Source organism: Arvicanthis niloticus, chromosome 24 (assembly GCF_011762505.2).
Source record: "Arvicanthis niloticus isolate mArvNil1 chromosome 24, mArvNil1.pat.X, whole genome shotgun sequence".
NCBI classification, from domain to species: domain Eukaryota; kingdom Metazoa; phylum Chordata; class Mammalia; order Rodentia; family Muridae; genus Arvicanthis; species Arvicanthis niloticus.
The window spans coordinates 27198620-27334417 of record NC_133432.1 but is presented as its reverse complement, the minus strand read 5'-3'; the positions used below and the strand labels follow the sequence as shown (position 1 = coordinate 27334417).

Here is a 135798-nt window from a genome sequence, read left to right as displayed (position 1 = left end):
GCTGGCCAACCTAACCTACTCAGTGAGGCCCAGGTCTCTCGTGAGAGACCTGCCTCAAAAAATAAGGCTGGGGGGTGGGGGGAGGAAGGGGTTTGAAGAGATGGCTCAGGGGTTAAGAGCACTGGCTACTCTTCCAGCATGGTTTAATTCCCAGCATCCACATGGTGGCTCACAATTGTCTACAACTGCAATCTCTCTCAGGCCCCTTCTGGCCCCCTGCAAGCACCAGGTGTGTGTGTGTGTGTGTGTGTGTGTGTGTGTGTGTGTGTGTGTGTGTTACACAGACATACATGCAGGCTGAACACTCATACATATGAAAATTAAATTAATTAATTAAAATAAGGTGGGGCCAGGGAGACGGCTCAATAGGAAAAGTCTCTTGCTTCCAAGCCAATGAACCAAGTTCAATCCCAAGATGCCACATAAAGAATTGACTCTCCTAAGTTGCCCTCTGACCTCCACACATGTGCTGTGCACATGCACCCCACATGGATCATGTATAACCATACATTTTAAAAATAATTCTCAAATATTTTTTAAAAAGAAAAGGGAAAATACTGACCAGACTAAATTATTTGGGGGGGGTGACTTTATGGACACTTTAATCCTTACCAGAACATAGGGGGAAATTTGATCCAATCTGGCTATGATAGACATTAGCCCCTGCCCAGATACTTGTTCCTATGTGATCCTTATGAAGAGGATGGGAGATGCCATGTGTGTTGGTTCTTGTCTTTAATCCCAGCACTTGTGAGGCAGAGCAGGTGGATCTCTGAGTCTAATGCTAGCCTGGTCTACAGAGTGAGTTCCAGGCAAGCCATCGCTATATAGTAAGGATTCTGTCTAAAACTAGACAGATGAGAGTGAGGTGAGAGTTTGAAGGTGCGCAACTCAGGGAGACAAGGAACTGCGACACTTCATCCAGGAGAATCTGTGTCCATGTTAGACGTAGTACTATGGACTCTGCATATCACCAAGAGTGGTCGTCCTCATCCATGGCTACACGGGAGAAGAGATGCGATGGTTCGTTTGTCACTTTGACACAACCTGGACACACTTGGGATGAGATTGTCCATGTGGGATTATCTAGATCAGGTTGGCCTGTAGGCATTGTCTGTGGGGGATTTTCCTAATTATGTTAATTAAGGTGGGAAGACATAGCCCACCACGGGCAGCACCATTCCCTAGGCAGGAGATCCTGAGCTGTAAGCATACATGCGTTCATTTCTCTGCTCTTGGCTATGGATGTGATGTAGAGAGAATATCTTATGTATTATATGGATGCACCACCTGCCAATTAAAAAGCCTGTGACCTATAGCTTAAGCAGGAAATAGAAGGTGGGACATCCAGGAGGAGAAAGAACTCTGGGATGAAAGCCAGGTGGAAGATGTCCCCTGGGAAGATGTGACCAGATGGATGCCAGGTACCTGAGTAACCAGCCATGTGGCAGAATGTAGGTTAAAATAACTGGGTTATCGGATTTTGATCTAGTCAGAGTAGAGCCTAGCTATACGGCCAAGGTAAAGATTTTTTAAAGATATTTTGTAAAGATTGTAAAGATATTTTGAGCCTGAATCTTATTTCTGAGAGCATGAGTCTTGGAGGAAGATCCAGTCCTGCTACAACAGTATGATTGAATCACCAGCTTTTTAAAGTTCTCTGTCCTTAGCTTGTCTTCTTTCTGTATATTTTATCACAGCAACAGAAATGAAACTTGGACTGAAAGGGTGCTCCCAGGCGCCATGCCAGATCTTGCCTCTTTAAATAATCAAGACTGGAATTTCCTCCTCTAAAGTTCATTTCCGACCATTTCATCCTTAGCTGAGGACCACAGCTGCCAAGTCTATTAAGGCTGAATGCTGGGCATGGACAAGGAGACGGGCCCCTCCACAAGTGTCTTTCCTGTCTTGTCTACTTGTAGGAGTTAGTTACCCTGTTGCCACAACAAAATACCTGACCCAGGGCCAGCAAGAGGGCTGAACAGGCAAAGGTGCTTGCCACCAAACCTGATGACCTGAGTTCGATCCCTGGAACCCACAGGGTAGAAAGCGGTCCTCTGACCTCCATATATGCATCAGGGCACAAATGTACACACATATGCAAGTATACACACACACACACACACACACACACACACACACTCTTCAGGTATACACACTCACACAAAAAAAATAAATAAAATGTAGTACAAAAAATACAATAACTATCTGGTTAAGAGGAAGGAATTATTTTTGGCTCATATTTCTAAGGTCTAGTCCGTTGAGTCAGGGAAGCGAGATATGGTGGGAGAAGCTCCAGGTAGCTGGTCACATTGTATCCTCAGTCAGGAAGCTTGCCCCCTACCCTATGGAATGGTGCCACACACACACAGTTAGGGTGTGTCTTCCCACCTCAGTCTCACCCAGATCATCCCTCATAGGCATGTTCAGAGGATTGCCTTCTAGGACATTCTAGATCCTGTGAACTTGATGATCGTAACTACCACGCCATCCCTCTATCTACAGGTGTCCCTCTGTCACAATATAGAAAGGATGTCTTTGTGGTGTTTTGAGTGAGAAAACATCCCCCCATGGGATGTTTAAACACTAAGTCCCCAGGTGTTGGTATTGTTTGGGAAGGTTATGGAACCTTTAGGAGGTAGAGCCTAGCTGGGGGAAGTAAGTCACTCAGAGTGGGGTTTGTGCTTTATAAACCAGCCCCACTTCCTGTCCCTTTGCTTTGTGTATTCAGATGAAATGTGACTGACTGGCCTCGGGCTCCTGCTGCCCAGCCTTCCCCACCAAGATGGACTGAGATCTCTCTGCCGCTGTGGGTCTAAGGAACTTTCTCTTCCATAAGTCGCTCTTGTCTGGTGTTTTGTCAGTGATGTGATATGTTAATTAATACTGCCCTCTTCTCCTTGGAGGGAGGCATGAAGAGTGGAACTGGACTGAATTCCAAGTCACTACTCACCTCAGTATTCGTGGCGGTGTGACCTCTGCATGGTGCTGGTGCTCCTTCTTCTTCTTCTTCCTCTCCTTCTTCTCCTCCTTCTCATTCTCCTCCTCCTCCTTCTCCTTCTCCTTCTACTTCTCCTTCTCCTTCCTCTCCTTCTTCTCCTCCTTCTCATTCTCCTCCTCCTCCTTCTCCTTCTCCTTCTCCTTCTACTTCTCCTTCTTCTCCTCCTTCTCCTTCTCCTCCTCCTCCTCCTCCTCCTCCTCCTCCTCCTCCTCCTCCTCCTCCTCCTCCTCCTTCTCTTCCTTCTCCTCCTCCTTCTCCTTCTTCTCCTTCTTCTCTTCTCCATCTTCTTTTGTCTTTTTCTTTTTTTGAGACAGTGTTTCTCTGTGTAGTCCTGGCTGTCCTGAACTGTAGACCAGGCTGACCTCAAAACTCAAAGATCCAGCTGCCTCTGCCTCCTGAATGCTGGGATTAAAGGTGTGCACCGCCATCTCTGAAAATCTGTGCTACATTTGGAAAAGGAACACCGTTAGACATCTCATGAGACTTCAGAGACATGTAAATGATAAGAATGTCACCCAGGAGCTGGCGAGAGCTCAGTAGATTTTAAAGGACTTGCCCTGCAAACCTGATGACCTGAGTTCCATCCCTGGGATGCAGAGTGGAAGGAGAGAACTGACTCCCTGAAGTTGCTTCTGATCTCCGCATGCATGCAAGGCACATGCATGTCCACGCTCATACATACAATGATGAATACTTTTGTAGCATGCGGGAGGCCTTAAGTTTAATCGCCAGTACTGCACCACCACCACCACCACCACCACCACCATCACCATCACCACCACCACCACCACCACCACCACCACCACCACCACCACCATCACCATCACCACCATCACTATCACCACCACCACCACAATAATATTTATTTTAAAGAAAACTCATCATATTCAAGGGATGTCCTATCATTAACACAGCACGCACCTACAATTGTAATTCCAGCACTCAGGAGACTGAGGCAGGAGATGAGTTAGAGGCTCAGCCTGGGGTATAGAGTCAGATCCTGTCTCATGAAAACAAAAACAAAAATATTTTGCCCCAGCAATTGCTCATCACACACACACACACACACACACACACACACACACACACACACACACACATGCTCCTGTCTACACAGATACTGGACCTGTCTGTCCAGGACAGGAAAGCTCTGTCCAGCCAAACCCTTACAGTTTTCCACCTGCTGGGAGGCCAGCCCTGAATCAGCCGGGAAAAGCAGTCAGGCGTTCCAGACACAACATGACCTCTCACCTGCGAGGCCCCCTGGGAGTCTCAGGAAGAGTAACGGGGAGTTTCCAGAACCTTCCATCCCATCCACGCGCTCAAGCCCTGCCGCCCCTCTCCACACTCATTTCCCTGGGCCCATGAGCCACTTCTAACACCAGACAAGGGCAAAACAAACGTTGGCTCACCGTTTCCGGAAGAAATAACAGCTGGGAACTAAAGTCCTTTGAGATTAGCTCCAGAAATTCAAGTTTGGAGATAAGAGAAGCACTTCAAAGCAGAGTGGTGTCTGCCTGTGCTAGTCTACAGTGGGACTCCCTACCTCTACACAGTGGGGTCTTATAAAAACATAAAGAGGGGGAGTGAAACGGTCCAGTGAGTAAAGGGGGCTTGAGGTCAAGCCTTATGACCCAGTTCCATCCCTGGGATGAATACGGTGAAAGGAAAGAACCAATTCCCAAAAGTTGTCCTCTGACCTCCACAAGCATGCTCCCCCACAATTCATAAAATAATGTTATAAATTAATAAATTATTTAAGAAAAAATAGATAACAGTTTTGTAATCCCAGCTTTTGGGAGACTAGACAGGAGGATCATGAGTTCAAGGCCAGACTGTGCTATATAACAAGACCATGTCTTAAAAAGACAAACACTAGGGGCTGGAGAGATGGCTCAGTGGTTAAGAGCACTGGCTGCTCTTCTCGAGGACCTGAGTTCAATTCCCAGTACCTGCGTGGCAGCTCACAACTGTCTGTAACTCCAGTTCCAAGGGATCTGACACCCTCACCCTCACACAGACATGCATGCAGGCAAAAGAGCAATGCACATAAAATACAAATAAATAAATTATAAAAAAGACAAACAGTACAGCCAAATTACATCATTTTCAGGAATATGGGTGGGACTGAGGTCATGAAGTCAAATAAGCCAGACACTGGAAGACGGAAGTTCTGTGATTTTTTTCACAGACGTGGAATCCAGATGCCTTTTAAATCAGACAATAGAAGTGGAGTTGTTTGAGAAAGAAGAGGGTTCAGTGGGGGGGGGGTGGGAGACAAGAGAGTAATAGAGTGTGACTGACCAAAGCACATGATACACATATGTGAAAAAGTCACACATATACACGCACTCACACACACACACACACATACAGGCATGCACACACTTACCACACAAGCATGCACACTCACTCACATGCACACATGCATGTGTCCCCAGAAGTCAGGGATGTAGCTGGGAATGTGCTCAGTTGGGGGAGTGTTTGCCTACCATGCATGGACCCCTGGACTCCATCCCCCATACTGCAGAAACTGAATGTGTTGGTGTAGGCCTGAAACCTCAGTGCTGGGAGGGATGAGGTCATTAGTTCAAGGTCATCCTCTGCTACTTAAAGAGTGAAAGGCCATTCTGAAGTCTATAAGACTCTGTCTCAAAAACAAAAACAGCAACCGGGACTGGAGGGTGTCTCAGAGGTTAAGAGCACTGGCTGCTCTTGAGGAAGACCTGTGTTTGAGTCCCAAAAGCCACAAGGCAGCTTACAACCGACTGTAACTTCAGTTCCAGGGATCCGGTGCCCTCGTCTGTAGGCATGGCGCATACGTAACATGGAGGTGTGCACACAAGCAAAACAATCCACACACGTAAAAAATTAAATTAAAATTAAAAAATAACTTAAAACTTAAAACAATAGCAATAAACAAATACATGTGGTGTTGGCGCTTGGGAAGCTGAGGCAGGAGGATTGTGAGTTCAAGGGCATTCTTCAATACAAGGGAGACACTGCCTTGAAATTTATCATTTTGTACAAGGCAATGCACTAAATAAAGAATACCAGCACTTGGGAGGCAGAGGCAGGCGAATTTCTGAGTTCAAGGCCAGTCTGGTCTACAGAGTGAGTTCCAGGACAGCCAGGACTACACAGAGAAACCCTGTCCCAAAAAACAAAACAAACAAACAACAACAACAACAAAAAAAAAAACTAAATAAGAATAAATCGTATATGTCTTTTTAAAGCAGGATTTGGGATGAGAAGGAAAAGCCAATGTTTCCTGAACCCCAAAGCCTGCTTTGCTCAGTTTCTCCAGTCCACCTGGAATCCCTCAGAAGGAGCTAGGCCTCGAGCTTCCTGAGACAGCCAGTTCCTTTCAGGACATCTGCTGTTGCAGGCTGAGGACTCTGCCTGCAGGGACTGAGCTGCAGCTGATCTGGGCACACCCGGGGCTGTCTGGATCTGAGGCCAGATACAAGGGAATAGTGAGCTGGCAGGCCAGGCTGCACCCTGGGAGTCGAGGCTTAAGCTGTGAATAACGGGGGCCTCATCGACTGGCCTGGAATAGCAAGAAAGGAAGCACCTGGTGCTGGCGCTGACTCATATAGCAGGTTAGGGCAGGTGAGTGACAGGCAGGGAACAGAGAGGCTCTGCCAGGCTTCCCCTGTGTGCCAGCCTCCAGCAGGGCTCCCTCAGTTCCAAACCTCCCTGTTCCATCTCTACCCTCCCCCTCCACGTCCTTACTACACACAGGTCAAGTCTGTGGACTTTTTCTTGCTTCTTCCAATCTCATATCCCCCTTGCTGAATTCCCCTTTTGAAGACGTAACTGTCATAGACTTCTCTAGAGGCTTCTGGTTTTTAAATGCCTGTTTGAGAGCTAGCAGGTGTAAGGAGTGGGGCAAACAGGGATGACTGACAATAAAACCCATGAGGGCCTGAGTTCAGTTCCCAGCACCAACATAAAAGCCACGCACAGTACTATATACAAGCCCACCACCCCAGCTCTGAGACAAGAGGATTCTGGGACTTCCTAGCAGGCATGCTGAAGTCAGTGATCGCCGGGTTCAGAGATGGTGTGAAAAACTAAGGTAGATGATTATGGAGAGGCATCGGCCAGTGAAATGTTTTCTACACAAACCTGGGGGCTAGAGTCTGGCTCCCAGCACATCCTCAAGTGTTGAGTGGTTGTAGGGGTTTGGCTGTAATCCCAGAGTTCTGTAGACAAGGACATATAATCTCTGTAGTAAACCGGCTAGCTAGATTAGTGACATCCGCAAGCTTGGGGTTCAAGTGAGAGACCCTGCCTCAAAATATAACCTGAAGAATGCAAAATGAAGACACCTGGTATCAGCCTCCAGCCTTAACACATACACATGGATGTACATGTGCTCTCTCTCTCTCTCTCTCTCTCTCTCTCTCTCTCACACACACACACACACACACACACTGAATAAAATGTAAATTTATTTTTTTCTTCTTTCTAGACAGAGTTTCACTGTATAGTCTTGCCTGTCCTAGAACTTACTCTTTAGACCAGGCTAGCCTTGAATTCCCAGAGGTCTGCCTGCCTCTGTCTCCCCAGTGCTGGGATTAAAGGTATGGGCCACCACTGCCCAGATCATAAAATGTGATTTTTAAAACCATTTAAATATACCAAGTAAGGTGTTGAATGATAAAGGAAACACCCAGTATCAACCTCTGGACTTACACTTTTGCACACATGTGTGCCAAATACACACCAACATAACCAACATAAGTAAATATTAAAATGAAAAAGGCTAAGTTTTTTTTTAATAGAAGCAAAACATCTAAATGCCTATTCTTTCCCTCCATAGACTCAAAGTCTCTCTGGGCCACAGGACAAAGAAACATTTTTCAGATGAAATCATTCTAATGACCCATTTCAGTCCAGCCTTACCTCCCAGCATGTCTCCAGTTATGACCTTCCTGGGAAATTGACTGAATTCTTTCCAGTCCCTTGAGGTTTATACTGAACTTAGCCCTGGGGCTACCAGTGTGATAGAAGACTCTGACTTCACCACCTGCCTCAGGGCAGCAAGGACTTGAAATACCGCTTGCTGTCACCTCCATCCTAGATGCTCCTAGACAGCTAAAAAACAAAATCAAACCCCAAACACTCATGTCTTAGAATTCTGATGAGAATCACCAGATTTTTCTCCAGATATTTCTAAAACTCCTGGAAAAGGCCCTAGGGAGATGGCCCAGTCGGTCGTAAAGTGCTCACTTGCTATGCAAACCTGAGGACCCAGATTTGACCCTCTGCAGCCACCTGAAAACCAAGCATGGTAGCACATACCCAGAATCCCACCCCTTTGCAGACAGACAGGTAGGTCCCCAGAAGCATACTGGGCAGTCGACCTGGCAGAATAAGTGAACTCCAGGTTCAGTGGTTTAGTGAGAGACCCTATCTCAAGCAGGAGGAGGAGAAGGAGGAAGAGGAGGAGGTGGAGGAGGCTGGAGAGCTGGCACAGTGGGCAAGAACACTTCCTGTACAAGCATGAAGAGCTAAGTTTGAATTTCAGTACTCCAGTACAGAGACAGGCGTGGCTATGAATATCTGTCGAGCCCCAGCATCTGGGGACAAAGAAAGGTGGATTCTGGGAGCTTAAACTTTTTACTAGTCACAGAGATGTTAAGTCAGAAGAAGTCGAGAAATGGCTATCAAGCCAGGTAGTAGTGGTGCACGCCTTTGATCCCAGCATTCGGAAGGCAGAGGCAGGTACATCTCTGAGTTCGAGGCCAGCCAGGAACTACACAGAACTACAGAGTGAGTTCAAGGATAGCCAGGGCTACACAGAGAAACCCTGTCTCAAAAAACAAAAAAAACCAAACAAACAGAAAGAAGGAAAAAAGGAAGGAAGGAAGAACTACAAATGCCCCCCAAATAACCTGGATCTTTGACATCACCTCTTCCCAATCCCCAACTTTCAGTAATTCTTGGGAACCTTCAAGATCCTGGCTTCTTCAAAGAGTTTTGGTCACAGCAAGATACCAACCCCTCTGTGTATCCATTTCTTTATGCACAGGATGGGCAGCGAGCCACGCCCACTCTGAGCATTGTGATGAAGAAATGATGGGTAAGACGCAGGGTTTGGTCAAAGCATTGGCCCACATGCTTTAGCCATGACCATTATCAAAATTTGGGGACGGGGACCCCCAAATCTTAAAAATTAGTGAGCTTTGCAGAGAAGAAAATGGCCACACTGACAAAAAGACAAAACACCATTGCAGACTTTTGGACAGAAGTTTATTCACTCTGGGTATCAGTCCTTACTTCAGCCTGTGTTTGTAAACTGGGCCTCATTCATGTTAGTCAGCGGCTCTACCACTGAGCCACGCCCCCAGCCCCTCACTGGGGGATTCTAGGCAGGGGCTCTACCACTGAGCCACGCCCCCAGCCCCTCACTGGGGGATTCTAGGCAGGGGCTCTACCACTGAGCCACGCCCCCAGCCCCTCACTGGGGGATTCTAGGCAGGTGCTCTACCACTGAGCCACACCCACAGCCCCTCACTGGGGGGTTTTAGGTAGACCTCTTGTATTCCTTCTTCAGTTTTGAGGCTTTCCTCCGTTCCGATCTGCTGCATCCTTCCTGAAAGCAAGCTGTGTCTGAGCCCTGAAGGACGAAAGAGCTGGCATGGTGGCCTACCTGTAACCCTGTAACGATGTGACTGGGGAGGCTGATTGGGACTGAACTCAGGTTGTGGGGGCTTGGCAGCAAGCTCCTTTACTAGCTGAGCCATCTCACACACCCTGCTGGTTTTAACTCTCCTACTACCTTACCTCTTCATCTACCTTACGGCCAGAACAAGATATTACAGAGAACTCTGTGTGTGTCAGAACAGAGGGCCCCTCCCAACAACTCCTCCCCCACAGCTCAGACTCCCATATGCATACCAGGAGGGTGGCATGTAGCCGGGGCTGCCCCAGTGGGCTTGTTTATCCGGCTGAGGCAGGAAGGTCCTGTCTGTCTCGTGGATCTCTGCTCCCTGGAGACTGGCTTTCCTCAGCTTATTGTTTCCTTTCCGGTGGAATGTCTGCTCTTGAGGACCTCGTGTACTGCTCCTCAGGTCTCCATTTCCTCCTGTCCAGACGTGGGCTGGCCACCAGCCAGAGGCTTGACCGTTGGCGGAGTAGCCTGGTGCTGCAGACATCGAAGGATGGAAGCAGGAAGTGGGACTCTTCCATCACCCGCTCTTCCTTGGCGTCCACCATGGATGCCGTGTTTCTGTGGACAGAAAGCCATCCCATACGCAGTGGGCAAGTGTGACGTCCGGGTGCAAGCCTGGAGTGGGCAGGTGAGGAAGCGCACACAGACAGAGGGACAGGCCCTTCCACTGTAGACTTTGTTCTCCCCCTGGTAGTTAATCTGGTGAAGATCCCACTAGTTGAAGTGGATGACACTGTGCAGACAGAGGTTGCAACCAGCAACCAAGGGCACCATTTGGCAGAAGTGAGTCTACCCAACACCTGGACCAAATCTCCTTATGTGGTACTTGCTGTTCCTGCGTGCTCTCTCTCTCCCCCCTCTTCCCTCTCCCTCTCCACTTCTCTCCCTCTCTCTCTTTCTCTCAGTTGTTCTCACTCTTTCTTGCTCTCTCTCACTCTTGCTTTCTTTCCCTCTCTCTTTCCCTCCCTCCATCTCTCCATCTCCCCCTCTTTATTTATTTAACACAGAGTCTCCTGTAGCCCAGGCTGGACTCTAACTTCCTCTGTATCCTTTGCTGGTGTGATGGTTTGAATATGCTTGGACCAGGGAGTGACACTATTAGGACGTGTGGCCTTGTTGGAGGAAGTGGGTCATTGTGGGGATGGGCTTTGAGACCCTCCTCCCAGCTTCCTGGAAGACAGTCTTCTCCTGGCTGCCTTCCTATCAAGATGCAGAACTGTTAGCTCCTTCTCCAGCACCATGTCTGCCTGGACATGCCTGCACGCTGCCGTGCTTCCCGCCATAATGATAACAGACTAAACCTCTGAACCTGTAAGCCAGCCCCAATTAAATATTGCCCCTTATAAGAGTTGTCTTGGTCATGGTGTCTTCGCAGCAATGGAAACCCTAACTAAGACAGCTGGCCCCTAGCTCCCAACATCACTGAGAATGACCTTGAATTTTTGATCCTCCTGCCTCTACATTCCAAGTACAAGGGTTACAACGTGCATCACCACGCCCAGTTTTTGCAGTGCTGAAGATTCAGCCCAAGGTTTCATCCATTTTGTCTGTATCTCCGGCCTCCTAGTTTGTTGAGACAGGGTCTTGCGTTTTAGCCTAGACTGGCCTTGAACGTGAAACCTTCCTGCTTCAGCCTCGGGTGTGTTGGGAGGATTATGGTTGTAGGCTACCATGCTGGAGCCAATAACATGTGAAAAGGTGAGGGAGAGGGACTAGGTGCGGCTCAAGCCTTGCTATCACTTACACGCTAATACTTGTTGGTTTCAAAAGAGTCCCAATCTGATTCCTGGCATACAAAACGCACCTCAGGTTAACCCACACTTCCAGCCACTGAGCAGAAGCTGCCTCATATCTGCCACCTCAGCTCCCCTTGCCCCCTGCAGCCCCAGTCCCTCCCCCGGGGCCCCCAGGAAGGCCAGGCTTCAAAGTGAATTGATATGAATAACGGTTACTCGCCCTGCCTGCATCAGACCTTACTCATCCTGTCTGGTAGTTCCTGACCCAGATTGGGGAGCACAGCAGGGGTGCAGCAGAGTCACCCCCAGGAAGGGAGGATAGTGAGTCTCTAGACTGAGAAGAGGGGGTTCTGGGAGTGGGTGGGGCCACAGCAAGTACCAGCCTGGAGGTTCTGCTTCGGGTCCAAGTTCCCTCGGTCGTAATGATCCTTGCACCTGAGGCCTTCATTTAATTAGTTAGTTAGCTAATTAATTAAATATATACATATATATACATGTTTGTTTGTTTGTTTGTTTGTTTGTTTTGGAGACACAGCCTCACTGTGTAGCCTTGGCTGGCCTGGGACTCTATTTAGATCAAGTTGACATCAATGTCTCCCAAGTACTGGGATTAAAGGCGTGATCTGCCACTCCTAGCAAGCACACGGGTGGGGCCTTCCCTGCTATGTTGAATGCCGGTGAAGCCAGAGCTCTTGGTGGCTCTCAGCACTGGCCCCCTCCCCTCCCTTTGCTTCAGGGGTCTCCTAACTGAAGGACTTAATTCATGTACCACACCCCTTTAATGCAGGAGTCCAGGCCTCTAGCACCAAGTGCCCAAGGGGCAGAACTGGGGAGAAAATTCAGTGGGTAAGGCACCTACTGTGCAAGCATGGAGACCTGAGCTGGATCCTATGTGTCCGTGTAATAGGTGCAGGCTATATGGGCAATGTCAAAGCTGGGGCAGCAGAGACAGGAGGATCCTCAGACTTGCTAGACAGGCAGTCTAGCTGAATTGGTGGGTTCCAGGGTAACAAGAGACAATATCAAAAAAAAAAAAAAAAAAAAAAAAAAAAAAAAGAGGGCTGACAAAATGGATCAGTGGGCAAGAGTCTTTGCCTCCTAGTCTGACAACATGAGTTCAATCCCTGGGACTCACATGGCGGAGGAAGAAAAGCGACTCTTACAAGTTGTCTTCTGACTCCATACACCATGCTGTGAATGTGCATGGGCGTACAAACACACACACACACACACACACACACGAACTGCCTGGTGGAGCTCCCAGGATGACCTTAAACTTCTCAATCCTGTATCCACTCCCCAAGTGTTGGGATGACTGGTGTGCACCATCATGCCCAGTTTAGTGATGCTGGGGATGGCTTCGTGCGTGGTAGGCAAACACTTCCAACATAATCCCATCCCCACCTCTTCTGGGAGTGAGGTGAGACCAGAAGGCTAACTGGGACATTCAAACAATGGCAGGACTCTGGTAGGGATGGACATGGGACTGGGAGGAGACATAAGCAATAGAGACAGCAGGAAGCGTGGGGCAGGGAGGACTGGGACAGCCCTTCCTCATGGCCTCCATCCTAGCAGGAACTGGAGAGATGGCTCAATGGTTAAGAGAATGTTCTCCTCTTACAGAGGACCCATACATATCTGGAAAGTTTGTGTAAACCCATCCCAGAAAAGACCATAAGCAGGGGCTGGAGAGATGGCTCAGCTAATAAAGTGCTTGCAGCCCACACTTAAGGGCCTGAGTTCAAGTTCCGGGCCTCACATAAAAAGCCAGGCATGGTGAGGCATGTTGGGATTGGCACAATCCCAATGGCAGGGGCAGGAGGGAGGTGGAAACAGGAGGATTACTGCAATTTGTCCAACAATCAGAACACTCAAGCAAAGAGCCCCAGGTCACAGTGAGAGACCCTGTCTCCAAAAACAAAGTGGATATAGTTCTTGAGAAATGACACCCGAGATTGACCTCTGACCTTCACATGTAGAAACACACATGTGGACACAACTATACATAACATGCATAGAACTAGTTCATGTTTTCTACAGTTGAACATTCTGTGTGTGTGTGTGTGTGTGTGTGTGTGTGTGTGTGTGTGTGTGTGTGTGTGAACATGTGTATCCTGTGACCTATGTGTGGGGCTCAGAAGACAACTTACAGGAGTTGGTTCTCTCCTTCCACCATGTGGGTTCTGGGGATTGACCTCGGATCATCAGACTTGGCAGCAAGCACCGTTAACCTACTGAGCCACCCTTTGCTATGATTATCGGTCTTGGAGGAAGAAGGAAGACACAAATCCTGGGGCTCCCTGTCTGGTCTAGTGTACCCCGTTCTCACCCTCTCAACATCAGGCACCTACTATTGTACCCTGTACACAGGCTTTGGGAAGGGCTTGGGGTACAGGGCAAAGCAAGCAAGGTTGTAGGTTGTAGCCTGGCTCCATTATGGTGGGAACATCAGAGTGAGCCAGGGGTGACTCAGATGAGGACACATTCGAGAGTCTTGATCACACGTGACAAAGCTAGGGAGAAAGGAATGGTGACTCGGGGCACCCCGGAGTCCCTGTGGTAAATTCCATTAGAGCTACAACATCTCATCTGCTCAGGCTCTGGGACCTCAGCTCCCCCACACAACCCCTACCGGCCCTAGTCACCATGTCTCTGGGTCACTCCCTGGCTCAGTGGACACTCAACAGGAAAGGCATGTCCAGGGCCTGAGTGTGTAGCTTGTCCCTAGGGCTCTTGCCTAGCATGCATGAGACCCTGGGTCCATCCCCAGCACCACATAAACCAGACAGGGCCGGTACATGCCTGTGATCCCAGGACTTGACAGGTAGATGCAAGAGGGCCTGTTAGCTTTGGCTATGCAGAAAGTTTGAAGCCAGCCTGGGATATAAGAGATACTGTCTAAAAAACCAACCAAACAAACAAAAGAAAAAACAAAAACGAACACTAATGAGGATGGCAGCTGGAGAGATGTCTCAGTCATGAAGAGAACCTGAGATTAATTCCCATCACCCATGTCAGGTGAGTCACAGTTGCCTGTAACTCCAGCTCCAAGGGGTCCCACACCTTCTTCAGGCCTTTACTAGCACTTTCCATTATGTGTGTGCACAGGCAGGCACACACACACACACACACACACACACACACACACACACACATGGAGGGGGAGAGACATAGTTACACATAAGTAAATAATAAAAAACAAACTTTTCTTTTTTTTTTCTTTATTTTTCTTTTCTTTCCTTTTAAGGCTAAGTCTTGCTGTGTGGCTATGGCTAGCATTGGAACTCATGATATAGATCAGGCTAGCCTTGAACTCACAGAAATTCATTTGTTTCTGCCTCTGGGTCCTTGGGTTAAAGGCATGTACCACTATACCCAGCCAAAAATAAATCTTTTTTTTTTTTTAAGAGATATGTCCGTGCCAGCCAGAATAGACCAAGAACATCTATTTCAATGAGATGGGTGGAAGGTTCCAGAAAAAGCAGAAACCTACAGCATGAAAGCTCCTAGAGAATAAGACAGGAACTAGGATGATACTCAGTAGCAGAACACCTATCTAACTATCTAGCAAATCTGTACCCTTTGATCCATTCCCAGAGAAAGAGAGAGGATGGTTGTTCTTTCCAAACTAAAACATGCTGTTCTATTGCTGAGAAGGGACACCACCTCCAAGACAAATCTCATTTATATTATAAAAAAAAGCACTTAATTGGGCCTTGTTTACAATCCGAGAGGCTTGGTCTGTAATCTTTATGGCAGGGAGCATGATCCTGGAGCAACAGCTGAGAACTCCATCCTGATCCATGGGTAGAGGAGAGAGACTGGGCTTGCCATGAGCTTTTGACACCCCAAAGCCCACCTGCAGTGGACACCTCCTCCAAGAAGGCCACGCCTCCTCCAACAAGGCCACTCCTCCTAATCCTTCTAATCTTTTCAAACAGTTCCACTCCCTGGTGACTAAGCATTCAAGTATATGAACCTATGGGGGCCATTCTTATTCAAACCAACTCACACAACACACACACATACACACACACACCACACCACAGGACTTCTCTTGGAGTGTTTAGTGTCTCCCTGACCTACCCCACCCACAATTTTCTTCCCTGTTTTTCTCCCAAGCCACCCTTACAACCAGGTACCTCCATAAAGCCTCACCTCCTCCATGAAGTCTTCCCTCCTTACATACCTTCAGCATATTTTTATCCCCTACACCCCCAAGACTTACAGTGTAGCTTGTAGAGGTCTAGGGAGATGGCTCAGTCAGTAACATACCTCCACACAAACATGAGGACCTGAGTTTGGCTCCCCATCACCCATGTAAAAAGCTGGTTCCCAGTACTGAGTGGTAGCTCACTGCTCAGACAACTTAGCTGAATTGGTGAGTTCCAGGTTGTGATACACTCTCTCCTCCAAAATAAGGTAGAAAATACAGCCTTACATTTGTGTGTTTGTTTTCTTTTTCTTGGAGGTGTGTGTGTGTGTGGTCTCTCTCTCTCTCTCTCTCTCTCTCTCTCTCTCTCTCTCTCTCTCTCTCCCTCTCTCCGTCTTTCTCTCCCCCTCTCCTCCCCCAGCTCTGGCTGTCCTGGAACTCACTATATAGACCAGGCTGATGCAGTCTGCAAGTCTACAATTGATACAGTCTAGGGGTCTTAGTTAGGTTTGTTTTCTCTACCACTTAAAGACTTAACAGGCAGGAAAAACTGAAGTGCAACAGGTAGTAGCTGAGAATTCTCAAGTTCCGCAGACAGAATCAACAGTTAAAGGCAGGTGTTTCTTTGGGGGAGAAAAAACATACACGGCAGACGCACAGAGAGAAGACCCTCTGCCCAGCAGAGTCGGGACTTGGGGAGCAGAAAGTCCAGCCTCTTCTTGAGGTCCAGGGGTTTACAGCTTCTGAAGGGCCCTTGCCTACTTTGGGGTTGGTCAGTTTGAAGGCTGGTCTGGTGGTTGATTGGTCTGCAACTGTGGTTAACAAGTCCTGACCGAGGCCTTGAACTTGCTGAGCCAGGCCATCAGCGGGAAGCCTGCTGCTGAGAGACAAAAGCTGATAGACTGTTGTCTCAAGTCAGGAGGTTGAGGAAGAAGACGACCATCTTGGAAATTTGCCACCTTTGTGACTAGCCACCACCTCTCTCCCTGTCTGCCAACCAGGGAGTCTGTCAAACTCTGCTCTCTTAAGACTGCCCTTGAATTCACAGATACTCACCTGCCTCCACCTCCCTAGTGCTGGGAGTAAAGGTATGTGGCATTAAGCTGGGCCATACTTGTTTCTTTTCTTTCTTCCTTCTTTCCTTTTCTTTCTTTTTCTTTTCTTTTTTTTTCCTGATTATTTTAGTAGGATCTCACCTAGCTTAGGTTGACCTTGAACTCACTGCATAGCCAAGAATGATCTGTAACTCATGCTTCTGTTTCTACCTCTCGAGAGCTAGGATTCCAGACGTGTATGACTGTACTACCATGCCCGGTTTGTGTGCAGTGTGGGAATTGAACCGAGTACTTGCTGCATGAGGCAAACATGCTGCCCGCCTAGCCACACACACACACACACACGCACACGCACACGCACACGCACACGCACACGCACACGCACACGCACACGCACACACAGCATCTTTATGCTGTCTTCTAGTCACCTGTGCCAGTCACTCTTTGGTCCCCCCGCATGTGTGTGACATTTCTTCAGGGAAAGGAACTGTTTCTCTTTTCTTGATGTTATGCCACTGAGCGTGAGTGGCAATTGATGTTTGGTCATGCCTGGGGAAACCAGGATTCCTCCTTCAGCCAGGGCAGAATTCAAGAAGCCCAGTGTCCAGAGAAATAGCCAAAGGGAAACTTGGGAATGTAGAGAATGCGGAACAGGGGCTAGCCAGGAAGAATGAATGTGAGTCAGAGGCAGGCTATCCAGACTCTTGGGAAAGCAGAACTAGATGAAGGGACCGGGTGCCGACGTCAGGGCCCTTCAGGTCCTAAGTCTCCTTATTGGCTGACAGAGTCAGCCTCTGTGAGCACATCTCCAGACACCTTGCCTGTCGTCAGACTTCCTCTAGGCGGCTCAATCTGGCCTCAGATGCTCGAGGGTCATTCCTGCTTGTTGAACACAGCTCTTAAACGGCCCAGCAGTAAACACCCTCTGGAAATAGTAGAACCCAGACAGGGCAATTTATATCTGGCATTCCAGTTTTCCAGGAGTGGAGGCAGGGGGATTATAAAATCAACGCCATCTTGGGATACACAGCAAGACCATATTTCTTAAAGGGATGAAGGAAGGAAAGAAAGAGAGAGAGAGAGAGAGAGAGAGAGAGAGAGAGAGAGAGAGAGAGAGAGAAGGAAGAAGAAGAAGAAGAAGAGGAGGAGGAGGAGGAGGAGGAGGAGGAGGAGGAGGAGGAGGAGGAGGAGGAAGGATAAAACAGCCTGGGAATCTAGCTCTACTGGCAGACTGCTCACCTGTACAAAGGTCCTGAGTTTGATTCCCAGCACCTCATAAAGCAGGGAGCACTCCTGTGTAGAACTCTAGAGGTGGAGGCAGGAGGATCAGAAAAGTACCAAGGTCAGCCTCATAGGGAGGTGCGGGGGAGGTGGGGACCTTTAATCTAGGACCTAGGGGACAGAGGCTGGCCGCCCCTGTGAGTTTGAGGCCAGTCTGTGAGACCATGAGGGCAGGAGTTGTGAATAATAAAAATTATGTCCTGTATGTCCTCTCTGGAAAGGTAGGTCAAGCTCTCTCTTCCTTGTATGCTTAAGGGAGGAAGATGCATCTGGAAGCCAGTGATTCCTGCACTAAGGAGACTGAAATTGGAGGCTTTTGAGTTCAAGGCCAGCCTGGACTCCAGTGAGAACAAAGCTACTTAACAGGGACCTGTAACAAAACACAAGAGAGACACATGGATTGTCACAAGGGTCGACATAGGATCCCATATTCCCAAGCCACAGCAGCAGCCGTCAGGATGGGCACGAAGACAGGAAGACCTGACTTGGAACAAACTAAAGAGTGGCTGGCAGTTGTGCCCTTGAGAAGCAGCCAATACACCGTCATGATATCTGAGGCTAACGCCACTAAACACAGGAAGTCCAAAAGACGGCCTCCAGCATTCCCCCTTAAGGGAGCTTGCATTCTTTGAGAATTAGTATGTCGGCTGTCTGCCACTCAAAAATAACTACTATTTACTGACTGTCCAGAAGGCGCCCGACACTGGCTAAATGCTAGCTCAGATGTTCGTAACACTTCCAGATCTGGAATCCCTAACTGTCTCAGATAAGAAGCTGGGTCTGTGAGGTGGCTCCGGGCGGGGGTGGAGGATAAATAAAGGCACTTACAGCCAAACCTGATGACCTACCTGAGTTTGGTCCCCGGAACCCACATGGTCATAGGAGAGAACTGGCTCTAACCGCCACACTCATGCAATGCCCATACCCATACGCACACTGACACCCACATGCTTAGTAAATAAATGTAATTTTAACTTTAGAAAGAGAGAGAAAGCTGGAGAGATGGCTCAACAGGTAACGAACGTGTTTGGCACAAAAAACACGAGGTCCTGAGTTTGAACCCGCACCCTGAACACATATTTTGAAACACTTGGCCATAGTACGACAAGCCTACTACTAACGAGGCCGAGTCAGAGGATCCTTGAGTGTGGATGGCCAACTAGTCTCTCGGAATTGGCGAGGGCCCGGCTCATTGACAAACTCTGACTCTAAAATAAGCAAAAGAATGAATGGACAAATAAACACGGTGAAGAACAGCTCTTGAGGGCACACAGACAAGAAGCCGCTCACAGGCACGCACACAGGGTTAATAGTTAGCCGGCAAGAGAGATGAGGTCTGGCAGAGGGTGTGGCCTTGCCAGGGATAGCCCTAGAGAGTGTGACCTTGCCAGGGATAGCCCTAGGTTCAATTCCCAAATCAACAATCAACAATTAAAACAAACAAACAAACAAACCAAGCTGTAGCTCCACAAACCGACAGAGTTGAAAAGAAAATTAACTCCCACGGGAATCCTCTGACCTCCCCTCCCTAACACTACGGTGTGCACAAACCCTGCCCCCTTCACCAATCAATTAATCAGTCAGTCATCAACCGATGTTTATTTATTTATTTTAGTGTTTCAAGACAGGGTTTCTTTACGTAGCCTTGGCTGTCCCATAACTTTCTCTACAGACCAGGCTGACTTCGAACTCCGTCTGCCTTTATTGAAAGTAATTTAAAGCTAAGGCTCAAAAGGATTAAGTTATGCTGGACATGGGACCACACAGCTGCAATCCCAACATCTGGAAGGCTGAGGCAGATAGACGGAGAGTTCAAGGCCAGCCTGAGCTAACCTAGGTCAGCTAACCACGTCAGCCAGAAGTCCACAGAAAGACCTGTCCTTAGAACAAACAGAAGGACAACTCCCCCCGACACACACACACACAAAAGGTTAACTTTTGTGTCACCCACAACCTCATCAAGCCCAGGTCCCTGCCTGGAGGCACTGACGTCATTGCCAGCATCCCCCCATTTATGGGACAGTTGCTGTGTGATCATAGCTCATCTCTTGGCCTCTCTGAATTAAGCAATCCTTACAGCCTTCAGTCAAGCAGCGTCAGGTACCTGCCTGGAGACAGGCTCTATTTGATCACGACTACCATTCTTCCATTTATAGAGCAGGTGCTGTGTGGTCATAATTCATACCTTGGCCTCTCTGAATCAAATAACTTTTATGGTTCTCAATTTTGAAACTATGGTGCACACATGTGTGTGCGTGGGTGTGGGTGTGTGTTGATCCCCAAGTTGAATGAAAGAATTAACTCTCGATTGTCCTCTGATCTCTACACCTATGCCATGACACACATGCACACACACACACAAACACACACACACACACACATAATTTTTTAAGTCAGTCCCAGCAATCAAGGGCTACATTATAGGTACCAGGGGCAAGTTGAATTTAACCTAAAAGCTTAGGGAAGGGCAGGGGGGACTGGAGGGTGGGGGTGGGCTGGGTCTATGAAGGTTGAGAAGGAGAAAGTCAAGTATGGAAGCTCCAAACAGGCTGAGACCAGACAAGCTGAATCGGGCTGTCCCAGAGCCACGATTGCGAATGAACAGAAACCAAGGCCCTGACCACTCCGCCCAGCTCACTCCTAGAAAGGGCAGAGCCAGCCCAGCCCAAACATGAGCTATTTTCAGAATTGTGTTGTTTGGAGAGCCACCAGGCCAGAAATAGTGTTAGAGTTAGCGGAGGATCTTGTCTTCTCCCACCCCCAGCTCTCCCAGTGAAATCACCAAGCACGGGGGCGCCAGACCCAGCATTCCAAGGAGCCTGTGTAACTGGAGGGAGGCTGACAGTCCTTCCCAGAGGAAGAGCCCAGGAGCCTGAGATTGACTGTAAAAGGGATTCTAGGAGGCAAGAGAGAAGGAAAGAGGGATTGAGTCAGACGACGAGAGGGAGTGGGGGCGCATAAGCTCCTTTGAGGGAGACAGGACGAAAAATGCAAGAGAGCAACCAGAAGAGGAAGTGAGGGACCACATTATCTTGAGAGACAGGAGGAGTGAGCAAGACATCTCAGGGGAGAACCAGAGACGCGCAAAGAGGAAGGGCAAGATGAGAGACCAAGAGGGCAAGAGGTCAAGCAGAAGCCGAGACAGCTCAGCGGGTAAAGGCGGGTAAAGGCGGGTAAAGGCGCTTGCCACCAAGGCTGACACAATGGGTTCAGTTCCTGGCCCCACACTGTGGAAGGCGAGAGCTGACTACTATACTAAACATTGGGTGCGTTCACGCGCGCGCGCGCGCACACACACACACACACATACACACACACGCACACGCACACGCACACGCACACGCACACGCACACGTACACACGCACTAATGGGGGAGGGGCACGGGTAGAAGACCAACCAGGACTTCCTAGGCCCCAGTGGAGCCAGTGCTCTATGGGAGAGGGCAAGGGCAAGGGTGGGAGTTGGGGGTAGGGGACAGTCATGGAAAATCTGAGCCTGCTCCAATTACAAACCACCTGCAGAGGGACCAGATGGAGCCATCTTCCTGGAACTTTCCCAGAAATCCACAGCTCACGTAACTCACGCTCTTATCTCTGATCCTGGGGAAATCAAGGGTTGAGTTATTTCAACAGCAAGGACTTTTCTCATTCTGACTATTTGATTCCCCGCCCCTCCCCCTACTTACCAAAGGGTCAGAAGGAAGAGGGTGAGGTCCAAGTGGTTGGGGGTTCTACAGGGGAAGAAAAAGAGAAAGTGACACAAGCCTGTGACTCAGGTTAGATTCTGAGAAGGATGTCCCAAAGAAGGCTTGGGCGGGGGGCAGTAAGACACTCTCCGCCTCCTCCAGGAAGCCCTCAGGAAGCTACATCCTATGTGTGCAAGACTAGTTGTCCCCCATGTCCAATGATAGACAAGGTCATGGTGGCGAAGAAGAGATGCAGGGGCCAAGTCAAGTCTGGGTTTTGGATCATCCAGGCAGCCCTAATTCATAAAGAAACAGAGGCCTCGTTCTGCTAGGCTGTGCCTCATCTTATACATACTTTATTTACTTGTTTGTATATATGTGTGTCCGTGTATACATGTGTGATACAGAGTATGTGTAGAGGCTGGAAGACAACATGTGGGAGCCAGTTTGACCCTTCCATCATGTGCGTCCCCAGGATTGAACTCATGTCGTCAGACTTGGCGGCAAACACTTTTATCCAGTGAGCCATCGTATAGGCCCATTGCCTGGTTTCCAAAGCCCACCTGCTAGATACTCATATGTCCCTCTAGCGTGGAGGTTCCTTTAGGACTCTGGCCATAGTGGCACACCTGTCATTCCCAGCACTTGGGACACTAAGGCAGAGAGATTGTGATTTCCCTGGGCTACACAGTGAGATCCTTCTCAGAGCAAAACTGGACATGGCTATTATTCCAGAGGCAGGAGGACTGCTGTGAGTTTGAGGCCGGCATGGTACATAGAGTGAGTTCCAGAGTAGTGAGATTTACGGAGTGTGACTCTGTTTGTAGTGTCTTCCTCATCAAAGAAAAAGAGAGGAGAGAGAGAGAGAGAGAGAGAGAGAGAGCAAGTTCTCCATTTCCAAAGAAAAGCACTTCCCCCACCCCACAGAGAGTTGCCACTATCCAACTCTCCTGAGGCCCAGAACAGAACGTCCAACCCAGGTCAGGATGAAGCTGCTTGCACCCTGGCGAAGCCCAGCCCAGCCCCAGAAAACAGTGGCCTTGCTGGAGAAGATCTAGAAACTGTGGGAATGACAGTCTGAGGAAGAGAAAGCAACTCAGTTCCCCTGTTAGAAAACCCAAGGAGTCCCACATCCAGCTAATCTCCACCCACCCCTCTTCTGAATGCTTGGGGACACGAGGTCCTAGGTCCCTCTGATGGCTAAGGCGGGGGTGGGGGGGCACGAGGCATCTTGGAGACTTGTCTGGCGGTTTAAGAGCTGAGCTGAGTCTCCTTCCTCAGAGATAACCAAGAACATCTGCCTCTCCCTCCCAGCCCCGCAGCCTCCCCCAGGGCTTCCAAGCCACAGATGAGACCAGGGGACAACACAAACAAGCAGCAGCTGGGCCTACAGGCCTAAGCTGGGCCTATGAGCCTAAGTTTCCAATGAGGTTTCCCTCTTTCCTTTTCCCTCAACCTTCCCACCCCCACCTGATGCAGGGTCGCCACGTGAAAACTCCGCAGGGCTGGTTGCCCTGGTATCTGTTTACTGGAAATAGAAAACAAACACTGTTGCACCGCCCACCTAAACTTCCCATGACTCTCCAGGCAGCTGTCTCCATGGATACTGCCAAGTGAATCCCCATCACCTATACAAAAGATAACATTCAAACCTCAAGGTTAAGAGCACCCTCTCCTCAGCCCCCACCACAGGACCACCTTGGCCTTTTCCAGCGGGTCCTCTCTAGTCACAAAGTCTAGGGTTACAAAGGGCTTTTGAGTCTGTCCAAGCTTCAAAGGCACCAGCCTGGCCCTCTTAAATGCCGTACAAATGTCTATTCTCCAAGGAAGTCATCCAGCAGGGGATGTGGTTCAGTGGGTAGTTTGCCTAGCATGTTGGAAATCCTGGTTCGAGCCCCTGTGCTCACATAAACCCGGCATGGTGCTGCTTACCTGAAGTCTCAATAACTGGGAGGTGGATCAGAATCTCCAGGCTATCCTCAGCTATATAATGAGTTTGAGGCTAACCTGAGCTGTATACCCAAACACAAGAGACCCTTCCATCATTCTTCCTCCACAGATCTAAGAACAGAACCCCACCATGATATATACGTACATACATTCGTGTGTGTGTGTGTGTGTGTGTGTGTGTGTGTGTGTGTTTTCTGTTTCATTCTATCCCTGGCCCTGCGGCTCCAGCCTGCCAGTGTCTATACTCAGAGGGAAAGAAAGCTTTAAAACGTCCTCTGGGGTCTAGAAAGATGGCTCAGCCCATAAAAGCACATACTGTTCTAGTAGGACCTAAATTCCATTCCCAACACCCACAATGAATGACATACAACTGCCTGTAACTCCAGCTCCAGGGAATCTGACATTTCCCAGAGTTCACATGCACATACCCACAAATGGACACACACACACACACACACACACACACACACACACACACACACGTTACATATAATTAAAACCTAAGAAGAAAGCTGGTTATGGCAGCACACACCCCTAATCCCAGCACGCAGGAGGCAGAAGCAGGCAGATCTCTGTGAGCTGGAAGCCAGCCAGAGTTCCAGACTGAGTCCCAGGCTAGCCAGGACTAAATAATGTTACTCTGTCTAAAATAGACAAACAAATGAATGAATAATAAAAATAAAATCTTAAGAAAACACCTCTTTCTCTCTCTCTCAGTCATCTCAGGCTGCTGTACTGGTCCTTGCTCCTTAACAAAGCTTTCTGTGGTAAACCCTGTTCTCATTTGTGGAAAAGGCTGGTCCAATCCAGCCACCAGCGCCCCACCCAGTACACCTCAAAACCCAGCAGCACAAGGCTATTGACACAAAGAGGGAGCCCGCAGGGCACCAGGAGAGTCTGGCCCCACGCAGGGAGTCAGAGGTGCTTCACAGCAGGCCTGGCGGGCACACGAGGGAGGAGGAAAGGACTCGAAGTTCTCTATTGGGCTTAAGTCCAAGAGGAACCAGAACCCAGACAATCACAGGGCACATTTCATGCCCTCTGGGCACTGGGCAGAAACCCAAGAGAAAGCCAGGCCAACTTTTCCTGGATGCAGGCCTAGGGTGCACAAGGGGCAGACAGCACTGGCAGGGTCCATAGCTTCTCTGTGATGGCTGTCTCAAAGGAAAGGGGGTCGTGTTGCAGCAGGCCGAGGCTCAAGAAAGGGAGTCCCAAACACCAATCATTGTAAGCTCTGTGGTACCACCAAAAGTCTAGACCAGCCAAGGCCCAGGGATGTTCCAATCAAGGCAACAGGGTTTGCTCAATTATCCCCCATGCCCTTTCACACACGTACACACACGTGTCCCAGCAAGTCACTGGGAGGGAGGGAGAGAGGGGGCAGGGCGGGCGGGAAGCCCAGACATTTCCAGAGTTAGAAAGTGGGTGGGGCTGGAACATGAGTTCATCTATTTCCGGCCCACATCTGGTATAAAGGGAGACTGCAGCCAGGGGACAGAGCACAGCTGGATCAGGCTGCTGCAGAGCCCCGAGAGCTTTGTGAAGGAGGACCGCCACACACCCGCCTCCGGCAGCACACAGCCAACCACAGCTGAGCGACAGCCAACAAGAGCCAATCACAAGGCACCTTTGAAAGTTCCAGGTAGGAGAAAGGCGAGCTTACTCTCTCACCTTAGCTTTAAATGAAGAGAGAAAACGTCCCATCCCAGAAGTCTCCGTCTGTCACCCTCGTTTTTCCTCTTTTCCCTTCCCCTCTTTTCCGGAACTCTGCAGCCTTTAGTCCATCCTAGTCCAACCAGGACCACAGGTGGTCAAGAAAGATGGTCAAACCTCACTTCTAACCCAGTATTCCAGAAGCGAGCACGTTGTCTTTCAGTCCCTCTCCAGCAAACTTCCCCTTCCTCAGTTTAGCAGAAGGACTTTACTTTTAAAAAGAAAGTTGCATTTATGTGCGTATGTGTGTGTGTGTGCGCGCATATTCGTGTGTCACACAAATATTCGTGTTCAAGTGTGGAAATCGGGGAGCAGCTTTCAGGAGTCGGGTCTCACTTTAAGCCCAAAGTTGTCATTGTCCAAAGGACTGTCACAGAAGGGATGAGAGATGCACAGGGGGTGTTTTTCTAAGATTCACCCAGGTTAAAAAAAAAAAAATTGGGTCAGCCTAGGTTAAAAATCAAGCAGCATCTATGGGCATCAATTTGTGCCTGTAATCACAGAACGTGGGCAAGGGAAGCAGGGGTGTCCTGAGTTCTAGAGCAGCCTGGATTACATAGCAAGAGAGATTCTGGGAAAAAAAAATGAAAAGAACTGGTCGGAGGCAGAAGGGATGAGCTCATCATCCAATTGCATTATGGGGTCTTAATGAACGTGAACGTACCAGACTGATCTCTTTTAGGCTAGAGACAAGCACAGAGAGCCTAGTCCATGACTGAAGAGGCAACATAACCCCCTCCAGGCATTCTTCCAGAAGCATCTCCTTATCAGATTCTCTTCTCTTTATCCTAGGATGCAGATGTCTTCAGCCCTCACTTGTCTCACCCTGGGCCTGCTTCTGGTCTTTGGGAAAGGGTTTACTTTACCCCTTCAAGAGTCCCACACAACCCATCAGGCCACCGACTTCGGAGTAAAAGTGTTTCAGCATGTGGTCCAGGCCTCCAAAGACCGGAATGTGGTCTTCTCTCCCTATGGCGTGTCCTCGGTGCTGGCTATGCTGCAGCTGACCACAGCAGGGAAAACCCGGCAGCAGATCCAAGATGCTATGGGATTCAAAATCAATGGTGAGAGTGGGGGCAGAGTGGGAGATGGAGGAGAAGGGTCAGGAGGTACTCACGGACCAGGGTCCAGAACAAACAGAGAAGGCAGGGAAGGCTGGCCGCAGCATCACCAAGTCTAGTCATGTCTAGCCGCAACCCAGAGACCACCTGTTTTCTCTCCCACTATTGGGTCAGTTGATCTTGACTTGTACCAGCCGGTGGATTCTGCACACAGGAACTGTGTGACCCCGGTACTGGGATGTAGCTTGCCTAGTATGCACAAAGCCCTGGGCTCCATCCCCAAACCAAATGAAACTGGAGATGCTGGTGCAGAACTGTGACCACGTTGCTTGGGAAGTGGAGGCAGAAGGATCAGGAGTTGAAGCCCACGCTGGCTAAGTTCAGCGAGAGCCGGGATTACATAAGACCTTTAAAAGCAAAAGCAAAACAAACCATGTGACCTTAACTCTTGTAAACCTTGATTGTTTTATTATCTATGAAATAGGGAACAACTAAAGAATGTCTCCCACACATATGAAATAGGATTACGAACATGAATTACTCGATAATGCCATTAATATAAGAGCAGCCTAGCTAGGCACGGTGGTACATGCCTGTAATTATAGCACCTGGGAGGCAGAAGGAGGAGACGATTGTGAAGTCGAGGCCAGCCTAGGCTACACAGCAAGCTCCAGTCCAGGCTGGGATATAAAGCAGGACCCTGTCACAAAACCAAATAGAAGAGGAAGCCAGGCAGGGTGGCTCATGCCGGGATCCCCAGCATCTGCGAGGCTGTCAGAGGGGTTGTGGCGGTGGTGGGGCGAGGGTTTGCAGGGCAGATGCATACTAAGGTTTATAATTTAAGAACGCAAAGAAAAGATTGGGAGCTGAGACTTTGGGGAAAGGAAGCACAAAAACGTTTTGATTTGAGGACTGACTATAGTAGTACATGCCCCTAATCCCAGCATTGGAGGGGCTAAGACAGGAGAATTCCTGTTAGCTTCCAAGACATCTAGGATTATATGTAGTGACTGGTGAAGCAGTCTGGGTTATACTGTGAGACCCTCAGGGAGAGGTGGGGAGAAGAGAAGAAGGAAGGGAAGAGGAGAGGAAAGAATGGAAGAGGGAGACAGTTGGGCATGGTGGTGCACACCTTTAGTCCCAGCACTCAGGAGGCTGAGGCAAGCAGCTTTCTGTGAGTTCAAGGCCAGCCTGGACTACATAGTGTCAGGCCACTCAGAGGTACATGATGAGACCCAGTCTCAAAAAATGAGGGGGGGGGGCTTAAGGGAAGAGGGAGAGATGGAGAGAGAGGAAGAAATGGAGGGAGGGAGGAAAAGGGGGAGAGAGAAAGACACAGAGAGAGAGAGAGAGAGAGAGAGAGAGAGAGAGAGAGAGAGAGAGAAGTTAGTTTGGAAGAGATCTCCCTCCACTGACTCCTGGAAGACTGGAAGGGCCTCATCTGCCTGGACAGGGGTAGGGCCCTCCTTGGGAAACCTAGCCCAGCTGAAAGCCCTTGGCTCAACACGACCTAATGGATCCTGTCCTGATCTCTGCAGAAAAGGGCACGGCTCGGGCCCTCCGCCAGCTCTCCAAGGAGCTCATGGGGCCATGGAACAAGAATGAGATCAGTACTGCAGACGCCATCTTTGTCCAGCGGGACCTGGAGCTGGTCCAGGGCTTCATGCCCCACTTCTTCAAGCTCTTCCAGACCACGGTGAAGCAGGTGAACTTCTCAGATGTGGAGAGAGCCAGGTTCATCATCAATGACTGGGTGGAGAGGCACACCAAAGGTAAGCCTCCCAAGGGAATGAGCAGAGAAAGGGAAATCGGTGTCAAATTCACACGTCCCCAGCCCTCCCTTTCAGCTTTGTCTTTGGGGATAAAAGGCAAATGTTTCAAGAAGCAAAGCAAAATAGCTAATGTTTGTGCTTTTCCTTTCCTGCTGTGGTGCTGAGGATGGGAGCCAGGGCCTCATGCATGCTGGGTAATCCACTCTACCAGTGAGCCACGCCCCCAGCCCCTCACTGGGGGGACTCTAGGCACATGCTCTGCCACTGAGCTGTAACCCAAAACTGTGTTTGTCTTAGTGAGATTTTTTTTTATAAAGCCACATAGAGCTGGGTATAATGGCTTATATCTGTAGGAAGATCATGAGTTTGGGGTTAGCCTGAGCTACATAGCAAGATCCTGCCCCCCGCACCCCAGCAAAAGGAAAAAAAAAAAAAGACTACAGAGACAAAAAACTAACCAATTCAAGCCAATTGCAGTACAATAGCTACCCCACAAACCCACCAACCAAACAAGCAAACCAAAACCTAGCCCAAACCCACCAGGACCAGCAAGGTGGCTCCATGGGTATTGGCGCTTACTGTGGAGCCTGTTGACATGAATTTGATTCCTGGAAGCCACAAACATGTGGAAGGAGAGAATCCATTCCACACAAGTTGCCCTCTGACCTCCACTTGACATGCATACCTCCCGCCCCCCACAATAGTAATGACTTTTAAAACAATCAAACCAAAATCACCATGAAAGTCATCACTGTCAATAAGAACAGCAGTACCTGTAACACGGATGTGTATGGGCCTCCAAGATTACAGCTTAGGGGGCAAACGGAGAGGTGAAATGAGGAAAGATGGAGCTTTCCAATTCTGATACTCAGATGGATCCCAGAGCCAAGAAAAACATGGTGAAGGCTGTGGCTTGTGCCTGTCATTCCAGCTCTTGGGAAGCTGAGGCAGGAGGATTACCTGAATTAAAGGCCAGCCTAGGCTATAGAGTGAACTTTAGACTAGGCTGGACTATAAAGAGGGAGGGAGGGATGGAGGGAGGGAGAAGAGTGAGCTGGAAGACATCTCTAGAGTCTTAGACCTGATTGTTTCACTTACCTGCCATAGCTCTCTGTGTCCCTTCAGCATCTGTCCATGTGAGAGCTGGGGACGGGAGGGAAACTTCTAAGATGCTTAAAACCCATTGCCCTTCTTTTCTGCCTCGCTTCCCCTTAGGTATGATCAGTGACTTACTGGCCCAGGGGGCTGTAGACGAGCTGACACGCCTGGTGCTGGTGAATGCCCTCTACTTCAATGGCCAATGGAAGACCCCCTTCTTAGAGGCCAGCACCCACCAGCGCCTCTTCCACAAGTCTGACGGCAGCACCGTCTCTGTGCCTATGATGGCTCAGAACAACAAGTTCAACTACAGTGAGTCCAAAATCCCCCAGGCCCCATCTCACAACCGCAGACCCTGGGCAGCATCCACGGTGTCCCTCTTAGAGGGAGGACGGTGGCAGAGGAAGTGGACACACCCAAGTTATTACAAAGACTTACCAAGCAGTATCAGGAGATACTGCGATAATTCAAGTTGGGGTGGCAGAGGAATCAGTTTCTTTCATGCTAGTTTAAGATGGAATTTAGATAATCTCCCAGACACACATCTGCCTGACAGACCCCTGAGCCCATCTCTTCTCTTAAGATCTCTACTGTGGTTATCTGCAGCCAGGGTGGGATGTAGCTTAGGGAGAATGCTCACCCAGCATCAGGAAAGCCCTGGGGTGCACGTTCAGCTCATAAACCAAGTGTGGTGGGGGATCCCCGGCCACATAGCTAGTTCAAAAAAAGGGAAGGAGATGAAAACATGTGAATGGGATGTGGAACAGGTGAAGGACCTCCAAAACTTGAATGGAGAGCTTGGCCTTCTAGAAGGAGAGAAAGGGAGAGAAGCAGGGGGAAGCTAGGAAGGAACCCGAGTGAGTTGGAGCCTTTTCCAAGGCGCCATCTTGGTATCTTCCCAGCTGAGTTCACCACCCCGGATGGGCACGAGTACGACATCCTGGAACTGCCCTACCACGGCGAAACTCTCAGCATGTTCATCGCTGCACCCTTTAAGAAGGATGTGCCCCTCTCTGCCCTCACCAACATCTTGGATGCTGAGCTCATCAGACAATGGAAGGGCAACATGACCAGAGTGCCCCGACTCCTCATCCTGCCTAAGTAAGCCATCCCATTCGCCAACGCCCTAATCCTGACATCCACTGCCCCTCCTAAAGCCGCTGTCCCTGTTCAGAGTTTCCCAGAAGGGTAATGTTCACAGGGAAGGGACATGTGTGGGTGTTTTGATGGGAAACCTCCTAGCCTGGGTTTGATTATGGTTTCTGATTTCATCATCTTTCTGCTTGTTTCTACTGTTGAAGAGGAGAGAGATTTTTTTTTTTATAAAACATGTCCCCACATAGACCATGTGCAGAATGCTCAGTGAGAGTCGACTGAAATGAAGCACAGTGGCACAAGCCTCTAACCCCAGTGTGAGGCTGAGACAGGATAGTGAGTTCAAGACCAGCCCTGGCTACGGGGACAAGATTGCTGGAGATGTAGCTTAGGTTGTAGAGTGCTCAGCTAGTATGCACGAAGCCCCAGGTTCAAACCCAACACTACACAGACCAGCCGTGGTGGTATAAACTTGTAATGCTAACACTTGAAAGGCCAGCACAAGAGGGTAATGTGTTTGAGACCAGCCTGGGCTATACACAGTAAGGTCTTATATCATAAGGGGAGGGGGGCTGTCAGGGAAAGAGATGGAGATAGATATAGCTCAGTCGTCAGGGTTCTTACCTCACGTGCACAGAGCCCTAAATCCCATGAGCACAGAGGAAAGAGGTCTGGCTTTTTCTTTTGTCTTGACACTGGATCTCATGTAGCCCAGGCTGGCCCCAAACTCATAATGTATCCGAAGATGATCTTGAACGCCTGTTCCTCCTGCCTCTACCTCTTGAGTGCTAGAATTTACAGGTGTGCACCAACTCATTGAATCCCCAGCACCATGTAAACCAGTCATGATGGTACACAGCAACAATCCCCAATCCCGTCACTAGGGGGCGGATTAGGCGTTCAAGGTCATCCTGGTTCTGGATCACGAAAGATCCCATCTTTAAAACAAAAACAAAAAGTTCAGCCCAAAGAGGAACTAGAGAAAAAGTGGGGGGGGGGGGGTCTGCTCCCATCTCAACCCACCCCCTCCTTCCCTCACCCACCACCGATTCCCAGAGGCAGAGGAGACTTCCAAACACAGATTTCATTTTCTGTTTCTTTTCCCCTAATCCTTCTGCGGAATCAAAAGGGGTGGAGAGGGCTGTGTCTCGGTAATTGCAGAATTATAGGGAAGCTCCCAGCCCAGGCTTCCCCCTAAACTCCCAGATGCTAAAATGCCAGCCTTGGAGACAGAGGAGAATCGGGTTGTTTTACATGCTGACCTCCTGCTACTGTCTTTCCCCCTCATCAGGATGGAGATAATGAGTCAGCCCGGGTGGGAAGCACCCCCAAAGTCTCATTCTGCGTGTGCTCAAAAGCAGCCTGCAGACCACAGTTAGCTCCAGCACCCTCGCGAGGGAGAATATGAACCTGTCCCCCTCCTGCAGTCAAATGGAATACAATTATGTTAAAACTACTGTCTTATTTGAGGAAAGCCATTAGTCATGAATTCGAGGGGGTGGAAAGATTGAACAATGTTCATTAATATTAGAAGTTTCTAGCAAGGGGGAAAATAGGCCAGACCTCCTAGCCAAATGAAGTTTCAAAGACTTCTAATGCCATACTAGGGGGTGGAGGCAGGAGGATCAAAAGTTCAAGGTCAGGGCTGGGGATATATATATATATATATATATATATATATATATATATATATATATATATATGCTGGTTGAATGCTTGCCTGACTTGTTCCAAGCCCAGGGTTCTAACCCCAATGCTACATAAACCACGCATGGTGGTGCACACCTGTAAATTCTAGCACTCAAGAGGTAGAGGCAGGAGGAACAGGCGTTCAAGATCATCTTCGGATACATTATGAGTTTGGGGCCAGCCTGGGCTACATGAGATCCAGTGTCAAGACAAAAGAAAAAGCCAGACCTCTTTCCTCTGTGCTCATGTCAGTTTCTACCCTGTCCCACTGTCCTAGATGATGTCTGAAAGGTCCTGGGAGAAGCAGCATTTGAGAGCCAAACTAACACTGTCCCCTGTTCCTGCCCACAGGTTCTCGCTGGAGACTGAAGTGGACCTCAGAGGACCCCTGGAGAAGCTGGGCATGACTGACATGTTCAGCGCAACCCAGGCTGACTTCACAAGTCTTTCCGGTGAGAGACGATCCCGATCCCCCTCGTTGTCTTGCTTCCGTGGGTCGGGGTTTCCCACAGAGGGTTAAGTGGAGGCTAATCTGTCCTCTGGGTCCCGCTCCGTTTCAGACCAAGAGCAGCTCTCTGTGGCTCAAGCGCTACAAAAGGTCAGGATCGAGGTGAACGAGAGCGGCACAGTGGCGTCTTCCTCCACAGGTGAGTGTGGTTCTGCCCGTGTCCGCCCATGGCAATTGCCCCGCAGGAACGCTAGTGCAAGCCCAGGCATCATCCTTTCCCAAACCCGTTCCTCAGTGTAGAAAATGGATCCGCTTCCCCTGGGAACCTGAACTTAAAGGATGTGCTTAGCAGTGGGCCCTAAATATGTGTGTGACTGATAGGGAACAAACTTGAGGGCCAATGCCCAGGGAACAAAGAAAGCACCTGAAGCCAAGCATAGTGGCGCATGCCTCAGGAGGCTGAGGCAGAAGGATGCAGGTTCAAAAAAGCAAGGCTCTGTTCTGAAAAAAACAAAGACTGGGAAATGTAGTTTGATGGTAGAGCCTCAATCTAAAATCCCCCAGTAAGATGATGAGAGTGTGGCTCAGTGGTAGAGCCCTGCCTAGAGTCCCCCAGTGAGGGGCTGGGGCATGGCTCAGTGGTAGAATCCCTGCCTAGAATCCCCCAGTGAGGGGCTGGAGGCGTGGCTCAGTGGTAGAGCCCCTGCCTAGAATCCCCCAGTGAGGGGCTGGGGGCGTGGCTCAGTGGTAGAGCCCCTGCCTAGAATCCCCCAGGGAGGGGCTGGGGGCGTGGCTCAGCCGTAGCACTCTTGCTCTAGCATGCAGAAGGCTCAGGGTTCTATTCCCCACTACTAGTTTCTTTTAGGCCATCTGAAAATCATCCTTCAGTGCTTCTATCAGATAGATTGGTGACATTAGATCTCCTGGGATCACTCCAGGAATAACATCCCCCAACCCTAACATATTGTCCCTTTTCTTTCAGCTATTCTAGTCTCAGCCCGCATGGCCCCTATGGAGATGGTTATAGACCGATCCTTTCTCTTTGTGGTTCGGCACAATCCGACAGGTGAGCAGAACGAACCCTATAACATTCTCCTGTCCTCACGCTGTTTCTAAAAAAAAATCATTATATACCTGCCTACCATGTAGCTGTCCCTCGAACCCCTAGGGACTCTGCAAAGATTCTGGAACTCAGGTCTGTTCCTTCCCCAGTACTCTGTCACAGCCCACGCAGTGCCAGGACCCCCGTCCTAACTTAGTGATGAGTGGTGAGTGGCATCTCACTCGCCTCCTTAGATCTCGATTCTCAACTGGTGTGATTCTTCTACCCCCAGAGACAATCCTTTTCCTGGGCCAGTTGATGGAGCCTTGACAGTGGGAAGAGAAACCTTCGTTTGGGAAGAAACTGGAAATGTTAGAAGCAGACGCTCAGAAGAAAAGAATTGTTTTAAGAACTCTATGGGGACAAAGAGAAGGCATGTCTTTCTTACCCCCACACTGGTAAATCTTTCCAACCAGCCTCCCAGACCTCGGACTCTCGAAGGGGGAAGAATCTAACTCCTTCACTAGGGATTCCTACCCCACAAAGGCCTCATCTGACCATAGAACTCACAAACCCTGGATCTGCCCAGAATTCAGCCTTTGGACCCGGTTTCCACCAAGGCCCCAGCAGGGCGGGGCCACAGCGCTTTCACTCGGCAAAATCTTTTGTGTTCCAGTCATACTGTGGGCACCTCTTGCATCGCCTGCCATTGTGTCGCCCAGGCCAAAGGAAGAAGCACTGTCCTATCTCAAGGTCCACTCTGGATATGACCACCTTGCCCCTCCCCGAGGGGCAGCAGATAGACAGAGCAAATGGTTACCCAGTATTGAGCCTTCTCCCGGCTCCCTTTATGCCCTCCCTCCCCTGACACAGCTTGCTTATGTTATTTCAGAGTGTAGGTGACTTGTTTACAAAGCTTTTTTCGACCCACAAACTTTTTTTCATTTGGGAAGAGTGAAAAGAAAGGTCAGACGTGTGTGTGCCTGGCTCTTCATCCCCAGTCTCCCAGTGGCGGGTGGGGGAGGTCCTGGGGAGACTCCAGGGGTGTGCTTGAATATTTATCTCGTTCTTACTCTTGTATGTTTGTTGGAGAGAAGAAGCACTATTAAGGGAAAAAAGTATTTTATTTAAACCATGGCATATGGCGTCCCATTTGGGGTCTGTATTCCTGTCAGGGGTGCATCACTCCACAAACCTGCCCCTCCGGGCGGCCTCGTGATGTGGCTCACACTGCCGCCTAGCGGCAGCCGAACACACCCTTACCCCATCCCTCCCCCGCATCCTCCCCCCCCCCCCCCCCCGTGGCTCTTTTCCTTAGGGACCTTGCCAAGGTGACGCTTGGCAGACCACGTTAAAGGAAGAGGGAGGGAAGATTAGGTGGAAGGGAGAGAGATTTGAGAGAGGGCAAAGTGGTTTCAAATTTTTCCAATACATTCAGAAGCAGAATGGGGAAAGGGGCTGTGTGACCTAACAGGACAGAACTTTCTCCAATTACTGGGTGACTCAGAGCTGCACTGGTGACTCACTTCAATGTGTCATTTCCGGCTGCTGTATGTGAGCAGTGGACACGTGGGGGGGTGGGGGGGATGAGGGAGACAGCCAGCTCCTGGTCAACCACCTTAGTTAGATAATCTTTTTTGAAAGCTTCCTGGCTGGGGGTATGATCAGAAAACCAATTTACTGAAAAACTGCACAAGAAGATAGCGTGAATGCAATTTCATAGCAGGCCACTCTGCTTCCGTTATGTCTCCACCGGAAAAAAATAATTTGGGTGTTTTTGCTTTTCCCTCTCTCCTCTCTCTCTCTCTCTCTTTTTCTCTTTTCATTATGCACTGGACAGCCACACACCGTGTACCCATAGAGACCCCAAATGTGGGGTCACATGGTCTTGAATCTTGTTGGTTACATATGCCTTTTTTGTTGTTGTTTGTTTTCACTTTTGATATATAAACCGATAAATATGTTTTTTTTTAAATAATAAAAATAGAGACTATGCAAACCAAATTGCATGCTTCCTGTGCCTTCTATGTCTTACCCAACGCAAGGAATGAAAACAGTGTTGTGGGCTGGTAAACTGGCTCAGTGGGTAGAACACACGCCACCCAAGACCAAGGACCTGAGTTCAAACACCCTGCATCCTACATGATGGGAGGAGAGAACTGGCTCCTGAAAGCTGTCCTCTGACCGCCACACACAAAACACAGCACATGCTCACTCACTCACTCACACACATACAGAGAGAGAGAGAGAGAGAGAGAGAGAGAGAGAGAGAGACAGAGACAGAGACAGAGAGACAGAGAGACAGAGAGACAGAGAATAATAATAAAATAAAGGTAAGGGGCCAGCAAGATGTTTCCAGTGGTAAAAGCACCTGCTGAGAAGTCTAAGAATGACCTCAGTCTGATTCCCAGGACCCATACCATGGTGGAAGGGAAGAACTGACAGAGCTGTCTTCTGACTTGCACATATATGTGATGGACACATGTATGTGCTCACACGCACATACACACACGATATAAAATAAGCTGGGAGGTGGTAGCCATGCTTTTAATCCTAGCACTTGGGAAGCAGAGGCAGGCAAGGATCTCTGAGTCTAAGGCCAGCCTGGTCTACAGAATGTATTCCAGGATAGCCAGGGCTACACAGAGAAACCCTGTCTCAGAAGAATAAACAAACAAAAATAAATGTAAACTTAAAAAAAAAAATTACTGGGCAATGGGTGTGGGGTGGGGGGACACACCTGTGTGCTAGCGCTTGGGAGGCAGAGGCAGGAGGATCACCAGTTCTAGGTCAGTTTTACCTCAGGTATAGACTGGTCTCCATAACAAACAAAAGCAATGACAGCAGACCTTTGGTGGTATAGGGCTTTGGTGAACCACACCCACAGGTCCAAGCCTGCAGGGAAATCCGTGACACAGTCACCATGGCAACTGGGACCTGTCTCCAGGACATGTTGTGCAGGGCTTGATTCTCTCCCAGAACACAATCACCACAGCAACTGGAACCTGTCTTTAGGACACGTTGTTCGGGGCCTGATTCCCTCTCAGAAACCATCCTAAAATGGGGGAAAGAATGGCTTAAGGACATGGCTCAGCTGGAGGAAGTTGCCCAGCATGCAAGAAGCTTATGTAGAGACCAGCGATCCTTGACACTTCATCAAACCAGGCATGGTGACACACCCCTGTCATTCTAGCACTTGGGAGATAGAGGCAAAAGAGTCAGAAATTCAAGACCATCTTGGGCCAACCTGGGCTACACATAGCCTTGTCTCCAGAAAAAAACAGAAGGAGAAAAAAGAAGAAAGGGATTGGGGCAGGAGGTATGCTGGGATTGTGGGTACTCAACTTTAATCCCAGCACTTGAGAAACAGAGACAGCCGGATATCTGTGAGTTCAAAGCCAGCCTGTTTTGTGCAATGTGTTTCAGGCCAGCTAGAGAGACAGACCCTGGCAAGAAAAAAAGAGACAGTGAGGGGGTGGGGGGTGGGTAGGGAGGGAGAAAGGGAAAGAAGAGAGAATGTGGACTATGCCCGTAACCCAGCAGTTGTTGAAGGCTGAGAGTTTGATACCAGAATGACCTTCACAGTGAGATTGTGTCTCAAAAGCAGGAAAGCCAGGCCTAGTGGTACACACCCATAAGCCCAGTACTTGAGCAATACAGACAGGAAGATCCAGAATTCAAACTAGCTCTCTGCTGCATAGTAAGCCTGGGATTTGTAAAACAAGGCGAAAGAGGAGGAGGAAGAGGAGGAGGAAGAGGAAAGGGATGGAGGGGACGCTGAGACAGATCCAGATCCAGCAAACTCCTCTCACCCACACCCAAGGGCCTAATTAATCGATGTCTGCCTCTGGATTCTCGAATCTATTCTATATCATTTCCTTCCTTGCATCAGGTACCCTCACCCACTCATTTCTCCGTTTTTCCAGCCCAGGTCAGGTTGCACTTCCTTCTCCTGGGATGGCCCAGTGAAGCCAGCTAATGGAATCAATTGCAATAGACTTCAATTAGGCTGTCCTTGCCGGGGCCGTAACAATGCTCGCTTTCATGAGCCCAGCTCCATCTAGACATGGATGTTTCCCAGGAAATGAGGCTCTTTTGTTACATATACACTTTCTGTAGCTACCTTTAAAGGCTTTTCTAGATGGTGGTGGTTTTTTTTTTTTTTTTTTTTTTTTTTCCCTCTAGTTTGGGACTTGGGAGTTGATTTATTGCTGTTGTGTGTGTGCAGGACTGGGTATCCAACTTAAGAGCATCAAACACTCTAAGCAGGAGTTCTGTAGGCTGAATGGAATCAGCCAGTAAGGGGCTATGGGCGTGGCTTGGTGGTAGACTGTGGCCAGTGAAGGGCTGGGGGCGTGGCTGGGTAATAGAATATTTGCATAGCATGTGTGAGGCCCCGGGCTCGGTCCCCGGCACATGATAGAAAAGCAAAACCAAAAATAATAAAATAAAAAGACCACAGGGTAAAAGCATAGACACCACTGGGTTAGCCTAGCCTAGAGGTTAAAACAAGAGAGGTCTATACTGAGGTTGCAGCCAAACGTTAGCCGAGGGTAGGCAAGAGGGCTCCGCGGGTAAAGGCATTTGCTGTCAAGCAAAGAGCTCCATTTCCATGACTGACATGGGTGGAGAGAACACTAATTCCTGTAATTCATCTTCTGACTTCCGCGTGTGAACCACGGTACATTCGTATCTGCATTCCTGAACACACACATACACACGCACGCACACGCACACGCACGCACATGCACACACGCGCTTGCTTCCGGGCAAAGTGAATACATGGAAAAGAGGAAGAAAACAACTGTCATTTGGCACTGGTTTCCATCCTGCCTCACTGTCTTGTACAAATTCCCTTTGGGCTCAATGGTGGGTAGCTGGGGTGGTGAAGACAACCAACTAAGAATTCAAGGACACTCGGACCCAGATACAATCTTCTTCGACCCTGAAAATGTGAGCACTTCTAGGCCTCCGGCTGAAGGCTGAATAGTGACCCATTTATAATAAGAGATTTTTCTTTTAAAAACTTACAGGGAACTCTATACCAAAAAAAAAAAAAAAAAAAAAAAAAAAAAGAAGAAGAAGAAGAAGCTCAAAAAAGCAGGACTCGTGAGCCCTAATTCTCTCTCCAATGTGCAGTTCAAAAATGGCCTTACATGCTGAGAAGGCTCAAGAAAAAAGGATTCTTCAAAAGGTCCCCTCACCGCAGAGCAGAGTCAAGCAAGGCGCTGCCCCACTTAATGGATTCTTGGTTATTCTCAGATACAGTTAAGATAAAGACAGTGAGCGACCTCAGCGACCCCGCAGCGACCTCCCAGCGGGCAAGCTGCCTGCCTTGTTTGACTTCTGCATGGCCTCCTTTCCTTGGCTTTTCAAACTTTTCCCTCTTTTCTCTATTTCTTTAGAGATGAAAAACTAACGAGATCTGTCCCCGCCGTCACTCCCATCGTTTTTTATTATTATTATTTTTTTTATGAATCTCACACAGTGAGATTGTTTATCTGCCCATGGACAGGCAATGAACATGAATGTGGGAAAGCCCTCCGCGATAAAAATATTCTATAAAGACCACATCCATCAAGGAGAGACCTGTTTCCAAACTTTTCTTTTTAACAGGATACCATTAAATACCCCAGGCTATCCTTGGACTCATCCTCCTGCCTCAACCTCCTGAGTGCTGGGATTGTGTGCCACATGCCTAACTTAATGATGGTGGGGTTTTGGTTGGGTTCGTTTGTTTCTTTGGGTTTTTTTTTTTGTTGTTGTTGTTGTTGTTGTTTTGTTTTGTTTTGTTTTGTTTTTCGAGATAGGGTTTCTCTGTGTAGCCCTGGCTGTCCTGTTTCTTTGTTTTGAGACAGGGGCTTAATATGTAAATCAAGCTGGCTTCAAACTCATAGGCAAATGCATCTGCCTCTCGAGTGCTAGAATTAAAAGACCCGTTAATCTTAGGGAAGTTTTGTTTGTTTTATTTTAAGGCAGGGTCTTCATATATAGCCCAGGCTAGCCTTGAACTTTGTCCTGATACAGCATCCTGAGTGCTGGGGTGACAAGTATGTAATTCTCATCTGGCTCAGTTAAGCCTATTTTTTTTAATCATTATTTTTAGGTTTATTTATTTTTATCTTATTAGTATGGGTGTTTCGTCTGCACGTATGTCTGTGTGCTGCATCCATCATCCATGCAGTGCCTGAGGAGCCTGAAGAGGTCGTTGGGTTTCCTGGAAGGGGAGTTACTAGTTAGAGATGCTTATTAGCTGTCATAGAGGTGCTGGGAATTGAACTCAGGACTTCTGGAAGAGCAGTCAGTGCTCTAACCACTGAGCCACCTCTCCAGTCTCTAAACCATTTTTTAAAATAAAAGGTCCGTCAAGGAGGTTTATTGTAATAGCAGTGGTGAACATTTATGGGGAGAAGAGGAAACCTGAAACAGGGTCCTGGAGATGGCTCAGCGGAGAAAGGCACTTGGTTCCAAGACGACCTGAGTGTAAAGCCCAGAGGAAAGAGGAAGGAGAGAGCCTGCTCCTACAAGTTGTCCTCTGTCATCTGTCTTCCACACAGGTGGCACATGCACACCCACACAACAAACAAACAAACAAACAAACAAATAAATGTTTTTAAAACGCATTTGCATTAACTTTTTTTTAAAGAAAATTAAAAACAGAGAGATTGAGAAATTGGATGGTTCTATCAATGATAGAGATATCATTTTTGAGACCATGTCTGGTTACATTGCCCAGAATAGCCTCAAGCTCCTGGACTTAAGCAACCCTCTTGCCTCAGTTTGCTAAGTAGCTGGGACAATAGACAGTAACCACGGCACCCTAAGTCCTACTAATATTGTCATAATTACCCAACAGCACCACAGAGTACAACAGCTGCCCTTCTGTCAGTAAGTGTATCGACTCTTTGTGGCATTTATGAGTGAGAATAAGTCTCTCCAGACACCAAAAGTGCTTAGAAAAGCCTATGAGGCGGCTCGGTGGGTAAAAGCGCTTGCCGCCAAGCCTGAGGAACTGAGTTCAATCCCTGGGTCCTACATAATAGGAGGGAACTGATTTCTGAAAATTGTCCTCTGATTTCCATATACGTGCCCTGGCATGTGCATCTCCCCATGACCCCCCCCCCCAGTCAATCACTCTGTTGTTGCTGTCTGCGTATGTGTTTTAAGAGTTTATATACATCTAGGCAAACTGGGTTGGCCTCATGTTCCAGTGTCTAGCACTTGGATTTACTTATACCAGTCTTTAGCCTGGCTAGAAGCTTCCTGGGTAACGTGTGTGTGTGTGTGTGTGTGTGTGTGTGTGTGTGTGTGTTCCCCCCAACCCCAGTCCCCCAGTCCCCACTCCCCATCCCCCCATCCCAGTCACCAGATATCACATTTACCCTGACAGAATGCTCTTCTCTAGATGGAAACAGCTGTCTTCCAACAAAATCTTGCCAAGTTTGAATTCTATTGTTTTGCTCAGAGTCATTTAAAAGACAAACATGGGGCTGGGAATGTGGCTCGGTTGGTAGAGTGTTTGCCTAGTGTGCATAAAACCCTGAGTTCCATCCCCAGGACATAAACCTGACATAAATCTGACACAGGCCTGCAATCTCAGCACTCCTGTAGAGGATCGGAAGTTGTAGGCCATCCACCCTTGGCTGTGTGGCAATTTTGAGACCAGTCAAAATTGATTCAAAATTGATTCAGGAGCGGGGCATGGGGTGGGGGTCGGGGGGAGGTTGGAATACCAAACTTTATCTTTGGTATTTTGAAGCCTAAAAGTGGTTCATTGAGACAGCTCAGTCAGTAAAGGCACCTGCCACCAAGCCTGACAACCTGAGTTCAATCCCCAGGTCCCATATGGAATGAAAGAACCAACTTGGGCAAGTGTTCTCTGACCTCTACATGTGCACCATTGGCATGTACACACACACACACACACACACACACACACACACACACACACACCTTGTTTTACTGTTCTTTTTCTTTCAGGGTTGCTTTGTTTTCTCTTAGGAGACTAGGTCTCAACTACACAGCTCAGAAAGAACCTGAACTTGTCATTCATCTGCCTCAGCCTGTCAAACAGGGAAGGCAGGTGTGTGCCAGTCCTCCCAGCTGAGACTGGGTAATTTATAAAGAGGACCGTGATGGCCCTGGTTCCGGAGGCTGGAAAGGCCAGGAGCATGGGATGGGGCTGGCCTCTATTCAACCTCCACCAAGGGCCTAGTGCTGCTCCCAGTTGGGGTGGGGTCAGGGGAGAAGAGCAAATGGATGTGTGCAGGGGAGAGAAAACGGGGAGGGTGGATTCCATTTATAACATCGATTGTTCAGTGACTAATGCAGCCGAAAGGAAAGAGCCGTCATGATTGTTCTCTGATGGCTCTGTCAGGTACTTCTGTGTTGTGGTGATAAAGTACCTGAGGAAAGCAGTCCCCAGGAGGCTGACTGTGGCTCACAGTCTGAGAGTGTACAGTGGGGCAAGGATGACGGCAGAAGGGCGGTGCTGGCATCTGGAGTCAGGAAGCAGAGAGCGGGTGCTGATGCTCAGCTCACTGTCTCCTTTTCTTTGAGTCTGGAGTCCCAGGCGATGGGAAGATGCCACTCACATTCAGGGTGGAGCTTCCCATGTAGGTTAAACTCTCTGGAAAGTCTTGACGTTAACAGGCAGAGGTGTGTCTCCTAGGTGATTCCAAATCCAGTCATGTTGACAATGAAGACTAAGTATCGTGGGATTTGGCTCATGATTTTGGAAGGGGGTGTGCAGTCCATCGCCTTGGGGAGACACGATGGAATGACCCCATACAATGTGCTGGGAACATGATGTAGGGCTTTTCACATGGCAAGAGACCAGGCAACAGGAAGCTATGGGAACGAGGGGTGGGTATCGCCTTCAAAACCTAGTGATGTACCTGTCAATCATGTCCCATATATTAGTCAATTTTTTCACTGCTGTGATAAAACACTCTGACAAAAGCGACTTAATGAAGAAAGAGTTTATTGTAGCTTATAGTTCAAGGGTATACAGTCCATCATGAGGAAGAACTCAAGGCAGCAGGAGCAGGAAGCAGCTGGTCACATAACATGCACAACCAGGAACAGAGAATGATGAACATTGGTGCTAGGCTCCCTTTCTCCACTCAAATGGTCCAGGATCCCAGCCAGGGAATGGCGCCACCCACAGTGGAAGGATCTTCCCACTTCATTTTATGAGATGACTCTTCAGGGATTCCAGGGATTCCAGGCTGTGTCAGGTTGTTAATTGACACTAACCTATCACACCCCACTGTCTCACTGGTTCTACAGCTTGGGGAGAAAGTACTTAAAACACAACCCTATAGGAAGCATTTCAGCTTCAGACTATAACTATCCCCTCATAAATTGCTTTTCCCTCATAAATGTCTATGAGGTTTTTTGTCTGTCTGACTGTCTATGTACCGTGTGTGTTTGATTTCTGTTGAGTTCAAAAGAGAACATCAAATCCCCTGGAACTGGAGTTACAGATGGCTCTGAGGCACCATGTGGTATTGGGAACCAATCCCGTATCCTCTGCAGGAGCAGTAGGTTCTTAACCACTGAGCCATCTCTCCAGCCCCAACCCTAATCTCATCTCTTAAAGGCCCTGTTTCCTGATATTGTCACATTGAGAAATCAAGGCAGGAATTTTAGGGGACTCACACTTAACCTGTATCAAAGCTCATCTGAGTGGGTCGCCATTGGAGGTAGTTAATAGACGGTATTGGGGGGCTGCAGACGGGGCTCAATAGTTAAGTACTTGCTGGGCAAACGTGAGGACTTGGTTCAGATCCCCACAAACTATGTATAAAGCTGGGTGTAGCAGTATTTATCTGGAATCCCAGGGCTGAGGAGACAGAGACAGGATGTGCTCCAAGTTCATTGAGACCCTGTCTCAAAAGTTAAGCTAGAAACTCAGCAAAATGGAGGCGTCAGCAGATCAAGACACTTGGCAACGAGCCTGGTGACCTGAGTTTAGTCCCTGAGACCCACACAATGGAAGGAGAGAAGAGATTTCTGAGTCATCCTCTAATCTTCACCTGGCATGTGTGTACTGGCATGTACACACACACACACATGCTCGTGCACAAATGTAATAAAGATGAACAAACAAGGTGGAGACCAACTGAAGACACCAGATCCAGATACCCATCTTTGGCCTTCACACTCATGTGTGCATGTGCACGTGCACACAACTCACATGGACACACCCATATAGACACATACACACATGTCTATGCAAATACATGTACATGTACATAGATGTATACACACACACACACACACACACACACACACACACACACACACCTATCGAGGGTGATGGGGAGAAAGGAAAATGCACGTGACAGCCTCCCACAGGAGCCTGAAACCCAGCTGAAGCAATGGGCTGACTCATGCAGGCGTTGGAGAGCGCAGGGTGAGGAAATTTACCAGGCAGCTCTCTGTGACATGAACAGAAACCAGCGCTGACTAACTAAGGCACAGCAGGAAAGCAGGGTGCTCAGAGAACTTCCAGGACAGCAGAGAAACAAAATTACAGATGAATAACGATCCCCTCCAACACACCTGTGCCTGCCCACTCAACCCATCTCCTCACTGAACACAGGGTACCATCATCAGCACCCCTGCACTGTCCCCTGAGTGATTTTACCCTCTGACTAACCTACCCCCCATCATGCCCTTCACTCCTAGACCAAAGTCCAGGCCGGCAAGTGAGCACGTGAATACAAACAGCTGGACAGAAAGGATCATGTTGAGGGTTGTGTGGGGGGAGGGGGGTGTGGGGGGGGAGTCTGCAATCCCAGTACTGAAGTGATTAAGATCCTAAGATCCAGACCAGCTTGGGCTATGTAGCCACTTGGAAGGCAGCCTTGGGCTGGCTTTACGAGACCTGGTCTCAAAAAATCAAACATGGGCTGGGCGTGGTAGTATACACCTTTAATCCCACCATGTGAAGAGGCAGAGGCAGGGGGGATCTCCATGAATTTGAGGCCAACCTGGTCTATAGGACAGCCAGGGCAGGGAAACCTTGTCTCAAAAACAAAACAAAAGAAAACAAAAACATTGCAAATGATGTCGTTAGAGGGCTGGGATTTGCCCCATTTGGTAGAGTGCCTGTTTAATACCCATGAAGACCTGGGTTCCATCCCTAGCACTGCATAAGCCAGTTGTGGTGGCTCACGCACGTAATCCCAGCCCTGGGGAGGTAGAGGCAGGAGGATCAGAAGTTCAAGGTCATTCTCACCTACATAACAAGTTTGAGATCAGCCGGGCGGGCGGTGGTGGCGCACGCCTTTAAACCCAACACTTGGGAGGCAGAGGCAGGCGGATTTCTGAGTTCGAGGCCAGCCTGGTCTACAGAGTGAGTTCCAGGACAGCCAGGACTACACAGAGAAACCCTGTCTCGGAAAAAAAAAAAAAAAAAAAAAAAAAAACAAGTTTGAGATCAGCCAGGGCTATATGAGACCCCATTTCAAAAAAAAATAATAAAAATAAAGAAATAAAAGTAGAATTACATCATCAGAGAGAACTCTGACCACTGCTCTGCCTGGGAAAGTGGTATCTCCCAGTGCCCGTCTTCCATTGTCTTCACCTATACAAAAGGAGTCATGCATGCTCTGTCTCAACTTTGACCCTTCTCCCTTCTTTGCCTGTAGATAATTTACCAGCTTAGGCTGACTAGCTCCTCCTAGTCAACTCTGCTGGCCTCTCTTCATTTCAGCCTTGAGCCTGGATACACTGCACCTGTCTCCTTCACGATCGTCTGGCCCCCATCTATGCTTTCCAATTACCCCCGCATACCACTAGATGACTAACACTTTAACCACTGAGCCGACTCCCCAGCTTCTTACCAGTACTTTCATTACGTGGTTCACCGGCCTAAATAGCCATAATTACTCCCAACTGCCCACTGGATCAAACCCTAACACATCCCCAGGCACCGGCAGTAAAGGACCCTCTTGGGTAGTCTCTGCCTTCATTATTCACAGGCAGTTTAGAAATCCAGCCTATATCTGTCATTCTGCATGAACAAAAGCCTTGTTTATTTGTCTTCTTGTTTGTTTTTTAAGATTTATTATATGCTCCCATGTCTGTGTGAGGGTGCGTGCAGGTATCTGCAGGTCTCCAAGGATGGAAGAAGTGAGCATCAGAAATCCCAGGAGCTGTGATTGCGAGCCACCTTACACTGGGAAACAAACTCGGGTCCTCTGTCAATGCTCGTGACCACTGAGCCATCATCTCTCTAGCCCTGGCGACTTAGGTTGTTTGTTTTGGATATAAGATCTCATGCAGTCCAAACTCGCCTTGAGCTCACTATGTAGCAGCTAGATACCCACTGAGCCTCCTGCCTCTGCTCCCAAGGGCTAGGATTATAGGTGTGTGCCATCACAGTTGTTTATGTAAGGCACTGGGGATCAAACCCAGAGTTCCCTTCCTATTAGCCAAGCGCTCTACCAAGCTGCATGCTGGCTAGGGAGAGGAACAGTTAACAGGGCTGTCAGCCTCACCGCCCATTACCCACTCTTGCTGCTCCTCTCTCTGTCAGCCAGCAACGTGGAAAGGCAGGACAGGCAACCACCCAGGGACAATGCCCAGCCCCCACACTTAGTAAGCTTTGCCTGCAAACCCCATCTTCACAAAAGTTCTCTTGTGAATCGCCTCTTTTAGGCAAACTGGGGTGAGGAATTATAGAAATTCTCAGCTTTCCAGGGTGTGTGGGGGCTTATATCTCTGGAGCCTCCAAACGTAGCAGGCTGATGGCTAGCTCTCTGCAGCCTCCCCCATGTTTATTTGTGTGTGCAAGAGACTGTGCGTATGCACTCACCATAATATGAATGGAGGGCCGAGAAGTCATGGGAACTGTATGTGGGGATCGTGTGTGTCCATACCTCTTTAATGCAGAGAGGAGAAGAAAGGGAGAAGAAAGAAGACGTGATAAAGTATATTAATATTTATTCTTCCACTATGTGAGTGCAGATCAAACTCAGATTATCAGGCTTGGCTGGCAGCAAGTAATTTTACTCACCAAACAACCTTGACAATCCATTTAGTGTGTGTGTGTGTGTGTGTGTGTGTGTGTGTGTGTGTGTGTGTGTGAGTTTATGTGTACTATGTGCATACATGGTGCCTGAAGAGGCCAGAGCGTGTTGGATCCTGTAAAATTGAAGTTACAAGTGGTTGTGAGTTGCCCAACGTGGTTACTGGGACCCAATTGTGGATCCTCTGAAACAGCAGTAAGCACTCTCAACCACTGAACCATTCTTCAGCCCCCCTTCCTCCTTCCCCCTCCTCCCCCTCTTCCTCCTTTCCCCTCTTCCTTCTCCCCTCCTTCTCCTCCTCCCCCTCTTCTTCCTCCTACCCCTCCTCCTCCTACCCTCCTCCTCTTCTTCCTCCTCCTCCTCTTCCTCCTCCTCCATAAAGAGATGGAGAGTTGAATGGATCACTTATGACTGAGCATCTTCAGATACCATGCCAGGGGAACTGGGTTCCCTTGTGACCAATCCAGGACATTATATCCACACCAAAGAACAAGAAATAGTGACAACACTGAATACTTTACTAGCCATTGCCTGAGGAACAAACCAAAATAATTATGGCATTTGTTGTAGCTGGTGATCAGAAAGCAAAGCTATTACTGGGCCTGGAGTTAGGCTGGCATGCAGGATGGCACACTTTTAATTCCAGCACTTGTGAAGCAGAGGAAGGTGAATCTGTGAGTGCAAGGCCAACCTGGTCTGCATAGCAAGTTCCAGCCAGGGATACATGAGATCTATATAATAAGATAAATGATAATAAGATTACAGGGTTAGAGAGATGGCGCTGCCATCAAGAGCACTGTGGAGGACCCAAGCTTCCTCCCCAGCTCCCACATTGGGAAGCTCACAGCTGAGGAGGCCAACTCCAGCTCCAGGGGATCCTACACTCCTTTCTTGCCTTCAGTGTGCCCACACTCACACTCACGTGAGCATACCTACATAGCCAGACAGACAGACAATTTAAAAATAAAAACAAATGTTTAAAAACAACACAGTTGTTTCTTGTCCCCAACCTTATTTAGTTACAGTCTCTGTAGCTTCAGTTCCCTAGAGTCGACTTTAAGTCGAAAACAAAGTAGAAAATATCCAGAAGTTAACAGTTTACAAGTTTCCTGATTTTTTTGTTTGTTTTATTTTTATTTTCTCAAGACAGGGTTTCTCTGTATAGTCCTGGCTGTCCTGGAACTCACTCTGTAGACCAGGCTGGCCTCGAACTCAGAAATCCGCCTGCCTCTGCCTCCCAAGTGCTGGGATTAAAGGCGTGCGCCACCACGAGGCTTCCTGATTATTTTTATTATTCATTTATTCGCGTGTTTGTTTTGTTGTGCACTTGCCGGGATATGGCTGGTCAGTGGACAAGTCGTGGGCACGAGTTTTCTCCTTCTACTTCCTGGGTCCCAGGAGTTAAACTCAGGTCAGGCGTGGTGGCCAGTGCCTTTACCTGCTGAGCCCTCCTATTGGTCTTTGATTTTTGTGTGACAGGGTCACATGCACGCTGTTAGCATTTCCTCTAGGCTCCGCCCAACAGTTACCTAGCAACAGCGAGGTAGGTCGATATAACGCTCCCATATAAGAACTTATATATGCAAATATACGGTTCTCTACCTACTCCCTCCTTCCCTCCCTCCCAGCTGGCCTCTTCCTCCCTCTTTCTGCCTCTACCCCCTCCTCCAGGTCCCAAATAAACTCCCTTTCATATTATACCTGCCTGTATGGCTTGGTTGTTCACGGGACACCTTGGCAGGGTCTGCTGAGGTACTGCCTCATGCCTCTGTTTCATAAACTACAAGACCCTAGGCTGACTTCGACCTAGCTATATAGAGGGGAATGATTTTCAACTCTTGCCTTTGTCTCCTGCCTTTGTCTAACACTCACACATTAATAACTTAGGAGCCATCTTGTTTGCCGGGTTGAGCAGTCTCGCTTTCAAACGCCCCATAATCTGCCGAATGACTCTAACATGCAAAAATAATGACAGCGGCAGCTCCATTACCATACATTGTTAAAAATCGCTCTGTTTTTAAATCATTTGGGTTTTTAAATTTTTTATAATTTTTATTTATGTGTATATGCATGGGCACATGCATGCCGATGTACAGGTGCCCCTGAAGGCCAGAAGAGGGTGTTGGATTCATGAAGCTGGAATTACAGGCACTTGTGAGCCACCCAAGACGGCTGCTGGGAGCTGACCCAGGGTCATCTCCAAGGGCAGTACCTGCTCTTAATCACTAAGCCATCTCTCAGCTCCTGGTCTAGATTTTGCTCCTTAGGTTCATTCCGTGCATAATTTCTAAAGTAAACGTTATTATAGGTATAGGAAAACCTGAGCTTCACACAGTATGAGGTGTCAAGAGTCCAAGGGGAGTCTTGGGATGCACTCTCCACAGGATAAAAAGAGGACTGCGGTATAATCCTTCAGCCTAACAATCTCGAGTTCCTTAAATCCAAACCTCTACACTACAAAAAGACTACAATTATTATTAATTTTTGTATTAATTGTATTAATAAATTACTACAATTTATATTCTTTTTTTTTCTTTTAAGGATTTGTTTTATTTATTTCATGTATGTAGGTGAGTTCACTGTAACTGTCTTCAGACACACCAGAAGAGGGCATCAGATCCTGTTACAGATGGTTGTGAGGCACCATGTGGTTGCTGGGAATTAAACTCAGGTCCTCTGAAAGAGCAGTCAGTGCTCTTAACCACTGAGCCTTCTCTCCAGCCCCTACAACTTATATTCTTTTCACAGTCACATTTAGGTATGTATACTTTTCATCTGTTGCGTTTCAATTTTGACCCATGTTGTTTTGCTTTAGGGGTTTGTTGTTGCCGTTTGCATTTATTTATTTATTTATTTATTTATTTATTTATTTATTTATTTATTGGTTTGTTGAGACAGGGTTTCTCCGTGTAGCCCTGGCTGTCCTGGCACTCACTCTGTAGATCAGGCTGGCCTCGAACTCAGAAATCCACCTGCCTCTGCCTCCCAAGTGCTGGGATTAAAGGCATGCACCACCACCACCCGGCTTTATTTATTTATTTATTTATTTATTTATTTATTTATTGAGTCTGTTTCTCTCTTTGCATAGCCTAGCCTGGCCTTGAACTCTTGACCTCCACCTCCCCAGGAATCAGATTACAGGCATGTGCAAGATAATGCCTGGCTAACCGGGTTTGTTTGTTTGTTCCAGTGTTGTTTTGTTGCTCAGTGTTTTGTTTTGTTTTTTTGTTTGTTTGTTTTTTTGTTTTTTTGTTTTTTTGTTTTTGACTTAGTGCTAGTCCAGACTGTGAACTGGCTATGTAGTCAAGAGTAATTTTGAACTCTTAATCCTAATATGTCTGCCTCTACCTTCCAAATTCCCACATTATAGGCGTATACCAGCACATCCAGTTTGATATACATACTACATGCACACACACACACACACACACACACATTCCTGCTCCGTAGCCCCAAGTCTCTTGCTCCTCCTGCCTCAGCCTCCAGCAGGGCTGGGATCACAGGCCTGCCTCATCACACCCGCTTCTGGAACCCCACCCCCATTTTGGTTTTGGCTTCTGGTTTGCTTGACGGAGCTGCACTGTGTAGTCTAGGCTGGCTGTAGCCTTCTGGCTATGGGGATTACACCGCCACCCTTTTAATTCTTTAAGATTCTCTTCATTTTTTCCCCTTTCTCCTTAATTTACAATTTCCTCCCATTTCTTTACATTTCTGTTATAGTGCCTACCTTTTCAGCAATTTTTTTTAATCCCTGGTATCTACATATTTTGCTTGCTTTAAGACAGTGTACCATCTACCAAGTTCTCAATAAATACTTAGGCGTTGTACTGTTTTAGTTTTTTTAAGGTTACATTTCATAAGTGTCTTTTGTGTTGCCTGCGACCGTGTGGGGGCGTATGCAAGCCAGGGTGCTTGCTTGTGCAGAGGTCAGAGGACAATTTGCAGGAGTCAGTTCTTTCTTTCTACCTTGTGGGTTTGGGGGGAACATTTTTACAATCCGCGCTATTGTACCTGCACTGTTTTGTGTGACATTTTTTTTTTTTTGTGGAGTCAGGTTCTCTTGTGGCCTTGTGTGGTCTCGACCATGCCACGTAGCTGAGGCTGAACTTGAACTGCTGTTGCGCCTGTCTCTGCCTTCCAAGTGTAGATATTACAAGTATGCACAGGTATACCTGCCTTGTTTGTTTTGGAGACAGGATCTTGCTCTGGAACCCTGAGCTGTCCTTGAACTCTATTCGCCTAGCCTCCCGCTCTGTATTTCTCTCATCTTGCCCATCACCACCCTTTGACTGATGTTTTCCACATCATTCTTCCCAACTTCTTCATAAATTCTAAAGGTCGTGCATCCACCTCTCACCCTTTTCCCGCCTTCCCGCCCCCCACAACAAATGCTCCAAAACTCGAGGTCCTCATTGTCCTCTACCCCCTCCCTTCCCATCTTCCCATCCTCCAATCAACCCACCAAGACAGCCTTGTTACCATGACGACCGAGCTTTTGCAAAGCTGAAGTCAAGGACCTGGTTGCCATGGTTTCCGCTTCTCCGCCTCCAGCCCCGCCCGCGCGCCAGATGAGATGGGGGGGGGGCGCTGCAGCGTTGGCGCCTGCGCAATGCGACCGCGCATGGAACCGGCGCGGCCTTGGGGCGGAGCTTCAAGCGGAGAGGGAGGGAAAAGAAAAGAATCCGACTGGGAGTGGAGCTGGCTTCTACGGTGGCCGGAGAGGGACGCACCGGGCCGGAGGCTGCAGGATGGTAGGCTGTGAGGAGAGGGAGGGGGACGGGGACCCGAGGGGCGTGGGCTGTACCTGCGGGGGTCCGGAGGGGGGCTGCCCTTTGTGGGAGTCGCCCTGTCTTCCTTGTGGTCCGCTGAGGATTCACTTCCCGGAGCTGCTAGAGAGAGCTGTCCTCGGAAGCTGGAAATGGCACTAGGGACAGGGGTGGGGAGGAGTCTTGTTGGGAGAGAGGGGACTAGGGCTGAATGGTGGCGGGACTGTCCCGAGCCTGGAGAAGCGCTCAGGATTCTGGGTTCGGTCCTAGAGACCCTCCCAGTCACTGCCGCAGGGAAGACACGAGGTTGGGGCGCTGGGGTCACTCGGGATGGGTGCAGGTCGCCGAATCCCCTTCCCATGAGGCCCACACTGGAGCAGGGCCCGTGGAGAGCTCGGTGTGGGAGGGGACAGTTTCCGGGTCTCTGGAGTGAACCTCCTGTCTCGGTTCCTTGACAGAACTCGCTCGGAGTTCTAGCTCAGGTGGGCTCCAGGGTTTGCAGTCGGGGGACCTAGGCTCTGAAAGACTCCCTGACTTTGGCAGTTCCAGTTCTCCACCCTCTCCAGTGCATTTTCTTTTCCGGAACCCAGGCCTTCCGTCTTCCTGCTGTAGCTGTCACCTCCCTTTTCTTAGCTGCACACGGCTCCCTCAGTTCTTCACCTTCCCTGTCCCCCCACCAACAATACTTCCTAGTTTCTGGGGTGTTTGTTTCTTTTAACTTATCTTGCTAAACTGGATATGTGGCACACACACAGAGATATCCCAACCCTGGCCATGTTCTCAGAGCTGTTTGCTGGGAATTGAGTTCAGGATATGGACTGGGGCGGGGGGGGGGGGGGGGGGGTGGATACAAGGGGGGCAACTAGGTCCATGCGGGAAGCAATGAGGACTCTGCTTGCTATTTATTCCACAGACATTCTCTAGGCGAGCCCTCTTGGGTGACTGGGTCCTGTCTGAGGGACTCAGTGAAGTGATCAGTCACCTGACGTCTCGGAGGAAAGGTCAGGCCTAATAGTGCACACCTGTAACCTGGCACTCAGGAAGGAAAAGCAAGGGGGATCAGAAAACCAAGGGCAGCCTTGGCTAACTAGGGAACTGAGGTCAGCCTGTGCTACAGGAAACTTTGTCTCAAAAAAGAAAGAGAGAAAAGAGTGCCAGAGAGATGGCTCGGGCTTGTACAGGTGGCTGATAACCTGAAGTCATTCCCAAGAACCCACGTGGTGGAAGGAGCCAACTGACTCCACAAAGTTCTCCTCAGACCTCTGCGTGTGGGTGGTGGCACATGGGTGCCCCACACATACATGTAAAATAGTATAAAATAGCACGTTAAAAAAAAAAACTGGAAAGAAAGAAAGCCGGTACTGGGAACTAAATGTGTGGATGGCAGAGGAAAATGGAGGGCAGGATCTGAATACCCTGTGCCAAGTGCAGTCCTATGAGTGTACAGTATACAGTGAAGAATATCAACAAGCATAGGACTGGCACAAGAGGCCACATCAAATCAGGGGCATCTGAAGGCTTATGGCAGGATAGGGTAGCGAGCCAACATCCGTGAGACATGGGGTCTAGAAGAACATACATAGAACTGTTTTGTTGTCTGTTGACGTCAGCTTTTCATGGGGCCAGGCATTTTCCCCATGGAAAGCAAGGTTAGGAAACAGAAGGTCAGGGGGAAATAGCAGCACCTAGCATGTTACAGGTCGTACTCTGTGCCCTCATAAATTAACTCATTTAAGAATTCCTTAAGGGAAGAGGGGTGGGTGGAGAGACGGCTCAGCGTTAAGAGCACCTTCCGTTCTTCCAGAAAACTGAAGTTCAGTTTCCAGCACCCATGTCAGACAGCTCACAATTTTCTGTAACTCCAGATCCAGCCAGATCCAGTGGATCTGATGCCTCTGGCTTCCATGGGTACCTGCGCTCATGTTCACAAACCCACTTTGTAGATGCATGCACACTCACACCGAATTAAAAATAGTAAAAATGTGCTGGAGGGCTGGCTCAGTAGTTGAGAGCATGTGTTGTTCTTGCAGAGGACCTGATTCTGATTCCCATCACCCACATGGTGGCTCGCAGCCATCTATAACTCCTGGGGGATTCAATGGGCATTGCATGTGCCACACATACATGTGTGCCCATAAATATCATACACAGAACATAAATCCTTAATAATAGTAACGAATCTTAAAAGACCTCCTTAAGGAAGTGTTATTTCTAGCTTGCAGATAAAGAAACTGAGCTTCAAAAAGTACTTAATATTTTTCAAAGCCAGTCAAGACAGCTCAGTGGGTAAAGGCACCGGCTGCCAAGCCTGAGTATCTGAATTTGATCCTTGTGGCTCACACAGTAGGACCGGAGAACCAGCTCCCCAAAGTTGTCCTCTGGCGTGTACTCACACACAAATAAGTGTTATAATAAAATGATTTTACATTTATTTTATCATATGTGTGTGGGTAGGCAAGCTCCATCATGCTCGTGGAGAGAGTGAGTGCTGGTTCTCTCCTGTAATGTGGGTCACAGGTATTGAGCTCAGGTCATCGGGCTTAGTACCGAGCACCTTAACTGATTTAACTATCTTGCTGGCCCAGTATAAATTAATTTGCCCGAGGCTGTACTCAAGCTAGTAGAGCCAGTATTTGAACCCAAATCACAGGCATAAGAGCTTTGACTCTCCCCCCAGGAAAAACACTCCTTCTTGTGGGGATACCCATGGTTGACAGCTAGGGCAAGAGTTTTATCGAAGGTATTGATGACCAGTGCGGGACTCTGGGGCTGTGTGTTTGTGGAGGAGAAGAGGCTCCGTCCCCCTTCTCTGCTCCTCAGCTCTGCCCCTCCCTTTCTTGCAGATGCGATTTATGCTGCTGTTCAGCCGGCAGGGAAAACTTCGGCTACAAAAATGGTACCTGGCCACCTCAGATAAGGAGAGGAAGAAAATGGTTCGAGAGCTCATGCAGGTCGTCCTGGCTCGAAAGCCCAAGATGTGCAGCTTCCTGGAGTGGAGGGACCTCAAAGTTGTCTATAAGAGGTGACACTCCCTCCCTTTATTTTTAGATGTACATGAATTGCCCTGGAGTTCACCATGGGTTAAAACAGCTTAGAAATAACTCCCTGTGTAATCAGGGAGGGTGACGAGCAGAGGCACCTACTGGCTGGTCATGAACACCTGCTTCCTTCACTTCTCTAGTTCATCTTGAAATTGTTGTTCCAACCAGGGATGGACCTCTGTTCATGGAGTGCTTGGCTCACGTGCACGAGGCCCTGGGTTTAATCCCCAGCACAGCATAAACCAGGTGTGAGAGCACACGCCTATAATCCCAGCAGCACTTAGGAAATGGAGGAAGGGGGCCCAGAAGCTGGACCTCTTGGCTACATAGTGAATCTGAGGCCAGTACGTAGTCACTCAAAAAAAAAAAAAAAAAAAAAAAAAAAAAAGAAGAAGAAAAAGGAAGGAAGGAAAGAAAGAAAGTTAAAAACCAAGAGGAAGAAGCCTATAGATCTCTGTGTTTTCCAGGCCATAGCCTGGTCTACGATGTAACAAGTTCCAGGCCAACTAGAGATGCCCAGTGAGATTATGTCTCAAAAATAAAAAGGAAGAAATTACTGTTTTCTGCTTTGTTTTCTGACATGGCCTCTTGCATACACCCTGCAGGCTCACTGCCTGCCACGTGTGACCCTCCCAGTCTCATCTGCCATACTGAACACCACACCCACTTTCCCAAACACAACCCTTCTGCTTCCTTGGGTGCTGAGCCAACTGGCTCCAATTTATGCTGAGGCCAACCAAGTGGGTCAGAGAGCAGAAGTGTGCTCATGGAAACGGTGTTAAATCGTTGTGCCTTTGGGGGCCACGGTGTCAGGGCACAGTTGGAGGACCTCTGACCCGTGGGCAGGTTGAGCCTGGAGCTCCAGGGTCCTGAAGCCAGCACCTAACTGTGCCTCACCGGCTTCCTCCTCAGATACGCCAGTCTCTATTTCTGCTGCGCCATCGAAGGCCAGGACAACGAGCTGATCACGCTGGAGCTGATCCACCGATATGTGGAGCTCTTGGACAAGTACTTCGGCAGCGTGAGTCTCCCCACGAGCCCCCGTTCCCATGGCCAAGGGATTCCATCTTCCTGCCCTGGAAGTCTCAGTGGGAAGGTGGCATTAGGGCACGGAGACTGAAATTAATCTTCCCCTTTAAGCTCTAAGCCTATTAGCTATGGCCCTTAATCAGCTTGGGCGTATACCTCAGTCAGTAGAGCTCTGGCATGAGAAGGAACGGAAGGGGGCAGAGGAAGACTAGCATTGAGCAGAGGCAGAGACCAAGTGAGTGTATCCATATGTGCACAGAGAGTCCAGAGGGCAAACTCGTGTTTGGTCTTCAGATGCCCTCTGCCACTTGATGGAGTTTCCTTCCTTCCTTCCTTCTTTTTTATTGAGGTTTTTTTTTTTTTTTTTTTTTTTTTTTTTTTTTTGAGTCTCACTATGGGTTTGTAGAGATGGCTCAGCAGTCAAGAGCTCTGACTGCTCTTGCGCCAAAGGACGAGGACCCGGGTTCGATTCCCAGCACCCACAAAGCAGCTCACAACTGCCAGTAACTACAGTTCCGGGAGATCCACCCCCTCACACCGACATATATACAGACAAACCACCAATGCACATACAAGAAAAATAGATAAATTACTATTGAGGATGCTGTGTAGCTCTGGCTGGCCTACAATTTGCTATATAGGCCAGGCTGGGCTCTAGCTCCCAGTAGATCTGTCTGCCTCTGCCTTCTGAGTCATAGGATTCAAGGCTTGTGTCAAAGGTTCATTTTTATTTTGTTTTTAGTTATATGTGCATGTGTCTGTCTAGGTGCGTGCATGTGAGTGCTGGCACCTACAGAGGGCAAAAGGGAAGAGAAGGGCAATAGGCCTGCCTGGGGCTGGAGTCTCTGTGCAGCCCGGGCTGTCTGGAACTCACTCTGTAGACCAGGCTAGCTTCCAACTCAGACTTCTACCTGCCTCTGCCTCCCGAGTGCTGGGATTCAAAGTGTGCACCACCACCTCCCAGTTCCTTTTTGTTTTTAAGACAGAGGAGTACGTGTGCGCATCCTAAGCTGGTCTCCAGCTCACAGTGCAGCTGAGGATGACCTTGTACCTCTCATTCTCTCACCCGCACTCCGGGGGTGGGGGGTGGGGGGTGGGGGGTGGGGGTGGGGTCACAGGCGTGGCCACCTCACCCAGTTTCTTTGGTGCTGGGGACTGACCCATTGTAAGCAAGTGTCTTAGTCACTGCTCTACAGCTGTGAAAAGGCACCATGACCAAGGTGACTGTTGTAAGAGAAAGGATTTAATTGGGGGCTTGCTTTATAGTTTCAGAGGTTTGGTCCAGCGTCATCATGGGGGAACATAGTGGCATGTAGACAGGAGCTAGAGAGGTAGCTGACAGCTACATCCTGATCCATAAATAGGTAGGTAGGAAAAGAGGGAGGGGGATACAGGGGAAGGGAGGGGGGAGAGAGAGAGAGACAGAGACAGAGAGAGAGAGACTGACTCTGACTCTGGGTTTGGCTTGAGTTTTTGAAACCTCAAAGCCCACTCCTACTGACACACCTCCTCCAAAAAGCCCACACACTTCTTAATCCTGGTAATCCTTTCAGACAGTCCACTCCCTGGTGACTAAGTATTCAAGTAAGCCAATGGGGGCTATTCTTATTTATTTATTTATTTATTTACAGCCCAAATGTTGCTCCCCCTCCTCCCATCCCTCCTCCCTTTCTCCTCTGGGAGGGTGGCACATCCCTGGCACATCAAGTCTCTGCAGGATTAGGTGCATCCTCTCCCACTGAGGCCAGACAAGGCAGCCCTATTCTGGAGCATAGTACAGTCAGGCTACAGCTTTAGGGGAGAGCCTCCGCTCCAGTTGTTGAAGGACCCACACTGAGACGGAGCCGCTCATCTGCTACACAAGTGCCATGCTCCAGCCTGTGTAGGCTCTTTGGTTGGTGGCTCAGTGTCTGAGAGCTCCCAGGGGTTCAGGTTAGTTGACTCTGTTGTTTTGTCTGCGGAGTTCCTTTTCCCCTTCAGGGCCTTCAGTCCTTCCCCCAGCTCTTCCACAAGAGTCAGGACGTCTGTCCAGTGTTTGGTTGTGGGTATCTGCATGTGCTTCAGTCAGCTGCTTTGAGGGCCATTCTTATTCACACCAGCCAAGTCAGCATTCAACCAACCAAGGGTACATTCCCAGCCTGAGTTAATCCACCGGTTTTCTAATCCATCTTCTGCTACAGCTTCTTAAAGAACTGAGATAAGAAACCTCTGCCACCCCACATGCCTTATGGGGTTCTCTGGTTTGCTCTTCAGTCTGAGGAGTTGACACTATCCTCTCCTTCTCTAGGTGGGGAAACCTAGGCAGAGACATCCCATGATATGCACAATAAAATTGCATATTAACGGAGGTCACCTTGGGTCTTCTAAAGCAAAGACCATGGTGTTCTCCTCTCCTCTGCCCCGGAGTGTCTAGGTTAGAGGCTAGCCCAGGGTGTGGCAGAAACCATATTGGATATTTTAAGAGGAAAACAGCAGCAACCACAGACTTCTAACTCTTGATCCAGAAGGTGAGACATTGAAAGCAGGAGCAGGCGTGGTGGCCCATGCCTATAATCTCAGCCCTGAGCCTGAGGCAGGAGGATTGGGCCTCAAGGCCAGCCTGCAGGAAAAGCCAAAGCACTGTAGACTGCAGCCCAGGAGAGTCTAAGACTCCCCAGCGGAACTCACTGTGAGGCTAAGGGCATGCTCCAGTTGGTACAGTGTTTACCTCTTATGCCCAGAGCCCTGCCCCACATCAAAATGTGTGGAGGCACATGCTTATAATTCCAGCATTTGAGAGACAGAGGCCGGAGGATCGGTTCAAGGACAGATTCAGCTGTATGGGGACTGAGGGGCAATGGAGTACAGGAGACTCTGTCAGGACGGAGGCTGGGGTGTACCGTGATGCTCAGCCCTACCTTCTCCCCCTTGTCCCAGGTATGTGAGTTGGACATCATCTTCAACTTTGAGAAAGCCTACTTTATCCTGGATGAGTTTCTGATGGGTGGGGACGTCCAGGACACCTCCAAGAAGAGTGTGCTCAAGGCGATTGAGCAGGCTGACCTGCTGCAGGAGGTACGAGCCAGGGACAGTGAGGAGGAGGAGGAGGATTACTGTGGCCGAGGGGATTCCCCGCCCCACGGACACCCTGCCCGTCGACGAGTGGGCCCCCCTCCCTGTGGCGTCTGGCCCCCATCACGCCCTGCTGTCTAACTTGTCCTGAGTCCTGAACCCATGGAGCAGGAGGTGGGTGGGCCAATTCCCCACTACAGATGTCCCCCCTTTCATTTCAAGCTCTAGCTCTTCCCAAGACCCAAGATGTCTGTCTTATTCTGGCCTAGTCTCCTTTGACTTAATGATTTTCATGATGGTAAGGGTTGTTTAGAGAGTTGGAGACTGGTTCGTAGTAGAAAAGTCTTTTCTTCTTTGATATCTGTCTGTTTATGAGTCTATCATCTGTCTGCCTGCCTGCCTGCATGTTTGTCTGTCTATGTGTCTGTCTGTCTATATTTCTCCCTCCATGTCTCTCTCTGATGGAAGTTCTCTGATCCCACTTTGCAGTCTGTCTGTAACATGAGGGGTCTGTGTATGTCTCTACATGTGGGTAGAGGCCATTGGCTGGAATTAGGTATCTCCGTCAGTCACTCTCCACCTTATTTTTTCAGAGTCTCCCATTCCACCTGGAGCTCATGCATTCAGCCAGGCTGATTGGCCACTGAGCTTCAGGGATCCACCTGTTTCAACTCTCTCCCTACAAGCACTTGAATTAAAGACCCAAACCTCTGCTCCAGGCTTCTCTGGGGTTGCTGGGGATTCAAACTCAGGTCTCCATGCTCACATGACAGATACGTGTCATATGACTGAGCAGTCTGTCCAGCCCCACCTAATCCTCCCTTTTAACATGTATACACACATACACACACCCCTTTTACTCCAGAACTAACATCTGTGGGGATGTGGAACTGGCCTGGAGGGTATCTGTCAGTTCTCCCTGCTATCTGTCTGGCATCCCTGCCCTCTCTCCATCCCTGCTTGTCCCCTCTGCTGTGCTACTGCTGAGCCTTGGTGCAGGGAGATGAGTCACCAGGACTCTGCAGTGACAAGCAAGCCGGCTTGAGCCAGCTCTGAGGAGGGGAAGAGATGGGGTCCAGGAGGGAGGTCAGCCGTATAGTGGGAAAAATGGCAGAAGCAAACCCGAGGTCACCCCACTGGTCCAGCTTCCCTCATCCCCTGTCACACACATATGCACACCCACGCGTGTGCATCCCCTGGTTACTAGACCCTAGTGACTCACCACTCTGAAGTCTACCTTTCCTTCCCTTAGGAGCCTGCTACCAATGGCTTACTGCCTTCCCATTCTGAGAGGCACCGTGTCCCCACTACCTACCCCTGGAAATCAGGGTTCCTCCTGCTCCTCCTGCCCCAGCTTCCTGCCTCTTACACATGGGTTCTGAGGCTGCTCCCCTGCTCCCCAAGTTCCTAGCTTTAGATTCTGGGTGATGATGAATTTGGTCTCCTCTACCCTCCTTGCAACTGTGGGTGCTGGGAATGGTGTCGTGAGGCCCCTGAGGTGCCCCCTCCCCCAGGGCTTACAGCGCTCCAGCCTTGGGCTCATACAGCTTCTCTCCCCCACCCCCATGTGTGTCTGTGCTTCCCCTGACTCTGATTCCTTCATCTCGCCCACCCTGTCTGCCCTTCCTGGTGTCTCTGCGTCTCCCCTGTCTGTCTCAGGAGGATGAGTCGCCGCGCAGTGTCCTGGAGGAGATGGGCCTGGCATAGCCCCGTCAGCCAGCGGGGGGGCCCGTGGAAACGGGGGAAGCCAAGACAAGAGACAGCACTTGGGGGCTGTTTCTCTCACCTCTCCCCCAGACCCCTTCTCTTGGAGGGACCCGGCTGCTTTTCCTCAGTACTTGAGAAGGAGCTGAGGCCCCGGCCCTTCATCCAAACATTCCCTCCCTCCAAATCTTCCTTATACCCTCCACCTCTACCGTCCCCAGTGAAGGCTTTAGGAGCTGGAAGGGAGGAACAGGTGACCTGGATGGGGGTGGTCAGAGGCTGTCATTTCCTTCCTTTGAAGAAGCAATGTTAACCCTGCCATCCTTCATCCTCCCCTGTCCTGTATGGCTGTAAATATATAAATACATCAGGTTAAAGGGAAAAGGTTTCCAGGGCTCTTTTCTCCCCTCTGCCCCCAAACCTACCTCCATCCCTCCCTATAACCAGCCAGGGCAGCCTCTCTGCCCGGGGAGGGGCTTTCTCCGTTCCAGTCCCCACTTCCTCCTGGGCTCCAGTGTCCAGCCAGAGCCAGGGAAGGAGCCACAGAGTTCATGGTTTTCTAACCTTGCTACTCAGAGGGAAGGGAAGGTTGGGGGAAGGGCCCGCTTCCTGGGACACTGGCCCTGTCCCCCTTCCTCCACTCCACATTGTGGGTACGGCAGGAGCCAAGCGGGTGGGGTGGGCCAAGTGGCTGCTTTATTTCCTTTCTTCTGAAATAAAAGGAAAAAGTGTTTCTGGACTTGGCTTGCCTCTGGCTTTGTTGGAGAAGACGGACACCCACCCTGAAGTCAAGGGCTACTTCCTGCTAATGGCTTCCGGGAGCTGGGTCATTGTACTTGGGAAGAAACACTAAAAATAGAAGATGCCCAGCTGAGTGTCAGACAACAGGCTTTGTTGGTGTTGGGGGGGGGTTGTTGTTGTTGTTGTCTTCTTTTGTATGCTAGGATCATCAAGCCCATGGCTTGTACGTCCAAGGGAAATGCTACCGACTGAGCTACAAGCCCTCTGTTGTTTTGCTTGGACAGCTCCGAGTGACCTGGAATTCAGGGATGTCCCTGCTACCCCTACCTTCTGGATACTGGGATGACAAGCATGTGCCAACCATATGCCAACCCAAGAAATAACTTTACATTTTGAATCAGGGTCTCATGTGGTCTAGGCTGGCCTTAAACTCAATATGGATGGAAGGATAAAGTTGACTTTTCTCACCTTCCTGCATCTACCTCCAGGTCACAGGTGTGCGGCGCCACACCCTGGTTGATGAAGGGCTTCACATGCGCCGGATAAACACTGGCCCAACTGAGCCTTGTGCCCAGCCATGGCGGTCCTTTGTGTATTTTGTCATACTAGGAATCAGCACCCAGGGCCTCTTGCATTCCAGGTCAGCTGGCTCTCCTCACGGAGCCATAGCCACGGCACCAACAGATGAGTTAACAAGAGTGTCTCATGCACTGTGGGAAGGTTATTCCAGAAGGAGGAAGGTATCTACTATTTATCTGGAGTTAGAAGTTTAAATGAGTGTCTTTTACTCTGTCTAGTAGCCCCACCCCAAAGAGTTTTACACACTGCCTGTAACTACACGTAACCCAGAAAGGCCAAGTCCTGGCGTGGTGGGCTCTCTTCTGCGAAGTGCATGTAGGATAGAAGGCCATTTACCTCCTCTAGCTTTGTTTGGGGAGGCAATTGAGAAGAAACGGCTAAAGGCAGTCTGTGTGGGGACTAGCCCCTTCTCCCCAGATTTCTGAGAATTCAGGGAAACTTTGAAGGGAAGGCTGGATGACTGGGGGTAGGGGGAGCCTCCCAGATGCCAAAGTGGAATTTGTATGGTGCCATTTTTCTTTTGAGTCCTCAAAGCTTGTCTCTCCCAGCCAAGTTGGCTCCTTTCTCGTTTATTTTGTCTTTTTTTTTTTTTTTCCTGACCCTAAATTTTATGGGACCAGACCTAGGAGCCAGTACATCCAAGACAGGTATTCCTACCAACTGAGCCATGTCCCCACTCCCAGCAACTAGCTCTTGTTGGACTCTGTTCTTTCCTGGGTCAGACACTGGGAACCATGACTCAACTTCTGGCCACAAGGTGGAAGTGGGGAAAAGTCGGAGTTCGATTTTGTTTGGGTTTGTATTGGTTTTCTGGGTGGGTGAACGTACCAAGGTGGGCATATGGAAGTCAGGGAACTTTCGGTAGTCAGCCCTCTCCTGTCGTGTGGAAGGAACCTTACTCATGTCTTGCTTGGCAACGTGTGCCTTTACCTACCGGGCCACCGTCTCACTGGCCCCAAAGTTGTGTTCCTTAGTACTCGTTACTAGAACATTCCCTTTTCTAAGTTCACCTTCACTCCTTTGTCCCACCCAGTCTGGCTTAGTCAGAGACTAGGGAGCCTGTGCTGACTGGCGCTTCCCTCACCGCCCCTTGGAGAGGACCAGACAGGCCCAAGGGGACGGGTGAATAACGGAAAACAAAGTCCTAATAAAATAGTCACTTTTATTTCTTAGCAAAACTATTTCCTCCGTGAGGGGTATTTACAACAGAGAAGGAGAAGAAGTGGGTAAGTTCACAGCAATTTGGAGAAGAGGGTAGGCTCCGGAGGCCCCAAGGCTGGGAGACATACACGTCACACGATTAAATAGGACAGCTTTTCCCCCCGTTTGGGACCGGGAAGTCGCTAGAGAAACTAGATGGGGACAAGGCCCCTGGAGGAAGTGGGGGTGTAAGGGGATTCGCACAAACCACACACCCGCCTGGGCTGGCCCCGGGCTCGCCCGTTTTGGGTTTTGTAGACTGCAGACCCCAGAGAAGTCTGACAGGTCCCGTGCAGACAGAACCCGGGGCGGGGCCTTGTGGGGCGGGGCCGGGCGGCAGCCAAGGGGCGGAGCCGGGGCGCATGCAAACACGGAGAGGGAGGAGGAGCGACACGGAGGGGGGGCGTGGTGGCGCGCGCAGCTGGGAGCGGGCGCGCGGGGGCGGGGCCGGGGCGGGTCACGGGCGGTGCAGCAGCACGTGCTCAATGTAATTCTCCAGCTCTTCCTGCTCCTGCAGCCGGCGCTCCTCCGCGTCTGCTTCCTCCTGCGCGCGCCTGGCCTGGGCCTCCAGATCAGGATGGTGGCGCGCAGGTGGCAATGCGTGATGGAAGTGACGGCGGCGGGAGGATGCGGGCGGCTGCAGTGTCCGCGGCCGAATGTAGTTTGGGAAGGGGTGATAGGGCCCCGGGGGAAACACCTCATCCTCCTCCCGATCCCAGGGTGGGAGCACTTCGTTCCAGTCTGGCAACTCATCCCGGGCCTGGGCGGGAGGTGGGGGCTGCGGGGAACGGACATGGGTTGGGGCTGGGGCAGCCCTGGGAGGCGGCACCGGCTCGGGAGGGGCGTTCTTCTTCCGCTTCCGCTTCTCCTCCACCTCTTCGATGATGCTGACCACATCGTCTGCTGGCAGGTGGAGTTTGGTGGACAGTTCAATGAGACTATCGATCGTCTGTGGATCCATCTCCTCGTCGTCGTCATCCTCCTCCCCGCCCTCCTCTGCCCCCTCAGCATCCTTCCGCCGATGGCCTGGCGCCTCCTCCTGGGAGCGCTTGTCCTCAGCTCCGGCTTCCCCGTCCTCCTCCTCGGCGAACAGGAGCGCGTTCTGCCGCGCCCTCTCCGCCTCCTCTGCCTCCGCCTCCGCCTCCGCCGCCTCCTCATCCTCTTCCCCCACATCGTCCTCCCCACCACCGCGTCTCTCCTGCTCCGCCTCCTCCTCCCTCTCGTTCTCCCGCTCTTGCTGCGTCTCCTGCAGCCCGCGACCCCCGAGATCGCGTTGCCGGGCTCCGCCCTGCAGCAGATACTGGAGCAGCAGGTCGGAGGCGAGATCGGCCAGCCGCTCTTCTTGAGCCGCGGCCTGCCGGGTGGCCTCCGCCTGTCTCCTCCCTGCCTCTACCTGAGCTAACCCTTGCTGAAGCAGGCGCTCTCCTGCCTCAGAGCCGCCCAGGAATGAGCCCTCGAGCCGGCGCACCTTGGGGAAGGGGGCACCTAGACTTTGGTACGCCTTGGATAAGGGTGTCAAAGTCTCACCTAGATGTGTTTTAGGGGAGGACACTCCTTCCCCGAACTGATGGGTTTCGGGAAGGGGAGCGCTTTCGGACATTCTAGCCTGGAATTGAGAAGGGACCGGGGGCGGCAGAGGAGCGCCCTCCGGGACACGCGCCTGGAACTCTCCCCAGGAAGCGCGCCATACGCGCTCTGGCCCGGGGCTCTCCAGATTGACTCGGGTCAGCGTGTGCGTGCGGGTTTCAGTCTCTGCTGCCGCCGTCTCTTGCTGGCGCTTAGCATTGCTCGGACTGAAGTCTCGAAGTTCTTGGAGCAAGGATGCTAGCGCCTCCAGCTCTTCTGAGCGGTCGTCCGTCTCAGGATCGTTGTCCTGAGTCTGAGGGCGAGGGGGGGCCACAGCGGGCGCTTGGATTTCTGGTGCTGGGAGGCTATGGGTCTGACTGCGCACAGACTCGGTCAGCAGAGCTTCTGCTGCTTCTTCGGGTGTTGCCTGCTGGGAACCTCCCGGGACCGCCGGGGGCGAGGCCGGACGGTCCAGTGCCTGCAACAGTACCGCGGCCAGCGCCCGGGGATCCACGCCCTGGAAGAGCTCTCCCTGGTCCTGAGGCTCGGAATTCCGAGCAGCTCGGACCTCTGGGATGCTGTCATCCTTTGGCCGGGACACTGCGTCCTCAGCTACCTGCCCATTATGCTCAGAGCCGAGGGGAGGAGGATAAACATTGGAGCGCCCGGGGGGCGCTGCTCCCAACCCCTGGATCAGTAGAAGGAAGCAGAAGAGGACGGATGCCGGCAACGTGAAGGTTTTCATGACCAACGGGCTGCCAGAGACTGAAAAATAGAAGAAACCAAAGAAATAGAGGATTTCTATAAGAATTCCCCGCTTTCTATTTCTGCATTCCCTCCCCCCACCTTTAAGCAGGAAATCCGGGGTTTCCCTCATTTCTCTAACCTTACCCGAAGAGAAACGTTTAGCAGAGAACAAGAAAGATGTGGCGATCTCTGGGGTCGTGCAAATGAGCAAAGAACACCCGCAATCCTCGGTCTGGGTACCCAGTGCCTTCTGTCGCCCCCTTCCCTAAGTCATCTCTCAGCCAGCGCCCGCGTACTAAGCAGCAATCATAAGCGGGAGGGGGGATCTGTTCCCTCCCCACAGGACTCCCCGGATGGTGCGTGGGCGACTTCATCAGCGACAGAAAAGCAGAGACTCACCAAAGACCCTTCCCGGGGGCACACCGCTATGCTCTCAATACCCCATAAGGAAAAAAAATCCTCCCTTCATGCCCACGAGTGAAGAGGGTTGTAGGGATGGACAGCAGAGTATTTACCAGCCGGTGTCACGACGGCGGGAGGTGGAGAGGAGGGTCGGGGCAGGGGGGAAATCGGGACCGGTCTGTCTTGGCTCCGTTCCGTGGCTGGAGTATGAGCGATGGTCGAGGGCTGGCGTCCTGGGAGCTGGCTCAGCTGGGTCAGCAACAGCGCTCTTGCTCCGGCTTCAGCACGCTGGACAGCGCCCGCGCCACCGCTGCCTTATAAAGGGGAGCGCGCAGGGTCACGTGGGCTCGCCCCGCCCCATTGACGTCAATGTTCATTCATGGGGAAGCGGGCGGGTGCCTGGTGGACGGTGGAAGCCCAATGATTGGAGGATAAGCGTCGCTCCCGGCCTGCACCTGCGCAGTAGGACCCTCGACTAGAGGGGCGTGAGCTAGCCGAGCTCCGGGAAATGAATGAATGAATGAATGAATGAAATGTCGAGGCGGGCGGGGCAGGGGGCTATGAATGAATGAAGGAGGGACGAGGAGAAAAGGATGAATGAATGAATGGAAAAATGAATGGAAGGGTGGGTACAGAGGAGCCAGAAGGCGGGAGGGTGGGTTACAAAGCACTTGCGGCGCGGAGCCCGCGTTGCTGAGCAGAATAGGAAGAGGGCACCGCCAGCATGTAATTGGGCGACAGTAAAAGATCAGTACTGGATAGGGGGGGACGGTAAGGGTTTGAAAGCCCGGGGAAGGGGCCTGGCTCCCTACTTCGCCACAGTATGGTCTATAGGGAGCACGCCCAAGGACGACTTGAACCCGAGAGGAGGGGTGGATTTGCGGTGCGGGATGCCCGCCCAGGGTCAGCGCAGATGGGTGGATCTTGCGGTTTGGGTAATCACCTTGGAAAGGGTCCTAGTCGAAAGAGAAAAGGGAAAGATTGACGACGTGTGTGCCTCTGGGTCGTGTCCAAACCAGTTCCTGTCTGAAGGGGGTGGGGAAAAAAGGTGTGTCTGTCCTTTTGGCCAGCGGACTCTGCTGTGTTTGTTAGGGGGTCCCTGTTGTGCCCCCTTTTTCAACTCTCCCACACCCTTCGGCTTATTTCCCTCTCCCCCACAGCCCCCACCCAAGGACATTTGGAGGGCGAGAGCAGACCAGGTGGGGAGGGGGTTGAGCAGGTGGAGAGGGTGACTCAACTCCATTTCTCTCTACGGCTTAAAGGGGAGGTCTAAACGCGACCGGAGGGGGGGGGTGCACTGCAACGTCAGAGATGGACCCTCTCAGCCATCAGACCCTTCGACCGTATCTCCTGCCCAGAGGGGTTGGGGCTGGGGGCTCGGACAGCTAGAGGTTCCGGGAGTGGGGGGCGATGACGCAGAGATTGCGCAGAAAATCTATCAGCCAGCCGGGTCCGGTGAAGGGAGACCAGACGTGGGCGGGGGTGGGATGGGAGGACGGAAATGGGGAGGGGGTAGAGGAGAGGGAAAGGTGGCCCCGGGAGCAGCTACTGCAGGAATGAAGGGGAGGGAGGAAGGCTGGAGGGGGCTGCGGTGCAGGCGAAGAGCAGTGCGGGGGCGTGGGCAGGAAAAGGGGGGGGACAATGACACACACCAGACACACAAGGACTGCGGACACAGGGGTACTTATAGGCACACGCAAAGCCCCCCCCCCGCAACTTGACACTTTGGATACCAGAATGGGGAGGGCATCTGGAGGGTCTCAGAGCCTCTTTCAGAGCCAGACCCCTCATACCATCCTGTTACTGACCCCCATTTTAAGCCCCTAGCTCGTGCATGCGCGGGGGCGCGCGCGGACACACACACACACACACACACACACACACACACACACACACTCACGTGCTTTCTCTCTATAACCAGCAGTGGCTTCTCCCTTCCATCAGTGGCTTGACTTTCCCAGAAGAAATCCCATCAGCTCTGCGGAGAAAAGGTGGGGTGAGAGAGGAAAAAGAAGAGAGATGGGGGCAGGGGGAGGGAAGGAAAAGAACCTGAAGCAGGTTAAAGGAGCAGGCTAAAGGAGGGAGAGAGAGAGAGAGAGAGAGAGAGAGAGAGAGAGAGAGAGAGAGAGAGAGAGAGAGAGAGAGAGAGAGAAACTTGAGAACCAAGGTGACAGTAGATATTCCAAAGAAAGGAGAGAGGGGGACCTAAAGACACATCTCTACCACCATCAACAACACCACCACTACCACCACAGCAGTATCTGGCACTCCCTCCAACACATCAGACCATCAACACATCAACAACCATCCAGAGCCTGTGACTAGAACCCCCTCCTTCCCTTTTCCCTCCCCATCTCCCTTCATCTTCTCAACCTGGTTCCCTGGAGCAGTGGGCTGAGGAGGGGGTCACGTTATCCTCCTAATGGAAGGTGAATCAGAAAGCTGGTGGTTCAGAGGGGGAGGGGAAACCTTTGGAGAGAGAGAAGGGAGGGGGAGAGAGCTCGACAAAAGGGCTGCCTGACAGGAGAGAGAGACTCTAAGTTTGTGGTCCAGGGAAAGGAGACAGACACCTACAGAAACCATATACCTGTGTGCTTGCATGCGGACGCAAGCACCCTTGTGTTGCATGTATGCGTGTGCACTTCTCTGGAAAGAGGTTAAAAAGACCCAAAGCAGAGAAGAAAAGGAGAAAAAACAGGGAGAAGCAAGCAAAGCAGATTGAGACTGGATGGATATGGTTCCAGTTTAAATGGGGGGGGGGAGCTTCTCTTGTCATTTTCTACTTGTGTGACTGTTGACTGGCACATCAGTGAAATTCTAATCTCTTAGGATTGTAGGCATGCCTGTTCTGTTTGGGGTCTTTGTATGCACCCAGATCTCTCTCTCTCTCTCTCTCTCTCTCTCTCTCTCTCTCTCTCTCTCTCTCTCTCTCTGTGTGTGTGTGTGTGTGTGTGTGTGTGTGTGTGTGTGCATCTTTGTGCATTCCTAGGGCTTCTTTACTGCCTATTGGTGTGTGTCCGTGCCTATGTGAACTTCTCTGTATTTTAATATTTCTTGTCCCTCCCTCTTATTCTCTATGAATCTCGGAGCAACATGTCTCATAATTGAAGCCACTTCTCTCCAGCCCCCACATCCTTATCCCTGGCTCTTGGGGACATTCCCTCTTCCTCTATCATCCGTCCCAACTCCCATCCTTATGTTTTTGGAAAGCCAAGGAACTGCTCAAAAACTCCCATCTCAAGACTCTTGGTCATCACAGGGTGGAGGTGGTCAAGGTAGAAGGCAGCCAGATTCCAAAGGCAACAGGCTTGGTGATTTCATTACTTAGGTCTGGACCCTCCCTGAGGTCTGGGCCCTTCCTGCCTTCCTGTTCTCGGGACTCTATGTCTCTCTCCCTGGTCCCTAATTCAGCTCATTCCCACATCACACCTCCCCTCCCAGGGGTGACCCATGCCCTTCAGAGCTTCTCCCTTTGTCGTTATTTTGTTTTGTTGTTTTTGAGAAGTAGCCCTGACTGGCCTCTAACTCACTCTATAACTGTCGGAAGATGACCCTGAATATCTGACCAGACTGCCTCCCCCTCCTAAGTGCTAGGATTACAGATATGCCCCACAGTGCCCAGTTTATGCAGTGCTGGGGATTGAACCCAGGGCTTCATGTATGTTAGGCAAGCTCTCTACCGACCGATCTACATGCTACCCACCCAACCCCCAGCCCCATCAATCACCTTTTAAGACTCTGCTGCTTCTACCCAGGAAAAGATCAAGACAAGAGGCCAGTTCCTAAGGTTGGGGAGTGGAGGAAGATGGCAATAAAAAAGATGATGTGGGGGAGCCACCACTGTAAAAGGCACAGCTATGGTGAGGCCCTGGAGGGGACACCCGATGTTTGCTCTGACTTGTGTGTATGGCCCTGTCTACCTTGGTCCTGGTATCTGAGTCTTTCATGCCTTCCAGGAGTAGAAGGAGACATGAGGTTCAGCAGAACAATGGTTCAGAGTTGAAGGCTTGGAAAACCAGGGATGAGGGCTGCGGGAAGGGCTTTAGGAGGTCTGGGAGAAAGAGCAGGGGCTTTGTCACACCACCCCCAACCCCTGCAGCTCACCCAACCCCCCTTTCTCTGCTCCCCCCTCCCCCAACCAGTGACTCACCTCTGCAGCCATTTATTTCGTCAGCCATGGGGAGGGGTGGAAACAGGCAAGAAGAGGGGGGCTGTATAAGCAGACAGGGGTCCCTACTGTGAACTCAAAACAAACCCAAAAAGGTGTGTTAAAGACCCTCAGAAATGGTCGGAACTTAAAATCCATTCTTGTTACCCCCAAGTCAACCCAAAGATGGAGAAGTCTGGAAAGGAACTTGGAAAGAGAGTCAGGAAGGGGGCCAGCAGAGGATTCTGAATGATATATAGTGGGTAGGGGGGATTCTCACTCTAATTTTTAGTCCCAAAGTCCCATTCCAATTAGACCCCCCCCTCACACACGCACTCCTGAGTGGGGGAGGGGAGACCCAGCAAGCCGGGGGAGGCCAGTGCCGCATAGATGAGTCACCAAGCAAAGAGAAAAAGAGACAGAGATGGGAGAGACACAGAGAGACAGCTAAATGAGAGACCTAGAAAGAGAAACATACCACATGCATTCGTGTGCGCGCACACACACACACACACACATCTACACTCACGCACACACCATGACGGTGATATCCACAACTAACAAGAGAAACTGTATGCTTCCATGATCTTCCTCCAACCCCCTCCAAAATCCACCTGTCACACGACACGAACCGCTCTTACCGAGTTACACTCCGACTCTGAGACACACCTACTTAACAAACACAATGTCACACTTCACTTAGCACAGTCACCCAGACTTAATGCTGAGGATGTGCTCGGAGTGACAGCAATTTGTGCTGACAGCCCCAATTCCTTTTTTGAGGGTGGTGGGAGAGAGGGTTGGAAAAAAAAAAAAACACAAAAACCCTCATAAAACGTGACTTCAAAAATCAACACGCAGTTTCGGGGATTCAGTCTGCACTGTGCACACGCGACAATACACATAAGTAGCCTGCCTCCCCATCCACACGAACCCAGTAACATTAAGCATCCTCATAAAGAGAGAAGACACTTGGAGTACCTGTTTCAGGGGGATACGTCAGGTTTGTTGCCCTGAATACATCCCACCCAGACACCCTCTGGCTCGCACATATATGTACAGAAATACAGACACACAAAGACACCCATGGGCGCACTCACACGGACGAGAACCACCTTGCGCTGCCTCGCCCGCGTCCGCACTTGTTCTGGCGCCCCCGTGTGGCAGGATTGAGGATCGCAGTCTCCGCCGCTCAGGAGCAGGGCGCTGGGGGGGGGGGAGATGAGGTGGGGGGGGCACCCAGGTTCTTTCCACCTCCTCCCTTTCTCTGTCACGCTCTGCCCACCCAGAAATGAGCAAAGTCAGAGCGCCAGAAAAGCACGGTCCAAACGGTGTGAGTTAGACTCCTGGATCCTGGGGTTAAGACAGGCTGATTTTGGATGACAGGGTGAACTTAGGAGACGAATCCACAGAATATAGGTAGCAATTCATCCCAAAATCTAGGAGAAACAGAGGCCCCAGACTAGCCCAGACACAACCTAGGTTCTTTCTTCTGTTTGGAGGAGGTTGGGGAGTGCAATGGACAGCTGCTCCCCGCCCCAATGCCCCCTGTCCCAGGATGTCATTAGCCCAGTTGCTACCAGGCTTAGAGATCCTCTTGATTGAACACAGGCTGCTGGAGAATGGTGGCCGGGGGGCGGGGCGCGGAGGGGGATGACATCCTTCCCATGGACAAGAAGTGAAGCATACACACACAGAGGAAGGATCAAAGATCCTTTATTGTTATATGGCTATAGTGGAAATGCCCAGAGGGATGGCGTGGCCAGGCTGAGGCGAGCAGAATAGCTTCAATGGCTGGGAAGAATTAGACAGCAATGGCTGCCCCCTTTTGCGTGCACTGAAACCTCCTGGAGCCCTCCACTGCCCACACCTTGGATTCCATCTCCAGCAAATTCTGTACTGGAGGTAACATTTCCCTAGCAACTGTTCCCTTGTCCAACAATAAGTTCAAGCCGACAGCATCACCCAGAGAGGGGTTCTGCGCATGCTCAGGGCTCTCTTAGGTTATAGACTCTAATGAGGCGCCTGGCAACTGAAAGTGACTTAGAAACAAACCACTTGGATCTTTCTGAGTTTGTTCTCTGCCTCTAGCCAGTGTGCAGATCCCGCAGAGGAGATCACACTCTAAAAACACAACAGTTACTTTTCATGTTTAAGCAGAAAGAGTCCAGGCTGAGGCTGGGGTGTCGCTTACTTGGTAGAGAGCAAAAGCCTTGATTACACGAAGCCTTGACTTCCATCCCCAGCACCCAGGCATAAACTTGACCTCACCAGGCATGCCCACAGTCCCAGCATTTAGCAGTAGAAGAGGATCGGGGGTTTGAAGCCATCCTCAGCTTCATGCCAAGTTCAGACCCAGCCTGGGATACATGAGATGCTGTCTAAGACGAAAAGGCCGGGCAGTGGTGGCGCTCACCTTTGATCCCAGCACTTGGGAAGCAGAGGCAGGTGAATGTCTGAGTTTGAAGCCAGCCTGGTCTTCAGAGCAAGTTCCAGGACAGCCAGGGCTACACAGAGAAACTCTGACTTGGAAAATAAAACAAAAGAATCCGGGGGCTGGAGAGATTGCACAGTGGTTAAGAGTTGGCCCCCAACATACACACGGAGACGCACAACCATCCGTAACCCCAGTTCCAAAGAATCCAGCGTCCTCTTCTGGCCTCCTCAGGAACTGCATGCACACACACACACACACACACACACACACACATATGCAGACAAAATACCTACACACATAAACTAAAAATACAATTTAAAAAGAATTAAAACTAAACTTTTAAAAGAGGAGGGGGGAGAGAGATAGCTCAGCAGTTCAAAGCACCGTGTTCTTGTAGAGGACACAAGTTCAGTTCCCAGCACTTACATGGTGGCTGACAGCCACCCGTCCGTCTGCAACTCTAATTTCAGAGGAGCCAATGTCTTCTTCTGACCTCTTCAGGCACCAGGCACAAACAAGCAAACCAGCCATACACATGAAATAAAATAAATCTTCTAAAGATTTATTATTAGTTTAGAATTAGAGGTTAGGGCTTGCAAGATGGCTCGTGGACAAAGGCTCTTGTCAGCTAGCTGACAACCTGGGGCTGAGGAGCCCCAAGACCAATATAGAGGAACATGTACAATCTAAACGTCATACATGTACAGTGCCACACGCATGCTTTCCACATAAACAAATTAAATGACAAAAAGTGAGGGTTGTTTGTTTGTTTGTTTGTTTTTAAAGAATCATCCTTTTTCCGAGGAGGGCGGAGCTTGGGAATGGCAGAGGCGGGCTGACTTGGGATCTGCAGGAGGGGAGGGGTTCTAAAGAGCTTCTCGCTCCTTTCTGGAGGAGAGGACTTAGATGCCCATTTCTCTAGCAGGTGTGTGCATTGGAACCCTTGACCAACTCAATCTTTCCCGGCTGGTCTGACGAGTCAGCCAGCTGTGAGAACAGCTGGGATGTCAAGTAAGCTGAAGCAGTCTAGGCAAGTGACTAGTCACTGCAGGTGCCACTGCTGCTGGCTCTGCCCTTGGGCATAGGAGCTGCTGAAGGCAACACTGGCCTTCTCCACCCTGCAGAACTGAGGGAGGGGCGCAGGCACAGCATGCGCTGTTCGCCTGCAGTTCCAGGCCTGTGGCCTTGAATTGTAGCTGTTGATCACACCAACCATCTTAGATAGTGGTGACCACGCCTCCGCAGAGAGCGACCGCAGCAGGAGGGCCATGTCTTAGCTTACCCCTCATGAAGATGGTGGGCAGTGATGTTAACCATCATAGCCCGGCTGAGCTCTCAGGAGCCTCTACTCATGTATGGGGCTAAAAAGATGTCCTAAAGGGGACCACTAATGAAGGTGCACTGGGAAGCCAGGGGACCACTAATTGAAGGTGCACTGGGAAGCCAGGGGACCATTAATGAAGGTGCACTGAGAAGCCAGAGGGCCGGCTGGTCTTTCGCAATATAATCACTCCAACAGTCTCTCTCACCTGGGCCACCACACAGAAAGAGTTTAGCTTAATGGATGAGATGCCATCTGAGTATCCTTTGTCCTCACCAGCTTTGTGATTAAGAAGTATTTCTTCAGTTGACTGGGGAGCAGATGGTTACCTTTGATGAGCCACACCAACCTCCCCCCTCCCCGTGACTGTTCCTTAACTGTCTGTGATCAGAAACAGTGCAGGATGCTAGGCCACTCCCGGTGCAGCAACCTCAGGGTACCACACACGGTCTCTCCTGCCTACAGGGTCTCCTCCAGCTTCTTCAGGGTCTCCAGGCTCGCGCTATGGACTCCAACATGATCTGCAGTCCTAAGTCGCTAGGGGGCTCCCTTCCAGCCTCTACCCCTGGCATCACTGTGGATTCACCTGACCATGACAGCTGTGCCGTCACCAAGCACAGGCTGACAAGCCGGATTCTAGGAGACGTGGAGTTGGGGAGGAGCCTTTCCTAGGACTCGTAGCTCTGCCGCTGGGAGAGCATCTAGGCCCAGACCATTCGCCATGTCCCAGCTTGCTACCTACCCTAATCTGAACCTTTCTGTTGCCTCTCCTCCGGTCTCCCTTCTGACCCTCCTTTCTCAGTTCTGTCCCCTTGGAGACTTCTCTACTGCCTATTCCAAATTCGTCTGCCTTTTGTGTAAGGATCAAACTACAAACTATTTCTTTCCCATTTGGAATTCTTCCTTCGTTTCTTCCTCTTCCTCCCCTCCTCCTCTTCCTCACCTCTTCTTCCCCTTCACTTCCTCCCCCTCCCCCCTCCTCCTTCCCCTTTTCCCTCCTCCCTGTCCTCCCCTCTTCCTCCTTTCTTCATCCTTTTCTTGGCTTGGGCTGGAACTCAGTATGTAGCTAGATCAGGCTAGCCTCGAAGTTAGAGATCAGCTTGTTTCTGACTCCAGGGTGCTGGGATTCAAGTTTGGTGGCACCACAAACCCAGCTTCCCTTTCTCCCCCTCTTCTTCCTGGACCACTGCTGATCCAGGAAACAACGTCTCCACCACAGTCCTCACTTCCTCCTCCTCCCTGTTCCTGTTATATTGCCCGAATCTCCCACATGACAGCTTCTTTATACACCCCTTCCTCCCAGCCTCCTGCCCAGCCCCTCCCTGTGAACTTGGCAAGCTCTAGGCGGCCAGTTCTAGTTTCTCCATGATGTGAGCAATTCCTCAGCACCTTGACTTCTCGTTGGGATGATCTGTGAACTGGAATTGTGCACTGAAACGAACCCTTGCTACCCTAGATTGGTTTTTTTTATCACAGTAACATAAAAACAAAAAAACAAACAAACAAAAAAAACCCTACGACCAGGCAATGGGGTGAAAGAGAATGATGGGGAGGGAACATGATCAAAAATACATTAGGCAAGATACATGTACAGTGATTAAAACTTATTATTGTATAAAAATAATATATAATAATATTTTAAAGATACCCAAGTGTAGCAGCACTTGCCTTTCTGGAATCCTGCCACTCAAGAGGCAGAGACAGACCAATCTCTTCAAGTTCAAGACCAGCCTGGTCTACATAGTGACTTCTAAGTCACCTAGGGCCATAATATTAGTCCCTGTCTCAAATAAATAATAAAAATTAACAACCACAAGGGTTTTTTTTTCAATAGGAGATTGATGTTTGAGAAGGTTAAGTTCTCTTAACTTCCAGGTTAGAGGAGGAAGCCTCGTTTTGCTTTCCCCCGGACTCTAAACCCAGCCTGAAGAGAAAAGATAGAACAGTAGGGTTGGGTTCCTGTCTGGAGTCAAAGGATCAGGACAGGCCACACTGGTATAGAGCCAGAAGTGACATTCTTAGGGAAGCCATCCTACCTTGCCTACTCCCCCAGCCATTGCATACTAACACAGAGAGACCTGCTTGTCTAGAAAGCCCGTGCCCCCTTCATTCAGAAAATGAAGAAGTTAGCTATTGGCCCCTACTTGTATCTTCAGGGATTATAAAATAGCTCAGGGGTCAAAGGTGCTTGCTGCCAAGCCTGATAACGTGAGTTTGATTCCCTGTGATCTGTATGGTGAGAGAAGAAACCCTTTTATATGTTTAGGTAACCTGAACCAGCTGTGCTCTGTTCCTGGAGAAAATATACACGGGCAGATCCATGGTGACTGAACCATTAATGTTCCAGTGTCCCGTGGGGCCAAGCACGAGGAGTCTGGAACTGGGGCTCTGACTGATCGAAGACATTAGGATCGTGTTTCCTTCATTGCTTCCAGGATGGGGAGACTGTTCCAGAGGGTGCTTCTCGGATAAGATTGTTTAGGGTGTAGGTGGGAGAAGTCAGGGTGGGGAGTTCCCAGAATTCCAAAGAAGGAGGAACTCAATCCATTCCTCTTGCTCCTTCTGCATCAAGTTACTTCTATGGTTCCTACATTGCTTTAGAAATCCATTGTAGGCACATATTTTTTGCAACCTACTTTTTTTTTTTTTTCAAGGCAGGGTTTTTTTGTGTAGCCCTGGTTGTCCTCACTCTGTAGACCAGGCTGGCCTCGAACTCAGAAATCTGCCTGCCTCTGCCTCCCAAGTGCTGGGATTAAAGGCGTGCGCCACCACTGCCTACTTTTAATAAGGGTTCAACCTCTGCACTAGCCCACCACCCAGCAGAGGTAGTGAAAGAGAAAAGTTATTAGGAGGTGGGGAGGTGGACCTGTTCAGCAATAGTTCTTTGGGGGCGAGCTTGATCTTCTTTCTCAACAGTGCAGTCCCATAACATGACTCAGCAGCTGCAGACCAGTCCTCTAGGCAAGCAGACACCGCACATAAACTGGTAGCTACTGTCCAGTCCTTTCTGCAGGTAGACACCAGGCATGACAAGCCAACAGCTGTAGGTCAATCCTGAAGAAACTGCCAGGCTCACCAAGCAGACTGTGGTGAAGCCACAGGAATCTCATGGGCAGTTCTTGGTGAGTTCCTCTCTGGCATCACCACTAGTGGGGATCAAACATGCTATGTAAGATGAAACATGTGCATCATTAGTGAAGAATAGCGAGGCAGAGCAAACCAAGTCAAAGCCCAGTGCTCGGCTCCCACTGTCTGTGGGGTCATATTTAGATTCCTTCACCAAGGGTCCTTTCACATGTTTGCTATATCAAGACATCCTTCCACCTGTGTCTGCTTCAGGAAAACAGTCTTTCACCTGTCTGCTTTAGCAAGACATCCTTTACCTGTGTGCCCCCAGCAAAACATCATTTGACATAACTTTCCAAAGAAACTAGAAGTTTCCACCTTAATCCATTTTATGTCTGGGGTGGGTTGGCTGCATGTGTGCCACAGATCATATGTGGAGGTCAGGGGACAATTTGCAGGAGTCGGTTCTCTTTCTATCACATGGGTCCTGGAGATTAAATTCAGGTGGTCAGGCTTGGTGAACAGGTGCTTTTCCCCACTGAGCCAGTTCACCAGTCTCCTTTAGTCACTTTCTATTACATTGTGTGTGTGTGTGTGTGTGTGTGTATGTGTATAGTGTGTATATGTGTATGTGTGTATGTGTGTGTGCTGTGTGTGTTATGTGCATGTGTGTGTTGTGTGTATGTGTGTGTATAGTGTGTGTATATGTATATATGGTATGTGTATGTGTGCGGTGTGTGTATGCAGGGTGTGTGTGATGTGTGTGTCTATGTGTGTGGTGTGTGTATATATTTGTGTGTATGTGTGTGTAGTGTGTATGTGTATATATGTGTTGTGTGTGGTGTTTGTGTGTGTGTAGTGTGTATATGTATGTATGTGTGTATGTGTAGTGTATAGATGTATGTATGTGAGGTATGCTGTGTGAGTGTGGTGTGATGTGTGTGTATATATGTGTATGTGTGTATGTGTATGTATGTGTGGTGTGTGGGGTTTGTGTGTGTGTGTGTGTATACACTCATGGGTCAGATGATAATTTGCTTGGCTCATTTAACCTTCCACTCTATGGGTTCCAGGACTGAATTCAGGGCATCAAGCTCAGAGGCAAGTCCCTTTACCCACTGAGCCAACTCACTAGCCCCATGCCCTCTGCTTCCGTTTCCAAAGTGGGGGGACATAGCAAAGAGTCTAAGGTCCCTGAACCAGAGGTGAGTACTGGTCACTGGTGGGGTAGAGGGGTCCCAGAGCAAGCCCAGGCTATGGGTCAGGGCTGAGTATCTTCCTTCACTCTGACCATTCTCTACCTGTCGGAGAATACTCTCCAACCTGATGCCTTGGAACTAACTCTCTTAGTCCTCTGTTATTGTTGTTTGCTTGGCTTTTGTTTTTGTTTTTCCAGACGAGGTTTCTCTGTGTAGTCCTGGCTGTCCTGGAACTCACTCTGTAGACCAGGCTGGCTTCAAACTCAGAGATCCATCTGCCTCTGCTTCCTGAGTGCTGGGCTTAAAGGCGTGCGCCACCACCACCCAACCACAGAATGAATATATATATATATATATATATATATATATATATATATATATATTAGATTTATTTATTTTATGTATATGAGTACACTGTTGCTGTCTTCAGACACACCAGAAGAGGGCATCAGATCCCATTACAGATGATTGTGAGCCACCATGTGGTTGCTGGGAATTGAACTCAGGACCTCTGGAAGAGCAGCCAGTGCTCTTAACCACTGAGCCATCTCTCCAGCCCCAAAAGGATTTTTTGTTTGTTTGTTTGTTTTGAATTAAGGGGCTGAGTAGACAGCTCAGTGCTTAAAAGCGTGGTGCTCTTGCAGAGGACTATGTGGGTAGGTCCCAGCAACCACACAGTGGTTCACAATCATCTGTAACTCCAGTTCTAGAAAATCCAACACCCTCTTCTGGTCTCAACCAGCACCGGCCACATACAGACAAGCTGACAAAACACCCATACAGATAAAATACAATAAATCTTTATGAAAAAAAATGTTTTAAACCCCTCCCTGAGGCAGATGGATCTCTGTGAGTTTAAGATCTGTCTACATTGTGAGTTCCAGGTTATCCAGGACTACCTAGTGAGAACCTGTCTCAAAAAAAAAAAAAAAAAAAAGTGTGTATGTTTGTGTGTGTGATTCCAATTGGGTGGCAGTGATGGCATGCCTTTGATCCCAGCACTTGGAAGGCAGATGCGGGTGGATCTCTGAGTTCCAGGACAGCCTGGTCTACAGAATGAGTTTCCAAGGACAACCAGGGGTACACAAGCAAGCAAACAGCAAACAAAACCCCTCTGGGGGGGGGGGGACCATGAATTTAAAAACCATGTTATTGCATGTCCTTTCTGCACAGGAATGTCAGTGGGAAAGAGCCCAAGTCAGAAAGGAGACTGGAAGAGACACCTTGCAAACAGAGAAAGGGTTACAGGTAAAGCCGGGCTGCAAGGTTAGGAGAGGTAGGTCTTAGAGGACGTCACTGAGGAAGGAGGGGAAGCTATTGAGAGAGGGTCTTCCTGGACCCCAACTCCCTTCTCAGAGTGAAGTAGGAGAGATTTTGAAGAAATTGTCTGTGTGGCAAGGGTCTCCTTGGGTGCGGGACCCCAGGGACAAGTGATACAACAACATGAAGTCCTGTGGACAAAACTCATCCTTGCCCTGGCTGGGGAACTGTCCAGATGGGAACGGTTGATGGTTCCTTTTTATTGTCTCCTTTCTTTGTGTGTGTGCATGTGTGTGGGTGTCTTGCCTGCCTGGATGCCTGTGAACCACTTGTGTGCAGGTTGAGGCCAGAAGGTGTCAGGTCCCCTGGGACTGGAGTTGCAGTCAGACATGAGTTCATGCCCTGTGAGTGCGGGGAATTGAACCAGGTCCTCTTGCAAGGGCAGCAAGTGCTCTTAGCCACCATTAATCCTATTACTCAAGAAGCAGAGGCAGGGGAGTGGGGGTGGGGGTGAAGGCAGAGCCAGGCAGTTCTTTATGACTTCCAGTGCCAGTGCCACCAAGCCCCACCCACCATAAACATCGAACAGTTGACAGCAGTGGTGGCTTTTGACATTCTAATTAAGTATGGAATGTGGGGGGCTATACTTTGTATCATCATCCTCCTCCTCCTCCTCTTCTTCCTCTTCCTCCTCTTCCTCCTCCTCCTCCTCCTCCTCTTCCCTCTTCCTCCTCCTCTTTTTCCTTCTCTTTCTCCTTCTGTGGTCTCTCTCTCTCTCTCTCTCTCTCTCTCTCTCTCTCTCTCTGATTAGTAATGAATCTCAGGAGCTCGTGCGTGGTATGGTAGACAAACACCCTAGCTCTGAGACATCCCCAGAAGCGACTGTTGTTTAAGATTAGCCAAGACTGTGAGAGGCAGGAGAAAAGGCCTTTGACTCAGCAGCCCTGTGTTCCAGGGTCCCCTCGAGACCATGATGCATCATGACTCACAGCACCACCCGGTGTGTTTTCAATACAATTTGGAATATTTCTCAGAACACTGTAGGCGGCCAGTGATGATGGTAGGTGTTAAATGCCCACCCCCCCCCCACACACACACACATCCGGCTATGTGTTTGAACACTTGGTCTCCAACAGGTGATGCTGTTTGGGGTGGTTTTGGAACTCTGACATGATGGGGTGTGTATTTGATACCTACATAGTTGCTGTGACAAGGTAAGTAGAAGGAAAGGTACAGCCCATCGTGGGGGCAACATCATAGTTTTAGAGTGTCGAGGCGGCTGCTGGTCTTGCCTACATGGTCAGGAAGTGAAATGTTGGTGTTCCAGCATGCTTTCTCCTTCATATTCAGCCCTGGACCCCAGCCCATGGGATGTTACCACTCACATTGAGACTTCATCTCCCCCCCTTAGTTAAACTCTCTGAACAATCCTTCACAGACATACTCAGAGGAGGGTCTCCTAGGTGGTTCTAAATCCAGTCAAGCTGACAATAAAGAATAGCCATCATGGACTGTAACCCGTGAAACTAGGAGCCAACAGAAACCCTTCCTCTCTTAAGTTGACTCTGTCTGGTGTTTGGTCAGCAAATGAGAAAAGTAACCAACACAGTGGGATTGTTTACATGTTTTACTGATGTGGAAATAAATTTTGAGTGTCCACGGCTTGGGCTAGCTAGATCCCACTGCCATTAGAATCAGAAATATCTCCTAAAGCCTCAACATTTGAGGCTTGGTTGCTAGCCTGTGGTACTGCTGGGAAGTGCGGCCTAGAGGAAGAATGTTAGGTGGTTAAGGGGAACACCCTTGAAGACGGTGTATTAGTGACTCTTCTTTTCTTTTTCTTTTTTTGTGTGTGTGTGTGTGTGTGTGTGTGTGTGTGTGTGTGTGTGTTTCGAGACAGGGTTTCTCTGTGTAGTCCTGGCTGTCCTGGAACTCACTCTGTAGACCAGGCTGGCCTCGAACTCAGAAATCCGCCTGCCTCTGCCTCCCAAGTGCTGGGATTAAAGGCGTGTGCTACCACTGCCCGGCATTAGCGACTCTTCTTATTGTTGTGACCTGATAAGGAGCAACTGAAGGAGGAAGGACTTACTGTGGCTTGCAGTTTGGAGAGATACAGTCTATCATGGTGGGAAGTGTGAGGCCATTGGCTATGATGCCTCTGCATCCAGGAAGCAGAAAGAGGACAAGATTTGGGGCCAGGTTATAAAACCTCAAGGAGCACCCACAGTGACCACTTAGCCACTGAGTGGCCACCTCCTGCTAGTTTCAAAACCTTTCCAACAGCACCACCAGATGGTGACCACGTATTGAAACAGATGAGCTCAAGATAGCCATTTCACATCCAAATTCCAAATGTATTAAAAAAGAGTCTGTCCTCCAGAGGAAGCTTAGTGGTGAATTCCTTTAATCCCAGCGCTTGGGAGGCAGAGACAGGGCAGTTCTGAGTTTGAGGCCAGCCTGGTCTAAAAAGGGAGTCAGAGCTACACAATGAGATGCTGTCTTGAAAATACAAAACAGACAAACAAACAAACCACGGTGTCATTGTGGTGGAACACAACCATAGGCCTAGCATTCCATGGATGAAGATCCAGAAGTCAAGGTCAGATTTAGATATGTAGGGAGTTTGAGGTCAGCCTGGGCTACGGAAGACCCTGTCTCAAAAGTAAGTCAGTAGGGACTAGAGAGATGTCAGTGGTAAGAGTGCTTGCTGCACAATCTGGAGGACCAAAGTTCACATCCCTGCCCCCGTGAAATAATCAGGGAATCCTGCAAATGCCTAAAACTACAGTTCCAAGGGACCTGGTGGCCTCCTCTGGACTCTGTGAGTGCACACACACCTGCACACACACCCACATAGACACACCTGTACACATACATAAAAATAAAAATTTAGAGACTGCTAAGAATCTAATAGTGAGAATAAGCCTTTTCTGTTTAGCTCGCTCTTCCTTCCTTCTTTCCTTCCTTTCTTTTCTTTCTTTCTTTCTTTCTTTCTTTCTTTCTTTCTTTCTTTCTTTCTTTCTTTCTTTCTTTCTTTCTTTCTTTCTTTCTTTCTTTCTAATGGAGACAGGCTTTTGCTGTGTAGCCCAGGCTTGCCTTGAGCTTGTGGTCCTCCTGCCTCATTCTCCAAAGGCTGGGATTACAGACATTCAGTATCACACCAGCTTTTGTGTGCTTTGTCTGTCTGTTTGTTTTAATTTCATTTGATGGGACTGGAAAAATGGCTCAGCAGTAAGAGCACTGGGTAAGAGGACCTGAGTTTGATTCTGAGCACCCAATGGCAGCTCACAAGTGTCTGTAACTCAGCTCTAAAGGATCTGGTGCCCTCTTCTGGCCTCTGTGGATACTACACAGATAAACATGAAGGCAAAAATACCCATACATGTAAAACAAAACAAAATACTTTCATGCTTTTAATCCCAGCATTTGGGAAGCAGAGACATGTGGATTCCTATTCGAGGCCATCCTGATTTATAGAGAAAATTCCAGGGAAGCCAGGGCTACACAGAGAAACCCTGTCTCAAAAATTCAAAACCAACCAACCAAACAAAAAAATTTTAAAATCCAATCATTACCAGCACTTGGGAGGCAGAGGCAGGTGGATTTCTGAGTTCGAGGCCAGCCTGGTCTACAGAGTGAGTTCCAGGACAGCCAGAGCTACACAGAGAAACCCTGTCTCGAAAAACCAAAAAAAAAAAAAAAAAAAAAAAAAAAAAAAAAAAAAAAAAAAAAAAAATCCAATCATTAAAAAAAATTACACTTTCAGGCTGGAGAGATGGCTCAGTGGTTAAGACCACTGACTGCTCTTCCAGAGGTCCTGAGTTCAATTCTTAGCAACCACATGGTGGCTCACAGCCATCTGCAATGGGGTCTGGTGCCCAGGAGAGGGCAGAAGAGGTGTGTCTAAAGAGAGCAATGGTGGTGTACTCATATGCATAAAATAAATAAAAAAGTCTTTAGGAAAAAAAAATTACACTTGCTTAATTGTGGATAGAGAGGCACCTGTGGGCCACAGCAAACATGTGGCACCCAGGAGATACTCTCAGGAGTTGGTTCTCTTCTTTCATCTGACAGATGCTGAGGATGACGACCAGACTGCTGGGCTTGGTGGCAAGTGCTCACCAAGTACCCACTGGGCCATCATGACAGCCTTCATATGCTTAAGAAGAAAAATAGGGTCTCATGTAGCCCAGGTTGGCCTCTGGGTCTTTATGTAGCAGAGGCTGAGTTTCAACTCCTGAGCCTCCTGTTTCTACCCTGGTGCTGGGATTATAGATGGGAACCATCATTTAGATTATGTGGTGCTGGAAACGGAATATAGGACCTCCTGCTTGCTAGGCAAGCAGTCTAGTCACCGAGCTATAACTCCCAGCATCCCCTAGGGGCCTCATAACTTTTACAATGAGCTCACTTTTAAGACAATAGAAGAGCTAGGTGGTGATGGTGCTTATATTTAATCCCAATACTCGGGAGGCAGAGGCAGGTGGGTCTCTGAGTTCGAGGCCAGCCTGGTCTACAGAGAGAGTTCCAGGACAGCCAGGGCTACACAGAGAAACCCTGTCTGGGAGAAGAAAGAAAGAAAGAGAGAGAGAGAGAGAGAGAGAGAGAGAGAGAGAGAGAGAGAGAGAGAGAGAAGAAAGGAGGGAGGGAGAAAGGAAGAGAGGAAGGAAGGGAGGGAGGAGAGGAAGAAAGGAAAAGAAGGAGACCAGAGACAAAAGGGTTAAACAACTGGCACATAGTCACAGAGCCAAAGAATGCCATAGTCACAGAGCCAAAGAATGCCTAAGTGCCCGACTCAGAAAGACAGCACTTAGAGGAATGGTCCGGATGGCGCAGAAGGCAATGGATCACTGATGTCAGGCTCACTGGTGAATCACGACGTCTCTCTTTCTATAAAGAGGACCTAACACCTCGCTTCCAGTAAGGGCTGAATAAGATGATGCATAGAGAGGACTGGGTGCAGTATTTCTGGCACACAGGCTCAGGTAATGGGAGGAATTACTGTGGAGCCAATTGGAGCAGCTATTCTCTAGCCACGTTTTGTCACAGGCTGCCCATCATAATTCAGCCCTAATGGAAGCCGCTCTTGTTTATTCTGTAGGCAGGATTGTCCGGTTCTAGGAACACCCGTGGGAGCTTTGTGAGTCAGAGAGACGGAAGAGCCATTAGCCTTGACGGTGAACTCTCAGGACAGGATCCTGCTGATGTCACCGTGTGTCTCTATGTATTCATTAGTGGCTGTTTGCATCAACATGAGGAAATGACTGACACAAATTGGGATCTTTGTTTGTTAAGACAGGATTTCTCTATATAACCCTGAGTGTCCTGGAACTCGCTATGTAGACCAGGCTGGCCTCGAACTCAGAGATCCCCCTGGCTCTGCCTCTCGAGTGCTGGGATTAAAGATGTGCACCACAACCTCCCGGCTTACATGCTTAGCTTTTAAAAACATGTCTTAGAATTTTTCCTCGTCTCCCTCTCCCCCTCCCTCTCTCTATCTCTCTTCCTGCTCTCCGTGTGTGTGTGTGTGTGTGTGTGTGTGTGTCTGTCTGTCTGTCTGTCTGTCTGCCTGTCTGTCTGTGTGTACTGTGTGTACAAGCATCTTCAGTGTTTTTTTGGTTTTGGTTTTTTTGTTGTTGTTGTTGTTTTGTTTTGTTTTGTTTTGTTTTTTGTTTTTCGAGACAGGGTTTCTCTGTGTAGTCCTGGCTGTCCTGGAACTCACTCTGTAGACCAGGCTGGCCTCGAACTCAGAAATCCACCTGCCTCTGCCTCCCAAGTGCTGGGATTAAAGGCGTGCACCACCACCGCCCGGCGCATCTTCAGTGTTTATGTGGGAATCAGAGGACAATTTCCAAAACTCCGTTCTCTTCTTCTGCCATATGGGCTCTGGGAATTGAACTCAGGTCCTCAGGCTTAGAAGCAAGCACCTCTACCCTCTAAGCCATCTTACTATTCCCTTTATCTTTGGTTTTTGACAGGGTCTCACTGTGTAGCCCTGGTTGACCTGGAACTTGCTATGTAGACCTGGATGGCCTTGAACCCACAGAGATCCATCTGCCTCTGCCTTGGGAATAGTGGGACTGAACCTGGTTTCTACCATAGCAACCCTTATGCTCACAGTTTGTAAAGCCTTGCGTTCAAACCCTGGTACCGACACCTAGCAAACAATTTTTCCAGCATGCTGTCACGGATTAGCTGACCTCTCTGATGGAAGATTTGTCTTCCTTCGCTGTAAATGTACTGAGCCATAGTTCTCAAGGCATGCTGGCTGAATAATAAAATGTTTCCCTTACTCATTTTCAAATTAGGGGCTGGACAGATGGCTCAGTGCTTAAGAGCACTTGCTGCTCTTACCGGGGACCTAAGTTTGGTTCTCAGCAACCAGGTGGCAGCTCACACCCACCTGCAACTCTAGTTCCAGAGGATTGGACACTCTCTTCTGGCCACTATGGGTACCCGTATATGAATAGACCCATACACATACACAAATTCAATAATATAAAATCTTTAAAATACCTGTCTCAAATTAATGAGTTGCTCCATGTAGTGCAAATCAGACTTTTGTTATATGTATAAATATATAAATATATAAAATATGTTTATTAAACAATTAAATACTTTATTAAACAATTAAATAGGCCGGGCGGTGGTGGCGCACGCCTTTAATCCCAGCACTTGGGAGGCAGAGGCAGGCGGATTTCTGAGTTCGAGGCCAGCCTGGTCTACAGAGTGAGTTCCAGGACAGCCAGGGCTACACAGAGAAACCCTGTCTCGAAAAAAACAAAAAAAAACAAAACAAAAAAACAAAAACAAAAAACAATTAAATAATTAACATATATTTAATATATATTAAACAGGATGAGGTCTCACTATGAGCCCTGACTGGCCTTGAATTCAGTATCTTCCCACTTGGGCCTTCCTAGTGTTGAGACAACCAATATGTTCCACTTCAGCCAGCCCACCCTATCCGTTACCTTCAGATGGAGACATGTTTAACGTATTGCAATATAATACAGTGTTTGCACTGATACTCAAGTCACCCAACTTCGGATAAAGGGATGTTTGCAAACAACACAGAGGGGTATGGAGTTTTTTGTTTGGTTGTTTTTTTTTTGTTTTGTTTTGAGACAGGGTTTCTCTGTGTAGAGCTGGCTGTCCTGGAACTCCATAGACCAGGGTGGCCCTTGAACTCAGAGGTCTGCCTGCCTTTATGTCCCGAGTGCTGGGATTAGAGCTGTGTGCTGGCACTGCCAGGCAAGTGTTGGGGATCTTTAAGGCCTGGCAGGTTGCAGGCTTGGGAAGGCAGTCCGGAAATGGATAGTAAATTGCACTGCGAAGTTCTTCTCCAGATGGGAAGCTGGTCTCTAGCAAAATCCAGGGCTGAGAGGCCTCCTTTCTGTTCTGTGAGCTCCACAGGGCTGCAATCTCAGCACTCAGGAAGCAGAGGCAGGAGATCTGCAAATTTAAAACTAGCCTGTGCTACAAAGTGAGATCCTGTCTTAAAGTCAAACCAAACAACCCAAACAAACAGGGCTGGGGGTGGCGGCGCGCACCTTTAATCCCAGAACTCAGGAAGCAGAGGCAGGCGGATCCTGTGAGTTTGAGACTAAGTTCTGGCGGCCCACTGGACCCTCCGGGTTAGTCAGGAGGTTAGCCAGTCAGGAGGTTTTTAACTGGAAAGGAACTGACAGAATTGCCTTTTGTAAAAGAGATCACCCTCTGGTGGCCACTCCAAGGATGGCAGGGAGAGAAAAGGACTCTGAGAAGCTAAGCTTGTGGCACCTCTTTGAGTTCAAGTACATTTATGTTTGTCTTCCAGACTGCAAGTGAAAAGCACACAGCGACGGGGTATCCTGCCCACTGTTTGTTGAAGGGGAGACCCACAACTCTGGGATATAGGGCTCTGGAAAGGAGAAAGGCAAAGGAGGGGAGGGAAGACAGAGAGGAGGGGAGGAAAAAGGAACGAGAGAAAGGGAGGGGGGAGAAGAGGGGAGGGGAAGGGAGGGGAGAAGAGGGGAGGGGGAAAAGGGGAGAGGAGGGGGAAGAGGAGAAGAGGGGAGGGAAGGGAGTGAAGAAGAGGAAGGGGAGGTGGACAGAACAGTCTAAGTCCTGTTTGTATTCTAGGTGCTCAAGAGGCTGAGGCAGGAATGCTTGTGAATTCAAGGATCACTTGCACTACATATTGAGGTCTCACCAAAAAGAAGAAGAAAAGAATCGGAATAGCATGGAGTGGTATAGACCTGGTACTTGCCCTTTTCCAGAGAGAGAGAGAGAGAGAGAGAGAGAGAGAGAGAGAGAGAGAGAGAGACTGGTGGCAGTGTCTATAATCCCAAAACTTAGAAGGTGGACAGGAGTTCAAGGGGAGCCTTGGTTACATGGCGAGTTTAAGGTCAGCCTGGGCTATGAGAGACTTCGTCTCAAATAAAAGAGGAGAGAAGAGGAAGGGGATACAGGAGGGGGCGTCATGGATGGGGGAACATAGGCATATTTCAAGTGTGTAACAGGTAGTGAGGCAGGCCCTGGAGAACTGCAGCTAGTAGGGGCAGCCTCCTGCTCCAAAGGCTGGGCTAGAACCCACCAGGGTTTGAATGTCCTGATCAAACAGACTCACTGTAATCGCCATCCCACAACCTCAGCCCTAGGGGCAGCAGAGACAAAGGGGTGGCTGGGACTGCCGGCTAAGCTGCAAAACAGGAAGCTCCAGATTCAGAGCCATAGAGAACATTAGCCATGCTAACATGTGTGTGTGTGTGTGTGTGTGTGTGTGTGTGTGTGTGTGTGTGTGTGTCTGTGTCTGTGTCTGTGTGTCTGTGTGTACCGAGAAAAACAATACGGGGGGGCTAGAGAGATGGTTCAATTGGTAGAGTGCTTGTCTAACAAGCACAAAATAGCCCTGGGTTCCATTCCCCAGGACAGGATAAAATTAGATGCTCCTGTGTGAAGACAGGAAGTGAAGAAGCCTGGGCTACATGAGACCCTGTCTTTAAAAAAACAAAACAAAACAAAACAAAACAAAAACCCACAAAAACTTACTATCTGAAAAAGCCCAACATAAGTTATGGAATTGCCCACATTTTCATCTGGAGACAAGAGAAAATTCCCCGGAATACATTTTGTCGGACAGTGAACGTCAGATGACAAATACAGTTGCATTCTGATCACACTCAAACAACTTATTGTTGTTGTTGTTATTATTATTCTTCAAGACAGGTTTCACTGTGTAGCTCAGGCTGGCCTCCTACTCAGAGATGTCTCTGTCTCAGCATCCCCAGAGATTACAGGCATGAATCATCACGACCAGCTGACAAATGACTCTTATTTTTAGTCTTAGATCCAAGCACAAAGCCAGTGAACAAACAGATGGAGAGACAGACCACAACAGAAAGGAGGTGCAGGAGGGGGAGACCCGACATGTAGGTACAGGGGGAAGGCAGCCCCTGGAGGTCTGCCCAGCAGGGTCCAGGGCAGCAAAGATGAATATAGACCTAGTGAGCATTAACTCAGGAATATCAGAATGTGTGTTAGCCACGAGGAGTTAGGGAATGGCCCACCATTGAGCAGTTTAAGGTTTTCAAAATATAAGGCTGTGTATGTATATCTTTCACCCATGAATCAAAAACATCTGGGTGGGTGTAGGGGAGGCACGCATACCCACTGGGGAGTTCAGAGAGGGTTAATATAAGATACTACAGCTGTGGCCACACAGGACTCTCTCTCTCTCTCTCTCTCTCTCTCTCTCTCTCTCTCTCTCTCTCTTCGAGACAGGGTTTCTCTGTGTAGCCCTGGCTGTCCTGGAACTCACTCTGTAGACCAGGCTGGCCTCGAACTCAGAAATCTGCCTGCCTCTGCCTCCCAAGTGCTGGTATTAAAGGTTTGCACCACCACCGCCCGGCCACACAAGGTCTCTTAAGACATCAGATCTTACTTCTCATCTTACCCATGCCATGCCCCGTTATGATGGCTGTGAACTCCCACCAACTCTCATTTTATCCCCATTCCTAGCTTAAGCCCTTATATCTTCTTTTAACACAATATTATTTTTATTGGTTTGGGGGGAAATCTCATACACGCACACAAAGTAATCCAAATATATATTGACCTCTTGTCTGGCCTCCGTCTATCATTTACCTCACATTCTCTGAACTTCCTGTTCTCTCTCTCTCTCTCTCTCTCTCTCTCTCTCTCTCTCTCTCTCTCTTCTGATTTGTGGGATCTCCACACTCATGGCTGTGGACCCATCTACTGGAGAAGGTTTACTTATCAGAGTTGACATCCTTAACAAAACCACCTCTCCCTTCAACTATCACCAGCTCCTCAGCGAGGGGTGGGGTCTCTGTCTCCCTCTTCCTTCCATGCTGGCTTGATCTCCCCAGCAATCACAGCTGGTGTGAGTTCCTGAGTGCAGCATCCTGTCATGTCCTGAGGACACTGCTTTTCTCCAGTCTGCCTGGACCTCCAACTCTTATGATCTTTCTGTGTGCCCCTACCCCGCCACACACCCCCATCCCGGCTTCCTAGAAATGTACCTGTACTGAGTGGCTTCTTCTCTACACTTTGATTAGTTCAGTTTCTGTGTTAGCCATTGTCCACCACACAAAGGAGCTTTTCTGATAAGGTCTGGCTGGGAGCCACACTAATCTATGTGTTTGGAGATACAAACGGAGAGGGCAGTTGGAGAGTGTGTCCCTTTACTAATGTAACAGTAGTAGGTTCATCCTTGGGGTCTACAAGCTCCCCCAAACTATTGGTTCTTGGCCAGATTTACTAGCACTGGGGCACGTGTTATCTCCTGTTTTGGTAAGGACAAAGATGGAAAATCTTCGTGCACGAGTGATGTGTAGGGGCATTTGTGTGAATGTGGGTGCATTCAGACAGCAGTACTGACTGCCCCGCCCCCTCATCTGAGAGAGGCTCTCTTGTTCACCACTGCATATACCAGGGTAGGTGACCTGTGAACGTTTGTGGAGTCTCCTGTCTTCACCCGTCATCTTGCTGTTGGAGCCATGATCTCCCTGCCTCAGCCACCCAAGTGCAGGGTACAAGGGCATGCACATCAGGGAGGGCAGATGCTAAGTTCAGCTTTTGCTCATGGTGTTCCAGTATCCACCCTCCCATCTCATTCTTCTTAAATCCTGCTTACCCTTCAAAGCTACCCTTCCACAGAGGGCCCCTCCTCAACTCTGTTCTGGAGCCCACCAGTTCTTATTTGTTGGTTTGGTTTGGGTTTTTTTGAGACAGGATTTCACTGTGTAGCCCTGGCTGTCCTGGAACTCGTTCTGAGGACCAAGCTGGCCTTGAACTCACAGAGATCCGCCTGCCTCTGCCTCCCAAGTGCTGGGATTAAAAGGCTTCGGGAGCCTGCCAGTTTTTAGCTCAGCCTGTGACCTTGTTTAGAGAGGGAGAAGGAGCCCAGTAAGGAGTCTGTGTAAGTCCTTCACCAGTGAGTCTGTGTAATTCATATATTTGTGTGTGTGTGTGTGTGCTCTGTTATATAACATATATATGATATATATCATATATATTTATATATACACTATATATATATGATATATATCATATATATTTATATATACACTATATATATATATATATATATATATATATGATGCACACACACACATGAGACATCCATCTATATCTTTTAGGTAGAATACTCAACTAGCATGCACAAAGCCCTGGGTTTTATCCCTAACACTGCATACTTGATGGAGTGTACTTGTACTCAAGAAGTAGAAGTGGGAGAATCAGTAGCTCTGAGCCATTCTTAGCTACATAGTGAGTTCGTGGCCAGCCTGGGCTACAGGAGACCCTGTAACAAAGCAAAACACCTAACCTGAAAAGAATCTTCAGCCCTGCTCACTCACGCCTTAGTGCTAGGAGCACAAAGCCCTTTGTGTGATACAGTGCTCCTTTAGAACTGCATACAGGGTTCCCTGCCCACCCCCAATCAGGATGGTCACAGCCTGGCCAAGCTGGGGCTGGGACACAATGAACTCCAGACTCTGGCGACTCACAGGACATAGCCTTGTGGATAAAAGTGGAGTGCTGTCATCACTCTTTCCCCAGCCCTTCCACCCCCATTCTTTAGTACAGAAAGAGCAAGCCTCATGTCCTGATTCTTCTAAGTCCTTCGTTCCCTGCTTGTTATAAAGCACACCTGGTGCTCCCTTCTGACTGGAGCCAATGTTCATGCATGGGTACTCCCAACTTCCATCTCTGTGTTTACTCTGATTAAAAGCAACTTAGGGGAGGGAAGGATTTGTTTCAGTTTGTAGGCTGCAATCTATCACTGTAGGAAGTCAGTGCAGGAACTAAAGCAGGAATTTGTAGCAGAAACCACAGAGGAATGCTCCTTACAGGCTTACTTGTAGGCTCATGCTTAGCTAGCTTTCTCATACAGGCCTAGGGAATGTAGCCGCCCACAGTGGGCTGGGCCTTCCTACATAAATTAACAATCAAGACAGTCTTCCACAGAACCACAGGCCAATCTGATCTGGGAAATCTCTCAATTGAGATCCCCTTCTCAAATGGCTTTAGGCTGTGCTACATTGACACAAGGCTCACCACTGAACATGAGGTATTCTCTATAGATAGGAAGACAGACAAGTCCAGCCAACATGGCTACCCAAGGCCTAAGCCCGGGAAAGAGCTGGAAGGCCTGCTATCAGTGGAAAATTACAAAAGATTCCTGTGCTCATGATCTCCTGAGGGTAGGTCCCAAGCATGTAGCTCCCATCAGCAGGCAGCTCTTTGGTTTTTCAGTAGCTCTGAGGTATTTGGAAGACATCAGAAGAAACAGGCACAGAATGCAAGATGAAGGCCAGATGAGATGATTCAGCTTGTAGAGGAGGTTGTTACCAAGCCTGACAACCTGAGTTCAACCCCTGGGACCCAAGTGACAGAAGGAGAAAACCAACTCTGACTGCTACGTGTATGTAAACTTAAAAAAAAAAAAATAATTTAAAAAGTAAATTAAAAAAATAAGAATGCAAGATAACTGCTGGAAAGATGTGTCCTTTACCTCACCCAAGTTCAAAGTTCAAGGTCCTAAGACAGGACCCAGGGTTCAGGAGGTCACTCTTGCATATCACTCCATCCCTGAGCTCAGAGATCCAGTGCAGGCTCCAGAATGGAGGAAGGTGACTGGGTGGCAGAGAAGGAGGCTGTCTGTCAAGGGTTTCAACTGGTTACCTTGACAGGGAAGTAGTCTCTTTGGTGTTTCCAAATTCTCCACATTCTCACTTACCCTCAGTGCCTTCCACCTGCACACAGAGACATGGGGCAGGGATGAAAGTGTTCCCAGGGAAAACCATATCTTCTGGACTCAGGCAGATGGCTCAGGGGTCAAGCATTTGCCAGGCAATTGTAGGAGCAGAGTTCAGATCCCCAAAACTCATGTAACTGCCAGGTGGGCATGGAAGCCTCCTGAAATTCCAACCTCAGAAGATGGAGAGAAAATCCCCAGAGCAAGCTGGCTGGCAGGAAGAGCCATATCAGTGTGCTCTGGGTTTGATTGAGAGAGCCTGTTTCAGTGAGTAAGATGGAAGAGTGCTGGGATCAACCTCAGGTCTCCACGAGCAACATGTGTGCACATGCGCACACATGTGAGCCCACACACCTGTACCCACACACATTTAAAAAAACAAAACAAAAAGCTGCATGCGTGTGCACAAACACAGACTGTGAAGAATCATCTCTAGGGAAGGGTGAAGAAAGGGCATGGCTGAAAGTGAAAAACACATGGTTTTTGTCAGGCAGTCAGTCAATACAATTGACTCCCTCCCCTCCACCAATGTCAAACAGCCTCATGGTCTCCTCTGGCCCTTTCCTGGTGCCTGGAACCCACAAGGGTCATAGGCTAGCCATATGTCTCCTAATCCCCCTTTCCTAGCCCCCTGGTCTCTGGGCCCCCATGCCTGCCCCCCCACCCCACACCTTTCCTGTCATCTTACCCATGAAGAGAAAAGTGAGCATGTATCAGCAGTAGGCGCCTATCACTTTAAGTTGTTGTTTCTGAGGTGTTTTCACAGTGAAAGGGAAGAGAGGGGATATGGGAAAATCCATCCTAATGGCTCCCATTGGGTCACCAGGACTCCAGGACCCAGGAAATAGAGGGTGAAGGTTTGGGGACTCAAACTTCCAAGGAGCAGTTCACTTCTGAGGTGATCAGATGTTAAACCTGGAGGTTTAAATTAGATTAACCCAGAACTTTCTAGGCTCCTTCTTGGACTGACCTTTGAACTTCCTTGGTCAGTGAGTCTGAGCAAGTTACTGGGAGGATCTTGGAGTCAGGAAAGAGACACTATCAAAAAGGAACAGTGCTCTCCTCCCTGGTGACTGAGGCATGAAGGGAGCAACGCAGTTGGCTAGCCTGCCCACTGGCCACAGTCTCAGGCAATGGTGGGGACCTGAGCCTTTTATCTCTAACATACAGGCCAGGCAGGGCAGGAGGACCCTGCCCCACAGGCAAGCGCTTGCAATGCAATCTGTTTCTAGGTTCCTGGGAGTGGTCCATTATTCAGGACAATGGGAACCCCTGCCCTGTGGCTTATCTCTCCCTCCCGGTGCCCCTCCTCCAAACACACACACAAAAAAAAACCCAGTTCTTGTCTGCTCCCACCTTTAATCATTTCTCCAATCCCACTCCCCTGCAGTCTCTCGGGAAGGCCAGGACACAGGGGACATGGAAACGCCTAGATCAGGACAAGGTGTTGATCAGCAGGGACCCCGTAGCACATCTTGTGTTTCTCAAACAGCTGTGTGAGACGCTCTACCTGTAACTCGTGCAGTAACTGGTCCACCTGTTCCCGGCTGGGCCTCGGGCTTCGCTGCACTGGAATCGGGGTGCCCACTGTGGAAGGAACATGAGGGGAGAAGACTGATTGTTGAGATGTCCCATTAACAGGGGATCTGCCTGGACAGAGTTCGAGGCCAGCTCGGGGTATGAGTACCAGGCATGTGAACCAGAGAGCTGGGATGTCGGACTTTAAGGGAACAGTCCTCCCAGCTGGGAGATGATGGGAGAGAGACACATAACTCACCGACAGTGTGGATGGGCACACGGAAGGGTATCAGAAGACCCAGGCGACCATGGAAGAGAGGCAGGGCTACACTCTGAAGTGCCTCCTGCACCCTCCGTACCCAGGAGCCTGGGGTGGGAGGACGGGGGAGGGGGCGGAGGGGGGGGTGGGAAACTGCTGGAAGAGGTCATTCTCTCCAAAGGAGAAGACAGGCACAAGAGAGGCCCTGGAGGGGCAGGAACAGACATGCAGGAGGCTGACAGGTTCCACATTCCTCTCATGCAGGGCAGCTCAGGTGGATACGTCCCTGCCGCCGCCGCCACCCGCCCACTCCTCACCCATGTTCCGGTGATAATGTAATGAATCATTTCTGATTCCGGAGCCGCAAACTCACTGTTCCAGGTTTTGCCTCCAAAGCCTCCAGGGGACCTCCCACAATCACCCGGCCACCCTCAGCGTAGGACAAGAGATAGGAAGCGCTGGTCAGAAGAGACTAAACCTAGGTGGCAAGGACAAAGGCTAGGGTGCGTGGACACTACCGAGACAGAGGGAAACACAGGAGCTCCCCAACCCCACCCCAGGATAAGAGGAGTACGGTGACATCAGTGCCCCGATCTTGAGAAGGGGCTTCCTTACCACTGGTCATAATGTAATCTCGGAAGAGAGGCATTTGGAACCAACACCGCAACATGAGTAGGTGTGGCTTGAGACCTGAAAAGAGACGGGAGAAGCCTGTGGCCTCTGTACAAAAGTTGCCGAAGGCCCCAACAACCAGGGCCCCGTGAAGATGAAATACAAAAAGGTAGTTTTGGGATGGATCCAAATCGGCCGTTTTAACGAGCTAGAAGAGCAGAGGGTCCCATTTCCCAGTGAGAAATGGCCTTGGAGGCAGGAGAGAGAGGTAGCCACACTTTTATCTATTTTGAAGCCCCACCCATCCATCAACCCAGCGCACCTTCTGGGGCCCTCACCGTGATGGGAAAGCAGTCTCGGAAACACCTCCAGACTGCCCAGTTGTGGACCCAGGCAGACCAGCCACCCCGCATCCTCGGTGTGTGTCTGTCTCGATAGAGCCAGACCACGTAGAGGACCACAAGGGTCCAAGCCCAGCCTAGGGGGGCTAGAATCAATGTCACCAGGCACAGCAGGGCTGGAAGACAAGATGGAGAGGGATGCTAAGAACCCAGGTGTTCAGGGCTGGCAAAATAGCTCAGCTGGTAAAGGTGGATGCTGCCAAGCCTGAGGACCTGAGTTCGATCCCCCACTCCCATATAGTGAAAGGAGAGACCAAGCTGCTCTGTTCTGCACACATTTGCTGAGCATGAACATGCCCCACAAATAAATACACACAATACAAAATTTTTTTAAAGAACCCGGATGTGTAAGCCCTCTGCCCCCCAACACCCCTCTCCCCCAATCCTATGGGATTTAAGCCCTAGACTCCATTTAGGACCCCAGAAATTCCTATTCTACCTCATTAAGATCATGGGAGAGCACCAACAGCCAGGTCTGTCTGGGTCCAGGGGTTTGGGGACTCACCAAGTCCCAAGAAGGGAAAGACCCACCACTGAAGCACTCCAAGCACTTGAAGACTCGGGTTCAGGGTGCCGCTGGGGGGGGGTGGCAGGGGGGTCGTGTCTCCATGTTTTACAGGGGAGCTGCACGGTGGCAACCCACAGCCCAAGTACACACCCCCTTAACTCAACCCTCTGACTGACCCCTGGGCCTGGGCCCACCCCCACCTCTGCCTTCCCCCAGCCCCCACACATTGAGCCATTGGACAGTGGACTGTGAACCAGGGCAAGGCAAAGCTATCCCTCCCTGAGCTTGCAGGAGCCCGACCAATACTATGAAGTGGGAAGGACCTGAGATGTAGCCCGGAGCCTGGGGCGAAGTTTCTGAGTTGCATGGGTAGAGAGATCTGAGATGTACTGTGATGGCCCCATGGCCTTGACAAGAACAAGCTTGAAAACCCCATAGTCACTGTCTGAGTCTAGTTAGGGTCAAATTCCCCAGGCTGTGTGCATCAAGAGAAACTTTTGGCATCTCGGGCAGGTTCTAGTGCCCAGCTGCTGGAACGTACTATACTCTGTCTTCAGGCATGACAAACGATCTTACAATCCTGAAATCAGAGCAGCTGGGGCGGTACACATCGGACCTACACACAATCTGGCTAAATAACTGTCATTCATAGAAAGGGGGTGAGAAGAGAGAATCCGGACAGCCGGCCCAGCAGTTATGAGCACTTAACTGTTCTTGCAGAGGACCTAAGTTCAGTTCCCACACCCATGTAAAGTATCTCACACCCATCTGGAGATCCAGCTCCGGGGGATGTGATGCCCTTGCCTGGCCTCCACAGGCTCCTGCTTGTTCTTGGACACGTGCATGCATATGTGTGCACACATACATGCATGCATGACTACACACACTTACAACTAAAAAATAGTTTGCAAAAATATATTTTTAAAAATTTTAATCATGTGTGTTGTGCGTAGTGGGAGGGTAAATGGAAGTGCCCTTGGAGGCCACAGGCTGAAAGTTACAGATGGTTGTGAGCTGTCTGACTCCCGTGCTAGGAGTCAAACTCAGGTTCTCAGGGAGAATAATATAAAATTTTGTAATGGCTGAGGTATCCCCACAGCCCCAGAATAAATCTTTTACCAAAGAGTCAAGGAGTGTTGGGTTGATGTGTGTCCCGAGTCTGCCCTTGCCCTGCACCATGGGGCTGGCTAGGGCACAGCTCAGAGAGGCAGGATGCTGGAAGTTTGACTGTACTCTCCCACACCAGTGCCAGGTGGGTGTCAGGCTATGGTAAGCTGTGGAACTCGTTCCAGGGGTGGGGGAATGCAGTCTGAGGTCCCTGGGGACTGACAGAGTTGGCTGGGAGGGGGGGAGGGGCTGTCCCCAGGCCAAAAGGTAGCCGGACAGCTGGTTCTCAGGCACTGCTGGGAGCCTCAAAAGAGTCAGAGTTGAGAAGAAAGTGGGGGTGTTTGGGCTGGATTGGCCCAAGGCCAAAGGGGGAGAAAGGGGAAGAAGCTCCAGCTGTGTGCCGTGGGGATGAGAGTTCTTGGTTTGGTCCAGGAGGTCGACTTGACTGGGTTGGTGGTTGTCGTGGCTGGAAATGCAGAGAGGTCTTCTACAGGAGATTAGATGGCGGCTCTATAGGTGAAGACCTTCTACACACACACACACACACACACACACACACACATGCACACACATGCACACACACATATACACACACATACACACACACATACACATGCACACACACACATACACACACACATACATACACACACACATACACACACATGCATACATACACACACATGCACACACACACATACATACACACACACACACACACACATACACACACACCATTTCCTCAGAGCAGGCCTGAGGTTAAATACCTTTTGCAGGGAGGAGGGTCTGGGAAGGAATGCTTAATTCTCTGGCCTTTAGGTACCTCATTAATATGGAGATCTGTCTTGTAGTCTGTAGATCTGGCCTGTAGTCACGCCCTCTACCCACAATGGCCTGGGTCTCCTCCCATCCCATTAATAATTAAGAAAATGCCTTATAGCCAAATCTTAGGGAGGCATTTTTCTCAATTGAGGCGCCCTTCTTTCAGCTAAGTCCTACTGTGTCAAGTTGACATGAACTAGCCAGCACACGTGGTAGGAGAGAAGCTATTCCCAGAGTTATGCACATGCACACACACGCACACACGCTAAATTAATAAATGTAATAAAAGGGGCGTGGACTGGAGAGATGGCTCAGAGGTTGAGTGCCTGGTGCGATTATCGAGAACCCCAGTTTGGTTCCCAGCACCCAAACAGGTGGCTCTCAACCCAATGACCTGTGACTCCAGTTCCAGTGGGACCTGGTACCGCCCTCTGTCCTCTGTGGACACCTGCACCCATGCACAATGTCCACGCATGCGTACAAATAATTGATTTTTAAAATAAGAAGAGGAGGAGATGCATCCTAGTGGACAGTGCACTCGCTACTCTTCAGGACACACAACTGCAATCCCTACAGTGAGACAGATGGAGGCTAGCCTGGGCTACAAGAGATGCTGTCTTTATACATATGACTCATGGACACAACAATTACAAACATCCTTTTATTGAAAGTGAGGTTGAGGAAGCTTAATAATTTATCAGGCAGCGGGTCCTCAGAAGTCCACTCCCCTGAGTCCACGGGGTCAGTGGGAAAGTGGAAGACTCCAGGGACCTGAGGGCGGTTGGGGCCAGCACATTCCATCCCAGACACACAGACACACTCAGAAGACGAGAAGGGCAGGGTCCCCTCTCTGAGGATGGGGACCCAGGTTGCCCGACAAGGCACAGTGGCAGAGAAGGCTTGGCAGACTGGCTGAGTGTCAGGGGTCAACAAAGGACACCATGATGTACCGAGTGCCCCGGGTGGTGGGCAGCCCCTCATGGTAGTGTGTGAGGCGGCCAGGGTGCAGGAGAGCCCAGCCCTTCCTTGGGGACGAGACTCTGCAGTCGTAACGCAGGAAGCGGCAGCCACCTCCCTGGGGAGATGAGAACATGAAAATAAAACTAAGATCAGCATACTTGGGGGTGCGGGCGCAGGGGGGCAACAGGCGTGGTGGGGGAGGTGCCAATCAAACAGGCTGGCGAGACAGGCAAGGGAAGCTGTGTGGTTGTGAATCTGGACTGCCAACTTGGTGGAATTTAGAATCATCACAGAAACAGACCTCTGGCACTATCTGGGTGGGAGTTTCTAGAATGGGTTAAAGGGTGGGGCAGGGAGAGCCACCTTGAACCAGGGTGTGCCATCCCACAGGCTGGCATCTAGGACTGAATAAAGAAGACAAAGCGAGCTGGGCACCAAGATTCTCTCTCTGCTTCCTGATGGTGGACACGACATAACTAGCAGCCTCAAGTTCTGGCCATTCCGCCTTCTCCAAGAGGGACTGTCTCCTTGGATTCCTTCCTTCCTTCCTTCCTTCCTTCCTTCCTTCCTTCCTTCCTCCCTCCCTCCCTCCCTCCCTTCCTTCCTCCCTCCCTCCCCCGTTCCCCCTTCCTCCCCCCTCCCTCCCTCCCTCCCTTCCTTCCTTCCTTCCTTTCTTCCTTCCTTCCTTCCTTCCTTCCTTCCTTCTTCCCTTCTTTTCCTTCCAGTGCTTTGTCAGGGAGTGTGTGGCAGCAACAGGACGTCACCAAATGAGGCTTGGGGAGCAGGAGGGGGAAGGAGAGCAGCTATATAGTTGGGTCAACTTGACACAAGCTGGGATCCTCAACTGAGCAAATACCTCTGTCAGACTGGTCTATAGGTGAGCCCCTGGGGGCGGTTCTTGACTGATGATTGATATGGAAGGCCCAGCCCACAGTGGGTGGGGCCAGCCCTGGGCTGGTGGTCCTGGGGCGTCTAAGAGAATACCCAAGCAAGCCATGAGGAGTAAACCAGTCAGCAGCACCCCTCCATGGCCTCTCCAGGTTCCTGCCCTGTGTGAGTTCCTGCCTTGGCTTCCCTCCATGATAGACTGTGACACTTAACCAGGATAACTTTCCTCCCTGAGTTTCTTTTGGCAGTGGTGTTTCGTCACAGCAGTGGAAAGCTAACTAGTACAGTGGCTGAGCCAAGACATGACAGGAAACTACTGAGAAACTGAAGGCTGAGCCAGAGGCTAGGGAAGGAACTGAGACAAGGTTGTAAACTGAAGGGTGGGCAGGAGCCTAACAGCACCCCAAGACGGGAAGGACCCCAGACTCACCTCGTAGTCCACACCCTTGTGGTTGAGGGCGACATTGAGAGTGAAGGTGGAGGAGTCATGGTGCGGCCGCAGGGAGGGCTGCTCGTCTGGCCGGTAGCGGACCACGAAGTTCATCACTGCCCGTGTCTGTGGGGTGCGAGGTGGATGGCATGGCAAGAGTGGGGCAAGCCAAGGCTAGCCCTTTACTCGTTTTGTCTGTTTTTTGAGACAGGGTCTTTCTATGTAACCCCGTCTGACCTAGAACTTGCTGTGTAGACCAGGCTGGCCTCAAACTCAGTTCTCTTTGATGTGTGCCACCACACCTGGGTCTACCTGTCCTCCTCTACCCTGGGTTCCTGCCCAGCACTGTGGTTACAGATGTGTAATACCACGTCCGGCTTTTTACATGGGTGCTGATGACATGTCATCACGATTATGTGACAAGCACTTTACAGACCGAGACATCTCCCCAGTCCCATTCCTCCCCATTTTTTAAGACAAGGTGTTATATAGCCCAGGCTGGCCTCAAACTCACTATGTAGCTCCAGATTCTACCTTCTGAGTGCTGGGACCACAGGCCTGTGCTGGGCTCCTCCCTCCAGGTTATGCAGCTGGGGATAGAAGCTGTGCTTTGTGCATGCTGGGCAACCGCTCTAACTGACCCACATCTCCAGCCCCTCTTCTGTTTTGAGACAGGCTCTCACTCCATAGCCCACGCTCTCCTCAAACTCAAGCTTCCTGCCTCAGTTTCCCGAGTGCTGAGGTTACAGGTGTCAACCTGCCCAGCCAGTGACTCTGTTAATAGCACAGCGCCCAAGCAGGAGACTTAGCGTCTTCCCAGTCCCATCTCCAGCCTGGGCCCCAAGTCCATGGAGCCTTAGTTGCTAAAAGGGCTGAGAGCAGGGGGTCCACACAGAGCCTTCCAAGACTGGGGTACAAGAAGAGGTACAGCAGTGGTTGGGATAGCCCACCTTGGTGTGGTAGCCAGGGAACAGGTACTCGGTCATGGGCCCCACATATGTCCTCAGCAGCTGGAGCCACTGGTCCTCGTACCCCACCTGCTTCATGTGGATATCCACGGTGGGAACATTCTCGTACCCTCCAGCCAACCTGGAATCCTGTGGGCAACAGACATTCAGACACCCACATCCCTGGGCTAGCCCATTCTTCCTCAGGGACCATACCAGCTTCTTTTTGTTGGTTCCCAGTTACTTTTGTTTTATTTTGTTTTGAGACAGGGTTTCTCAGTGCAATCCAGGCTGACATGGAATTTGATAGACAGACCAGGCTGGGCTTGTGCTCTCTGCCAAGAGTGCTGGGATTCAAGGAGTGCACACCACTGCCCAGCCAGACTCTCTTTCTGCCCCTGCCATCTAGAAGCAGTGTTTTCTTCTATTGTCAAGCCAGATTCACTACTGCTGGGCCTGCTAGTCTCTGCTGCTGTTAGCTCTGTTGTGAATCCACGCCACCTTCCCATGCTACCTGGCCATGCTATCTAACACCTATAGCCCCTGAAAGAAGCACCCTCTGTGTATAGCTAACCTTGATGGGACCTAGGTTCACCTAGAACCCAGAAGACAAGCTTCTGGGCACGTCAGGGAGGGATCACCTGGCTTAGGTTATGGAGATGGGAAGACCTGACCACTGTGGGTGGCTCCAGCCCCTGGGCTAAGGTCCTGGCCTGAAAGCACTCATCTGTCTGCTTTCCGACTAGGATGCAATGTGACCATGTGACCAGCTCTCTCACACTCCTGCTGCTGTGCCTTCCCGCCATGATGGACTTGTGCCTGCAGACTGTGAGCCACAAGAAACCCTTTCTTCAAGTTGCTTTGATCAGATACTTTCTCCTGGCAACAAGACAAGTAACTAGCATATTCTTTATGGGCCCCGCCCCCGGGATTCTCCCCTTAGCCCCCAAACCCTCTGTCCTTCTTTGGGCCCACCCCGTCCCCCTTGGGAGCCCTCCACTCTCACCTCATGCCGGCCTCCAGACCACTGGCCATAGTGTTCCATCTCCTCCACCAGCTCATCACACATCTGCTCGGTCAGCAGCGGGAACCAGTACACATCTGGGCATGGCTAGGGACAGGGTAAGGTGAAGCTCACAGAAGACAGGCAAGAGGTAAGACAGGCAACAAGGACGGGGAGGGGAGACATACGGGAGAGGACCTATGAAGGAGTGACCCAAGGTCTTTAGGTCACTGCGGGAGGAGGGTTGCTCAGTACAGAGGCTTCAGGAGAGGGCAGGAATAGTAGGGTACCTGGAGCCCCAGCATCTAGGACAATGATCTTTTTCTTTGGCCCCCCCCCCCCCCCCCACACACACACACTTTTTACGACAAGGTCTTTTATAGCCCAGGCTGTCCTCAGACTCACTATATAGCTGAGGCTGGCCCTGATCCTCCTACTTCCACTTCTTGAACGCTGAGATCACAGCTGTACAACTTTGTGCTCAGTTTATCGGGTGCTGGGGACTGAGCCTAGGGCTTTGTGATGCTGGGCGAGCACTCTACCAGCCCATTTCCTTAGTTTTAGTTTTAGACAAGGTCTTACTACGTAATCCAGGATGGCCTTGAACTTGCTTGCATGTGTCTGAGGCTGTCCTGCAACTCGGAATCCTCATTATCTTCTTGCCTCCACTACCCGAGCTCCGGTATTATCGGGTGCACCACACCTGTTTGTTTCTATGTGCGGGTGGGCACAGCTGTGGGGGCGTGTGCATGTGCACACACACGCACGTGGAGGTCTGGGGTTAATGCTCCATTGTTCTTTCACCTTGTCCATTGAGACAGGATCTCTTAATCGAACCCAGAGCTTACTGAGGCAGCCAGTCTTGCTGGTTGACTTGCTGAGGGTCCTCAATGTCTGCCTTCCCAGGCTGGAATTGCAGGTGGGCCCTTACACCCATCTGGCATCTCCTTGGGCTCTGGGGATTTGAACCAGGTCCTCATGCTGCTTATGTCTTAAGCGCTTAACCACTGAGTTATCTCCTCTGCCCATCTTTTTTGAGACTTGGTCTTGCCATCTAATCATGGCCGGTCTGGTACCCATTATGTAGCCCAGGCTAGCCTGAAACTCTCCATCCTTCTGCATCAGCTTCCAGACCTCTAAGATTACAGGCCCTTAACACTTAGTGTGGCTATTACCTTCTCTCTTGCCCGAATAAAAACTCTCAGTCCCTGGGAGCTCAGCTTAGAACCCACCAATGGCAGCAGTGGGTGCTTCACACAGGCCGAGGTCTTGGGGAGCTTACCTGTTCCACCAGTCCCTCCCCATCCAGGGCCCGGCTGTAGTTCTCATGAATGTACTGTTCTCTCCAGTCCTGCAGGAAGGGTTAGGGCACGTGAGTACAGCCTTCTTCATGTCTACCCTTGGGCTGTCCCTCCCATGGCAGGCAATGGTGGTGGGGCAGGGACAAAGGTCCTCTCTTACCACAGGGTTGTCAAAGATCTGCCAGAGGTCCGGGTGTAGGTGGTCTGTGTCATAGTGAGAAGTTGCCAGCAGCCGGCCAAACTCGTGCTGGTTGCTGAGGTGGAGGAAGATACCCTGGAGTGGGGTAAAGGGTGGGCATGTGCGAGGAGGACGTCAGGAGGCTGTGGGCACAGCATCGAGTCCCCAGACTGGGCAACCCATGCCAACCACCCCACTCACCTTGTCCCGGACACTCTTGCAGAAAGCCATATCTGGGTCTGTGTCACTGCTGGAGAATACCTCCTTTTGGGGCAGCTCTGTCCTCAGGGTCTCCCCACGGATCACATATGCCTGGGATATGTAGGGTACATTCCACAAGCCCCTGCAAGCACGGGGAATGATCAGCCAGGCAGACAACCCCTCCGACTCTGCCATGTTCATTGCAGAAGCTCCTTCTCGGGGTCCTCAGAATCCCGAGCCCGAGGCCATCAGACCGCCCCTCCCACAGTGGTGGCCTGTGTAATGACTATGTAGGATGCTGTGGAGTGGGGCCTGCACAGTGCACGTGGGTGGAACTTACACTCGCTTCCGCTGCACCAACTCCACATAGTCTTCAGAGCGGGCATAGTACTCATCGGGGCTCAGGGCACCCCAGAAGTTGGACCAGAGCTTGCCATGGCGAGAAAGCATGGGAGCTATTACCTTCCTAGGGAGGAAGCACAGGGGAGGGGTGGCCCTCTGTCCAGATGGACAAGACGGGACAGGACTATGCCCCCCCCCAGGGGAGGGGTGGCCCTCTGTCCAGATGGACAAGACGGGACAGGACTATGCCCTCCCAGGGGAGGGGTGTGCAGGTCACCTGTTTTGTTCAATCAAGATACGCAAGGTCTCCGGGTTCGTGAGGACAGCATCTGCATCCAGGCTAAAGTAGAACTCACACTCAGGGTTCTGCCGACAGCTATCCCTGGAGGGGAAGACCCACAAACGGAGGGAGAGGTGAGCCCAAACGGGGCATGGAGGCAGGGCAGGGCAGTGGGGATGGAGGGATGAACGGGGCTCTCCCGGTTTGGAGATAAGGTCAAGGGTCAGTGCCTCCTTCCCCAGGACTCCACTGTCTATGGCAGAGGATGAGGGAGGGAGGGGAGCGGGTGTGACAACTCACATGGCCATGTCCCTGGCCTCCCCTGCGCTCAGGGCCTCCTCCGGCCCTACTAGCTTTGCAGATGAGAAGTGGTCCTGGAGCTGTGGCCAGGCATCTGCAATGTGAGGCTCGTGGTACACCTCCTGAAGATGGATGGGAGAGGGATGGACTGACTGACAGTCTGGGCAGATGGTGGTACAGGAGGGATGCAGTCAGGGAGGACAGATGGGAGGGGTGTAGTAGGGTGCAGTGGGGGCTGGGGGTGCGTGTTCCCCATATCTCACGTTGTTGTGAAGGAAGAGAGAGATCCTGTCTGGGGGGTAATCCAGGAGCAGTAGGCGCTGCAGGAACCGGGGCAGGAAGGGAGTGGGCTGTTCCACAAACACGGCCAGAAGCACCCGGGGGGGAGGCTGGAGGACACCACAGGACAAGGCTCGCAGAAGCCCAGACCTCTCTCTGTCCCACAGCCCTGGCCAGCCAGTCACTGACTGACCACTCTGCCAGGTCAGGGTGCGCAGGGGCTCCACCCCCGAGGCTGCCCAGCTTGTCCTCTGCCTACGCCTCGACTGTCCTCACCTGCCCCCCCGGGAGTGTCCTCCGGTTCTGGTTGCAGAATCCACAGCCTCCCTGGGGAGTCCAACCATTGGGGACATAGTTCCCCAGGTAGTTGAGCTGGAGCTGTTGGGACAGGGTTAAGTGGCTAAAGTGGAGGTGGCTGGGGACTGAAGGGAAGGATGCTGGGCTCAGGAAAAAGTCAGCACAGTGAGGAGGCAGCCGTCCCAGCACCTTTTTGGCTGGGACTGGAGAAAACCCCGGGGTCAGGGGGAGGGTGTCCAGGAGGGTTAGGGGTTCCCAGGCTGGGCACTGCGGGTACCTTAGTGGGACCATTTCCATGGACCACAACAGGAAGCGTGTCATAGGCCACATTTCGGATGCGCACACGACTCTGGTCAAACTTTAAGACCACTTCATCTGGGGGGAAAGGGGAAGGTTTTCAGGAGTTCCTTCATTTGGGAACTTCATTCACAAGGCAACAGGCTCTTCAAGTGTGAGGTGAGGGGGTCCCAACTCTCCTAGTGGACAGAGCAGTGTGGAGCCCAAAGGTCCCTGGACTGTAGCTTAGTCAGGGTAGTGGGTTTTGTTTTCTGTTGTTGAGCTGACATTTTATTATAAAAACATTATTTATGTATTTTCAATGTGCGGGTTTTGCCTGCATGTCTGTCTGTCTGTGTCAGAATATCAGATCCCTAGAACTGTAGTTGTAGACAGCTGTGAGCCGCCGTGTGGGTGCTGGGAACTGAACCCAAGTCCTCTGGAAGAGCATGAAGTACTCTTAACCACGGAGCCGTCTCTCCAGCACCAATTTTATTTTTTTAAGTTATTATATAGTGTGTTAGAACGGAGCTCAGTGGATGAAGGCTCCTGCCACCACGCCTGACTCCCAGAAACCACACAGTGGAAGGAAAGAACAGTGTCTCAAGAGTCACCTCTGACCTCTGCAGGGGCCACACACTCACCTCCCTTCCAAAACAAATACATGAAAAAAAAAATCGGGGGTTCTTTTTTCCCCATTTGTGATGGGTCTCGCTGTGTGGCCTGCAACTCGAAGTCTTCCCGCCTCTACTCTCTGAGATCTGAGACTGGGGACAGAACATCACAGTTGCCTTTTCTAAGTCTGACCAGGCTGTGGCCCGCTTAGAGATCTCTACAACTCTACCTGAGTGACCTGGGATAACTCACTAGGCTAGGGAGTTTCCTCTCCTGCCTAAGGATCTTCCAAGGTTGGAAGCCCTTTGTAAAAGCTCAGTGTTAATGAAATCACAGTGGTAGGGTTCCTGACCTTCCAAGGTGCTTGGCAGACAGATACCTGAGCTCCAAACACCAGTTTTTGTTTTGGGGTGGTGATAAGAATTGAACCTAAGGCTTCTGTATGCTAGACAAACCCTCCACCAGAGGTACACCCCCAGCCCCTCCCTGGGGGATTCTAGGCAGGGGCTCTACCACTGAGTCACGACCCCAGCCCCTCACTGGAGGATTCTAGGCAGGGGCTCTACCACTGAGCCACACCCCAGCCCCTCACTGGGGGATTCTAGGCAGGGGCTCTACCACTTAGCCACGCCCCCAGCCCTTCACTGGAGGATTCTAGGCAGGGTCTCTACCACTGAGCCACACCCCCAGCCCTTCACTGGAGGATTCTAAGCAGGTACTCTACCACTGAGCCACTCCCCCAGCCCCTCACTGGGGATTCTAGGCAGGGGCTCTATCACTGAGCCACACCCCCAGCCCCTCACTGGAGGATTCTAGGCAGGGGCTCTACCACTGAACCATGCCCCCAGCCCCTCACTGGAGGATTCTAGGCAGGGGCTCTACCACTGAGCCACGCCCCCAGCCCCTCACTGGCAAATCCTTGGTACTCTGCTTCGAAGCCACATTCCCAGCCTCACTACTGCTAACACACATGCTTTAGGTTTTGGGTAAGTTAGCATACTGGTCAGCTGTAGATCAATCCCGTTCTGGCAGGAACCCATCCCTCATCATCCACTTCTAACCACCGTCCTCACCTAAGGCTCCATTGAGGTTCTGGAAGATCCGGGATTTGTGGTCCAGATTAAGTTTGAGTTTCTCCTAGATGGCATAAGATGGAGTAGTGAACCGAGAGGGGACAGGTGACATTATATCTGTCTCTCCAACTCCCTTCACGCCTTCCCTCCCATTCAACTGGGGTGGGGGTTCCTATCCTGAGGCTCCCTACCCGAAGCCCTGGGTCCAGGTATAGTCGAGTGTAGAACAACTGATCATCATCGTCGTCTTTATATTTCCACTGTCGGACAATCTGATGGATGGTGGGAGCAAAGCCAATGAATCCTGGGGGTGGGGAGCAGAAGTCAGTTAGACCTCCGAGACTCCCAGGGACCCCTCACTCAAGTACCCAGAGCATGCAATGCCCCTCCACTGGGGGAGGGAGGGATGGGGAAGGGACAAGCCTGTGTTGGGAACTTTGCCACTTACCACCAGAGTTGAGGAAGCGCTTCCCCACGCCCACCTCGGGGTACTGCTCTGCTAACCCCCACTCGGGCCAGCAGAAGCTCTCAGCAGAGAAGAGCAGATGACTGCCACTCTGAACAAACTTCTTCAGCAGCTCGGTTGGGCTGCTTGCCAGAATCACGTCGTAGCTGGGCAAGGCAAGGGGAAGAAGACCAGAGCCACGAGGAACCTCAGTCTCTTTTTCTCTCTCTGTAACCAGTTTCCCTCTCTTTCCACCCCAGACCCTCTTACCTGTCCACAAACATGATGATCATGTCTTCCTGATCGGCGTATTTCTCCATTTCCTTCTTGAGCCACCTAACCTTCTGGCCTCCACCAACTGTGTGAGCGACATCGCCCCCTCGCCACTCCTGCCCCAGGCCCAGGGTCTACAGAAAAGATCCCACACCCAATGCCATGGAAGAGGTTCAGCTGGCCAAGATGAGGAAACTGGACCAATCCCCCACAACCCTTGACCTCTCCCGATGGAATTTCTCCCATCTCCCCAACCCCACTCACCCGTACAGTGTAGTTAAAAAACTCCGCAGACTGAAGAAAACGCCGGTACCCCTCTGTCTCAGCCGTAGCCACAGTGATCACCAGCAATTTGTCTGTCACAGCCAGGGAACTGGTACTTAAGACCCACGGCTTGATGTCCCACGTGTTTATCCCTCTGTATCCCCTCCACCTCCTTGTTATTTCACTAAAGTTCTTTCAGCATATTTAGTCTCCAGAAGAGTCGGGCGAGAGTAACATACACGAATGGGGGCTGGGGTGCTCCTGTCTGTCTGGGGGAGGCTGGAACCCTTATTTTGCATGAGGACAGGCTGATGCCCTGGGTTCCAAGAGAGACTGGACACTCCCTCCCAGGCTGGCAGACTCATCGACCCTGACCACTGGCCTCCCGGGTTCTCACCTGGGTTGACAGGACTGGAGCCCCGGGGTCGATCGGAGGCAGAAGTTACGGGGGGCAGCGGCGGCAGCAGCAGCAGGAACAGGAGCAAAAGCCGGGGCTCGGGGCCTGACGTAGCCATGGCTAACAGCACGCTTAGGCTACACCCAGGCCCGCACCCGGGCTGAGCTGAGCGCCTGGATTCCAACTCCCCGGGAAGATTCTGGGAAAAGGGGAAGCCGAGCCCGCTGAGAGGAGGAGCTGTGCTCCGGACTCCGCCCTGGAAAAAAGGCGTAACCCGAGGCCACCGAAAACCCGAGATGCAGACGGCGAGACAAGGCAAGGATTGTCCCGCGGGCGCGGGCTGGAGGGTGGGGAGAAGCCGCGGGTCTGGTCCCGGGCACAGCCGGACTCGCGCTGGAGCAACCGAATCCCCCAGGGAGGGGAAGTGACCTTTTGAGGAGGGTCCAGGCGACGCGGGGGCGGGCCTTGACCACAAATCTGACCCGGAGGAAGACTGGATGGCGAGGCCCGGGGTGGCGCGCGGCGGGGGCGACGGGCCCGGAGGGGTCGGGAAGCCAGAGGCGGGATCGCGCGGACATCCCCGCGGGTCTGGGTTCAGCAAAGCCACCGAACCTGCCCTTCCCTTCTCGCAGCGCGGGGACACGCACCGGGGCTGCAGAAGGACACAGGGACAAGAGCGCGCCCCTAAAGACCACCCGCACCACTTCTTTTTAAAGTGACCATTTGCAGGAGGCTCTCAGATTTTTTTTTTTTTTTTTTTTTTTGAACCACAACGCTACCGGAAGTAGGTTTGCCCCTATCAAAGATGGCGGAAAGCTTGCTGGTCTCCAAGGGAACATCCCGTAATGACTTCAAGCGGGGGAGGGGAATGACTGCGCACGCGTACGTGTACACGCCACCGGAAGGGCTGGGCTTAGAGCAAGGGTGGTTAGCACGCGTGCGCAGTAGGCTCTTCTGTCAACTCTGTTGCGCCAATGGTGGAGAAGAAACCCTCCGGTATGTGAGCCTTCAGTGGTTCGCCCTTTTGTGCATCCCAAGTTCAAATTCACCCTCACATTTCCCCGCCTAGTTTTTCACGTCAAATACCTTCGCTCAGCGTTGGGGCAGTCTCAGAACCGTTCATTCGTGTTTTGTGTCTGCTTGTTTCAAGCCAGAGGCTGGGGATGGAGAGGATGTCTTTTCACTCCAAAGCCTGGGTGCTACGAGCGGTTGTACTCACCTCAGCTTCTGGGTTGTTTTGCTTCCCCCCTCCCCACCCCGAGACAGTGCGTACCCTTGGCTGCCCTGGAACTAGCTCTGTAGACTAGGCTGGCTTCAAACTCAGAGATCTGCCTACCTCTTTGCCTCCACAATGTTTGGATTAAAGGTGTGCACCACCATCGCTCCACTTCCCGCCAGCTTCTGGATGCTGGATGGAGGGGACACAGAAGCTTAAGAGATCAAAGGGCTTGCTTTGGGTACACACACACTTCTTCCTTTCTCTCTCTCTTTTTTTTTTTTTTTTTTTTTTTTTTATGAGACAGGTTTCACTTTGTAGCCTAGGCTGTCTGTGTAAATTAGGCTGGTCCTGCCTCAGCCTCTTGATGTCCTGTAGCCAAATGTGTGGTTTGGGGGAATTCTGGTTTGAGGCTGGCATGTTATGTGAAACACAGGTCTGTGTTTGGATTAGAAGCATCAGGAATGGGCAGGTGAGGTGGTGCAGTGTGTAAAGGTGTTTGCTGCCAAGCCTGACCACTTGAGTTCAGTCCCCAGGATCCACAGGATAGGAGAGAAAAACGCCAAAAATAATAATAATAATAATAATAATAATAATAATAATAATAATAATAATAATAATAAATAAAAATTTAAATAAATAAATAAATAAATAAAATTTTAAAAAAGGAGAGAAAAGCGCCCATAAATTGTCTTCTGACCTCTGCACGTGTACTGCAATACCTGCATGTACACAGAATAAATGAATTTTTTGAAGAAAGATAGAAATACAAGAAAAAGAGGTTAGGGATGCGCCTCCGATGATTGGCTGCTTGTCTAGCTTGCCCAAAACTCTTGTCTTATCCCCAGCATCGCATAAGCCTGCTGTGGCTGTACACAGGAGGTCATTCAAGATCGTGCAGCTACATAGGAAGTCCCGGGGCAGCCTGGGCTTCCCGAGATCCTATTGAAAGTTGTGGGGGTGAGAAGGCAACAGGCCAAAGAACGCTATCAATAAAAGAAGGACAGGCAGAAGCAGCCATGAAAGCAAGAGAGGCTCCAAAATGTGGGAATAGGAAGAATACCCAACAAGAGAGGAGGACAGCTGGGAGTCACACCAGGAGACTGTTTTAGTCCAAGGAAGGTAGTCAGTGCAGTCACGGGGCATAGGCATGCATCTCAAGCTGAAGGAATGTTCTAGAAATGTACACTGGATTTTGCCCTACTGAGTCACGCAGGTGTCGTGAATATGGAAGCCGGAAGTCAATACTGTGTCGATTCTCAAATGCACTCTGTATTCATTTTACTTTGTGTATGTGTGCTGCCGTGGGCAAATGACTGCAGGTATCCACGGAGGACAGAGAGGTAGTTGGAGTTACAGAAGGTTGTGAGCCAGCCTGGTGACTGACGGTCCCAGGTCCTGGAGACCTGAGCTCTAGCGCTCACAAGAGCAGGAAGTGCTCTTAACCACTGAGCCATCTCTCCAGTTACTGCTGGGACTGGGAGGCCTTAGAGTCGAGTCAGCATAAAGGGCTGAAACAGGCTTCCCAAGCTGGAAGAAAGCAGGCTGAAGAGCTGGGAAATCCCCAGAGCATAGTGACGGGAATGAGGCCAGGAGACTGTGGCTCTATGCGCTGCCAGAGCAACCTTCCTCCTTTCCTGATCCCTTTAACTCCCTTTGCCCTCTGTAGTTCGCTCCCAGGACCCTGGACAGCGGCGGGTGCTGGACCGGGCAGCCAGGCAGCGGCGGATCAGTCGACAGCTGGAAGCATTAGAGAATGACAACTTCCAGGATGACCCCCATGCCGGCCTCCCGCAGCTGGGCAAGAGGCTACCTCAGTTTGATGATGATGCAGACACAGGTGAGATGGGGTTGGGGGACAAAGAGCAGGGACAGTGTTCTGAAGCCTGTAATTGGAGATGATGCCAATGAGCAGAGATGGGAATTGCATCTTTAGTGTAGTTTTAATTTCCTTATTTTGTGTGTGCATGCATGTGTGTGTCTGTGCATTTCTGCACACACTTGTATGTGGAGGTCAAAAGAAAACTTTCAGGAATTTGTTCTCTCCTTCCAGAGTTGAAACTCTGGTCACTCAGGTTGCTGGGTGCAGCAACTGGTGCCCTTAGGCACCGAGCCATCTTAGTGCCCCTTGTTTCTTTAAAACTGTAATTTATTTGGAGAACAAGCAATCTGAGAAATCAATTTATTGATATTTTAAAGAGCCATCTTTTAGCTTGGGGGACCCATTGCACACATGTGCATGTGTGTTTACAAATACACTCTCACACACTCACACACACACACACACACACACACACACACACGATACAATGACACATACCTTTAAGCTAGCACTAGGGAAGCAGAGACAGGTGGATTGCTGTGAGCCAGACTGGTCTACAAAACAAGTCCCAGAACATTGAGGATTACACAGAAAAACCCTTTGTCAAACAAACAAACAAAAAACCATGTTCAGTCAGCAGGTTAAAGACAGAGACAAAAGGCTGTCAATCATTCGGATTGATTGACATTTGCCCTTCTGTGTCAGGAGTCAGCTGCATCTCTGAGACTTGTGATGGCCGTGCCTCTCGCTGTCATCCTGTGTACTTGTCCCTTACTCTGTGCATGTTTGCACTGTGCCCCAGACACAGTTAGTGCCTGCTGGTGTCATCTTTGTCCTCCAAGGACACCTGGACAAGGAGGGAGGGGTTAGCTCAACAAACCAACCACGAACAGCTACATACACTAAGCTAGAAATGACATGTATGTGCCTGTTCTGGTCTGTTTATAGTAGGAAGGGTTTTGTTTCTTTATTTGTTTCTCTCTGTATAGACCAGACTGTTCTAGAACTCACAGAGATCTGCCTGCCTCTCCCTTCCTGGGATCCAAGGTGTGATTTTTTTTTAAACTTTAAACTATCTCTTGTTTTATTTGTACATATGTGTGCATGTGCATGTATGTGTACAAATGCACGCATGGCAGTGTGTGGGTAGAGGTCAGAGGACAACTTTCAGGAGTTGGTTCTCTCCTTCGTAATGTGAGTGCCAGGGATTGAACTCAGGGTGTCAGGCTTGGCAGCAAGCACCTTTTCCCACCATCTTGCTGGCTCAAGTGTGTCTTTATACTACAGAGCATAAAATATCCCTGCCCTCAGGCTGGAGGAAAGGGAAGGAGTCAGGACTGTGGAGGGCCACATGGGAAGGCTAGCAGTAGGGAGGTGACTTGGGAATTACTTCTGGCTTTGCCAGTGACTAGCTCCTGTGTTGGGAGCAACTGTCTTCCCACTCTGTGCCTCAGTTTCTTCATATGTGCAGAATAGATCAGATGGAGCAACCAGGTATGATGTCATATAGAGACCCAGCACATAGAAAGGTTGAGGCTGGAGAACAGCCAAGAATTTAAGGTCAGCCTGGTCTATAAAGTGAGTTTGAAGTCAGCTTGAGGTAAGTAGTGAGACCTTGTGTCACAACAACAGAAACAAAACACTGTACTCTCAGCCCCTGAGAGGTGGAAACAGGAGGCTCTGTCAAACATCCCGGTTTGTCCACAGAGTGAGTTCATGGCCAGCCTGGGCTACATGAGCTCCTGTCCCCAAAATAAAAAGATGAAGTAGGTTAAACTTTAAGTAGCTGACAGTAGAGCAGGATTGGAGATGTCAGGGTTAGTGCAGATGTAGGCAGGGAGGGACAGACCCTGAGTGTGGTGTGGGTGGCCATCTCCAACATGACTGTCACAGCTGCTGTCCAGCAACGCAGTGTCCTTTATCCCCCAGGAAAGAAAAAGAAGAAAACTCGAGGTGACCACTTTAAACTTCGCTTCCGGAAAAACTTCCAGGCTTTGCTGGAGGAGCAGGTGAGAGAGGGCTGAGCCTGAGGTCAGGGGGTTGGGGGCATGGGGGGGGGGAACTCTAGAGAGCACAGGGGTGAGTGAGCCCCTGCTCTTCAGCACCCCTGGTGGACATCAGCTGCATGGCAGAATGGAGAATTCAAGATGCCTGTCCCTTCCTGTCCCTGCAGAACCTGAGTGCATCTGAGGGCCCCAACTACTTGACAGCCTGTGCGGGGCCCCCATCCCGGCCCCAGCGTCCCTTCTGTGCGGTGTGTGGCTTCCCATCCCCATATACCTGTGTGAGCTGCGGTGCTCGGTACTGCACAGTGCGCTGTCTGGGCACCCATCAGGAGACCCGGTAAGCTGGAGCCTAACCCATCCATGCCTACAGTCTTAATTCCATACGGCATCCCAGGACCTCCCCCCTCCTCCAATGGGCTTTTCTGTCTCTCTCTGCAGGTGTCTGAAGTGGACTGTGTAAACCTGCCATCAGGGAGAGGAAGCACCCCCTACCCTCCCCAACCGACCCCAGCTCACCCACAAAGAACAGAGAGAGAGGAACTACCCATTCACCCAGCAAAGCTGTGTCCTGCCGACCAAGGAAGGCCACACAGACCCCAGGGACTGTTGTGGGGGTGGTCCAGCCCACAGAGTGCTATGATAATAAATGGCATGGTAAAAGGAAGCCTGCCTACTCATTCTGGGGTATTTGGAGGTGAAGGCCAGGGTTGACTTGATGGTCAGGCCTGCATAGACTCTGCCTTTCTTCTTGTAGCCTCCACTGCCGGCCCTCTGTGTCATGGGACGTTTATGTGGGACATTTATGTCCCATTCTCCAGCTACTCTCAAGTCATCTCTGCCTTTTCTAGCTGTTGATTTAGTTTGGTTTTTGAAACAAGATCCTTACATAACCCAGGCTAGCCTTAAACTCACTGTATGTGTGTGTATATATATATATATATATATACCTGTGTGAGCTGCGGTGCTCGGTACTGCACAGTGCGCTGTCTGGACACCCATCAGGAGACCCGGTAAGCTGGAGCCTAACCCATCCATGCCTACAGTCTTAATTCCATACGGCATCCCAGGACCTCCCCCCTCCTCCAATGGGCTTTTCTGTCTCTCTCTGCAGGTGTCTGAAGTGGACTGTGTAAACCTGCCATCAGGTTATATATATATATATATAGTCAAGGATAGTTGAACTCCTAATCTTTCTGCCTCTGCCTCTCAAGCGACATTTTTAAAATAGTGTTTCTTTACATATATCTGAAGGTTTTTTCTCTATGTGTGTGTGCATGAGTGTGTGTGTGTGTGTGTGTGCACATGTGCATGTACACATGCATGCCATAGTGAATATGCAGATGCCAGAAGACAACTCTCGAGGGAATCAGTACTCCCCTTCTACCCTGTTGAGACAGGATTTTTATTGTGTCTGCTCCTCACTAAGTGGACTTCAGGCTAGCTGGCCCACAAGCTTCCGAGTGATTGATTCTTTTCCTTCCATCTTGCTGCAGGTGTGCTAGGATTGCAGGCACGAGCCATGGCATGTGTGGGTCCTATGACTCAAACGTGGGTCATAGGGCTTTCAAGCGTAGCGCCTTCATCACTCAGCTGTCTCCCACCCATGTCTCCTACAAATGGACCCCAAGAGCTGGTTTGAGGGTCCAGCAGGGAAGCACAGCCTCTCGTGTACCCTTGACAAAAAAACAAATTCCTCTTGGGCTGGATAGATGGCTCAGTGGTTAGGAACACTGGTTGCTCCTCTAGAGGACCCAGGTTCAATTCCCAGCACCCACATGGCAGCCCACAACAGTCTGTAGCTCCAGTCCTAGGGGATCTGCTGCCCTCTGCAGGCCTCTGAGGGTACTTCGTGCATGGGGTGCACAGACATACATGCAGACTAAACACATACACCTAAAAAATAAAGGAAGAAAAGATTTTTAAAAATTCCTCCTCACCTTGGAACAGTCATCCTCTGTAAAAAGCTTCTTCTGAAAGCTTATCAAGTGGCCAAGGAGGAAGGGGACACCACCTAGCCAACTGGGTCAGCTACATCAACCCTGTGGTAACTCCGCTCCTTTACCTGTGCTGTTGGTTATTTTATAGTTTTTTTTTTTTCTTGTTTTGTTTTTTCTTTTTTTTTTTTTTTTGTTTTTTTTTTTGTTTTTTTTTTTTTTTCGAGACAGGGTTTCTCTGTGTAGCCCTGGCTGTCCTGGAACTCACTCTGTAGACCAGGCTGGCCTCGAACTCAGAAATCCGCCTGCCTCTGCCTCCCAAGTGCTGGGATTAAAGGCGTGCACCACCACGAGGCTCTTGTTTTGTTTTTTAATTTAACTTTGTGTGTGTAGAAATCACAGGACAACTTTGAGAAGTTAGTTCTCTTCTTTCACTAAGTTGGTCCCTGGGATCAAACTCAGATCGTTAACCTTGGCAGCAAGCGTCTTCACCCACTGAGGCCTCTCACTGGCCGATTTCTTGGCTATGAGTTTAGTTTGGAAGGAGGTAGGTTTGTTGTTTGTTTGTTTTGGTGTTTTGAGACATGGTCTTTCTATATAGCTCTGGGTGTCCTGGAACTCACTCTGTAGATCAGACAGAGTCGTCTGGAACTCAGAGATCTGCCTGCCTCTGCCTCCTGTCTGCTGGGATTAAAGGAGTGCAGCACTGTGCCTGGCTTGAAAGGAGGTATTTCAATTATTTTTCTGGTTCTGAGTTTATGTTTTATTTATCTCTTCTCTCCTCCCTTCCCCCCACTTCCATCCCCTCCTCTCTTCTATCCCTGCCCCCTCCCTCTTTTTTTTTTTTCTGGAACCCAAGGCAACACACGGGCTAGACAAACACTCTACTGCTGAAGCTCACCTCCAGGCCTCAGAAGCACTCAGCCCCTTAGCTACATCCCAGCTCACTTTTTATTTCATAATTTGAAACAGGATCTCACTAGGTTGCCCAGGCTGAACTCAGCTCTGTAGCTCCCGAAGGCCTTGAGCTCCTAATCTTCCTGCTGCCTCTGCCTCCCAAATAGCTTCGATTACAGATTGTACAGTCAGCAACCCGTATGTCATTTCCGGTTTGAGCTAGCTTCAAGGGCTGAGTGACTGGGCAGGTGGGGTGAAGGCTAAGGAATGTTGCAAAATCCTGCGAGAGGGAACCAGATAGTTCTGTCTGATGCTTGATGAAATGGGACTAGTCAGGCTGACTCTTGTCCCTGATGCTGCCAGTGTGCAGGGACACTTAGGATGTCGGAAGTGGGGTATGGAAAATTGTCACCAACATTGGACCAAAACATTCCTGGGAAACACAGGGGAAACTTGGCGGTTCCTGATGCTGGTAGTGCTGGCTGCTGAGATTGGCATGGTGTTTACAGGATCCCAAGTGTTTACTTGTCTAAGTGGATTGCAGGCTGTTATCACCTAATCCTGGAAATTACCCTGCTAAGCACACAGCAGGAGCGGTCCTAAGTATTTGCTGAACAAATGACCTTAATTAGCTACTAATGAGATCCGGCAAGGTTTTTCGAGGTTTTTGAGACAAGTTCTCACTAACATTTTGGGTTGGTGAGATGGCTTAATGGGAAAGGCACTTGTGACTTGTGTCTGAGTTTGATGACCGAGTTTGATCCCTGGGACTGACTCCCACAAGTTGTCCTTTGACTTTCACATGTATGTGCGCACACACGTGTACCTATGTGCTCTCTCTCTCTCCCTCTCTCTCACACACACACACACTAAATACATAATTTTTTTTAAAAGTTGCCCTTGACAAACTCAAGTAGTCCCTAGAAGGAAAAGGAGGAGGAGGAAGAAGAGGAAGAGGAGGCAGCCAAGGAGAAAGGATTGGAGGAGGGCGAGGGGTCAACACCACAAGAACATGGCCTAAAGAACCAACTGACCTGGACTCATGGGGGCTCACAGAGATCAGGGAGCCTGTATGGGTCTGACCTAGGTCCCAGTTGTCATGGTTTGAATATGCTTAGCCCATGGGAGGTGGCACTATTGGGAAGTGTGGTCTTGTTGGCAAAAGCGAGTCACTGATGGGGTGGGCTTTGAGGCCTTATGCTTGAGGTTGGTCCAGGGCAGAAGACACCCTCCTCCTGGCTGCCTGCAGAAGATAGTCTGTCCTGATAGTCTTCAGATCAATATGTAGAAATCTCGGCTCCTCCTATGTCTGCCTGCATGCTGTCATGCTTCCCGCCATGATGATAATGGACTGAACCTCTGAACCTGTAAGCCAGACCCAATTAAATGTCCTTTATAAGAGTTGCCTTGGTCATGGTGTCTGTTCACCATGGCAATGGAAACCCTAAATGAGACAGTTACATAGCTTGCTGTTCTGGTGGGAGCAGTGACTGCCTCTGACTCTTGCCTGTCCTTAGGACTTCATTCTTCCTACTGGGCTGGCCTCGAACTCAGAAATCCACCTGCCTCTGCCTCCCAAGTGCTGGGATTAAAGGAGTGCACCATCACTGCCTGGCTATAAAGCACACTTTTAATGCCAGCACTCAGGAGGCGGAGGCAGGCAGATCTCTGTGAGCTCAAGGCCAGCCTGGTCTACAGAGCAAATTCTGGGACAGCTAGGGCTACACAGAGAAAAACAAAACAAACACAAACAAAAAAAGTTTCCCTCCGTCTTTTATAGTTGCGTGACCACAGAGCGGCTGAAGATATAGGAACCCCTCCCAGGAGCCAGGCTCAATACTATTAAGTGGTCAGTTGTGCAACTCGGTTTAGGTTTTCTGAAAGGAAGGGGAGAAGCAGGCAGGGGAGTCTATGTAGCTATGTGGATTTGGAAAAAGAAAGGACCACCAGGCGGTGGTGGCGCACGCCTTTAATCCCAGCACTTGGGAGGCAGCGGCAGGTGGATTTCTGAGTTCGAGACCAGCCTGGTCTACAAAGTGAGTTCCAGGCCAGGACTACACAGAGAAACCCTGTCTTGAAAAACCAAAAAAAAAAAAAAAAAAAAAAAAAAAAAAAGGAAAAAGAAAGGGCCACTTGCCAAAACCCAGAGGCAGACCCAGGTCACCAGAAAGTTAGCTCTTGCTACTAACTTGACACAACCCAAAATCATCTGAAGGAGTCTCAGTCTGAGGACTGTCTGGATCAGACTGGCCTGTGAGCACCTCTGTAGGGGCTTTTTATTAACTGTTAATTGATGAGGTGGCCCAGCCTACTGTGGGCGTTTCCATCCCTAGGTAGGTGGGCTCTATAAAAATACTACTGGAACATGCAAGCATCTTATGCCCTGGGAATTAAAAGCTGAAATAACCCCCTTTCTCCCTAAGTTGCTTTTGGTCAAGGTGTTATCACAACAAAGCACATGTGTCTTCCTCTGACTTTGTGACACTTATAGAGATACAGTTTGTCACTTTTACCTATAGAGCAGTCAGTCTTGCTAGGCTGGCCAGCCTGTGAGCCTCTCTTTCCATCTCCCCAGTGCAGGGCTTGCAAGCATAAGCCATCACACCTAGCCTTTTTCTTTCTTTTTCTTTAAAAAAAATTTTTTTTCAAGAGAGGGTTTCTCTGTGTAGCACTGGCTGTCCTAGAACTTGCTCTGTAGAGCAGGCTGGCCCGGAACTCACAGAGATTCACCTGCCCCTGCTTCCCGAGTGCTAAAATTAAGGGTATGCACCACCACTGCCCAGCTACCTAGCCTTTTGATTTGGATTCTGAAACTAGAACTCATGGCCCCATGCTTGAAAGGCAATCACTCTACCAGTTGAACTAGCTCTCTAGTCAAGCTTTGCTTTTTATAGACGTGGTCTCCTGTAGCCCAGGCTGTCTTCAGACTCACCATAGAGCTAAGGATGACCTCGAACTCTTGATTCCTCCTGCTTCTGCCTCCCAAGTGCTGGGGTGACAGGGGTGCACCACCCCACCCAGACTCGTTTTTTTAAAGCTCTACTTGGTCCCCAAAGGCTCACACTAAGCTGCCCACAACAAGCCAACCAACTATGTTATTATACACGGACCTTCAGAGCCTCTTTCTGGAAGATATTGTAACTTTTCCACAGAAATGTGTCCATATCAGGCCTGGCCCATTCTTCATGAGCACACTTAGGCCTAGGTGAAACAAACAAACAAGATAAAACACTGTTCCAGGGACTCCCTTTTGGGGACCCTCATAGTTTGATGTCTTGTTCTCTGAGACTCTTTAAAATGCCAATATCCATAATCTCGAGTATCGTTTTCTTCTTTTTTTCTTTTCTGTTTTGTTTTGTTGTTGTTTTAGACTGAAGAGACAGAGACAGATCAGCATTAACTGAGCCCTTGCAGGTCTGACAGATCAGGGTTCTGTTTCCAACACCCACATGGGGCAGCTCACACCCTCCTGTAATCCCAGTTCCAGGGGATCTGGGCCCCTCTTTTTGGCTCTTCAGGCACCTGTAGGCACATGCCCCTAAACCCCATGAAGACATGCACATAGTCATGCAAAGACTGCATCTTTTAAAATATCTTTATTTTAAATCCCAAATCAACTTCAAACACACACGTACACACCAATGCCCCTTCTAGATCAACTGCCCCTTGGTGAGGCTGTGAGAAAATAGGTCACGAGCCAACAGACAGGAACCTTCAGCAGGCCAGGAGCATCACAGCTGTCAACAGTCCCCTGAAGGTGGGTGACTCTGAGCAGTTGTTAGCGATTCCCCTTTTCAAATCCTTTTGTGAGAATGTGTGTGTGTGTGTGTATGTCGTCCATGCACAAGTCTGTGTGCCTGCGAGGTCAGACAGGGGCTTCCAGTGCCCTGCTCCATCATGTCCACCTCTTCCCCTTGAGACTGGGCCTCACATCAAACCTGGAGCTAGGCTGGAAGCCAGTAAGCCTCAGAGCACCTCCCTGGTAGCGCTTGGGTTGCAGCAGTGTGTGCATCCATGGCCCACTTTTTACACAGGTACTGGGATTTGAACTCAGGTCCTCATACTTGTGTAGCAAACACTCTTAACTCACTGAGCCATCTCCCTGGCACACTATTTTACTATATGAGACAGCCCCAAAGTGGGCAGACTTGACAGTCTATGGCTTGAAAATGACCCCCTGAAGCCCCTGAACGATCACAATATACATTTATTTATGTACATATTAATACGGAGTCACATGCTGTAGACACCTCTGTCCCCTTGAGTCCAGCTGTAGGAGGACATGCAATTTGCCCCCGAAGCTTCTGTTCCTGGGAGAGGCTGGAGTGTCTGATAAGGTGTGCCCAGAGTGCGTAGTGGCCTCCAGGCATAGAAAATAGAAAGGCCTGGAAATCTGGCCCATCCTGAGGTTATTAACTGGAGACTGGGCTGCCCGCAGGTCCTGGAGACAGTGGGACGGTGGCTACCAGGCCAGAGCTCCTACACATAGGCATTTTTGCCATATTTACCAAAGCTGATGTCACTTCCATCCGAGGTGGCTCGGGGTATCACAACTGTAGAAGGCTTGTAGGGAAGCCCAGCCCTGTGGGATGAAGAGGAAGGCAGGGTCACAGGGGTCACAGGATGTTGTGGTCCTCACTCTGCATCCCATCCTCCTCCCGCTCATCCTCTCACCTGGTGGCTGGGTCTTCCTTGGAGGCACAGCAGCAGGTGGAGAACATACAGATGCCGCCCAGGATGGAGAGCAGGGAGGCGCTCCAGCCCAAGTAGAGAGCAGAACCCAGTTCATACCTGGAAGAGTGGAAGAGGTGAGTGCCAGCTCAGAGGAGCTGTCCCACCCACTGTCCCCAAGGGCAGGGTTCCTCACTTACTTGGTTCCAGCATACAGGGGGTCAAAGAAGTTGGTAGTGATGTTGACGGCGTACCATGAGATAGCCACCATCCCACAGGCTCCTGGAGAAAAGGCCACAGGATCCAGTCCTAAGTGCCCCTCTCACGCCACAAACCAACCCCATCCTCCACAAGCAAGTGAGCTATGAGGGGCTTGAGACACAGGCAGGGCAGGGGCAGGGGGGAGCATCATGTCCTTTCCTCAAACATGTTCAGACCACATGTCAGGTCACACAAGTCCCAGGGTATCTTTTGAAAGACAAGACCTTTTGAGGCCTAGGCTGGCCTTGAACTCACCATGTATCCTGGCATAACCTTGATCCTGTTACCTTTTGAGACTATAGTCATGAACTACCACACAGAGTTTGCTTAGTGCACACCAGCCTTCAATTGTACTGAGGGACTAGGATTTAAACAGATTCCCTGGGAGACAGGGAGATAGGGAGACAGGGAGACAGGGAGAGTGGCCAAGGCGAGCAAATAAAGATGGAGAGCTTCTAAGATGACCAGCTTCTTCCTCCCTTCTAGACCTGAGACAAAAGCCTGGCAGCTTAAAACAAAGGCCTTGTGGACTTTCTTCTCTTCCCAGCACTCCCGCCCCATGGACTGACTCAACAGTCCAACACCGATCAGGATACGTTACACAACAATTGAGGGCCAATCAGCCACCCTGTCTTTCTTCAAACTGACCAATCCTAAATTAGGAAGACTCTTCAGACTAAAGAAAACAAACAAACAAACCTCAGCCCTGGACAAGATACTGGACTTTTGGCTTCTCCATCCCCCCTCTGCTTTGTGGAGTCTTTTTGTGTGTGTCTGCTGCGTGGGTGTGTTTCCTTAAAACATTTTTTTTTTCAACTGGATTCATCTGCTGTGTTCAAGATTTCTCCGCTGCTGACTGTCCAGCGTGAGATCGTTTCCCTGCCTTTTAATAATTCTTTAACTGGCAGAGAAAATGACTCAGTCTCCCCAGATGGTTAACAATAGCCCAGCTGTCCAAAAAGTCTTCCCTGCCTTTGTTATCCCTGTGGGTTCTCACTCACCTCCGCCAAACTGGCTAAGGGACAAGGGACCTTCTAAGCCTTCAGGTCTAGAAAATGGAAATATCCACTATGCCTGATTTTATAAAAAAAAATATTGTTGTTGTTATTATTATTATTAATTTAGTGTGTGGTATATGCAGGTGAGTGCAGGTGCTCATGTGGTGGTCAAAGGAAAACTTTCAGAAGCTAGTTCTTCCCATCCACTCTGGGGATCTCTGGATCAATTATGGGTCACCACAAAGTGCCTTTACTCACTAGCCCTGCATGGTTTATCATGAAGGGATGTGTGCAGAAATGTAATAAGCTGGACCGTGATAGGCCATCTGTTCATTGCAACTATGAGTGAGCATGTGTAGGTTATGGGTATGTGGCTATATGTGTGTGTATGTGTGTTTATGTATATGTTGGATGTATGTGTAATGTGTGTGTATATGTGATATGTGTGTATGTGTGTTATATGCATGTGGCTATATGTGTGTATGTGTGATTGTGTGTATGTGTGATGTGTGTGTTTGTGTATGTGTGATATTTATGTATGTGTGCATATGTGTAAGTGGCTGTGTGTGTGTGTACATGCCTAGACTCTGATCCCTCAGCCAGCTATAAGCTCTGGAAACAATCTTTCAGGTCTGCCTGGGCTTTGGCTCAAATGGGAGAAGAGACAACCTTAGTCTTGGACAGTGAGTTGTGGTTTAGAGCTCTGCAGAGTACAGACAGGGTGGAGAGGGGAGAGCTGAGCAAAAGGGGAGGGTGAGGCAAGCCCCAAGACACACCCCACCCCATGTGTGTTCCTTCTCTCCCCCATTACCAGCAAGTATGTGGAGGGCCCCTGCAATGGCCAGCAGCTTGGCCTTCCTGGAGACATCGATGTTGCCAACACTGGTGCAGCGGAGCCCCACCATGCCTAGAAAGAGGCCCAGGAAGCCCAGGAGGATGGCGGTGATCATGAGAGCTCGGCAGCCCTGGACATACCCTGGGGAGTGCACAGGGGAAGCCGGTCAGCCTTTTCCTGCACCTAAAAGTCCCAGCACCCGCCCTCTTCAGGATCCAGTCCAGCCTCCCTCCTTATCCCTCTTGCTCCATCTTGGCTCCTAATCTCTCTTCCTGAAGTCTGACTAGGCCTCATGTAGTCTAGGTTGGCCCCAAACTTGTTAAAGTAGCTGAGTATGACCTTATGCTTCTGATCCATTTGTCTCTGCCTCAGCAGTGCTGGGGCGACAGGCACACACCACCAGGCCTGGTTTATATGACGCTGGGCATGCAACCCACGTGTCGCCAAAACTCCCTTCCCTGGGGGAATGTAAACAACATCTACCCCTTCTTCTGGAGGTCCTGAGAACAAACCAAAGTAGGTCACTACCAAATGTCACCATGGGGGACAAGTTTATCGGACCAGGACCACCTTACAGAGAATATGAATGAACCCTTACTGGCAGAAGGATGGCCCCAAAGTAGCCACAACAGGAAGTCTTCAGCCAGCATGGATGATGGCTCCCTTAGCCACAGAGCTGAGGCCCCTTCCCTAGTCTTCCCCAGCCACTCCATCCTAGCCTCTCCCTGAGATCCTGGGCCTCATGCAATTAGGGCAGAATTGCAAATGATTGGAGAGGTGATTAGACACTCAAGGGAGGGCTCAATGACTCTTCCCATCCTCTCCTTTTTTCTTTCTCTCCCTTACCCCCAAGACATGGTTTCCCTGTGTAGTCCTGGCTGTCCTGGAATTTGATAGACCAGGCTGGCCTTAAATTCAGAGATCCACCTGCTTCTGCCTCCCAAGCACTAGGAATAAAGGTCTGTACTATCTATCTATCTATCTATCTATCTATCTATCTATCTATCTATCTATCCATCCATCCACACATCCATCCATCCATCCATCCATCCACCCACCCGTCCGTCCATCCATCCACCCACACATCCATCCATCCATCCACCCACCCGTCCGTCCATCCATCCACCCACACATCCATCCATCCATCCACCCACCCGTCCGTCCATCCATCCACCCATCCATCTACCCATCCATCCATCCATCCACCCACACATCCATCCATCCATCCATCCATCCATCCATCCACCCACACATCCATCCATCCATCCATCCATCCATCCATCCATCCATCCATCTACTGAGACAAGGTTTCACATAGACTAGATGTGCCTCAAACTTGCTACATGGCTAACTCTTGATCCTCCTGCCTCAGCCTTGGGCTTGTTGGGATTACAGACCTATGCTACCATACCCAACCTTGGACACTCTGGGTTGGAGCCCAGTTTCTTCCAGAGTAACCAGTAGGGGGCAGCAATGATTCAGGGCAGAGAGTAGAGGACCATGGAAGATATGAAACCTGGGACTAGGAACCCATCCCAGTCAGTTCCGTTCATAATCTTTTGGTGCTTTGGTTTCCCTTTTCTCAGAGCGAAGGGAAGCTGCTGGCCCCTCCTCCTGTTTTTGATGATTGCTAAACACTCTCAGGAACCTTGTACCCCTCTCTGGGTGGGGCCCATAGCATGCATGGTACGGAAGGCAAAAGGCTTGGGCCTCTGCCAGGAAGAGATGAAGTAGCCTGGAGTTAAGAGGTAGGGAGGGGGGACAAAGTTCTCTGAGAGGACATTATGACTCCCAGCCACACCTTCTAGAGAGTTCCCCCACCAATTCTTAATGTGCAGAGAATGCTAACGGACAAAGGAAAGATGACGGAAGGGCCTAGGGTTATGTGGATCCAGTGAGTGGCTGAATCCTGTAGAGGTTGCATGGGTATGAAGTCATTAATTAATTATTAGGCCTGGCTCAGTGAACTATGCCTGAAATCACCACAGCACTCAAGAGGTTGAGGCAAGAGGGCTGCAAGTTCAAGGCCAGCCCAGACATCTCATCAAGATTGTCTCAAAATGAAATATAAAAAGAAGGTTGGAGCTGTAGCTCAGAGGTAGAGCATTTTGTTTGCAATTCCCCAGGGAGGGCTCTTAGTGCTAAACACTGGCCTAGACTCCTCCACTGAGGGACGGAGGGTAGCTGGTGGTGGCATGCTTGTCTGATATACATACGGTTCTTAGTCTAATCTCTAATACTGGGTGCAAAGTGTGTGTGGGGGGGTGGGGGGATCTTTCTTGGGACTCAGCAGCCTGCAGAAGAATAAACTGGCCCTCACCTCAGACACAGTAAATGGGAATCACAGCTTCCTGTCTACCTCCTCTGCCTCTAGCCAGGCTGCTTAACTCTGCAGAGTGGTCCTGCTTTGACAAACCGAGATTAACGGTATAAATACATCTGAAAAGCATAGACTGCATTACGGGAAGGGGAATGATCATATAAAAGGAAAAGCTAGGTGTGGTGGTGCACACCTGCAATCCCAGCACTTGGGAGGCTGATGCAGGAGGATCTTCTCCAGTTCAGGACCAGCCTTGGCTATGTAATGAGGTCAGAGATTGGACTACATAGCAAAACCATGTCACACACACACACACACACACACACACACACACACACACACACCAATCCAAACCAAACCAAAGGACATAGCCCCTTCCATCACCCTCAGCAATCCATGTGGCTTTCCTCCAAATTCAAGTTTTCTTGCTGAGAAAGAGCAGCAACACCATGTGAGGCCCCTCTTAGGTGGCAGGCTCACAGCAGAATGCCCTCTGCAAACGAGGGGTGCTGAGATGACTCTATGCATGGTCCCCTCTGGCCACTTACTGCTCTGAGTTTGTGGCCCAGAATGGATTCAGTTTTTCCAAAGGTTTGGGTATGGAGCATAGTCAGAGATCTTAGCAGCTCGATACCTCAGGAGAGTTGGGGAAAGCAGAGTACCAGAGATTCACCTAGACACGATCTCTGCTCAGAGCATCTTGCAGATACGAGGCCATTTCACAACGTTCTGTTCCCCACCCTGGGCAGGTCTCAGATTCCCCTACCCACTCATCACCTGCAGTTGGGCTCCCAGAAAAGCAAGGCCAGAATCTGGTGGCAGGAGCAACCAGAGAGGATTCACGGTCATTGACTTTGTACCGTGTGTGGGGAAGACTAGAGAGACTAGTGATGTCGGAGAGGTGATTGTGTGAACACACACATGAAATCCATTTGGGGAGCTACTGTTTGGTTTGGATTGGTGCGTGTGTTATGTGTGTCTGGGGATCCCTTGGGGGAAATGATGGCAGAGGAGGGAGGGAGGGAGGGAGGGAGGGAGGGAGGGAGGGAAGGAAGGAAGGAAGGAAGGAAGGAAGGAAGGAAGGAAGGAAGGGGGGAGAAACAGAGGTGTGCAGGTGAGCAAGAAAGGGGCAGGAGAAGGTACTAAAGAAGGACTTGGGCCCAAGTTAGGGCTTCGGGCTCCAGCCATGTAAGACCATCAAACAAACCAAAATAACAACAAAACAGTCCAGAGTCCCAAACACACATGCACCTCTGCGCACCCACTTCTCCAGCATTCACTTAAACCTCCTAGTAGACTCCCTTCCAAAGTAAACGAGCTGAGTCCATAGCCCTCTGGAGTTTCAGCAGGGCAGGTAGACCCCCAGATTGTGGATGTTTGGGGAGCTATTGAGGCTGGCATTCAACCAACAAGATGGAGTCTTCATCTCTCCCCTGCCAACTGAGCCAACCCTCCTTCCCAGAACAAACCACTAAAACACAGCTAACATCCCATGCGTGTCTGCACGTTTTGTTGCCTAGAAGCCTCGTGACCACAAGCACACTAGCACCGTGATTACTCTTAGCTTGCAGGTGGCTATGACCAAATTCATCCCATCGTTTACCTGAGGCCTAGAGCTAGCAAAGGCCCGAATCACATCTGGAAGCCTCACTTAGCTGGCTGAGGGTCACACATTAGGGCAGAGAACTGTGTGTAACACTCACACCGGTTCCACTCTGGGTCATGCAGCACCCTTTGCTGCAGCTGTCCAGAACCAAGAGCTTCATCTGAAATCCTACTGTCCCTAGGGTGCCCAAAGGCAACCTCCTCCACCCTTTCCTCAAGGATCTCTCTACCTATCCCCCACCCCCCAACCTCTTTCTGTCCGCTAGAGCCACCTTCACCCCATACCAGAGAGGGCCAGCATGGACGGAAAGTCCCAGCAGTTGGAGACTCCCAGGGAATCGGTGGCACAGCTGTACCATAGGTTCTCAAAGATGGTGTTGGTGGTGATGACGTTCCCGTGGACGGTGGACACTCTCCAGTAGCTGTTTGGAAGGGTCACCCCCAGCATCAGCAATCCCAGGGCTGACATGAAGAAGCCAAAGGTCTCCACAGCTATAGACATGCTGGGATGCAGATCCCCCAGGGGGGCTTGAGCCCCAGGGATTGAAATAGAGGTGGCACCTCCAGGTGAATTCTGGGGGCTTTGGCCCAAAAGAGATGTTAAGGAAGACTGAGGGGGGTGAAGGCTGAAGGACTGCTCATCCAGCTGCGATTCTTGTTCTTGTCTGCCGTCTTCTGGAGGTCAGGTCTGGTTCCCTCTGCCCGGTCTCTGGGAGACTCTGCTTCCTGGCAGGTCAGAGGAATGAGCCAAGCCTGCTCCGCTCTGCAGCTGTTGACTGTGATGGAGGGAATAAGCGGGCCAAAAGTCCACCCCCTCCCCCGGCCTCCGGCCTAGCCCGGGACTCCCCGCCCTAGGAGTGGGGAGGTTGGACTTACTAGGAGACTTAGGGATACAGCCAAGGAGCAGCCCCCAGGGGAGGCATTAGGAATCCAGGGGAAGTGGCTTGTCTCTGACTCAGCTGTCACCAGGGCCAGGGAATGAAATTAGAGTTTTAGGTACCCAAAAGACCAGAGTGTCTAGAGAAGAAAACTTCCAACAGGCCCACCACAGCCTTCCACGATGGACTAAGAGATCCTGAGAGCAACCTAGGATGCTGTAGACCCTATAGATGGGACTTACATCTTTCTCCAAGGACCATGAAGTTTGAGTTGGGGGTGGCAAGACCTCTCAAACCCTGCCAACCTGGCTCCCACTAGACTCCAGCATTATCATCCCCCCCCCCCCCGCTTGAATTTTTGGCTCTCAGCCTTGTTGACACAACATTATTGGCTTTTGGGCTGTAATGGGAGTTGGGACCACAGATCATAGCTCCTGGGCACACTCCCATTGCCCCAGCGGTTACTTGGATCTGACTGCAGCAGGGCTGAGGTGAGGCCACTAAATTCTACTTTCCTCAAAACTTCCTGAATTGAATTGTCCCTCCAGCTGACCTTTGACTCTTCGGCACTGAGTCTGATCTCCCTGCCAAGGGGCCAGGGGCCAGGTGGGGAGCCAATCATAGGCCTAAGACATGATTCTGGTTGATCTGTCCGCTTACTGGGAACCATTACCAGCTCTATTAATTATGATAAATGGAAACCTCTGGATCCCCTACACAACCCTAGCGGAGCACCTGTCTGAACATACATTCCCTTCTTGGCTGCTTCCTGGTCGTGCCTGGCAAGTAGGTACTAGGCTCCCTTTCCAGAGAATGTGAGACATAGCTATGCCTACTGTGCCTCCCCACCCCTTTCCCCAAAATCAGGCTCCTCTGTGCAACCCTCAGGTACCTCCTCCCGCCCCCCAGAGAGGCTGCCAGGGGCTGTGGAATGACAAGAATGCAGGGAAGTCAAACAGGCCCACAAAGAGCCTGGCACAAGGGGCGTGGGGTGAGCTCTGTGAGATCTCTGCCTCCCATCCCACAGGCTGGGACTAGGGTATCCTGTGCCCAACAATCTCCACAATCCCTGCCGGCTCCACACAGCTTCCTCTGTCACCCTAGTGGCCCCAAAGGAGAAAGACTGGGCAGAGGAAGGGGAGGGGGCAGGAAGACAAAGGGAGGGAAGGGTGGAGGTTTTGGGAGGAAGCCCAGTGGGGGCCCCCTGCAGTGGAAAACTCCCAGGCAGCTGTGTGGGTCAGAGGAGACCAGAGACGTAAATCCCAGCTCCAGTCCCTCCTCTGATCACTGCTCTATCCCATGATTCTGGGGCGGTGGGAAAGCCGTGTCCTCGGGCAAGGTTCCTTGTTCCTTCCAAGTGGATTCAGGATAGGGGAGGAAGGAAGGGTGTAGGCTGGGATGCTGGCAGAGGAACCTGGAGTCGGGTAGAGAGGGCCGCTGTGCACCCGGTGAACCTGCTTCTCCCTCAACCGACACTCACACACAGAGTTTCCCAAGCCACGGCCCAATTTTATTTACACTCATTGCAAAGCATGACAGGGTTAAACTACAGGTGCAGGGGATGGGAGGCTGGGGTCATGGAGACTGTAGAGGTGGATGACAGGGGTGCAGGAGAAGAGGGAAGGCGATGGTGAGGATGAACAGACCCCTCTCCCAGTGCCCCCGGGCTCCCAGGTGTCCGGGGGCAGAGAGCAGGTGAGGCTGCCTTCAGGATTTGGACTTGGAGACAGCCAGTCCAATGAGTCCAGCCAGGCCGGCCACACCCAGGGCCATGCCACCAACGATGGCCATGCCTACCAGTCCATCTGGAAAAGGAAGAGGGAGGCGTGAGCAGACCAGTTCCACCCCCAGGCCCCTGACCACACTCCTCTCCACAGAAGAGGCGTACCTGTACCCAGAGTCTGCGGGTTGGGACTCCAGGGTTAGAGATCCCTGGAGATTAGGTTTGATGAAGGACTGTGTGCGTGCGTGCGTGTGTGTGTGTGTGTGTGTGTGTTTTCCCAAGGGCCCCTGGCATGAGGGAAGAGGAAGAGCAGCTGGCAAGAGGCCTGTCACCTTTCTTCATGGCCTTGTCAATCAGGCGTTCCAGCTCCTTAGCCTGGTTGTTCTGGGGCTCAGTCTGCAACAGCCCTCGAACATACTTCAGAGCCTTCTCATATTCCTGTAATCAGAGGAGAGGCACACCTCAGACCACAGGCTCCCTAGGATGCGCCTCCTGCTACCCTCTACCCAGGGGTGTCCTTCCCTGGCCCGGCTCATCCTCCTCCACCCGTTACAGCCCCACCCCACGGAGTAGAGTTCACAAACAGTCCAGCTGTGGGGGGGTGATAAGCTAGCAGAGATAAAAGCTCCAGGCACGGGGCTGCACCCCAACCTGACGTCAGCGTGGTCCCCACACCCCGATACTCTCTCACTTTCCTCAGAGTCTGCCCTGGGATTACCCTAAGCCCACACAGCCACCATCACCCCAGCCCACTGCCCTTTGCCGGCTTCCTGAGGGCCAGGGCTCTGTGGCCTTACCTTGAGCCGGTAGTTGCCCACTGCCAGGTAGAAGACATAATCCCGCTGTTCCTCTTTGCTCCCTTTGGGCAACAGCTCTGGAGGGGGGAGAGGAGAAAGATGGAGTCTCTTTCTAACACTGTTCCACGGGTCCTGCTACGCTGACTCACTCTAGGATCTTGGGAGAGTCACTGTCAGACACCTCCATTGCCAGTTCCTATCACCCCCAGCTTTCCAGTTACAGCCCTGAGGCCACAGGAACCAGCACTGTCGGCTGCATGGATGGGTGCATTTCACTGGCCTGCTATGGGTCCCACTGCAAGGCCACCTCCTGCCTGACATTCACATGTCCTCTTTTAGTGTCATCTTGTTGAGGATGACCAGACCTTCTGATCCTTCTGCCACCTCCTGAGTTGTACGGGACATGGCTGGCTTTTATGCAGTGCTGGGAACAGAATTAAACCAGTGTTTCATACACAGCAGACACGCACTCTATAGACTAAGCTCTTGTTTTGTTTTGGAGACAGGGTTTTTCTGTGTAGTCCTGGTTGTCCTGCAACTCACTTTGCAGTCCAGGCTGAAGTCGAACTCAAGAGATCCTCCTGCTTCTGCCTCCAGAATGCTGGGATTAAAGGCACATATCACTACTCTAGGCCCACAACTCATCCCCTTCTCTCTAAACTCAGCTCCAAGTGACCCTCGACTGACTTGTCTGTCTCTCTGTCTCTCTCTCCTTCCCTCCCTCCCTCTCCCTCCCTCCTTCTCTCCCTGTGTCCTCGTGTGAAGGTATTAAAATAGGCACTTGCTATGCCATCCAGGCTCATTCCAAACTGCCCATCAGGCTGCCCCGCCTCTCTGATGCTGGAGCTGTGGTGTGTGCAGCAGCCACACTCTGCTGGGCACTAACTGTGCACTGCTGCAGCCTCCTCAGTGTCTGCACTGTGTCCCTACATAAGACCCAAATGCTCTGAGACCACGCCCACTGCTGTGCTCTACTATAAAAGAAACTTAAAAGTTCAAACTGATCCCAGTAGGGGGACAGTTGTTTTGTGTATACTGTGTGTGGGCAGACAAAAGCACAGAGACCAGAGGAAGTCTGGTGTCTTGCCTTCAGCCTCCACACGATCCCCTAGAGAAACCTGGCTAAGATCGCAGGAAGCCATCTCTAGCGCACTCCAGCTCTTTCTCTATATAGGCACTTGTGGCCACACGCAGCTTTTGCTGTGGGCACTGGGGATTTGAACTCAGGTCTTTATGCCTGGACAGGATGCACTAGTCATCTCCCCAGCTGAGAGCATTTTCCCCACAGTGTTTTCCATCTGAATGAGTGTTCAGATGTTGAAATTGGGGATATAGAGAATCAATCTAGGCCTTTGCTGCTGTGAATTGACTGGTGGTGACTAAGTGACGAGTGTGCTATAAGGTGAGGGTTCCATGTTGGAAAGGGTCCTGGAGGTCAAGGACAGTAGAGGGCAGACAAGCTGGCAGCTGGAAAGTGGGGGGACCCAGCGCCTTACCCTCCAGCAGCGTGATGCCTCTACGGATGTCGTCATTGTATTTGCTTCGAACCAGGCACCAGGCATATTCAAACTGCGTGCTCTTTGACACAGAGCCAGCTGCCTGCTCAGACTGAAATTTCCTTTCAAAATTCTGTGATTAGAGAGAAGAGTAAGCATTTAGAAACAAGGGGCTTCCACCATTCTCCAGCTAATGATATCTAAATCCCAGTTAGACCACATTTTCCTATCTGCCACCTTTCCCTTGTAGATCTTGGTACCCCGAAGTCCAGCTTCTGTCATCTCCATCCCTGGATCCCATGCTCTGTGTCCTCCCCTTCAGAAGGTCCCTGAACCCAGCCCCTAGTGGTACCAAGAGGAAATGCCACCTGGTGGCAGCTGTAGGCACTGCTCCCGAACCAGCTGACCCCAAGTGGCTGAAGAGTAAACATACTGTCCCAGAGCTAAATGACCTCCTACGTGGCCTTTCACTTGAGGCCGCTGGTCCCGTCCCACCGTACTCTTTTGGGCCTGGATTTGCCTTACTTTAATTCTAGGAGAGGAAAGAAAACACAGCTACAAGGATGTGGTGAAAATAGTACCGTGCGGGACTAAACGCTAGCGAAAGTTTACACAAGTGACTATGCTACTTCATCCCTGTACGAGTACCCCAAATTCCCAGCTCTGCATCACGCTAAGACCCCAGGCCTAGGTCTGAGGTGCTGAAACCCTGGAAACTACAACTCCCGTCAGGCCTAGGAACACGGTGCAGATCCCCACAAGAAGCAGGATGCCGCAGAGGCTGCTGGGAGCCGTAGTTCGGCTTCCCCAGAAAGCCGAAACCGGCACTGTTCGGCCTCGGTCAGCTCTCGTCAGGAACTGCCCTTTCCGATTCTGCCCTCCTCCTTCCTCTGGCCCAGACCTTACCTTCAGGTCCTCTACAGACACCAGCTCGTTCAGCACGGCCTCCATGGCCACCGCCCCTGCAAGCCTTACACTAAGGTCTCTACTGGGCCACGGTCTCCATGGTCCAGTAGCAGGGGCGGAGAGGCACTTCCGGCATCGACCTGTGGAGGCCCCGCCCCTTCCTCCTGTGCCTTGGGACTAGCGGTGGCGCTAGCGCCTACGCTGGGATTCTTCTCTCTTTTGGACTCCCCTGATGTCCTAGATCCTCCATGGGTCACATTATCCTAGGGACCAGTCTAAGAACTCCTCACTCTAGGACCCTGGGTTATCTTCAGTGTTTGCAATAAAATCGTAATGAGTACCAGGGGCCGGAGGGCCTCAGTGTAACACAAATCAAAAGGAATTGGTAACTAGACCCTCCCCACACCCCCTCCCGCAAACTTGGGTCACATGATCACAGTAGACAGACACTCTTAATAAGAGTCTGAAGAAAAGCTGATGGGCCAGGAAACACAGTTCAGGGGTTAAGGGCCCATGGATGGCTCTCTTGCAGGAGCCATGTTAAGTTGCCAGCCCTCACACGGTGTAGCTCAAAACTGCCTGGATTCCAGCTCTAAGGGGACCCAATGCCCTCTTCTGACACACATGCATACTCATAATTAAAAATAAAATAATCCCTTGCAGGGTCAGATCTTTCAAATATGATTTAGCGAAACCATTTTCTTGGTGTACCTGAGGATTATGGAGTCATAGTAACAACCCGAGGCCTTTAGCCTGAGGAGAAACAAGAGGCAAATGCTAATTTCTGAGATTTTAGTATTAGAAGCAATAATGGTTAGTAACTTTTTTGGATCTTTCATCTTGACCTTTGGTCACACATGGAATTTAAGACTCATAGCAGCCGGGCGGTGGCGCGCACGCCTTTAATCCCAGCACTTGGGAGGCAGAGGCAGGCGGATTTCTGAGTTCGAGGCCAGCCTGGTCTACAGAGTGAGTTCCAGGACAGCCAGGGCTACACAGAGAAACCCTGTCTCGGAAAAAAAACAAAACAAAACAAAACAAAAACAAAAAACAAAACAAAAACCCAAAACAACAACAACAAAAGACTCATGGCAAAGACTCAACACACTTTTTTTTTTTTTTTTTTTTTTTTTTGGTTTTTCAAGACAGGGTTTCTCTGTGTAGCTCTGGCCGTCCTGGAACTCACTCTGTAGACCAGGCTGGCCTCGAACTCAGAAATCCGCCTGCCTCTGCCTCCCAAGTGCTGGAATTAAAGGCGTGCGCCACCACTGCCCGGCCTCAACACACTTTTTTTGTTTGTATGTTTTTTTGAGACAGGGTGTTACTATGTTGCCCTGGTTGGCCTTGAACTGAGATCTACCTGCCTCTGCCTCCCAAGTGTTGGGCTCAAAGCTGTATACCACCACGATCAGTTGCGTAATGAATTCTTATTGAATAAAATATGAAGAAAGTTATCACCAACACCCCTTTCTTGTGGTTGCACAGCTTTAATTGCTGTTGCTCCCCACCCCCACCCCCTGTATGCACGCTCCTGTATGCATGCATGTGGAGGCCAGAAGTCAGCCTTGTATGTTGGTCCTTAGGTGCCAACCACCTGGTTCTTTGCTTTTGTTTTTTTGAGACAGATTCTCTCACTGTCTTTAGTTAAGATTACTATTGCTGGGATAAAATGCCATGACCAAAGCAACTTGGGAAGAAAAGGGTTTATTCAGTTTACACTATCACACCATAGTTATCATCAAAGGAAGCCAAACAAGAAAGAATTCAAGCAAGGTGGGAGCTTAGAGGCAGAAGCTGATGCAGAGGCCATGGAGGAGTGTTGCTTACTGGCTTGCTTTCCTTGGCCTGCTCAGCCTGCTTGCCCCCTTTCCCTTTCCCTTTCCCTTTCTTCCTTCCTTTCTTTGTCGTCTTCTTCTTCTTCTTCTTCTTCTTCTTCTTCTTCTTCTTCTTCTTCTTCTTCTTCTTCTTCTTCTCTCCCTCTCTCTCTCTCTCTCTCTCTCTCTCTCTCTCTCTCTCTCCACACGGTGTGTGTGTGTGTGTAGCCTTGGATGACTAGAATTGTCTGTAGACCAGCCTGGCTTGAACTCAGATCCGCCTGCCTCTACCTCCTGATTGCTGGGATTAAAGGTGTGCACCACCACCCAGCTCAGCTCTCTGTCTTATAGAACCCAGGGCCATCAGCATAGGGAGGGTACCATCCACATCAGACTGGGTCCTCCCCCATTAGTCACTAATGATGTAAATGCCTTAGAGTCAGATCTCACGGAGGCATTGTTCTCAGTTTAGGGTCCCTCCTCTGAGAACTCTAGTTTGTGTGTCAAGTTGACATAAGACTAGCCAGCACACTTACCCTGCCCTATGATTCTGAAACCTCCAGCAATAACAATCCCTCTGTATGTACCATCCTTGCTATTCAGAATCTATCTTCTACCCCTGCTCTTGCTTATTGGTTGATTCATTCATTCTTTTTTTTTTTTTTTTTTTTTTTTTTTTTTTGGTTTTTCGAGACAGGGTTTCTCTGTGTAGTCCTGGCTGTCCTGGAACTCACTCTGTAGACCAGGCTGGCCTTGAACTCAGAAATTCGCCTGCCTCTGCCTCCCAAGTGCTGGGATTAAAGGTGTGCACCACCACCACCCGGCTGATTCATTCATTCTTGACTGAGTATTTCCTAAGTGTTGGTCGATCGACACTGATAAAAACAAAACTCCTGTCCTTACGAATCTAATATAGGGTAGAGGCATAAATTAATAAAAAGAGTTGGGAATGCTGGTTGCATGATTATAATCCTAGCACTTGGGAGGTGGAGGCAGGAGGATGAGGAAGTTTAAGATCATCCTTGGCTATGTAGCAACTTCAAGTCCAGCCTGGGGTGCATTAGCTCCTCTTGGGAGCCAGACAATTCAAGGATTTCTCAGGGGCCTGGGTGGAAAGGCAAAAGGAATGTCAGTTCTGTGTCACTGCCCAAGAGCAGACTTGGCAAAGTCTGAGGCTGGGGGTTGGGCCTCCAAGAAGTGAGGGTTGTAGTTTACTGGGATCCTACTCTCTTCCCTGGGCTATTGCTATCAGTCCTTAGATAGATGTGTATGTCTGAGGTATTCTGTGTTCTCTTTGCCAACACTGTCTGATTTAGCTACTTTTGGCCATTCTCCCCCTACAAACAAATAGCACATAAGATGCTGTGTATCTTAATAGACTTGCTGGCATAAAACACCATTCAAGCAAGACCTCCTGGTCCCAGCCGAGTCTGCTTTACTTTTCTTCCCCACTCTAGCCCCTTAACATCTCACCACTCAGGACCTTTGTCTGATGCATGCCCGAGGCAGAGGCAGGCGGATCTCTGTGAATTTAAGGCCAGCCTGGTCTACAGGTTGAGTTTTCAGGTTAGCCAGGGCTATGCAAAGAGACTCTGTCTTAAAACACCAAAATAAGCCG

At 50.2% G+C, this 135798-nt stretch overlaps 8 protein-coding genes and 1 pseudogene across 14 annotated transcripts; 3 read left to right on the top strand and 6 right to left on the bottom strand.

The window, feature by feature from the left end:
* The first annotated feature begins 25026 nt into the window (after positions 1-25026).
* On the top strand, positions 25027-34602 carry Serpine1 (serpin family E member 1). The gene is made up of 9 exons (XM_076923265.1): positions 25027-25186; positions 26050-26321; positions 27857-28090; positions 29306-29500; positions 30091-30289; positions 32324-32424; positions 32533-32619; positions 33403-33486; positions 33755-34602. The coding sequence occupies exons 2-9, from the start codon at positions 26051-26053 to the stop codon at positions 33790-33792; spliced, it is 1209 nt and encodes a 402-aa protein (XP_076779380.1). The 5' UTR covers positions 25027-25186; position 26050; the 3' UTR covers positions 33793-34602.
* A 16496-nt stretch (positions 34603-51098) lies between these two features.
* Ap1s1 (adaptor related protein complex 1 subunit sigma 1) lies at positions 51099-60835 on the top strand. 2 transcript variants are annotated; one of them, XM_076923263.1, is made up of 5 exons: positions 51099-51256; positions 54115-54293; positions 55225-55333; positions 58258-58395; positions 60052-60835. In XM_076923263.1, exons 1-5 carry the CDS (start codon positions 51254-51256, stop codon positions 60097-60099), a joined length of 477 nt encoding a protein of 158 aa, XP_076779378.1. In that variant the 5' UTR covers positions 51099-51253; the 3' UTR covers positions 60100-60835. The 2 variants fall into 2 exon arrangements, with proteins under 2 accessions (XP_076779378.1, XP_076779379.1); XM_076923264.1 differs by lacking the exon at positions 51099-51256 and adding an exon at positions 51731-51753 and having other exon boundaries at positions 60052-60260.
* A 1729-nt stretch (positions 60836-62564) lies between these two features.
* Positions 62565-70596, bottom strand: Vgf (VGF nerve growth factor inducible). Of its 5 annotated transcripts, none has more exons than XM_076923259.1 (5): positions 70579-70596; positions 67232-67309; positions 66275-66357; positions 65445-65645; positions 62565-64947 (listed from the first exon to the last, which is right to left on the bottom strand). In XM_076923259.1, exon 5 carries the CDS (start codon positions 64925-64927, stop codon positions 63074-63076), a length of 1854 nt encoding a protein of 617 aa, XP_076779374.1. In that variant the 5' UTR covers positions 64928-64947; positions 65445-65645; positions 66275-66357; positions 67232-67309; positions 70579-70596; the 3' UTR covers positions 62565-63073. The 5 variants fall into 5 exon arrangements, with proteins under 5 accessions (XP_076779374.1, XP_076779372.1, XP_076779375.1 ...); XM_076923257.1 differs by lacking the exon at positions 70579-70596 and adding an exon at positions 69482-70521; XM_076923260.1 differs by lacking the exon at positions 70579-70596 and adding an exon at positions 69059-69380.
* Positions 70597-90617: 20021 nt separating this feature from the next.
* Positions 90618-92825, bottom strand: Mogat3 (monoacylglycerol O-acyltransferase 3). The gene is given in 5 exon segments (XM_076923938.1): positions 90618-90655; positions 90658-90785; positions 91334-91417; positions 91419-91518; positions 92714-92825. Coding segments are annotated over 5 exon segments (462 nt in total).
* Positions 92826-93454: 629 nt separating this feature from the next.
* LOC143438240 (putative diacylglycerol O-acyltransferase 2-like protein DGAT2L7P) lies at positions 93455-94827 on the bottom strand (annotated as a pseudogene).
* Positions 94828-97899: 3072 nt separating this feature from the next.
* Positions 97900-108147, bottom strand: Plod3 (procollagen-lysine,2-oxoglutarate 5-dioxygenase 3). Its single transcript, XM_076923254.1, has 19 exons — positions 108002-108147; positions 107605-107696; positions 107338-107474; positions 107071-107234; positions 106814-106926; positions 106623-106686; positions 104936-105033; positions 104638-104739; positions 104346-104471; positions 104083-104204; positions 103780-103884; positions 103501-103626; positions 103161-103302; positions 102942-103055; positions 102763-102831; positions 101484-101588; positions 100481-100627; positions 99531-99656; positions 97900-98327 (listed from the first exon to the last, which is right to left on the bottom strand). Exons 1-19 carry the CDS (start codon positions 108117-108119, stop codon positions 98172-98174), a joined length of 2226 nt encoding a protein of 741 aa, XP_076779369.1. The 5' UTR covers positions 108120-108147; the 3' UTR covers positions 97900-98171.
* A 30-nt stretch (positions 108148-108177) lies between these two features.
* On the top strand, positions 108178-113709 carry Znhit1 (zinc finger HIT-type containing 1). Of its 2 annotated transcripts, none has more exons than XM_076923256.1 (5): positions 108178-108316; positions 110887-111057; positions 112969-113048; positions 113213-113382; positions 113484-113709. In XM_076923256.1, exons 1-5 carry the CDS (start codon positions 108298-108300, stop codon positions 113503-113505), a joined length of 462 nt encoding a protein of 153 aa, XP_076779371.1. In that variant the 5' UTR covers positions 108178-108297; the 3' UTR covers positions 113506-113709. The 2 variants fall into 2 exon arrangements, with proteins under 2 accessions (XP_076779371.1, XP_076779370.1); XM_076923255.1 differs by lacking the exon at positions 108178-108316 and adding an exon at positions 108858-108997.
* A 5748-nt stretch (positions 113710-119457) lies between these two features.
* Positions 119458-127360, bottom strand: Cldn15 (claudin 15). Its single transcript, XM_076923252.1, has 5 exons — positions 126852-127360; positions 122618-122782; positions 120748-120829; positions 120551-120667; positions 119458-120458 (listed from the first exon to the last, which is right to left on the bottom strand). The coding sequence occupies exons 1-5, from the start codon at positions 127066-127068 to the stop codon at positions 120356-120358; spliced, it is 684 nt and encodes a 227-aa protein (XP_076779367.1). The 5' UTR covers positions 127069-127360; the 3' UTR covers positions 119458-120355.
* A 1572-nt stretch (positions 127361-128932) lies between these two features.
* On the bottom strand, positions 128933-132530 carry Fis1 (fission, mitochondrial 1). The gene is made up of 5 exons (XM_076923253.1): positions 132367-132530; positions 131461-131593; positions 129965-130041; positions 129500-129605; positions 128933-129249 (listed from the first exon to the last, which is right to left on the bottom strand). The coding sequence occupies exons 1-5, from the start codon at positions 132409-132411 to the stop codon at positions 129152-129154; spliced, it is 459 nt and encodes a 152-aa protein (XP_076779368.1). The 5' UTR covers positions 132412-132530; the 3' UTR covers positions 128933-129151.
* Positions 132531-135798: the final 3268 nt, after the last annotated feature.

Bases quoted from the DNA above. Each gene is read 5' to 3' on its own strand.
- Serpine1 (XM_076923265.1), top strand. From the start codon at position 26,051: ATGCAGATGTCTTCAGCCCTCACTTGTCTCACCCTGGGCCTGCTTCTG. The intron at 29,501-30,090 runs GTGAGTCCAAAA...GTATCTTCCCAG, and splicing joins GAACAACAAGTTCAACTACA to CTGAGTTCACCACCCCGGAT. The intron at 33,487-33,754 runs GTGAGCAGAACG...TTCTACCCCCAG, and splicing joins GGTTCGGCACAATCCGACAG to AGACAATCCTTTTCCTGGGC.
- Ap1s1 (XM_076923263.1), top strand. The intron at 54,294-55,224 runs GTGACACTCCCT...CTTCCTCCTCAG, and splicing joins CTCAAAGTTGTCTATAAGAG to ATACGCCAGTCTCTATTTCT. The intron at 55,334-58,257 runs GTGAGTCTCCCC...CCCTTGTCCCAG, and splicing joins TGGACAAGTACTTCGGCAGC to GTATGTGAGTTGGACATCAT.
- Vgf (XM_076923259.1), bottom strand. From the start codon at position 64,927: ATGAAAACCTTCACGTTGCCGGCATCCGTCCTCTTCTGCTTCCTTCTA.
- Plod3 (XM_076923254.1), bottom strand. From the start codon at position 108,119: ATGGCTACGTCAGGCCCCGAGCCCCGGCTTTTGCTCCTGTTCCTGCTG. The intron at 100,628-101,483 runs GTGAGAGTGGAG...TGTTGCCCACAG, and splicing joins GGTCTGGAGGCCGGCATGAG to GATTCCAGGTTGGCTGGAGG. The intron at 99,657-100,480 runs GTGGGCTATCCC...CGCACCCCACAG, and splicing joins TCCCTGGCTACCACACCAAG to ACACGGGCAGTGATGAACTT.
- Znhit1 (XM_076923255.1), top strand. From the start codon at position 108,976: ATGGTGGAGAAGAAACCCTCCG. The intron at 108,998-110,886 runs GTATGTGAGCCT...TGCCCTCTGTAG, and splicing joins GGTGGAGAAGAAACCCTCCG to TTCGCTCCCAGGACCCTGGA. The intron at 113,049-113,212 runs GTGAGAGAGGGC...CTGTCCCTGCAG, and splicing joins AGGCTTTGCTGGAGGAGCAG to AACCTGAGTGCATCTGAGGG.
- Cldn15 (XM_076923252.1), bottom strand. From the start codon at position 127,068: ATGTCTATAGCTGTGGAGACCTTTGGCTTCTTCATGTCAGCCCTGGGA. The intron at 120,830-122,617 runs GTAATGGGGGAG...CCTTTTCTCCAG, and splicing joins GGCCCTCCACATACTTGCTG to GAGCCTGTGGGATGGTGGCT. The intron at 120,668-120,747 runs GTAAGTGAGGAA...CCACTCTTCCAG, and splicing joins CCCCTGTATGCTGGAACCAA to GTATGAACTGGGTTCTGCTC.
- Fis1 (XM_076923253.1), bottom strand. From the start codon at position 132,411: ATGGAGGCCGTGCTGAACGAGCTGGTGTCTGTAGAGGACCTGAAG. The intron at 131,594-132,366 runs GTAAGGTCTGGG...CTCTAATCACAG, and splicing joins TGTCTGTAGAGGACCTGAAG to AATTTTGAAAGGAAATTTCA. The intron at 129,606-129,964 runs GTAAGGCCACAG...CTCTGATTACAG, and splicing joins TGGGCAACTACCGGCTCAAG to GAATATGAGAAGGCTCTGAA.